The sequence below is a fragment of the Solanum lycopersicum genome, chromosome 5 (genome assembly GCF_036512215.1).
Source record: "Solanum lycopersicum chromosome 5, SLM_r2.1".
In the NCBI taxonomy this organism is placed as follows: domain Eukaryota; kingdom Viridiplantae; phylum Streptophyta; class Magnoliopsida; order Solanales; family Solanaceae; genus Solanum; species Solanum lycopersicum.
In genome coordinates, this window is record NC_090804.1 from 39,259,440 (window position 1) to 39,403,618 (window position 144,179).

Genomic DNA, 144,179 nt, shown 5'->3' on the forward strand with positions numbered 1-144,179 from the left:
TATATAAACATGCTCATATAGGTATTATGCCATGTTTTACTTTAAGTTGTTTATTTTCTGCACTATTATTCTATCGTGGGACAAGTCCACAAACCATTAGTTGGCGCATCCATTTAATCATTTGGTATCACAACCTAGGCTTTCTATCTGGTCAACACCAAGAGATATTCCTATGAGAATGATGACTCAAATTAATCAAGAAGAGGTCAATTAACAATAAGGCCAGCTTTATTTAATGGCATATTCTACCGTTGGTGGAATAGTCACTTGCACGGTTATCTTATGAATTATGAATATGAAAATTATGTATGTTTTATGAAAAATATGATATATGAACTATAGAAGTCGTTGAGATAAGTATCGATGATTTGTGAAAGTTTTTCTCACATATGAACGAAATCATGATTTATATGCTTAAAAGTCAAGGGTCTATTACAAAGAAGTGTATGAAGATCATGATTTGAAGGTGAGATACTCTAATATGAACTTATTATTGAATTTGTAGTCTTAATTGTTTCTTTCTAAGTATTTTTATATGAGTATGATTATGTCATTTTCCATTTGGATTTACATAGCACCAAGAATACTTTGAGATGGAGGCTTTAACATTTCATATCTCTAGAAGAAATCTCTTTGTCCCTCACTATGTGTCTCTGTAGGAATGTATTAAATGAACTAAGTGTCACAATCTGAGTCTACACCCTAGACCTGATCGACCTTGAGAACAATTATTGGTCCCCAAGCAAACTCTCATCTAGATTGACTACATGCGGAAAACAAACTCAAGCATGCACAATCTTAAAATCTGAATATATAACTCTGAATAAAATAATATATTCAACAGCCATAAAGGCAAGTTAAGTCTTTAAAACATTTAACTAAATAAACAAACAAACTTCTGAAACTCTATTGTCTATCTATGAAGCTTCTAACTGAAAAATATGGAAGTCGGGACAAGACCTACATACTCCTAACAACTGATATAACTGAAAGTACAAGTGGAACCGAGTGGAAGCAAAGAGGATTACCATAGCTAAGTTGAATTGCATGTCACATCCGAGGAGCAACCCCTAGACGTAGCCGTCATCATCGTCCTCTTTGAGGACTAAGTCTAGCCTCTTGCTTACATCATTACATTCACAGGTTAAAATGTGGAAATTTTAAAACTTTATATTACTTCTATATTGAGGTCTACATAGATCTCTACATACATATAATATTTATATCGAGTATATGTAGACCCTTCGTATAGGAAGATTACTTAGTCTTCTACTTTTATTGTACATAGGTATATAAAATATAACATTGTGTCAAATAGATGTCTCATCTCATAACCATCTACAAGAGTATAATAAATTGGGCCTAGTCCATATATCAATGTAATAAGGCTACATATAGGCTATACAATGTCTAGTACTCAAATAAAAAGGAAGGAACATAAGTCTTAAAACTAGAACAACTTCATTAGTTTTATAGTGGCATTGCCCTAAAAAAGTAAGGACCTACCCAACTTGGATGAGTGAGAATTCCAAGTCTTCCTTCAAAGTCGTCTCGAGAGCCCTTCAACGTTCGGAACCTAAAATGTTAGAGAACAAGGGAGAAAATGGGGTTAGTACACCACTTGTACTAAATATGAGACCATATGCACATATATCATGAAATCATGCTAAAAGGGACAATTCATTAAAACATGCAATTTACTTTAGACATATTCATTAAGTCCAAAGGTTGTACATCACAAGACCAATAATACTAAGTCTAGTCGAGTCAACATGCATATCACATAGTTGAACACATAGTCAAGGAAACTCTAACATCACGTTTCAATAGAAACAAGCATGGATAGAGTTCATTACAACATACCCAAAGCAAGACAATTACCCATGAACCGTTATTAAGTCAACTAGTGCAATGACTAAGCAAATCCCGATAACCTTACTCAATAAAGTAACCCAATAAGAACCATGGCCAATATCTAACTTCACATAGCTTATCACTTAAGAGTGCATATCATCATACTTTATAAATAGAGACCAAACACATATTCATAAGCGAAACCAATCATCATGTGTATCATTAATGTGCAAAGTCACACACACACACACACACACACACACACACACAGATATATATATATATATATATATATATATATATATATATATATATATATAAGAACATCCTTCTAAGACATCCCTCAAGGATAACTAGTGCAATGCTTAGGTAGAGTCCCATACCCCTACCTAAACTAAGCTAAACCCCTGTTGTCCTAGTTAGAGTTCATTCCTTTAGTTCATTTTTACCTTTTGGGAACATCTAGCCTTAAGCGACATAGACCACATGAGCTAATGTGGAATCCGGTGTCGTGGAACCCTCACCGAAGGAAGGTCGACTACTTGCCAAGGTAGTACCAAAACATGAATATAGCAACTACGTGGATCTACTAGCTAGTATTCCTACGGGGCAACATAGTTCAAGAACTAGGAGATATAATTGAGACCCTCTTTATGCTATATGCATTATAGCCTCCAATATCATGATTACAGTAATGATCCTACCTTCCCTATATGGGACACTCCTCACACTAGTTCACTCGGTGCTAATCTAGAGCTCTTTTTGAAATGTCTTTAATGCCTTTATTAGTTATCATTGATTAATGTAGGTCATAGGGTCTATCCCTTGTGGAAGCATCATCAACATAGCTCAATAGTAATTGGTCAGTATATTCTTTTTGTTATAGTTCATATAAGTGAGGTTAGCACATTTACATAATCACATCATGATATGGCACATTGGCAAGTTATCATCATCCTTATAAAATACACATCTTAGCCAACACATCACAAAAAATAGTCAAGATATTTCAATTCAACATTATACCAACCCTATCAATCTTAATAAAAGGTATACTTCAATACAACATCATCACTTATTCACAATTATACTCAATTGAAGTAAATAATAAGAATCACAAGACTTACCAAGTCTCCTCCATACTCCATCATCAAGGTCTTACCATAAAATCTTAAATCCACCCAATAAGGGTGTAATATCGACACCTAACAATAACCAATATGATAACAAGGCTAACTGAATCACTACATCACAATCCATCACTAGTTCATAGCTTAAGATAAGAGACCTAGGTCAAAGTCATAATCTAGATCAATTACTCAAGAAATAGCATGATAAGACTATAATTAATTTTAAAATATTCATAATTGATACAATAACGTCATCTAGTAGTAATTCAACCAATAACAAAGTCAATTGAACCAACACTACACAATTCATATCAAGATCAAAACCTAGGGTTAAGGAGAAAATGTCATCTTCTACAAACTAGACCAATACAACACTTTATAGTGTAACATAGTCATATTTTATCATAATTTAATCAATACAATCCAAATAAACCATGAAAAAATCAGTTTGAAAGATCAATTTTGAGATAGGAAAAGACTCATATGAAAACTCATCTTTTGAAATCAATTTGATGGAACCCTTTGAGGAAAGAAGTCTCAAAGGTGATAGGAATACCATAACTTAATGTTTGATAAAGATTAATGGACAAACCTTGTTGATTTCATCCCTAAAATCCACCCTGACCTTGCCTTCTATAGTGTTCTTCAACATGGGAGAGAGAAAGAAGAGAAAAGGAAGAGAGTTTGGGTTTCGGGAATTATGAGAGCTTAGGTTAGTCTTATTAGGTTTGGGTATTTATATAGGTTGTAAATTAACATAATTAGACCTCCACTAATCCCTAATTAACATCCTAACTAATCCAACTAATTTAATGAATTAAATAAAAACATGCAGCAAAATCAGTCCCTCACAGACGAGACAACGATCGATGGATCGTGTGTCCATCAACGGGCACTGTTCACCTCCATGCTACCAAATCGTCGATGAGTTTAGAGAATTTCCATTTGTAGGACTCCAAAATTTTTTCTAAGTGTCCATCGACGGAGGCATTGAAGCCCCGGCGATTCACCAACGGCCCGTTGGTGGTATTCGTTGGTGACACTGTCTATTGACAACTTTTAGCCACTTTAGCAAAGGTCCTCCTCAAGGGCCCTTTGTTGATCCTGAAGGAGTCATACTTGGAATTTTTGACTATGAACTAACTCTAATACATGTTAGACACCATTTTGCTAAATTTCATCATTTTACGAATCTTAAGACTTAGTCATATAGGCTAAGGAATACTAGCACCTCATTAAACTAGTTTCCATACGTCATGAACGTTCTTTGACATTTTGTTTTTTTAACTTCCTAAACAACTTATATACACTAAAATAGACCTTAAAACAGTTTCTAAACCTTTTTACACCTAGGTTAGACTCTAGAACATGCCTTAGACTTTCAGTGTATTACACTGCATGTTGTTGAATTCAAGAGGGGGGGGATTAAAAATGCAATAGTTGACTTCCTGATAAGTGCAGTATTCACCTGCATGTTATTGGGGTAAATAAAAAGTTAATAAAATGCATTAATTAGAAGAATAAGTATTTTTATACTGATTTGAATCACCGATGTTGTGCCTAGACTAGTTTTCTTGCGTCGCAAGGGTTTTCTTAAGAGCTTTGAAGAGAGCTTTGGTAGTACAACGTATGTGCGACTTGATCCTATCTCATATGCAAATTAGATATCTACGTTGAGACTAACTCTACTTGTAAACCTACACTCAAATTCTTTCTTTTTCTCTTCTTTTCAACTGTACCACTCGAGCGTTTACAAAGCTTTTTAAAGCTAAACTGTTCTATAAGCTCAAGTGAAGTTGCGAACTTCACACTAGATTCTGAGGGTCGTTTAGATAGCTACGGGCCCGTTCTCATTGTTAGGAGAACCCACGGGGTAATATTCTCAATAAAAGCTGATTGGGATATTCCCTGATTGAAGCAAGTTGTTGATTCATGTCGATATAAGATGGTAAATCTCAATTTCCATTCTTCTTGGCTTGGCTGTCTTGGTCCTTTGATAGATTATCAAATATTCAAATCTTTTTCTTGATTCTTGTCTTCTTCTTTCTTTGAAACTTTGATGCTATTTGTGACTTTGATTTGCTTATCCTTTGATTTGATCTTGTCAATTAGTGATCTCCTTAACTTTGTTGATTGCTAATTCAGAGCAATGTTTATGTTTGGAGTGATTCCTTAGATTATGTTTTACCTTTTTATAAATTTCTATAAAAATCAATTCTGTTATTTCCTTCCATCTTGGTGACATCTTGTTGATTCATTCCGTTTCGATTTCGTGGCTTGTGAAGCGTGTAAGTAATGTAATAAGTGTAAATTATCAAAGATTAAATAACTCTCAGGATCTCCCCTTTTTGATAATGACAACTTGGTAATAATTTAATCTTAATGTCAATAGCTAAAAGCACTTGCTGTCTCCCTTTACCTATGAGATTTGGCAGGACAAAATATCTCCCCGTGTCTGTAAAAATAATTGTAGGAAGGAAAGCACTTTCTCCCCCTTTGGCATAATAGAAAAGAACAAACATAATATAGAAGAGTATAGATAAAATGAAGGCAACAGTAAAAACAAATAGTCAGCAAAAAAAATCCAAACAAGTATAGGGGCACACCCTTATTGAAAGCTAGTTAAAACAATAATAATAGCAAACCAAACACAAAAACCACAGAAGAGATGTTAATGATTCCCCAAAAAGTAATTGAGGTTGTTGATAACATTTCCAAAAAAAAGTGCCATAGTATCAGTCCATACTACGAGAGAGACAAACATATAAGTCTGAATGGTAAGTTCAAGATCATTATTAGACAAGCTAACTCCACCCTTAAGAGAGTCAACTTGCTTGATCAACTTGTTGAAAATGAAAATACCTTACTGCTTAATACTTGTTATAGAAATATGCAACTTACATATATCAGTGTTGGACTACCTTAAGCCTAGACCCTCTATCGAAAGTACGGACTTGGGATCATCAATGCACTTTTTAAGCATGGATGCATGGAAAACCGAATGAACCGAAGATAGTTCATTAGACAATTTCAACTCGTATGCAACCTTTCCAACCCTTTGTAAAATTTGATAGGGACCCACTAACGAGGACTCAACTTCCATTTCTTGGAAGATCTCACCACTCCCTTTATTGCTGAAATTTTTAAATACACTTTATCACCTTCTGCCAACTTTGAGTCTCTTCTCTTATGATTGACATAAGAATTTTTCCGGCTATAGTCTATTTTCAATCGGTTCCTTACCATATGAAATTTATCCAAAGTCTTATAAATCAATTCGGGACCTAAAAGTGAAGACTGACCCACTTCAAACCATCAAATTAGAGATCTACATCTCCTATCATAGAAGGCCTACAAAGGAGCCATATATATAGATGAATGGTAACTATTGTTGTAGGAAAACTTAACCAAGGCAAATGTCTAACCCAATTCCTTTGAAATCAATGATGCAAACTCTAAGCATATCCTCAAGGGTTTCAATAGTGCGCTCTGCTTGACCATCCATTTGGGGATGAAAAGCGGTGCTTAGCTTCACCTTGGAACCCAACCCTTTTTGGAATGACCTCCAAAACCTAGATTTAGATTGTGAACCTCTATCCTATAAAATGGATAACAGAATACCATGGCGATACACAATCTCATCTATGAAGATCCTTGCATAGTCCTCCGCCGAGTATGTGGACTTGACGAGAATAAAATAAGTGGATTTGGTAAACCTATCCACAACCACCCATATAGAGTCATATTGCTTTTGTGTCCGAGAAAAACCTACCAACAAATCCATATTTATGTCTTCCACTTCCAAGTAGGAACTTGGATTTCTTGAAGCAAATCACTTGGCTTTTGGTCCTCGGCTTTCACTTTTTAGTAATTTGGACATTTTGCAACAAATTTTTCTATGTCCTTTTTCAAACAATCCCACCAAAATGCCTCTCTAAGGTCATGATACATCTTTGTAGAGTCTGGATGGATGAAGTAACGGGAAGCATGAGCTTGCTTAAGAATCCGGTTCCTCAAACCATCTACTTTGGGAACACACAACCTTCCTTAATACCTCAAGACACCATCCTTTCTTAAGGAGAATGAATCATTTAGTTTACCAATAACTGAATACTTTAACTCCATCAATGGTTGATCAATATGTGTCTTAGACTTCACATCAACCACCAAAGACGATTAGAAGTTATGATGGACTATAAAACCACATTTTGGAAAATCATCCAATCTAACACCTAGTCTAGACAACCGATGAACATCCTTCACTAGATCTTTCTTGGATTCATCTACATGAGACACACTACCCATGATCATACGACTTAGAGCATCCGCAACCACATTGCCTTTTCTGGGGTGGCAGAGGTGCTCATGTCATAATCTTTCAACAATTCTAACAATCTTTTTTGTCGGAGATTCAACTCCTTGAGTAAACAGATATTGAAAACTCTTGTGGTCCGTATACACATTGACATGAACACCATACAAGTAATGCCTCCATATTTTCAAAGCAAATACCACGGTCTCTAAGTGAAGATCATGAGTTGGGTAGTTCTTATCATGCACCTTAAGTTGTCTAGAGGAATAGGCTACTTTGCCATGTTGCATAAAGACAAACCCCAAGACCACTCGGGATGCATCACAATATACAACGAAGCCCTTGGTACCCTCCGGTAAAGTCACATTGGAGCGAAAGTAAGCCTCTTTTGGGTTAAAGTAGTGAAGGGTTATGAAATGGATGCAAAACCATCCACAAATATCCTATAGTATCTTGCTAGACCCAAGAAACTTCTAATGTTAGTTGGAGTCAATGGTCTAGGCCAATTCTTGACCGCCTCAATTTTCCTTGGATAAACCTCAATTTTCTCACTAGAGATGATATGACCAAGAAATGCCATCGCCCCCAACCAAAACTCACATTTTCTATACTTGGCAAATAGTTCATTTTCCTTAAGCACTTGCAATAACACCGTCAAATAATTCATGTGTTCAGCCTCATTTTTTGAATATACAAAGATGTTGTCAATGAAGACAATGACAAATGAATCTAGGTAACTTCAAAATACCCTATTCATCAGGTCCATAAACATCGTCTGTGTAGTAGTGAGATCAAAGGACATTACTAGGAACTCATAGTTTCCATACCTAGTCCGAAATGCCATTTTTGGTATATCTTCACCTCTCACCCTAGTTGATGATACCCCTATATTAAGTCAATCTTAGAAAAGTATCTTGCTCCTTGAAGTTGATCAAACAAGTTGTCTATCCGAGGGAGAGGATACTTGTTCTTAATTGTGACTATATTGAGTTGGATATAATCAATGCTCATTCTAAGGGACCCATCCTCTTTTTCACAACCAATACCGGAGCACCCCATGGAGAAATACTAGGTCTAATGAAGCCTTTATCTAGTAATTTTTTGAGTTGAGCCTTTAACTCTTTCAATTTGGTCGGAGCCATCCAATAAGGAGGAGTCGAAATGGGTTGGTATCCGGTAGCAAGTCAATACCAAAATCAATTTCTCATTTGGGAGGAGCATGTCACATTCATGGAGCACCCTCTGAAAGTAACATGGCGTACTTGACATCTAGGAGGTCTTATACAAGCCCATAGTTATCATTCATCGCAATGTCATAGGTAAGTTTAGCGGAAAATTTAAAACTTTCTTAGAACATCATATGCTAGAACATCACTTTCATTATATATGTAAAATATCATAATACATAGTTAAAGACTCTAGTGTCTATTTTCCATAATAGACTCAACATCATAACAGTACTTTAGGAACACAACCTTATAACATAATACATAAGATCAATAATAAAAGACTTTATAGTAAACTAGACTTAGGATATTCTTGGACTTAAGGATTTCTTTCCTTGAGCTTGGGAATCACATATCAAGCTCCTCATATTTTAAAGACATCCCTTGATCATCCATAACCTACACTTTGTGTAAACAATGAGAAGAACGGAGTTATTAAAAGAATGCACTAAGTATGACAACAATGCAAAAACATGCACTTAAAAGGGACATTTTTCTTGAAATCATACTTCATGCCTTTTTGTGAAAAAATCATAAAAACTTTATAAAATAGAATTTATATCATTCACATACTTCATATAGACATATTCAAAGGCCAAACATCATATTAAATAACACAGAATTTAAGCCATATTTGTCTCACTTTACAATAACCTATTTGCACTTTGCATTAAGCTTTTCGTCTTTAAAGTGAAATTCTTCTTTTAATCATCAACCTCCCATGTAACCCTCTAGTGATACTTGGTGCAATGCATCACCTTAAGGTCACAAGGAAAACCATACACACAACTTAGATAAGCCAATGCATACCATCATAGAAGTATAATACATCAAAGACACATTTAAGCCAGGACTCTAATGGCTTTACAGTAAGCTACATCAACTTGCACATCTACTCACTTTACTTCACATAAATGTATTATAAAACCTTACTCACATCCTATTCTAAGTCTACTAGTGCAATGTATATGTGAAGCCCCATTACTTCACACATACTTAGTAAACCTATCATAAGACCACAAGCCTTAACACTCTATTTCATACATCAACAAGCAAGTGAAGACAACTTCATTCATGTTCACAAAACTTTCATCATATAGTCATCAAAACCAACATATTACATATAATAATAAGACCACATCATAAAGACTCATACCATGCACTTCATCACAAGAAGTAGACAGTTACTACAAAATAATGTATAAAGAACATATACATAGACACATGCATTAGAATTCCATCCTAGGATTCCCCTCAAGAGCCACTTGTGCAATGCATAGGTGAAGTCCCATACCTACACCTACATTAAGAAACTACCCTTAGGTTATCCTACTTAGGGTCCTTACTTTACTTCCATTGTCCAATTTACATTAGGGAAACTATAGCCTTAACCGACACTAAGACCATAGGTGCTACATGGAATTTGGTGTTCTGGAGCCTTACACCAATGGAAGGTGTTGTTACCTAGCCAAGGTAGAACATTAACATATGCTAGCATATTAGTGAATTTACTTGCTAGATCCTATATGTATAGCATTTAGTTATGGATCTTGGATGTATATATAGAAACATTCCTTTATGACCTTGGGCAATGAGGCTAACAACCTCATGAAGCTTATGGTGACCTACATTTCTCTAATGGAAAGGGACACCCCTCACTTCAAGTTCACTCGGTTCTAAGCTTAGTTCCATTAATTGAAAAACCTTTATTAACTTTATCTTATAAAAATAGGCTTAGGATATTTACTCCTCATATGCTTAGCTCATAGGTCATATATGAGAGTTCATCAACCTAAATCATGTGAGACACCCTTTCACATGGACATAACATATGTAAGAACCTACCTAGTTGTAGGGTACATATGAGCACACCTTTCAAGGCCCCTCCATTAACTATATCTTCATACATTTGTGTGTGCATACTTATATGTGAGAAAACCTTTTGTCACATCCCAAAACCACACCCTAGAAGATAGGGTACAATCTCGGATCGTAATCGGCGTACTCGACCTCTCAAAGGTCTTATACAAGCCCATTCATATCATTCATCGCATAAACATAGTGAAAAATAGTGCGGAACTAAAACTTTTCACAAAACATAATAGTCTTCAAAATATATTTCATATAAAAGTAATAAGAAATACTAAGTCTTAATATCATCATCTTAAGACACAAGAATACTTGGGACACGGTCCATACTTCATATACTAATATAGAAATACTTAGTCTATTACAATACTTTGAAAAGAAACATAAGACATATATGCCATCGAGTAAGGTGAGGACATACTTCAACTTCTCTTGAACGAGCTTCTAAGTCCAAGTCTTAATTTCTCAAAGTTCCTCACCTACCAATAACTATATAGATATACAAATCATGGAGTTAGTACAACCACATGTACTAAGTATGACACTATGCATAAAAATCATAAAAATGGACTTTTATTTGAAATATGAATCCTTTTATTTAAAAAATCATATTATAATCATAATAACAACATTTAACAACTTAGAAACACATAAGATAACATAAAACCAAAAATCACATTTTTATAACTCACTTTCCAGTAAGCTATATTCACTACAGAGTGAATTAATTCACTGTAACAGTGAAATACTTTACCTTCTTGTTAACCCACTTCTAGCATGTAATTCTCTCACTAAAAGATATCCTAAGATTCACTTGAGTCAGAGAAAGAGAGACCGCCCATACACTCTCTCTAGATGTGCCTAAACGACCCTTAGGATTACTTATAATGAGTCACACACATACTAAAAAGTATCATAACATCAAGGTGAAATTCTTCTACTTAAAGTGACTCTAAGTCTCACTTGAGTGAGTTGTGAAGCGACCTCCCATAAAATCCCTTACACACACACTTAAGAGATCCTATGGACTCCCTAGAATAGAATCATTCTCACTTAATACATCAACACATAGATGATATGACATTTGCCTTCCAAAGGCTATTAAAAGACCTACTTAAGTAAATCAAGAAGTTAACGTCCATAGTGACCTCTTCAGGATTGTCTAAATAATACTTAAGACTACCTAAGGCTTATATCATGTCCACAACACCAAACATCTTCCGTAACTAGAGTCATCCTCAAGATTTCCAATGATAAGACATGAAGAGATCATCTCTTATGCCCTTTTCACACTTTAGTTAAGGAATCCTTAAGTCACTTTATATTAGGTACTTATTTATTTACATACTCCTTAAAATAAGTCATTAGTTCATTAGTTCATTAAGACTCATACATCACATAAAGGACATTCAAATAATGGTCTTGGACAAGACCTAGGAACTCCAAGTAACATCTTCAAAGTCCATTGTGCAATGTCTAGATAGCGTCCCATACCACCACCTAAACATCATAAGCTTCTCTAATGCTAATAGGTATTCTATATGATGAGAATATGCAACAACCAACATATACCATGATAGCAATACATGGAATCTGTGGTTCTATCCTACTCCGATGAGGTTGTTCTACTTGCAATGGTAGAACCTAGACACATCCCATGTTGGAACATGGTTAAGGAATATGCAGGACTTCATTGTATTCTAGTCTCATACTTAACTAGAACTACTTCCCTTACCATACTTACTCGGTGCTAGCCTTCTTTCTCATAGAGTAGTTCACATATTAGGTTCACATAAAAGTGTTCCATCACAAGTTCATAACCCAATCATATTTACCCTATCAAAGAAGGTCTACTAGGGCTACCTCACAATGGTGACAAGAAGCTCATGCTGAATTTCCTAAGGATTAATATAATTCCGTTCCATCCAATTAACCTTAAGTCTATCATTCCTTTACTTTGAAGGATGCCATTATGGCTTAGAACTTCAACAATCTCAACATTATCACTAAGTTAAGGTTTTCACATAAAAGATTCTCTTAAGTTCATTAAGGTGACATGTCATTCATACATTTAAGACCAAGAGTTCTAAAACCCTAAATCAACACATCACATATTCATAATAATATTTATCAAGCAGGGACACAAGTCAATCAACACAAGACATCACATACCTCACTTTTAACTCACAATGCAAGTCATACTAGAAGCACCTAGAAACAACCCTAACATCTTCAAGTCATCTTATATACTATCATAACATCATCAATGAAATCAACATAGACTCATATAGCCAAGTAGGAATAACCAAGACTCAACTCCAACACTACGCACAATGTCAAAGGCATAGTCTAACATGGTCACCTAAGAGAACATCAACAGAAGAATACATATATGACTCCACATGTAGATACATATTCTCATGCTTCACATAATGAAACTACACAAATTGTCATATTACTTCAAGTAGTTGTCAACAAGGCCAAGATCATAATATTGCATAAAGTAACACCGATAAGGCCGCATCAATTGCAAGTAAAACACATAACACCGTCACCATAAGTGGAGCATACCAATAACAATACAATTGAAGTATAAAACATCAAAATAAAAGGAATAGGGCAACATACACCCACGTCATCCTTAACACTTCAATCCAATGTCAATTTACTCAATTCGATAAAGACCCTTACTCAAGGCCATAACCAACAATTCAACATCAAAACTAGAACAATCAATGAAATAGGTCAAATCAATGTAAATTCATCAATTTACTACAATTAAAACATCAATGAATAGCCCATATAAAACTACATAAGAATTCATCAACATTAGATCAATATCAAGTAACCCAAAACCTAGTCAAAATCTAGGGTTCATCCAATTAATGGGTTCACATGTAATTTAGGTTAAATTCATCAATAAAATATCAATTAAATAATTATTCAATATTTAGAAATCATTTTTATGCAAGAACCCATGGTAGAATCATGAAATTGAACAATTCAACTTTAGAAACTTTAAAAATATCTTGAGAATTGGGGCTCCTTGATGAAGAGAGTTTCAAGGATAAATATCCATACCTTGGTGAAGATAATTACTAACTTTGATGTAGAATTTCCACTCAAAATGTCACGTCCAAGACGTTCCTTGATTTGGACTTCAATGAAGACTTTGAGAGAATTTTAAGGGATTTTGGGGTTTTGATTTGGATGAATGAAATATTCTAAGTGTTAAACAATTATGTATGCACATTTAAAATACCCAATATACCCCTTAATAAACCTCCAATACATTCATTTATAAGTGGTGAATTTACAATTTCACCCCTAGACTTAACAATGACTGCACGCAGGCCAATCGACAGACTACCCATCAAGGGGCAAAAGCCCACTTACGGGGCATGCTGGATAACATCAATGGGTTCAAAGTCTGGGAAATGGTAGCCTTTACACCCAGTATAAGTACCTACTCACTCCCACCACCTTTGGGGCGTCGACCAGGCTGCAGACCGTCGATCGCCTTCCGTAGGTGGACTGTCTTTTTGCAGTTTTGGCCACAAACTTGTGTCCTTCCTCAAGGACCCTTGGTTGGTCCTTGAGGATAATTTCATGGTCATTTCCAACCCAAATACGATCTTCTATGATTCTAACATATCTCACATAAATTTCATCCAAAACGAACATGTAAAACTCGACGAAACATACCTACACACATAAAGTCGTTGTAAGAAATATCTTTCGAATGTCTTGGACGTTTGACCTCCAAACATCACAAAACTTGACACAATGCCTATACATTCTATAATAACTTATTTAAGGACCTTAAAACCTCATTAATCACTCAATATCACATAAAAACACATATGAGGCACATAGGTGACTTAGTCGTCGAACGTCTTAGTCGTCCTTTGATGTTTGACTTCCAATGCACCTAATACTTTAGATACTGCCTATATACCATATATTAGACATATTTAGGACCTTATAACATCAATACCAACATGTAATGATCTAGTTCACCTAAGTCATTTTCAGGGTCTTACACCTTTCACTTAACACATAAATGTCACACATGTTTATATATCAATGGATAAGTCTATAGGTATAACTATATGAGAAATCCTTTCATATAAACACAAAAAGACACTATGGACATTCATACTTCATAATATTATATGCTTAACAACATAGCATATAATTCATATTCATAACATTTCCATACATTCATTTTCATAAACATAGATAACAAAGCTTAGGAACTATCATATCAAGGTACACATGTGCAATGCATAGACAAGGTCCCATACCCTTGCCCATACTAATAAATCTATCAAGTCGTACTAGTTAATGGAATACATATCATACTTTCATTGGCATAAGCTTAAGATGCATAGTAGTAGACATAATTGAATATGAGAACAACCTTTCATTAGACACTATGATCCTATACTACTTGTAAGCACACATGTAGAGTGAAGGTGTGTGTACATTGGTCAATATAATCACATAATGGATATCAAAAACGCATCGAGGCAGCCACCCTCTTAGGACCACAATGCATAGCCAAGTCTAGACCACACAACACACAATACCATAGGAGACAAGACAAGCTTCACAATACATTCAAGACTCGTAACCTTAGATATTCACACACTCACCTAGGGGTACATGGGTAAGGTAGAATAAACTATTTATAATAATATAAGACAGAACCTAATCAAACCACAACATAGTCATACACATGCATATGCAATAACCATACAACCTAGATCACAACTAGAATAGGAAACTAGATCACAACTTCATATTGGGTGATCATCACTAACACACATCCATAATATAATTTGCCTTCAATCCCATGATCACATCACATATATATTGAGAATAAAGTAAACACCACAACCATTAGTGGACCATACCACACAATGCCATGCAAGTCTTCATCAACTACCAATACTATAAGAAAGTAGAAAGGAAAAGCCATCCTTACCAATTCATCATCCTTCGATCACCATTGATCAATACAACTTTTTCATCAACAATACAATATAGGATAGTAGCTAAATATACTTTAATCATAAAGGATACTATGCACAATTTGCTACAAGATCATGCTACAATAAGTACACTACATCTTCAAATATACTATAAGGTAGACAGATATAGATACCTTACTAGTATTCCTTGATTTGATCATCATGATCCAAATTCATAAAATACAATTAGTGCCAATCTATGGCAGTAGATAAAGAAATAATGGTCAAGTATAAATTTTTCTTCATCTAACCTAGAACTTAGATCACATCATGTACATAACATTATCAATCTATAGATTAGAAAAACCTAGATCAATTCATACCAATCCTTCTTTAATATACAAGATTTATACTCATGATTCAACCATAATATTAACCTAAGGCAGTAGCTACAATCATCATAACATAATCAAATTCCACATTCATACATTATAAAAGGAAATGTTACAGTGAACACATATAAATCTAAGCTATCTTTGTTCAAATCTTCATACATTGATCCACATGGTATTAATCAAAAACTCATAACCAATATAATTAAATAATAGTAGGCATGATCAATTAAACGTAATAGAATCATAATTCAACCAATAACAAGCCACGATCACAATGCCCATGCAAGGGCTAAATCGAGTTTGGAAAAGGACACAAGTTCATAATGCAGTTGGATTGTAATTCACGTTAAAACCAATACATTATTCATCACTTCATCATGATTAATACTTTGAAAACGTTTCGAGAAAGAACCCACAGCTAGATTGAAGATGAAGTTTGATCATGAAATCTTTTTCAAAAACTTTTAGAAGAACTCTCTAGATGGAAGATTAACTAGAGATGAAGGATCACCATACCTTATTGTAGAAGAAAAACTATAAAAATTTATTAAGAATCCGTGGGAATCAAAGATCCATGCTGTTTTTGAGCTTCACCTTCAATGGAGGTTTCTAGAAAGATTTGGTTTTATAGGGAAAGTCTAATTTTTGTAGGATGAATTGGGAATGGGTTGATCACTTTTGTGATCACTTATATACATCAAAAAATAATAAAATAAACCAAGTAGGGTCAGTTTAGGACGTGGGGTGAATTTACCATTCACTCCTTAAGTAAGGCAGTCGCTAGGCAACCTGTTACAGCTTGCACCAACGGCCACTATCGATGCCCAATAGGTCCATCGGTGGACCGTCTGTGGCTTCCGTCGATTGGATCTTGGTATTTTTTTTGGTTGAGAATTCCCAGGATAAGTGTTGATCGACGCCTCCTCATTGATGGGGTGTCGTTTGGTTAAGTCAATTGACACTGCCACGACAGTCTCTCGACAACCATTAGGTCCTTCTTATGGGCCCTTTTATGGGGCCCTTGGGAAGTCGTACTCCAAAGTTTCCAACATAAAATGAACATTAACAAGTCAAGGGCCTTCCACTTAGGGTTCACCCAAAACAATTACATGCAACACGTCTAAACATGCTAGGCACCATCAAGACAACACATGCATGTCTCAAGGTCTAACTTTCAAATATCTTGGAATTTCTTGGATATTCACCTATAAACTTCATGAAACTCACTATACTTACTAAAAACATCATCTTTAATCATATAAGGATCTCATAAGCTCATGACACACACACATAGGCACATAGAAACACATAAGCCCCTTAGGTGACTAGTCGTCGAATGTCTTGGTCGTCCCTTTACATTTTACTTCCATATGACTCCAAATCAACCTTGAATACTTTAAAACACATAATTAAAATGTTAAAAAGCTCATAGTCACAAGTTAGGCTCTGAATACCCTAACTCATTTTGGGGGGTCTTATAAAACACCAGGAAGATTATTAGGAAAAACCTCTGGAAATTCCCTTACTACAGGGACCGACTCAATTGGAGGAACTTCGGAGTCTAAATATTTGAATCTGACAATGTTTTATAAAAAACCTTTAGAAACCATCTTACAATCAAGGAAAATTGTAAGAATTCCCCCCCTTCAACTCTAAGATGGGTTCAGTTGGAAAATTGAACTTGGCAATTCTTGTTCTATAATTAATGGAAGAAAAATAATCATTCAACCAATCCATACCCAAAATAACATTAAAATCAACCATATAAAGTTGTAATAGTTTAACTTGAGTAACTCTATTGGGCAATATTATAGGAAAAATTTCTATATACCCTCATTGCAACAACTGACTCACCCACCGGGGTAGTCACCTCAAAAGGTTCATTCAAAATTTGGGCAAAATATCAAAATTACTAGATAGCAAGGGAGTAACAAAAGGTAATGTAGCACACGGGTCAAGTAAAGCATAACCATCAATAGAGAAGACTTGTAACATACCAATCACCACATTGGGAAAACTCTCTTGTTCACCCCTAGAGCGAAGAGCATAAAAACGATTCTTCTTTGGAGGATCCATATTAGAACCACTAGATTGAGCTTTCCATCTATGTTTATCTTGACCTTTAAAATTAGGGCAATCGCTTACCTTGTGTCAACTCTTGCCACACCCAAAGAAATTGTTCGTCCCAACAGGGCAATAACCATAATGCTTCTTTCCACACTTTCCACAAGTTGGCTTCTTGGTTGGCGAACTAGTACCTCTTCTCTTTTGAGACTTAGGGTCAAACACCCTATCATCATGAGTCTTGGGAAATTTGGAAGGAAGTTGATTCGAGAAACTCTTTTTGAACCTAGGCTTGTCTTGGATATCAAGCCTACCCTTTGAATAACAACCATCAAATGACTTTGCCCTATGGACATCTCTACTCTTCCTCTTAAAACTTGTCTCCTAAAGTTGTTGAGCATGAACCATAAGACGAGAAATATTCATATTATCATGTAGCATAGCCGAAAAATATTCTTCTTTCAAGTCATTGGACACTCCTATCAATAAGTGGCTCATCTCATCCCTCGAGTCGGAAACCAAAGAAGGAGAATATTTCAACAACTTAGTAAATTTCAAAGAGTAGTCAAGAACACTCATACCTCCTTGACTAAGGTTGAAGAATTATTCCACCTTAGATTCCATCTTTTCTTTTGGAAAGAACCTATCAAGAAAAACCTTCTTGGAAATCTCCCATGTCACCAAACCACCCCTCAATGGCCTATTGTCTCTCCATTGGGTGTACCATGTTTGGTCCACGTCCTTGAGTAGTAATGGCTTGGGCCATTTGGAGAAATTCTGCCCTTATGTCACCATATGACAAGGCCGGAGGATTGGCCGGAGATTGGTCATCATTAGCTACTTATTTAAGAGAAGGATCTTGATTGCCAAGGGCAGGAACTCCCGCATTAGCAATCTCTTCATAAACTCTTCGTACGGGTGTCCTTCGAGTATTCATACCTATGACCACAATACAAGGTTTAGGTGAAAGAACACATAAAGTAGACTCTAAAGGCACGACATAATGTTTCCAAGAAAATGAGAATTCCCTAAGCATCATATATCTTCTCACTCATAAGTGTGGTGCTCTTCAAAATTATGAATAAGAACCTACATAGACGTGGTTTAATGAGACATCAATCCTAAAGATATTCAACCTGATGCTCTGATACCAAGTTTTTCACATCTGGGAGCACCCCCTAGATGTAACCGACATCGTTATCCTCTAACAGGAATAATACTAGGCTCTTAGAATTCATCATTATATTTCATAGGTTAAATCAATGAAAAAGTTGAAACTTTTTAACTACTTCTACATTGAGGTTTACTTAGTTCTCTCGCTTACACATAGTATATATTTAACGAGTATACATAGACTCCTTGTATAGGAAGCAATACACAGGCTTCTACTTTTATTTAACATACATAATATAATAATTTAGATTCATAATAAGTCTAGAATAAGTCTCATAGTAAACCATGTAAGTCGAATACAACATCTTCGGTTCAAACCGTACTTCATTAAAATAAAAAATTCAACAAAGAAAGAGAATGAGCTAAATCAACATTAAGACTAAACAATATTCAATAGCAAGATAGTTTCATCGTTTTCAGAAAGGAGGACCTACCGAACTTGGAGAATAGGATTCCAAGCCTTCATCGATGGCCCTTTAAAAGATCAAAGGCCTAAACCTACATTTGTAGTAAACATAAAAGATGGGTTAGTATTCCTATGGGGGAAACATAGTTCAAGAACTAGGAGATGTAGTTTGGACCCTCTTTGTGCTACATGCATTATAATCTCAAATCTCATGAGTACAATAATGAACCTACCTTCCCTATGTATAAAAGGACACTCCTCATTACTAGTTCACTTGGTGCTAAACAAGAGTCCCTTTTGAAATGTCTTTCATTAACAATCATAACTTTGTTTAGGTCATAGGATAATATCTCCTTGTATAGCCATAGTCATTAGCTCAATAGGAATTGCATGAAATACCTTTCATTACAAATCTCATATATGAGATTAACACATTAACATCATCATATCATAGTAAGACACATAGGTACTTCATGACAAACCTTATATCATTACATCTTAAGCATAATCTCACAATCACATAATCAAGACATTTCAATTCAACATCAAACCAACACCTAATAAATATCATCAGAGAGTACACTCCAGTATAACTTCATCACTAAACACAAGTAATCATAATTGAAGTAGAGGATTAGGATAACAAAGACTTACCCAATATCCTTCAAAAGACATCATCATGGTCTTACCATCAACCAACCAATTTCATCCATTAATAGGTGTAGTAACATCAATCAATAGTAATTAATTTAAAAAACTAGGTCAATTGCATCATCACTACCCCAATTAACTTCAATTCATAACCTAGGGTTAGGGGAGAAGGGTCAAAATGAATTCTTAAAGAAATATAACCAATCCTAGCAATACATTACCCTAGTCAATTCATAAATGCATTTGAATAGATAAAACCAATCTAACAATCAATACATTCTCCAATTCCATCAACTCATAACCAAGATCCAAGATTTGGGGAAATTGGGGAAAGGGACATAACCTACATGGAATTTCATCAATTAACATCAATTAAACAACAATCTAGACTTAATTAGTCATAGAAAATCACAATTTTATCATTAATTTGAAGTATAAAGGAAAACCCATTAAAATTTAAACCCCTCATGGAATAGGGTATTTTAGAAATCAACTTTGAAAGGACCTCTTGGAGAAAGGAATTGAACGAGCGCAGAAACCATACCTTAATGAAAATTAATCCACGAAATTGAAGTCAAATCGTAGAGATATTGGTCTGCTTATTCAAGCTTTGTTCTTCCTTTAATGGAGGAATTGGGGACAAAGGAGGTAGAGAGAAGTGAGATATTTTGTCTTTCTTTTGGGAATTAGATTTAGATGAGTGAAAAAAATGACTTAAAAATGACCCTTAGGCTATATATAATCATCACCTAGATAACCCAAAACACCCCTCACTTAAATTGGTCTTTTTGTGAAGTCAAAATGCCAAAATATGATTTTACCGAATCTAGGAAGTGGCTTCATTTCGTAACGCCAATTCCCATGTTTAATTTTGAAAAATTTATCTGAGGTATAAGGGTTTGTATGCGTTGCGCGTCGTGTAGCATCCCCTTGAGTCTTGACTCAAAGCAAATTGCCCACCCATGTTAGGGTCCTCCTCAAGGATCCTTTGGGTGGTCCTTGGGGTGCCGTTATTGGATGTTTAGACCGTCTATACCACACTCCTACTAACCAAAGTATTTTTTTACAATATTTAGACTTAATTTGATCCTCCAAACACTTCACCAAACATAGAGACATCAACTAGTTCAATTTAGCTAGTTTTCGAACGTCATGGACGTTTCTTGACTTCTTGGCTCTAAAACTTCTTAGATGACTTATAAAAATTACTTTAACTCTTATAGAAGTATCTAAACCTTTAGACACTCATGTTAGGCTCTATATTAGGTCTCAACTTTTTGGTGTTTTACACCTATGCTTCTGCTCGATTCCCAGAACATATGCATGTCTGTTTGAGAGAAATCCGGAGGCATAAGGCAAGTGTTCTTTCAAATATTCTGTTTGGAAGAAGATGCTCTCTTTTTTTAGGACACAAAATTTAAGGCCATGGATTGTTTTGATGAATCTAATGATACGGTCAAGACATCTACTTCAAATGAGTTCGAGGGAGAAGCGGGTTTTCGAAAGGCCATGGATCGAGTACTGGTTATGATTTTTAGAGAGTGAGGGGATAACAGAATAAGGGGGGTTGGGGGTGAACTAAATATAGAGAGGAAGAAGAAATGTTTCAATTTCCAAGATCTAGATATTCAGACTCAATAGTATATTTTGCTATGGCACGAAACAAAGGATTTTCCGAACATTTGGCATGTTCCGCTTGTGCTTTTTTGATCATTTATGTCACATGCAAAGTCAGCATTCGGGTAACCAATTAAATCAAAATTAGATGAATAAGGATACCTTAGTCCTTATTCTGTGGTGCCAATAAAGTAATGAATAATCCTCTTTACTATCGTGAGATGTGACTCCTCGGGGCACCCTAAAATCTCGCACATTTGCACACACTATACATGATGTATGGTCAACTTGAAGTGAGATAAAATAGTGAACCAATCATTCCTCTAAAATTTTTTCATCCACATCTTTCCCGAGTGCATCTGTTTTAATACACATGAAGGGACTCATGGGGGTTCTTAATGCTTTTCCCTTTTTGAGTTTGAATTTCTTGGTTTGAATAATGAATATTACATTAGTCGACTTCTTGATTTATAGTCCTAGAAAGAATGAGAGTTCTCCCATTAGTCTCATTTCAAACTCACCCTTTATTGAGTTTGCAAAATTCTCGCAAAAAGAAGGATTAAAACTTCTAAAAATAATATCATCACCATAGATTTGAACTATAAAAATATATAGCCCAGATATTTGAATGAAGAGATTTGTATCAATTTTACCCCTATGAAAGTAATTTTGAAGTAAAAAAAAGTTTAGTCTTTCATACTAAGATTTTTGAGCTTGTTTGAGACCATAAAGAGCTTTAGCCAATTTGTAAGCAAAATCGGGACAAGAAGGATTTTCAATATAAGGAGGTTGTTTGAAGAAAACTTCTTATATTATGAAACCATTTTTAAAGAAACTTTTTACATCCAGTTGAAAAAGATTAAAACGTTTAAAGGATTCATAAGCGAGCAAAATTCAAATCGACTATAATCTTGCTAGTGGAGCAAAGTCAATGCCTTCTTGTTGTGAGTATCCTTGAGCTATTAGTCTAGATTTGTTGCGAATAAATTTTCTGGTTTGATTAAGCTTATTTCAAAACACCTATTTTGTACCAATGGTGAGTAGTTCTTTGGTCTTTCAATAATGGTCCACACTTGATTTTTTTTTCAAATTGATCAAGTTCTTCTCTCATTGCGAATAAATTTTCTGGCTTGATTAAGCTTATTTCAAAACGCCTATTTTGTACCAATGGTGACCAGTTCTTTGGTCTTTCAATAATGGTCCACACTTGATTTTTTTTCAAATTGATCAAGTTCTTCTCTCATTGGTTATTACCTATGTTTCATTTTCCATAGCTTCATTTATTCGTTTTGGTTTCATTTTAGATATTAGAGCAACAAAAGCTTGTTTTTAAGGGAAGTTTTCTTTTGAATATTGTCATAAAGTTTCCTGAGAATAAAATTCTTAGTATATCTGGCATTATATTTCCTGTATCTTGGAATATTTGTTTTTTCAAGTAGATTAGCCGACTCCTCCTCTGCGATAGTTGACTCTTCAACATTGTTTTCAGATTTAATAGCTGTTGTATTTTCATTTGTCTTAAGCGGAGTGATTTCATCATCACTGGCTTTGACTTTCTACATTCTTGGGTTAGTGTCATCAAATACCACATGTAGATATTCTTCAACACTCAAAGGTTTTTTTGTATTAAAAACACGAAAAGCGATGCTAGAAGAGCATAGCCTAAGAATTTACCTTTGTCACTTCTAGGATCAAACTTATTGAGATTGTTCTTACTGTTATTATGAATGAAACACTTGCATCCAAAAGGATAAAAAGTAGATTATATTTGGTTTCTTACCTCTCCATAGATCATAAGGAGTTTTCTTTAGAAGTGGTTTAATTAGACATCTGCTAAGAATATGACAGGCAGTACTTACAACCTCTGCCCTAAAATGACCAAGTAAGTTTCTATCATGGAGCATCGATCTTGCTGTATCTTGTAAGATCTATTTTTACCTTCAACTAATCTATTTTGTTGAGGTAATATATCTGAAGAAAAGATTTAAGTTAATCCGTTTTGAGCTCAAAATTTTATTTAAGTTAATCCGTTTTGAGCTCAAAATTTTTCAAAGGCATTATTTTCACCATGATCTCTATGAATAATTATAATGAAGTATCCTGCCTCTCTTTGAAATTCATACAAAAAGCTTCAAAGTTAGAAAAATATTCATTTTTATGAGCTAACAAGATTATCCATGTGAACCTTGAGAAGTTGTCAACAATAACAAAGGCATATCTTGTAAGAACTTTAAAATGACTATGCTAAATAATGCTTAATGTATCTAGAACGCCTACGGTTAGACCTGGTTCACACAGATTGATGCGCGTAGAACCAGACCTCTAAAACCTTGCAACAGGAAAGTCAACTAACTTGGTGAGTTATTTGATCTAGGAAAGGTTGTGACCATCCATGTAGGGCACTCGAATATGAAGATTTACCCGGATGAGTCTTAACCGGACTTAAAAAGGGGTAACCTTAAGTTTGGAGGGTCTAGGGGTAAAATGGTCTTTTTACAGGCTAATGGTAGTATTGTTATTACATTAAATATTTAATTAATATAGTGGAGGGGCATTTTGGGGAGAAAGGGCCGAAATTGTCCTTTGAGCAAAATCTTGCTCCACCTGGGTTCAAACCTAGGTGGGAGCAATGACTAAATTTGATTATTTAATTTAGTGAGTTAATTTAATAATTAATAATTAATGATTGATTTAAGAAAAAAGAAAATGATATTTTTACTATTAATTATTTAACCTTATTTGACTAAGTCTTGCCTAAAGTCCTAGCCCTAAGGAAATACTCTCTCTCACATCTATTCACACTCACATTTATCTCTTTCTGTTCAACACTCTCTTACGTTCTCTGTTCTTAACAAAACAGAAACCAAAAATCAGAATTAACAAAAACAAAAGTTCTCCATACTTGAAGAACTTACACATAAATTACAAACAACAAAGTAATCCAAAAACGTAAAGCAAAACGTTATATTCTCGTCGGGTAAGGTGTGAGATTCGTTGGTAGAAGTTTGGTTTGGGATGGATTTGGATGCAAGTTGAAGTGTTGAACGACGTGAAATCAGGTAAGGGTTTTCTTCCTCTTGGTCCTTCTCCCAAGAGACCCTTAAGTCTCAGATGAATCTACTCCGAAAATTAGGGTTGTTCCCCATTACATGTTCCCTGTCACTAGCTCCTAATGATCTTAGGTTGGTATATCTACTGGTAGATTAAGCATGTAATGTGATGTTTGTGATGAATTTATTCATGAAAGATGTGTTCCGAAAAAGTGAATTACGTTAACTTGATTGTGCAAGTGTGTGGCGTGAGTTACCCATGGTTTGAAGCCTGGAATTTTTACATGTTAAAATGTTGTATTTTACGTATATGAATATGTTAAAAAAGTGATGTTCATATGAGTTTAAAGTGGCTAAATTGAATGATAATTCTTGATTGAAATTAACCTTGAAATGCACCTAAAGATTTCCCCAAAAACTACTCAAAATGTCTTGATGTTTAACGTAAAGAGGGTGAGAAAATGGACTGAAAAAGGTGATTAAGTTCTCAAAAATGACCATAAAGACTCACCTAAAGATGCACTAGATGTTACATGAAAATTTATCCTAAATCTAACATCTAAACGTTGAGAAAAATGAATGTAAAGAGGGTGAACAAATTTCCAGCATTCTGGAAATTTGTTTTTGGGTAGCTTACTGTAAAAAAATCACATTCTAAAATATTTTAAGCGCTTGAGGTCAATAGGGATTGTACCCAAGACCTCACCATACACATATCATAAAACAATTAAATAATAAAATTTGTTAAGGGGGATTCAAAATGGGGCAAAGCTCAAGAAAAAGTTAGGGGGAAAATGAAAGAAAATGAAGTGAGGCGTGTGGGGTTCGAACCCACAACCTCTTGGACGGATGAAGGAGAGAGGAGAAGAATGAAATAAAGAAATAATAAAAATGAGGTATGTGGGATTCTAACCCACAACCTCTTGGCAAAATGAGAAGGTAAGGAGAATATGTAAATTAAAATACGGTGAGGCTGTGGGGATTCGAACCCACAACCTCTTGAATAGATGAGATAGTTAGGAGAAAAATAAAGGAGGAAAAATAGATGTGGTGATTGGGGATTTAACCTACACCTCTTGGATAAGTGACAAAGTTAAGAGATAAATTAAAATAAAAAGAATGAGCTTGTGGGGGATTGATCCCACAACCTCCTTCCCTTAAACGAAAAAGAGAGGAGAAAAAGAAAGGAAAATATTATGGGAATTATGTGGATCGAACTAGGGTCCTCGAAATCTAAAAAATGCAATTATCAAGTATACTATAAGCTTAAGTGTTACTCAAGGGATTCGAAATTGGGGTCCCTTGCTCAATTTTGTATAAACGCATAAGTCATACGTAAGCAAATATTTAATGAATGCTGGCTATAAAGATCGAAATCAATATCTTGGCATATCTACTAGATGCATAAGTCTTGTACCATATAATCCCGGGTAAATATGAATCACTTAGCCAAACTATGAATGAAGCCATATGGATTGTATGTGTGTACTCATTAGTCTAGCATACATTTAAAAGTAAGTGAACCTAAGATGTTATGTGATGAGATAATGAAACCCAGAGGGGTTAAGTAAGAGTGTTACACAAACTAAAGGACCAAGCGCATTGCCGTACGATGAAATGAACATTCATGTAAAGTGGTGAGTAATTATGAAAAGCAAATGTGGTAAAGCTAATGAATGTTGTGACAACATGATAAGAGGCTAATGTGAAAGATGAGAGCAATCTTAAATGAGTCTAAGTAAATGTTACCAAAATGTACTAATCTATGAGAGTGTAAAGTTAATGAAGAGACCAGTCTCTATGAACGCTCTAATGAAAGTATTGAAGTTAATTCATACTTAATACTAATGATGAGATGAGAAATCATCTAATCAGCTATGATGTCCTCATTCTAGAAGCCAGCTTTCATGACATATTAGTTGAATGTAATGGAACTTTATACTAAGCACCGATAGGCTAGCTATGAGTGGTTATGCCTTCCTTTGGAAAGGGCGAAGGTTCATGTAAATCTTATTAGATGAGACTATCGGGCATGCCAGGGATGGGTCTCCTTATATCTCCTAATCTTTGAACCTATACTACCAATATAGGGATCTGACAGGATTCGACTCCCTATATAAGCTAGCATGTTTGGGTCACTCTGGTCGGTGATTCCACCTCTTTTCGGTGTGGGGCAGACACTGGATTTCATGATTCTCTCATGATTTATGTCAGTTAAGGTTAAATTTCCCAAAGAAAGAATGAGGCCAGCCTTAACGAATGCACATAATGAAATGAATGATACCAAAGGTGTTAAGATAGGATAATCAAGAGGTGAGCTAGACTTAAGTAATGACACTAGGTTATTCTTGGTCATTGCACAGCTAACCCGATGAGAGTCTTAAACTACATCCTAGGTATGACTGGTGGTTGCACTAGTACATGAAAGAATGAAAATTGAAGTACGTATGAATGAATGAAGAAGACTCTGTGTTTGCTAAAGAAGACTCCCTAGTTGAGGTCCTATGTGTTGAGCCCTCATTTTGGGAAGTCTTAATGTCAAGTCCATGATTCCAAGGTATCATGGCATATGAAAGAATGATATGAATTATGTGATATGATATGTGCAATATGTTAAGTGCTGTTTGCAAAGTGATAAATATAACGATGCATGTTACTCTCATGACATGCCTTTCCTAATTAGAATTCAGCAAGTCCACTGACTTGACTTTCCATAATCCATATCATTAGGAAAGAGCTCTTGTTAATAATGCATGTCCTTGGTGTGTGCTTGAATATACCCATACTTAGTACAAAAGTGTACTAATCCCATACAACTCTACATTTTTAGGTGCAAGCACATGTGGATGTTAGAGCTTACAGGTCAACGCTGAAGCTATTCGGACGTGGAGCATTCATCCAGACATGGTAGTCCCTCATGATTTTGAGGACGCTTGACCATTATATTCTATCTTAGATATAGGTTTGAGTTAGTGGAGTATGTTCCACTAGTTTTTCTTTCCCATATTATTTCAGAAATTGTATTGGTGCCATTTTGGCAAGTTTACATTTAATGCAGTATTGAACTATTCCTTTCATTTGATGATCTTAATATTAGATGGTTAATGGTGAACACCTTTCATATGAAATAGGTTAATAGAAATTTAAATGTTCCGCTAAAATTAACCTAGATGAAGTAACGATGATGTCAATAGGCTTGTCTGCGACCTCTGAGAGGTCAACGACGCCGGTCTCGTCTGGGGTCTAGACTACAGTCGTGACATACCTTTTACCTACAATACTGATTGTTCGAGTAGGACCAAATAGGGCCATATGAAGGAGTTTTAGTGGTTTAGAAGTATTTACAATGTCTTTGCTTTGAATTATGAACGAGTGCATCCCAAATGTGATCTTTTTAAAGAATCAGTTTTGGCAACCTAATGACTTGTTCAAGCTTGGAAAGTTTTTCAAGAGCATGCATACTTGTGGGCCAAAGCTTTCGATGCCATAACCATGGATCACTAGAGACTGCAGTAAGACAAGTGATAGGTGGAAAATCCATATTATTTAAAACATATATATTATTTACTCGTGCTCTTATAAGAGTCAACTTTTTGTCATGATGTTTTATAATGAAGCTAGTTTGATTGAGCGTGACTTGAAATCCAAAATCAAATAGTTGACTGTTCCTGAGAAGATTATGTTGAGTCCTTTAACCAAATATACTTCGACTAGATCATATGATGAACTGAGTGTAATAGTTCCAACACTAGTAAGTTCTTCTTTAGCATTATCACGGAATCTGACACATCCTCCGTACATTTTTTTTTGTTAGAAGTTCTCTATCTTCCGCACGTATGTCTGGAGCATCCACTGTCAAGATTTGATGGATTTCTCAATACTCGAAACTCAACAACTCAAAACTCAAGAACTTAAATGATTCTACTCATTCCAAGAGTACTTAAGTCAAAGGGTTCATGTGGAATTATGAGCATGAAAAACCTCAACTCAAAGACTTCAAGATATTACTTCATCTTAACAATGCTCAACTCATAGGGTTCATGAGGAATTATGGGTATGAATAACTCAACTCAAGGACTTCATGGGTAACATATAATATTCCCACGAACTAATATAACATATAATAACTCAACTCAAGAACTTCTTGGGTAACATCTAATATTTCCATGAATAGACATATAATAGACATACAAAGACTTCAAGATTTGATGGATTGCTCCTGGAAGATAATAATATTAGTTTATTTTAGGTACTCAAGTATTTTTGGGTCCTTGATTATTAGCATATTTTAGTCTCCAAATACATTTTTTAGAAGAGTATTTTCTATAGCAAAAGGATTTATGACCAATACCACCACAAGATAAGCAAAAAATTTTAGTAGATGTATTAGGAGAATAAGATTGTAAGACTAGGAGATTTTTCTGTAAAACCTTGTTCCATTTGATCAAACATAATTGTGACTAGGAGATTTTTCTGATACTCTTCAATTGCATTTTTACTTCCTCTAGTTTTGTTATTAGTAAGTCGACTTCGATCTTACTTGATTTGAGGAGAATATGTCAATCTTTCTTTTTTTGAGCAAGTTTATTATATTCATCAATAACTTTCTGTAATTCATCAATAACCATATCTAAGAAAATTTGTAGATCATTATAGTTTGGACAGTTCTAAGACTTACCTCTGTAGATTCACCTAGTGTCATGAAACATAACTTTGACATTTCATCATAGTCATCGTCAGTTCTTTCTCCTTGTTCCTAAGCTTCAAGAATTTTTGGATTTTCGTTTCTTCGATTGTTTCTTCTTCTTCTTCGTTTGAACAGTTCTGTTTAATGTGTCCAGGTTCTCCATAATAGTAACATCGATCGCCATTTCTTTTAAATTCATTGTTCTTAAAGTCTTGTTGAGGTCTTTGTATTGTTTGTTTGAGAATTTTTATTACTCCACGATTATTGAGACCCATTCCTTCATCTTTATTTTCATCGGCTTCCTCTCTTGTTTCAAATATCTCAGTAGTATTCATCCTTGTTATACCTCTTAATATGATTCTGTTCATAGGCCATTAAGTTAACTCAAAGCTCAGCCTATGTCTTTTTTAGTGAATATCCATCTTTAAGAATAGAAACTTTGGTTTCCCAATACTTGGGAAAAATTTAAACAAGTTTACTGACTTGTGTTGAATTTGAATACACTATTCCAAGAGTTTTTAGTTTGCAGACAATTTTACTGAATCTTGAAAACATAGATTCAACATTTTCATCTTCTCACATTTTGTACAAATCATATTCATTAACAAGTGCACCGATCAAAGCCTCATTTACATTGGTGGTTCCTTCGTATGTTACTTCCAATTTATCTCACATTTCGTTCATAATATAACATGTTTATATCTAGTCGTATTCTACTCTACTCACTACATAATATGACAAACATATGGATCTAGCATTAGTTTTTGATTGCCTTTTGTTGTTTTTTAGAGATGTCAAATGATGCAGGATCAAATGACTTGTCAGTGCCATTCTTTTCATGTAGTCCAGGAATGGGCTTTGGGCCTTTTTGAATCACTATGCATGCTTGATGATTAGTTTAGGAAACAAAGATTCTTAATCTATTTTTCCAGTGAGAGTATTGTTGCCCGTTGAAGTAGGGTGGCCGGTGTGATGAGTGTCCATCTTGAAGTAAGGCTCCAGGGATCTGATAGTGTGCCTTTTGGGATCTTTGATAATGTGTGGTTAAATACAGAATTGGTAAGGACTGCTCTGATATTAATTAAAAGACAAGAAGGTGGGGGGAGTGAATTAAAAATTCTATAGTTGACTCCATACTAAGACCAGTCGACTCACCTGCAGGTTAGTAGGGTAAATAAACAGTGAAGATAATGTGTAGTAATTAAAAAACACGACTAATTTTATACTAGTTCGGATCACCGATATGGTGCCTAGTCTATTCCCCTTGGGTTGCAAGTGTTTCATTAAGAGCTTTGCATAGAGCTTTGGTAGTACAACGTATGTGCGACTTGATCCTGTCTGATATGAAAATAATATATCTACCCTGACACTAATTCTACTGGTAAACCTACACTCGTATTGTTTATTTTTCTTTTCTTTTCAATTGTACCACTCAAGTGTTTACAAAGCATTATGAAAGATAAAAGAGAAATCATTTTATATTCTCAAGTGAAGTTGTGTACTTCACACTTGATTTCGAGGGTCATTTATATAGTTATAGACCCGTTATCATTGTTAGGAGAGACCAAGGTGTAATATTCTCAATTAAGGATGATTGGAATATCCTTGATTGAAGAAATTCACTTATCCATGTCCATATCATATATGTGCATGGTAAATTGCTATATCCATTTGTCTTGGTTTGGCTGTCCTGATCTTTTGATAGGTTGTGAGATCTTCAAATATTTTTCTTGATTCTCGTATTCTTGTTTCCTTGATAGCTTGATGCTATTTGTGACTTTGATTTTCTTATCCCTTGATCTGATCTTGTTAATGAGTGATCTCCTTAACTTTTTTGATTGTTGATTCTGGGTCATGTTTATATTTAGTTTGATTCATTACATTTAGGCTTTCTTTTTCTATCAGGTTCTGTAAGAGTTAATCGTTTTATTTCCTTCCATCTTGGTGACGTCTCTGTGGATTCATTTCATTTCAATTTCGTGGCTTGCGAAGTGTGTAAGTAATGTGCTAAGTGTAATTTATCAAAATTAAATAACCCTCAAGAGTTAACAATGGTATCAACGAAGTGCCAGTTGATGATTTTGAGTACATGTATTTGCATTATGAAATAATGAGATCCAAATGGCTTAGTACATGGAATGTACTAGGTGTGGGCATAAATTTTGAAAAATAAAACCAAACCGAACTAATTCGGTTCTTCAATTTTTTTAATTTAGTATCACTTTTATTTCTCGGAAGTTAGGTTCTTCGTTTCGGTGTTCGGCTTAAGGGTCTCAAAACTTCAATTTTTCATAGTATCAAACCTTTATTTAAAAAAAACAAAATTATATATATATATATATATATATATATATATATATATATATTAATGGGCATTCTCTGATATTGAAATTCTACTAGCAATTAAATCATTCATGAACAAATCAATGTAACAATAAATCTACAATTCAATGTAATTTTCAAGAGAAACTCAAACACAGTTCTACCAATGTATATTATACAAAGGAACCATCTTCGCACTTATTTTTCTCGAGAAATAATTGGAGGCACAATGTTCTTGATAAAGACAAATATAGTCTTTTAGTTAGCACACTAGTGTTTCAGAGTGATACACATCATTTCTTAACAACGTTTTAAATTTCCAAGTATCTTATACTCTATTCTTATTTTATTTTTGATTCACACCAAAAATTTGATTTAAAGACATCGAATTGACTCGAACAGAAGTAGGAAAAAATGAACCATATCAAATTAGTTTTGTTTCATATAGTTCACACTTTTCTAAATCAAAAATTGAAAAACCGAATCGAAGTTTGATAAAATCGATCGAAGAATCGAACGCCCACACATATAATATTGTATCATGTAAGGGGAATTCTAAAGAATAAGGTAAGCTTGAACTGATGGAAAATAAACATACTTACCCCTTCTCAACTCACTCAACTCAACTAAAAGAAACATAGTTCAACACAAATCAAGAAATACTAAAGGATACTCAAAACTACTCAAACGTTCTCAACTTAGAAGTACTCAAGGATAAGATACTCAACTCAGAAATAAGGTTATTAACTCAGTGAATGGGGCTTAACTCAAAAATAAGGTAATCAACTCAATGAAACATAGGTCAACTCAAAATACTCCAGATTAATGAAACAACAAAAGATGCAATATATCAAAAGCATTTAAAACAATAGATAGCAACTCAATGCATTGAAGAAAACAATAAGAACTCCATTATTATATTATAAAATATAATATAACTCTGTGGGAGATTCTCTAACCCACAACCCTCACTATCAGCTATGTGATGATACAACGTCTCGCCCATGCTCCCCTAGAATTGTCCTATGCTTTTCTGTGTATAGAACCTCTCTACTAAGTGGATTCACTAGTCTACGATAAAAAGCATTAAGAAATCATCTAAAAAGTATGACTCTTGCTACCCATATCGGTTACATGATTTTTGGTAACTTGAGTTATCTTAACTCTTCCCCACATCGGTGCTTAATATTACTCCCAAAAATATACTCACCGTATGTGCTTAAAAATATTATTTTTATGTGACTTGAGATTGTTACTCAAAATATTTCTCTAAAAAGTGATGTTACTCAAACTAATCAAAACTCGTTTGGGAATCTCCGTTTTCCCTTCTTTTAAATTTGAAACATTTACTTTTGGGAATACTTAGTTCCAATATATAATTTCAAGGAAATGAATTCAACTCCAATCTTTCTCAAGTCAATTACTGATGTCATAACAAAAGTTTAGAAAAAATTGTAAAAGAGTTGTCAGAATAATGTTCATGACGAATTATGGACATGAACAACTTAATTTTAGGTTTTCAATAAACATATATAGAGATCAATACTCGTAACTCAACAACTAAAAACTCAAGAACTTCAATGATTCTACTCATTCCAAGAATACTCAAGTCAAAAGGTTCATGCGCAATTATGAGCATGAAAACCTCAACTCAAAGACTTCAAGATACTAATTCATCTTAACAAAGCTCAACTCATAGGGTTCATGAGGAATTATGGGTATGAATAACTCAACTCAAGAACTTCTGTGGTAACATATAATATTCCCATGAATAGACATATAATATAACTCATGAAATACTAAAGGATACTCAAAACTACTCAAATGTTCTCAACTTAGAAGTACTCAAGGATAAGATACTCAAATGAGAAATAAGGTTATTAACTAAGTGAAACGGGGCTTAACTCAAAAATAAGGTAATCAACTCAATGAAACATAGGTCAACTAAAAATACTCAAGATTAATGAAGCAACAAAAGATTCAATATATGAAAAGCATTTAAAACAATAGATAGCAACTCAATGCATTGAAGAACAGAATAAGAACTCAATTATTATATTATAAAATATAATATAACTCTGTGGGAGATTCTCTAACCCACAACCATCACTATCAGCTATGTGATGATACAACGTCTCGCCCATGCTCCTCTAAAACTGTCCTATACTTTTCCGTGTATAGAACCTCTCTACTAAGTGGATTCACTAGTCTATGATAAAAAGCATTAAGGAATCATCTAAAAAGTATGACTCTTGCTACCCATGTTGGTTACATGATTTTTGGTCACTTGAGTTATCTTAACTCTTCCCCATATCGGTGCTCAATATTACTCCCAAAAATATACTCACCTTATATGTTTAAAAATATTATTTTTATGTGGTTTGAGATTGTTACTCAAAATATTTCTCTGAAAAGTGATGTTACTCAAACTAATCAAAACTCTTTTGGGAATCTCCGTTTCCGCTTCTTTTAAATTTGAAACATCTAATTTTGGGAATACTTAGTTCCAATATATAATTTCAATGAAATGAATTCAAATCCAATCTTTCTCAACTCAATTACTGAAGTCATAAAAGAAATTAAGAAAAAAATTGTAAAAGAGTTCTCAGAATAATGTTCATGACGAATTATGGATGTGAACAACTTAATTTTAGGATTATGATAAAAGTATATAGAGCTTAATACTCGGAATTCAACAACTCAAAACTCAAGAAATTCAATGATTATACTCATTGAAAGAATACTCAAGTCAAAGGGTTCATGCGGAATTATGCGCATGAAAACCTCAACTCAAAGACTTCAAGATACTACTTCATCATAACAAAGCTCAACTCATAGGGTTCATGAGGAATTAAGGGTATGAATAACTCAACTCAAGGACTTCATGGGTAACATATAATATTCCCACGAACTAATTACTGTAGACTTAGAACTTAAAGATACTACTACTCTCAAAGATACTCAAGTTATTGAATTCATGTGGAATTATTGGGCATGATCGACTCGACTCAAGGGTATGAATAAAAATTTTAAAATCATGTATAATTCCCTTGTCATTCATTAATACTTACTTACTCAAAACGTAACTCAAAATTGATAGCTGATCTTAAAGGATTCACAATTGAAATCTATGGATCTTTTGAACTCTACTCTCAACTCTCTCTTCGATTTGAACTATGAATTCAAGATTTTGGTTCATGATATGAAGGATCGCATGATCATAAATTAGAATCATGAATACATTCTCCTCGTTCTAATTCTCACTTACATGAGTCTTGAAACAAGTTATTAGAAGTTGTAGAAGACTTTTGAATAAGACTCAAAGGGACTCTTTTGATAATGTTTGAAAGAGCTCTTAAGACTTGAATCTTAAATTTAACTTGAATAAGAATTATTTATTCAAAGTTATGATTTGTGATATGAAATTTATCGTGATGATTAAAAGTGTTTTAGATAGTTAATAACGAGAAACGATTAAAAAACATTGTAATGGGAGCAAGTCTGCGATGCAAAGATAAATTATAATGTTTGGTTGAAATAATTTTTGAAATAGTGGAGTCCGCATTTTCTCCGCAATGCAAAGAGAAAAATTTCACTTTTGAGGAACAGGTCTGCCGGGATGGTACCTTTTTTCTGTCCAAGTTTTTCTTCCTCGTTTTCTTACCCTAATTCCCCTAGTTTTGATGTTTTTTTCTCAATTTCTGTGAAGATTCAGATACCCAACACAGGTACACCAGAATATACTCATGAAAGACTCTAAAATTGACATGATATCCTAAATAACATAACTATCTCATCCTAACTCAAGAACGAGAGCCAATTTCAAAAACACAATTCAAGATCATCAAACTTTCAATTCTCTTGAACGAATTATGGTGATATAAATATTATTGGCACGTGGTGAATGTACCCAAGACTATTTGAACTTACATACTCTTAGGGATCAAACCATGGCGATAATCTGCAACAAAACTTAAGAACCTCGACAAACACATTGATTCTTTCTCCTCTTTTATCTTTTTGAACTTTTTTCTAAAACTCTAGACTGAATGAAGATTTGAGTAATCTAAATAAAATCATTTTTCACCCCTATGAAATAACTAAAAATTAAATAAATGTGATATAGTAAGGAAAAGTCCAAAATACCTCTCGAAAACTTGGATAACATAAATGGACAGCTCAACTCAAATGGGTATATACCCCTCATACAAGCTCAAAACTTAGCAAACTGAGTGGCATTGGAAAAGTTAATCCAAGGAATTTAATTTGATATTATTCCAAGAAATTTCATTTGATATCTTATAGTCCACATAACTCATACTCTACTAAAGGTTATCGTCGTTTAAAGTTTACACAAAACATAAAAAGGAACTTAAGAATGACTTGAATGAACTCTTTTTTGTTCTTCTTAGAATTAAAGGTACTACATTTAGTGACCTTAACATTTGAAAAATTTAAATTCTTTAGTAAAATCGTACTTACAAGGAAGGATGGTTCAGGTCTTAGTTCAAAATTTTTTCTGGGGTGTTACACTAAGCTAGTCTATCCACTTTGGAAGAGAATTAATGTGATGAAGTTTTACCTTGACAAGTAGATGCTCCTTTTAGGTGTAAGGGTCAAACAAATTCTATGTTATAGCTCACATGGTCTTATTGTATGTTAACAATAAATATCCCATAAATGAACTATGTTTTCTCCAAAGGTTTTATGAAAGCTTCTCAAATGATTTTCAAGCATGCATTAACCTCATATATGATTATGATTTCTCTTTAAAGTCTCTTACAACATTTTATTTGGTCGTGCATATCATATTTAAGCTCATCATGTTATCATGATTTACGTGTTTATAGATTTCTCGATACTTTGTAAATTCACCATACTAATGCATTTTTCTATCTATATTGTTTTATAATATAAGGTATGTGTAGAAATCTCATGTCTAGGATTAGATAAATTTAGGAATGTATTGATGAAAATAATGTTTAGTTAGAAGCTCCTAATACAGGAAGAGAAGGGTAGAGTCCTAAGTTAACAGTACTTAGAGTCCTACTACAGTACCTATTACTAATATAGTAAAAAAGAACAACTATAAATAATCTATTCTTACTAGAATAGAATCCTAGTCGTTATATAATCCAACTCGTAATATAATCCTAATTTATCTATGTAGTCTAATCCTAATGCGAATCAAACTCTACAACACTATTCTAAACTTGTCAATCAACTTCGTTGGACCTGTTTCTTTGACATGTTCCAATCGTTAGCTTCCTTTTTCATCAGTACTTATTGTAGGCACGCCAGTCAGCTTTATTTGACCTATTCCAATCGTTAGCTTCCTTCTTCTTCAACATTTTCCCTCAATCTAATGAGTAGAGTAATGGTTACTCCTAGATTTCTTCAAATATCGAGCAAAAAACATTGAATACCCAACAAAAACTTATTTTGTCAATGCTTCGGTATGAATGTGATGTCTAGTCGTTGCTTGTGATAGTTCCACTACAAAATTATACGAGTAGTCCCACCGGTAAAAATACTTAAGAGAAATATAATTATTCCTAACACATATTTAATATGACTCAATACTATTTTTGTCCTTATTTTCACTTTGGAAATTTTTATTGTTCGAAGAACCTATCCATATTGACTTTTTTGAGAACTGTTCGGCAGCTTGAAACTTATTTCTCTAGACTTGATGTTGTTGTTTCCCCTTCCCCTTCCTCTTTGAACGGATAATACCATGTAATGGTTTTGTTGTGGCACCTCCTATTCATCTTCCCTTATAACCAAACTTGTCAGAGAATTAATAAATCGATTAAGGGTAGGATATGGTGTCTTACCTAAACCTCTATCCAAATCAATTAATTTTGCTTCTTGAATATATGATTGTTCCCAGCTCTGCCACATCTGTTTGGCAGTTGAGCATCCCAAATTAGGTACATGATTTCTTTGGTCAAGGTGCCAGAAATCTAACTCCTTAAAAACACATCTTTCTCCGTCAAATCATCAAAGGTGCCACTATTTTTTTCGTCCTTCTTAACTACTACAACTTCCCTAGATATCTGTCTAGTGGAAAACTATTTTTACTTAGTTCGTAGATGACATATGTCAGTTTCACCACCTGAATAAATTGGGATATTTGTGCTCTTTCTATAAGGTAGTTTGTTGACTTGATTTTCTTGGAGTAAGAGACAATGACTTGGTGAAGTGAGGAGGTCGACATAGCTTTGATACAAGTGGTCATTGCAACATGTGGTTTTTTTATCAATACTTAGAGTGCGGAAAAGCTTTAAAATCTATAACATATTGAAATCTCACGTCTAAAATTAGAGAAATCAAGGATTTCATTGATGAAAATAATGTTGAATTTTAAGCTCCATATATAGGGAGATTATTTTTGAGTCCTAAGTTAACTATACTTAGAGTCCTACTACAATACCTATTACTACTAAAATAATAAAACTATTAAAATAATTTAATCTTAGTTGGAACATAATTCTATTTGTAATCTAATCCTATTTATAATATAACTCTAACTAATATGCATAATCTAATCCTAGTTTGAATCTAACACTACAACAATGTTGTAAACTCATTGGTCAGCTTTGTCGGACCTATTCCTTTGACATGTTTATATCATCATCTTTCTTCTTCATCACTACTTGTTGTAGATATGTCAGTTAGCTTTACAGGACATGTTCCAATCTCCAGCTTTCCTCTTCTTCAACACGATGCTCCGACTCCCACTCATGGTTAGCTTTGATTATCACACCCGGATTCTGGAATCCGAAAGCAACCAACATCGTTAACCTCTCAGAGGTCGAAGACAAGCTTCTTCTTAGCTTTCATCACAATCATATAGTTAAATTTGCGGAAAATTTAAAACTATTTACAACATATTGAAGTATACATAGAATTCATATGATTACTATATAGAATAATATTCCAATGAGCTCAAATTAAATAACCATCTAAAATCGATTAAGCAATTGAACGAAGAAATCAATATATCTTATAGTTTACCAAACGACCTTAATACAAAGCTTTGACCAAAAGTATGAAATGAAATGCTAGAAAATATATACTAGATATGTATAAAGTACTAAGATAGGATGATAAATGTAGAATCCTCGATCTCAAGAGACTTACCAAAGTCTGGAGATTGCTGACCCAAACCGCTTTAATGAGTCTTCAATCTACTTTTTGACATGCCCTATAAAATTGTAATAGTATAGGGTTAGTATACACTTGTACTAAGTATGGGTGTATGCACACATACACATAAGGATTATGCATGATCAAAGAAATCTCTTCCTATAACAACATGCCATTTCCGCAAAGTGACATCACATGACTTTCCTAATTCGTTATTTGTGAATTGTGGTATGAATATGACGTTTTTAATGCATTCAAAGCACACAACTCAGTTTCTATATGAACATAAGAACATGGAATCATTAATATAATTTTAGAATAACTTGAGCGAACATTTTGAAATTTGCTCCTCCCAACCCGAGAACTCTTCTTTTTGTACTTAAGTTTATTTTTTAGTTTTTTTCTTCTTTTTACTGTGCATTTCAAAGATATCTTCAATCTTATATTATACTTACAAGTGCAATGATTCATTGTATTCCCATACCTAAAATGAATCAAGTAAGTAATCCAAAAGACTAAGGAAATGATTTGGCTACCTTAACTACACGTTACTCTTTCCGTTCTTGTTAAAAAAGACATGAAATCTTTACAAGCAAATCTTTATTGGCTATGCCCATTTATTGATGATTTGCATAATATAGAGATGCTAGGGAATATATTCACCCTCCAAATGATTGAGTCATTATGTTTTGCTCTCTTTATTGGCATATATATATTGGCTAAATAAGAAGTAATTATAAGCTGATCTTTATTCGCTATGCCCATAATTTGTTCAAACTTCATTCTTATCAAAACTGGTTATTGATATTCTTAAGCTCTTACTTTCTTAGTTCACTTTGAACTTACGTTTCTACTTCTTTGATTTGTTATTCACTTTGAACATGCTACTTTCATTCTTTCTTACTTTCTTTAAATAATTCTTTAGCATTAACGAAAGTAGATCATGCGAGCTAAAATGAAATCTAGTGTCTCCCCCACACTGAAAAGAGGTGATTCACCGGTTAAGGTGAACCAAGTTTTGTGTATACCCCACACCAAAAAGGGGGGTTCATCGACTAAAGTGCAACCAAGTGAGTGTCTTCCCCACACCGAAAAGAGTGGCTCACGGCTGAAGTGAACCAGATACTTTCCTAAGCTATAACAGACATAGATCATCTGAGCTAAACATGATATCCAATGTCTTCCCCACACCGAAAAGAGGTGGAATCACCTTCCAAAGTGAAAGCTAACTCTCTTACGTGGAGTACACTGCCTAGTTTCTATGATTGAAACATAGTTCAAAGACTAGGAGCCATACATAGACTACTTGTCGACCTTGGTGGTAGCCTCGTCTCATGAGACTTACATGTGCTGGCACAAGTTCATAGCTAGTCTATCGGTGCGAAGCTCAAATTTAATTTACTTTCTTTCTATTTGATTTTGACTCAAATATTATAGAAGCTTTCTTCTAGTTTTTAGGTTTACTTAACTCTTCGGTTAACCGGTCATCCCTTTCGTTACTTGATGAAATGTGAATTTAATCTTCATTATCGTCTTGACGTTAACGAGACTTGTCTCACGATTATTAACACCCTCTTATGTGAGTATCTTTAACATAATTTTTTAGGTGTGAGTGAGACTTATCTCACTTTTTTTAACAACTCATTATTCTGGTCACTTTTATAATTCTTAAACTTTTAATTATGTTATTACTCACCCTATCTTGTTCAATGTCATTTAGTAGCTTTATACCACTCTTTATGAACGTTATAAAATTTATTCAAGGTACTTATTTTATATCCATGGTGAATTTGGAAATAGTATGTTGGGACGTGTCCCAATGATTGGCATACCCTTTGTTATGAATTCATTGAGTTACATTGGTCATGCTTAATTTGGTACAACTTAGTCATTAACCAACTTTTTTGTATTATATTTTGGAAATACATTATAAGCCAATTTATTGGCATAGACTAATTTTTCACATATTATGGTAATCTAGAATATTGTTAGCCAATATATTGGCATAGCCAAACTTTCACTAGACAATGATCATGAGAATATCATTAGTCAATTTTTTATGAAATAACACAGAAGGCCAATTCTATTCAACTTTTTGGACAATGTATTGCTAGCCAATTTGTTTGCATAAATCAAACTATGATATTATCACTACCAAAGCCAATTAACTTCATAAATATACTATAGCGATTTCATCATTCTAAGAAAGTAGACATTTAACATTGAACTAAACTTAATGAACGATTCATACAACTTCAACTTTTGAACAGAATTAGGCGTTACTACATTCTTTAACTCATGTAAATAGTTCCCTAATCATACGAATCAAATCTATAGGCCTAATTAGACACTAACAAATTAATAACCTACTCACAATGATTAGTTAGCACCACATACCAACAACGTGTTCGAGATTACATCTATATACTTATAGAATAAAAAATAAGGATAACTAGGGAGATGGACGTTCAACATTACCATTGGGAACAACCCTAGTTTCAACATTCATGAATTCAAAACATCTGAAAGGCCTCTTGGAGAAAGAATTCCAAGACGTATCTATGAAGATCATTTTGCACGAAAACCTTTAAGAATATCTTGAAATTGCCTAAGAGAACGTTTCTGTTTTTCTACGTTTTGCTCATTGTTCTTCTCACGATTGCGAACTGTTTCGAGTCGTGAATTTTCTAGTGTTTTAACGTGGTCTAAGTCTTAGGAACTGATCTTGACTAACTAAACATAGGCTAATTAAGTTAATTAAATAAATAAATTATTTAATTACAAAAATGCCCCTTCTGGTTAACTAAAAATAGGAGAGAATTTGACTTAGTCAAATCCGAAATTTCCTAAGAGTTTTGGCCTTGCTTGGGAATTTTCCTTACTTAATTAATTCCTTAATTTAATTAATTAAGGGACTGTAACGACCTGTTTAGTCGTTTTGAGCAACAAACTTCAATTCTGGAAAAACAGGTTGAGGCGACGGACCAAACGACGATCCGTCATGGGCACGACGGACTGTCGCAGGGTCTCATTTCAAAACACTTAGAAAATTTGAAATTGGGTACTAAAAATCGACTCTCTGAACTTTGTGACGGAGTGGCAGGACGGACCGTCACAGGTGTGACGGACCGTCACAGACCCTTGGTGGAAATTTGGGTCTCTGAACTCTGCGACGACCTGCAGGACGGACCGTCGCAGGCACGACGGCCCGTCACAGGATGCGCAAATCCCAGGCAGAATCGGATTTCCTTACACGTTTTAAGGGATGTTTTTGGACTATTCCTTCCTTAATTATAGATTTTGTGGGTTTATATTAATAACTCAAATTCTTGGGGGTTAAAAGAGGTAACCCTAAGTTAATTAGTGGGGTATTATTGTCATCTTTTATTCTTAATTATAACTAATTAGGGTAAAAGAAAGAGGGTTTGAATAAAGAAAAGAGAGAGAAATTGATCGATCAAGAGGCAGAGGGAATATCAAAGCTTGGGAAATTGCTTGTTGATTCCAATTCTTCGGTGGAGGTAGGTTAAGGTTTTCATGCTTTCATAAGTAAACTCTCAATAGTGAATGATATGTATTGGTAGTATTGTAAACCCTACTATATGCTTAATGGTATGTTTGCATGAATATGATTACGTGATTGTGATAAGATAAGCATGATGAAAATATTGAATCCCAAATCTTGAAAAGAAACTTTAATATACATTATTAATGATGATGCCTTGGTATAGAAAAAGGCTTGATGAATTAAAGTAATGGGATTGATGATGCCTTGGTATAGAGAAGGCTTGATGATTTACAGAATGATATTAGTGGATCGGAGTGTCACGTTCCGACACATAGTATTAGTGGATCGGAGTGTCACGCTCCGACACATAGTATTAGTGGATCGGTGTGTCACGTACCGACACATAGTATTAGTTGATCGGAGTGTCACGTTCCGACACATAGAATTAGGGGATCGGAGTGTCACGTACCGACACATGTAGGGGATCGGAGTGTCACGTACCGACACATGTAGGGGATCGGAGTGTCACGTTCCGACACATAGAATTAGGGGATCGGAGTGTCACGTACCGACACATAGTATTAGTGGATCGGAGTGTCACGTACCGACACATGTAGGGGATCGGAGTGTCACGTTCCGACACATAGAATTAGGGGATCGGAGTGTCACGTACCGACACATAGTAGTAGGGGATCGGAGTGTCACGTACCGACACAAGAGGAAGAAAGATAATGAATCTTGGAAGATGATAATATACTCAATTTAATAAAACTTAATTCCCAAATGAGTATGGTGTTGAGGCTTGAGCCCTCATGGATGAACTTGATGGTACTTACTGATGATTATAGTACTTGGTGTTGCTACATGTTGAGTTTTATAATTGATTTATGATATTACTTGATATATAATGTTCTCTATTTTGAGTTGGCCGATGATATCTACTCAGTACCCGTGTTTTGTACTGACCCCTACTTTTATGTTTTTCCTTCTTTTTATATGTGGAGTGCAGCAAACGTGCCGTCATCTTCGACTCAACAGTAACTCAAGCCAGTCTTCGTCACACCGGATCTTCAGGGTGAGCTAACGCTTCTAGCTTGGACTGGATCTTCTCCTTCATGTCTTGATGCCTTGAACTTCCGGCATGGACTAGCTTCTTATGTATTTTTAGCTTCTTAGAAAGTCTTAGAATTAGTAGTTTAAAGTAGATGTTCTTGTGATAATGACTTCCAGGTTTTGGGAATAATAGATGTTGAATATTGATAGTTATTGAATTGGTTTTTATTAATGAGTTTAAGTCTTCCGCATTACTTTCTGTTTATATTATATTGAAATCTTAAGGTTTAGATTGGTTGGTTCGCTCACATAGGAGGGTAAGTGTGGGTGCCAGTCGCGGCCCGGATTTGGGTCGTGACAAAACTTGGTATCATAGCATTAGGTTCGTTGGTCTCATCACACAAGAACAGGTCTAGTAGAGTCTTAAGGAACGGTAGGGGGACGCCTTTACTTTTCTTTGAGAGGCTATAAGACTTTAGGAAAAATTTCACTCTTTCATTCTTTCTTTCGTGCTAATACTTGAGTCCAATTGGTATCTAGGCGATACGAATTGGTATCTGACCATATTCACTCTCTTTCGCAGATGGTTAGAACTAGAGCAACGACTACGTCAACACCAACACCGGCCAGACAAGAAACAACTGAGCCAGCCACTGGGGCTGTGGCTCGAGGAAGAACAGCGGCAAGGGGCCGTGGTAGAGGTCGTGGGAGGATATCCTCTAGGGGAAGAGGACGAGCACCTAGCCCATCTGATACTAGGGCAGTGACTCCTCCACCGACTGAGGAAGAAATAAGAGAAGGGGAGGATGGGGAAACTGAACAAGTGCAGAATGAGGGATTGCCACCCCAACCTACCCAGAGATGATCAATCAGGTTCTGGCTTATCTTAGCGGGTTATCTGATCAGGGCCAGACACCCCCAGTATTTTCTGCACCAGCACCTCAGGCTCCGGAGGTACAACATGCGGCTACTATGGCTCCCCGCATGGATGTTCCATTGGAAATAGGCACATTTCCTCGTCTGACTACAGGGCCTGTAATGACAAGTGATCAGCATGAAGTTTTCAGTAAGTTCTTGAAATTGAAACCTCCGGTCTTCAAGGGTGCTGAATCGGAGGATGCTTATGATTTTCTGGTTGACTGTCACGAGCTACTACACAAGATGGGTATAGTAGAACGGTTTGGTGTGGAGTTTGTGACTTATCAGTTTCAAGGGAACGCCAAAATGTGGTGGCGGTCACATATTGAGTGTCAACCAATAGAGGCACCACCTATGACTTGGGCCTTGTTCTCTAGCTTGTTTATGGAGAAGTATATCCCCCGGACTTTGAGGGATAGGAAAAGGGATGAGTTCCTGAGCCTAGAGCAAGGTAGGATGTCGGTTAATGCTTATGAGGCTAAGTTCCGTGCACTATCCAGATATGCCACTCAACTCTGTTTCAGTCCTCAAGAGCGGATTCGCCGGTTTGTGAAGGGGTTGAGGTCAGAATTGCGGATTTCGGCCTTACAGGTAGCGGCAACGGCAAAATCCTTTTAAGAAGTGGTAGACTTTGTGATAGAAGTGGAAGGAGTGAAGCCAGACGACTTCACCACAACATCGACATCAAAAAGGCTTCGAAAGGGAGGTGAGTTTAATGGTTCTTACACTAGAGGACAGGGTTCGGGAAGTTACTCAGTCCGACCAATTCAGTCTTCACTACAGACTGTAGTTGGGGGACCACCTCAGACCGGTCAAAACTTCTCCGAGGGGCCTATGATTGACTCCAGAGAATGTTATGGATGTGGGGAGATTGGACATATTAGGAAAAATTGTCCCAGACAAAGTTATAGACCTCCAATAGCTAGAGGTAGAGGTGGTCATGGTAGAGGCCGTTATTCTGGAGGACGTGGTGGTCGAGGTAATGGTGGTCACCAAAACGGCAGAGGTAATGGGCAAATTGGGGCCACTACATCACAACATGGTAGGGGCAATGGACAGACGAACGATAGGGCCCATTGTTACGCTTTCCCTGGGCGGTCTGAAGCGGAGGCATCTAATGCTGTCATCACAGGTAATCTTCTGGTTTGTGATTGCATGGCTTCTGTATTGTTTGATCCTGGATCCACGTTTTCTTATGTATCTTCCTCATTTGCTAATGGTCTAAATTTACATTGTGAATTACTTGATATGCCTATTCGTGTTTCTACTCCGGTGGGTGAGTCTGTGGTAGTTGAAAAGGTATATAGGTCTTGTTTGGTGAACTTTGTGGGGAGCAACACTTATGTAGATTTGGTTATCTTAGAAATGGATGATTTTGATGTAATTCTGGGTATGACTTGGCTTTCTCCGCAATTTGCGATCTTGGATTGTAATGCTAAAACGGTGACGTTAGCCAAGCCTGGGACAGATCCGTTAGTTTGGGAGGGTGACTACACTTCCAATCCGGTGCGTATCATCTCCTTTCTTCGTGCTAAGAAAATGGTTAGTAAAGGGTGTTTAGCTTTCTTGGCACATCTCAAGGATGACACTACCCAAGTACCTTCGATTGAGTCGATTTCAGTAGTTCGTGAGTTTCTGGATGTGTTCCCTGCAGATCTTCCTGGTATGCCACCGGATAGGGATATTGACTTCTGTATTGATCTTGAACCCGGTACTCGCCCCATTTCTATACCCCCTTATAGAATGGCTCCCGCGGAGTTAAGAGAGTTAAAGTCACAACTTCAAGAGTTATTGAACAAAGGCTTCATTAGACCAAGTGCATCCCCTTGGGGTGCTCCGGTTTTGTTTGTAAATAAGAAGGATGGGAGTTTTCGAATGTGTATAGACTACAGACAACTAAACAAGGTAACCATAAAGAACAAGTATCCTCTTCCCCGCATTGATGACTTGTTCGATCAGTTACAAGGTGCTTGTGTCTTCTCTAAGATTGAATTGAGATCCGGTTATCATCAATTGAAAATACGGGCAACGGATGTGCCAAAGACTGCTTTTCGAACGAGGTATGGGCATTACGAATTTGTAGTGATGTCCTTTGGTCTTACGAATGCCCCTGCTGCGTTCATGAGCTTGATGAACGGGATTTTTAAGCCATATTTGGACCTCTTCGTGATCGTATTTCTTGATGATATATTGGTATACTCAAAGAGCAAGAAGGAACATGAAGAGCATTTGAGAATGGTATTGGAAATGTTGAGGGAGAAAAAGCTTTATGCCAAGTTCTCTAAGTGTGAGTTTTGGCTAGATACAGTGTCCTTCTTGGGGCACGTGGTTTCTAAGGATGGAGTGATGGTGGATCCTTCTAAGATTGAGACAGTGAAGAATTGGGTAAGACCTACTAATGTGTCAGAAATAAGGAGCTTTGTTGGGTTAGCTAGCTACTACCGCCGATTTGTCAAGGGATTCTCTTCCATTGCTTCCCAATTGACGAACTTGACTAAGCAGAATGTTCCATTTGTATGGTCGGACGAATGTGAGGAAAGCTTTCAGAAGCTCAAGACTTTGTTGACTACCGCACCTATCCTTACCTTGCCAGTAGAGGGTAAGAACTTCATTGTTTATTGTGATGCATCCTATTCTGGGTTGGGTGCAGTACTAATGCAAGAGAAGAGTGTGATTGCTTATGCTTCAAGACAATTAAAAGTGCATGAACGTAACTATCCAAATCATGATTTGGAATTGGCTGCGGTAGTGTTTGCATTAAAGCAATGGAGACACTATTTATATGGGGTTAAGTGTGAGGTCTACACGGATCATCGTAGCCTTCAGTATGTCTTTACTCAGAAAGATTCGAACTTAAGACAGAGGAGATGGATGGAACTACTGAAGGACTACGACATCACTATTTTGTATCATCCGGGGAAGGAGAATGTTGTAGCGGATGCTTTAAGTAGAAAGGCGGGAAGCATGGGAAGCCTAGCTCACTTGCAAGCTTCTAGACGCCCACTGGCTAGAGAGGTTCAAACTCTAGCTAATGACTTGATGAGATTAGAAGTAAATAAGAGGGGAGGATTGTTGGCTTCTGTGGAGGCAAGATCTTTCTTCCTTGACAAGATTAAGGGAAGACAGTCTGATGATGAGAAACTGCGCAGAATTCAAGATAAGGTATTGCGAGGAGAGTCTAAGGAAGCACAAATCGATGAGGAAGGTGTTTTGAGGATCAAGGGAAGGGTATGTGTACCCCTCGCCGATGATTTGATCAACACAATTCTGAACGAGGCTCATAGTTCAAGGTATTCTATACATCCGGGTGCAACCAAGATGTATCGTGACCTAAAACAACACTTTTGGTGGAGTAGAATGAAGCGTGACATTGTGGATTTTATTGCCAAATGTCCAAACTGTCAACAAGTAAAGTATGAACACCAAAGGCCCGGAGGAACACTTCAGAGAATGCCCATTCCGGAATGGAAGTGGGAAAGAATTGCAATGGATTTTGTGGTTGGTCTTCCGAAGACAATGGGTAAGTATGACTCCATTTGGGTGATTGTTGATAGGTTAACTAAATCTGCTCATTTCATTCCGGTCAAGGTGACTTACAATGCAGAAAAGTTAGCCAAACTTTACATCTCGGAAGTGGTGCGATTACATGGGGTTCCACTATCCATCATATCAGACAGAGATACGCAGTTTACTTCTAAGTTTTGGAAAACATTGCATGCTGAATTGGGTACTAGGTTGGACCTTAGTACTGCGTTCCATCCCCAGACCGATGGTCAGTCTGAGCGAACGATTCAAGTGTTGGAGGATATGCTTCGTGCGTGTGTGATAGAATTTGATGGCCATTGGGATAGCTTCTTACCCTTAGCGGAGTTTTCATACAATAATAGCTATCACTCAAGCATTGATATGGCTCCATTTGAAGCATTGTATGGTAGAAGATGTAGGTCTCCCATTGGTTGGTTTGATGCGTTCGAGGTTAGACCTTGGGGTACTGATCTCTTGAGGGATTCGATGGAAAAAGTGAAGTCTATTCAAGAAAAGCTTCTAGCGGCGCATAGTAGATAAAAAGAATATGCAGATCGAAAGGTTAGAGACTTAGAGTTCATGGAGGGTGAACAAGTCTTGTTGAAAGTTTCACCCATGAAAGGGGTGATGCGGTTTGGTAAAAGGGGTAAACTAAGTCCAAGGTACATTGGACCATTTGAAGTACTTAAGCGAGTAGGGGAGGTGGCTTATGAGTTAGCCTTGCCTCCAGGGCTGTCCGGAGTACACCCGGTATTCCATGTGTCGATGTTGAAAAGATACCATGGGGATGGGAACTACATTATCCGTTGGGATTCAGTTTTGCTTGATGAGAACTTGTCTTATGAGGAGGAGCCTGTTGCTATTTTAGATAGAGAAGTTCGCAAATTGAGGTCAAGAGAGATTGCATCCATCAAAGTGCAATGGAAGAATCGACCCGTTGAAGAAGCCACTTGGGAGAAGGAGGCGGATATGCGAGAAAAATACCCACATATTTTTACAGATTCAGGTACTCCTTTTCGCCCTTGTTTTCCTTCTTTTGATCGTTCGGGGACGAACGATGGGTAAATTGGTGTCTATTGTAACGACCTGTTTAGTCATTTTGAGCAACAAACTTTAATTCTAGAAAAACAGGCTGAGGCGACGGACCAAACGAAGATCCGTCATGGGCACGACGGACCGTCGCAGGGTCTCGTTTCAAAACACTTAGAAAATCTGAAATTGGGTACTAAGGATCAACTCTCTGAACTTTGTGACAGAATGGCAGGACGGACCGTCACAGGTGTGACGGACCGTCACAGACCCTTGGTGGAAACTTGGGTCTCTGAACTCTGCGACGACCTGCAGGACGGACCGTCGCAGGCACGACGGCCCGTCACAGGTTGCGCAAATCCCAGGCAGAATCGGATTTCCTTACACGTTTTAAGGGACGTTTTTGGACTATTCCTTCCTTAATTATAGATTTTGTGGGTTTATATTAATAACTCAAATTCTTGGGGGTTAAAAGAGGTAACCCTAAGTTAATTAGTGGGGTATTATTGCCATCTTTTATTCTTAATTATATACTAATTAGGGTAAAAGAAAGAGGGTTTGAATAAAGAAAAGAGAGTGAAATTGATCGATCAAGAGGCAGAGGGAATATCAAAGCTTCGGAAATTGCTTGTTGATTCCAATTCTTCGGTGGAGGTAGGTTATGGTTTTCATGCTTTCATAAGTAAACTCTCAATAGTGAATGATATGTATTGGTAGTATTGTAAACCCTACTATATGCTTAATGGTATGTTTGCATGAATATGATTACGTGATTGTGATAAGATAAGCATGATGAAAATATTGAATCCCAAATCTTGAAAAGAAACTTTAATATACATTATTAATGATGATGCCTTGGTATAGAAGAAGGCTTGATGAATTAAAGTAATGGGATTGATGATGCCTTGGTATAGAGAAGTCTTGATGATTTACAGAATGATATTACTGGATCGAAGTGTCACGTTCCGACACATAGTATTAGTGGATCGGAGTGTCACGTTCCGACACATAGTATTAGTGGATCGGAGTGTCACGTACCGACACATAGTATTAGTGGATCGGAGTGTCACGTTCCGACACATAGAATTAGGGGATCGGAGTGTCACGTATCGACACATGTAGGGGATCGGAGTGTCATGTTCCGACACATGTAGGGGATCGGAGTGTCACGTACCGACACATGTAGGGGATCGGAGTGTCACGTTCCGACACATAGAATTAGGGGATCGGAGTGTCACGTACCGACACATAGTATTAGTGGATCGGAGTGTCACGTACTGACACATGTATGGGATCGGAGTGTCACGTTTCGACACATAGAATTAGGGGATCGGAGTGTCACGTATCGACACATAGTAGTAGGGGATCGGAGTGTCACGTACCGACACAAGAGGAAGAAAGATAAAGAATCTTGGAAGATGATAATATACTCAATTTAATAAAACTTAATTCCAAAATGAGTATGGTGTTGAGTCTTGAGCCCTCATGGATGAACTTGATGGTACTTACTGATGATTATAGTACATGTTGTTGCTACATGTTGAGTTTTATAATTGATTTATGATATTACTTGATATATACTGTTCTCTATTTTGAGTTGGCCGATGATATCTACTCAGTACCCGTGTTTTGTACTGACCCCTACTTTTATGTTTTTCCTTCTTGTTATTTGTGGAGTGCAGCAAACGTGCCGTCATCTTCGACTCAACAGTAACTCAAGCCAGTCTTCGTCACACCGGATCTTCAGGGTGAGCTAACGCTTCTAGCTTGGACTGGATCTTCTCCTTCATGTCTTGATGCCTTGAACTTCCGGCATGGACTAGCTTCTTATGTATTTTTAGCTTCTTAGAAACTCTTAGAATTAGTAGTTTAAAGTAGATGTTCTTGTGATGATGACTTCCAGGTTTTGGAAATAATAGATGTTGAATATTGATAGTTATTGAATTGGTTTTTATTAATGAGTTTAAGTCTTCCGCATTACTTTCTGTTTATATTATATTGAAATGTTAAGGTTTAGATTGGTTGGTTCGCTCACATAGGAGGGTAAGTGTGGGTGCCAGTCGCGGCCCGGATTTGGGTCGTGACAGGGACCTAGGATAATTGTCAAAATACCCCTAAGTCATTGGGACCGTAATCAACCCTTTTGGACCATCTTAGGTTAGGTACTAGGATGTTTCTTGAACTAGTAACTAGGTTTGGTGTCACCCGACTAGGTCTTAGGTTGTCGGGTCCCTTAGTTAGTTATTTTTGGTTGTTCCTAGGTTAGTTAGTTAGTTAGGTCAGTTATTTAGAGTCTAGAGTTTGTTAGATATTTAGGCCCCACATGGTTAGACCCTTGCACATGTCTGCCCCCCTAACTACCCTAACCTAATTAAGTTAGGGTGGTTCCCTCCCTTGGCCGTTTCTAGACATATGCTTGCACGTGTGTTGCTTGTACTTTCCTAAATAAATATTCTTGATGGTTCATTTGGAACATTTACTTATTTTCCCAAGGATCCTCACTATGTCCTTGGGCACTGCTTAATCTACATGCCCAATTAATTGGTCATGTTCTATGATGCCTAGGCTTGACACATGGATTTCTTTTACCTATTCGCAAATGCTAGAAAATATATGTTTTTAGATTAGGGTCTTCATTTCAGGTACTTTCTTGGCCAAGCTTGTTAATACATAGAAAAATGGCTAACACCATTTAACCCAATATTTTCTAATATGCCAAATATTTCTAAATATTGGGCATTGGGATGCCTATGTACCCCCAATACCCATTCTTAAAACTTAATAATCACTAGACGAGTACATTTTCTGGAATGTTACATTATCCCCCAGTCCCCTTAGGAGCATTCGTCCCCGAATGACACTACATATCATTTTAAATCAAAAAAGGTAATTTCAAAAACACACTAACATACTTGAAACTTAACTCTTTGTAAATTTCTGATTCATACTTACTATGGATGATGCATATTACTCAAGCTTACCTGAAGCTTCATATTTGAGATTGAGGAACTTCATTTTATCACAATTAACTTAATGCACATCACAACTCATGCAACACACAAATCATGTCTATACTATATAAAAACAGCAACATGAATGCAAGCATGAACTCATTTTAACTCATATAATGCTAGTGTAAGACTCACAGTTATGGACTTAGAACACCAAAACCGCCTAATGCACTAGGATATAGAGTTTCAATAACGAAATCACACTAAGGAAGAGTATATGTACCCTCAAGAACTGAACAAGTGAGGGTAACAGGATCTCATATCGGCCTCATCCACCCATGTTGCTCCCTCAATAAGGCAGTTCCTCCATAACACCTTCATAGTGGCTACCTCCGTGTTCCTCAACCGTTTCACTTGGAGATCTAAAATTTCAATGGAAACCTCTTTATAAGAAAGGTTCTCATCGGCTCCTAACCCCTTAGATAACATCTTGTTGGCTTGAAGATTAGAAACTATTTGGATTGTTTGATTTGATCCACGCCCTTCCCAGTTTAACTCTAACTCATAAGGCAACTAAAACCTTACTACCCTGTTTCGATAATATATGGTAGCATAGCATTTATGAAGCCACTCCATATCCAAAATTATATCAAAATCAATAATGGTTTATTCAATTAGATCAGCATGAGTAACTTTATTGAGAATAGTTATTGCGCAAACTCTATATACACTTTCTTCTCTAACAATGTCTCCTATGGGAGCACTAACTAGAAGTGGTTCATGTAAGATCTCAGGAAGCGAGTCACATTTACTAGCTTCTAAGGAGTAACAAATGACAATAGGATCCTGGATCTAACAATGCATATGCAGGAAAAGAGAAGACATGTAACGTACCGGTGACCACATCAGGTAACTTCTATTTCTCTTCTCTACCTTTCAAAGCATATAATCTGTTCCTCTTAGGAGGTTTGGCTGTAGCAATAGGATTAGGCCGAGTCTGAGCATCTGTCCTGGCCTGATTCCTCATTTATGGGAAGTCCCTGACCATATGCCCACTCTTGCCGCACCCATAGCAGATATTAGTACCTACCAGGCACTCACCTCCATGCAAGTGATCACACTTATCACACGACTTTCTATCACGCTGGGTATTTCTATCATTTCCTTCCTTGGAATTAGTGTTCTTAGAAGGAGTAGGATTACTTGAGTTCTTGTGCCCATTCTTGAAGTTGGGCCTATCTTGAACTCCAAACGAATTATTACCATTGCTCGAACCGAGCTAATACGGTGACCTAGATTTCTTGCTCTCTTGGTCTATCTTTCTCAGACAACTCTCCTCAACCTGTTATGCATGTACCATCAACCTACCAAGGTCCATGTTATTATGAAATATGGCTGCCCGACATTCTCCTCCAAATCCTCTGACACACCAGTCACAAAACTGCTCATCACATCCCTTCTATTGGACACTAGACAAGAAGCATATTTGGAAAGCTTAACAAACTTCAAAGAGTATTCCCTAACTTACATACCTCCCTTTCGTAAGTTGATGAATTCCTCAACCTTAGACTCTCTTTGTTCTCTGGGAAATAACCTCTCTAGGAATGCAGTCTTCAGAACGTCCAAGTAATGGGAACTTTTCCTGGTGCTCGTCCTTCTCGCCACATCGTGTGCCAAACCTGAGCCACAACTTTGAGTTGGTAAGCATCCAAATTAGCCTTTCCTCTTAATTAACACCCATAACACAGAGAATCTTATGAACCTCAACCACAAAATCTTGGGGATCCTCATTAGTCATGGACCTGTAGTAGACTGGAGGATTCGTTTTAGTGAAGTCCTTCAGTCTTCTAGCCATAGTATTAGCATGTGGGTTCTCCTTAGGAGCACCCTCTCTAGTGGCCTGGGTTGTGATAGCCTATTCCTGAGTAGTGATGTCTTGGGCAATCTGAACTACTTCTTCTCTTACTATTCCATCCGTCAACGCAACTAAGGCTTGAGGAGGAGCTTGGTTTCCCCACAGCTTCTTGTCCAACTCTCCCTCCTACGATTCACCTTGTGTTCATTTTTATACACACACAAATAAGAAGGGAATTAGATGCTACAATGACACAAAATGTCAAAGCTCTACACAACACGATAAAGAGCAGAAGAAGAGAAGATTCCTAACATCACTTTGTCTCTAAGTCATGATTGTGGCGCGGTTCACAGCCATAAGTAAGAAACTAGGTAACATGTTACCAAGTTTGTCACACCCATATTATGGAAACCAAATCCAACCGGCATCGTTAACCTCTCAGAAGTCGTAGACAAGCCTCTTCTTAGCTTTCATCACAATCATATAGTTAAATTTGTGGAAAATTTAAAATTGTTTAAAACATTGAGAAGTATACATAGAATTCATATGATTTCTATATAGAATAAAATTCCAATGAGATCAAATTAAACAACCACCTAAAATCGATTAAGCAATTCAACGAAGAAATCAATATATCTTAATAGTTTACCAAACAGCCTTAATACAAAGCTTTGAATAAAAGTCTGAAATGAAACGCTAGGAAATATATACTAGATATGTCTTAAGTACTAAGATAGTATGATATGTGTACCATCCTCGAACTCAAGAAGACCTACCGAACTCTGAAGATCGTTGATCCAAACCGCTTCAATGAGTCTTCAATCTGCTCTTTGACCTGTCCTATAAAATTGTAATAGTATAGGGTTAGTACACACTTGTACTAAGTATGGGTGTATGCACACATACACATAAGGACTATACATGCTCAAGGAAATCTCTTCCTATAACAACATGACATTTCTGTAAAGTGACATCACTTGACTTTCCTAATTCGTTATTTGTGAATTATGGTATGAATATGACGTATAATGCATTAAAAGCACACAACTCATTTTCTATATGAACATAATACCTTAGAATCATGAACATTATTTTAGAATAACTTGAGCAAAAATTTTGAAAGTTGCTCCTCCCAACCCCAGAGCTCTTCTTTTTGTACTTAGATTAGTTTATTTTTCAGTCATTTTCTTCTTTTTATTGTGTATTTCAAAGATCTCTTTAATCTTATATTATACTTACAAGTGAAATGATTCATTGTAGTCCCATACCTAAAATGAATCAAGTAAGTAATCCAAAAGACTAAGGAAATGATTTGGCTACCTTTACTATAAGTTACTCTTTCCATTCTTGTTAGATTGGGAATGAAATCTTTACAAGCCAATCTTTATTGGGTGTGCTCATTTATTGATCATTTGCATAATATAAAGATGCTAGGGCATATATTCAGTCTCCAAATGATTGAGTCATTATGTTTTGCTCTCTTTATTGGCATATATATATATATATATATATATATATATATATTGGCTAAATAAGAAGTCATTATAAGCCGATCTTTATTGTCTATGGCCATTATTTGTTCAAACTTCATTCTCATCAAAACTGGTGATTGATATTCTTAAGATCTTACTTTCTTAGTTCACTTTGAACTTACGTTTCTACTTCTTTGATCTATTGTTCACTTTGAACATGCTACTTTCATTCTTTCTTACTTTCTTTAAATAATTCTTTAGCATTAACGAAAGTAGATCATGTGAGCTAACATGAAATCTAGTGTCTCCCCCACACTGAAAAGAGGTGATTCACCGGTTAAGGTGAACCAAGTTCTGTTTGTCTACCCCACACCGAAAAGGGGGGTTCATCAACTAAAGTGCAATCAAGTGAGTGTCTTCCCAACACCGAAAAGAGGGGCTCACGGCTGAAGTGAACCTGATACTTTCCTGAGCTATAACAGATATAGTTTTTGTGAGTTAAACATGAAATCTGATGTCTTCCCCACACCGAAAAGAGGTGGAATCACCGTCCAAAGTGAAACCGCATCATATCTATCTCTCTTACGTGGAATCCACTGCCTAGTTCCTATGGTGGAAACATAGTTCAAAGACTAGGAGACATACATCGACTTCTTGTCCACCGTCGTGGTAGCCTCGTCTCATGAGACTTACATGTGCTGTCACAAGTTCATAGCTAGTCTATCGGTGCTAAGCTAAAATTTACTTTACTTTCTTATCTATTAGAGTTTTACTCAAACATTATGGAAGCTTGCTTCTAGTTTTGAGGTTTACTTAACTCTTCAATTAACCGGTTATCCCTTTATTTACTTGATGAAATGTGAATTTAATCTTCATTATCATCTTGACGTTAAGAGAGCTATCTCGTGATTATTAACACCCTCTTATGTGAGTATCTTTAACATAAAGGTGTGAGTGAGACTTATCTCGCTTCTTTTAACACCTCATTATTCTGGTCACGTTCATAATTCCTGAACTTTTAATTATGTTATTACTCACCCACTCTTTATGAACGTTATAAACTTTGTTCAAGGTACTTACTTTATATCCATGGTGAATTTGGAAAGAGTATGTTGGGACTTGTCCCAATTATTTGCATTACCCTTAGTTATGAATTCATTGAGTTACACTGGTCATGCTTAATTTGGTATAACTTAGTCATTAGCCAACTTTTTTGCATTATATTTTGGAAATACATTATAAGTCAATTTATTGGCATAGACTAATTTTTCACATATATGGTAATCTAGAATAATGTTAGCCAATATATTGGCATAAGCCAAACTTTCACTAGACAATGATAATGAGAATACCATTAGCAAATTTTTTTATGAAATAACAGAGTAGGCCAATTCTATTCAACTTTTTGGACAATGTATGACTAGCCAATTTGTTTGCATAAATCAAACGATGATATTATCACTAGCCAATTCAATCAACTTCATAAATATACTATAGTGATTTCATCATTCTAAGAAAGTAGACATTTCACATTGAACTAAACTTCATGATCAATTCATACAACTTCATCTTTTGGAACATCATTAGGCGTTACAACATTCTTTAACTCATGTAACTAGTACCCTAATCATACGAATCAAATCTATAGGCCTAATTAGACACTAACAAATCAAGAAACTACACATAATGATTAGTTAGCACCACATACCAACAACATGTTCGAGATTACATCTATATACTTATAGAATTAAAAACAAGGATAACTAGGGAGATGGACGTTCAACATTATCATTGGGAATAACCCTAGTTTAAACATTCATGAATTCAAAACATTTGAAAGGCCTCTTGGAAAAGAATTCTAAGAGATAAAACTGATACTGTATGTAGAATTGAATCTACGAATATCATCTTGCATGAAAACCTTGAAGAATACCTTCAAATCTCCTAATAGAACTTTTCTATTTTTCTACGTTTTGCTCACTGTTTTTATCACGATTGCGTACTGTTTGAGTCATGAATTTTCTAGTGTTTTAACGTGAGTCTACGTCTTAGGAGCTGATATTGACTAATTCAACTTAGGATAATTAAGTTAATTAAATAAATTAATTAGTTAATTACTAATACACCCCTCCTAAGTTGACTAAAAATAGGAGAGCATTTAACTTAGGCAAATCTGCAATTTTCTTAAGAATGTCGTCCTTGCTTGAGAATTTTCCTTAATTAATTAATTACTTAATTTAATTAATTAAGGTACCTAGGGCTATTACTAAAATACCCCTAAGTCATTGGGACAATAATTAACCCTTTTGTACCATCCTAGGTTAGGTACTAGGATGTTTCTTGATCTAGTTACTAGGTTTGGTGTCACCCTACTAGGTCTTAGGTCGTCAGGTCCATTAGTTAGTTAGATTCAAGATTTGGATTGAGAGTCAAGCCCCACATGGTTAGGCCCTTGCGCATGCCTAGTCGTTTCTTCACATTTTCTTGCACATATGTTACTTGTAATTTCCTAACTAACTATTCTTGATGGTTTATTTGGAATATTTACTTATTGTCCCAAGGATACTCACTATTTCCTTGGGCACTGCTTTATCTACATGCCCATTTTAGTTGGTCATGTGCTATGATGCCTAGGCTTGATATATGGATGACTCCATTTATTTGCAAATGCTAGAAAATATATGTTTTTATTTTAGGGTCTTAACTTCATGTATGTTTCTTGGACAAGCTTGTTTATACATAGAAAATTGGCTAACAACCTCTAAGCCAATATTTTGTAATATGCCCAATATTTCTAAATATTAGGCATTGGAATGACTATGTACGCCCAATACCTATTCTTAAAACTTAATAGGCTCTTCACTAGACGAGTACATTTTCTGGAATGTTACATGGATTGCTTTTCTAGTACTTTGAATTGGTGAATTCATATGCTTCGAGGACAAAACCATTAATGTTATAGTTTTTTATTGTCTTTTTATTTTAGACTATTGCGTGGTGTATGTTTTGCGTCTTAAAAATTCTTATCATGTTAGAAAGTTTATAGCAAACACAATTTTGTATTCCACACTTAAGTTTTGATTCCTTAATGAATTCATATGCTTCGAGGACAACTCTCATGCTTATGTCAAGTGCCTTGTCAAGGGGATTTCGGGGTTTTATTCACCTTTTTCATGTCTAGGGTTTACTTTGGGTCGTGTCATTAAAGCAACAACATAAGAGTATATAAGAAGAACAAGCAGTTTGCAAAGCCTGATCCCGGTGCATACAATCTACTAAGGGAGGATTAGATAGATTTGAGAAGTATCATAGAATATCCACCGGATGATAATTTAGTATTATTTTCTTTTCCTTAATCTCAATTAATTAACTTGTTTATATGTTGATTAATTAAGATAGCTCAGTGGGAACACTTGCATAAGGACCTTAATTTGATAGATGAAGTCATTACAAAACTCAAAATAAATAGTCAAATATCACACAGGTTGTTGTAACCTACTTGAAAGAACCATTTGACATGATTGTTTATAGATTAAGTCTAGATTTTCGATTGGTTGACTAACAACATTTGTAAACTATGAATAGTGATTTTAATATAATAGCAATGAGGATATTTTAAACAACACTGATAATGTTGTGCTTCATGTTTTCCATAATTTACTGAGCCTTTACTACATAAGCATGAAATGATCCCAAATCTAAGATCAACATGACTCAAACATCGTTCTAGTCAAAACACATATTATAATAACTATATTTTTCTATTACGACTTTTCTTTACTATTTCTTATTTGTACGCTTAAATAGTTTAACTTAAAAGCATACTTAAATGTTGATTATTTAATTTGATGAGTTAATCTGAGATATTTGTCATTGACCTCATTAAAAATTCAATTGTATAATTTTTTGAATAAACAATCATTATTAACTTTAATTTAAACACACCTTGAAATTGACTAGACCAAGTATTATAAATAATCACTAAGTTTGGCATTTTAGTTGTCCCATAAAATTGTTCAATTCTTCTTAATTCGGTTGATTTTCTCAACCTCTTTCTTGTTTTTAATCGACATTGTTTCTCATTTTCTTCTTCTATAATGGCTAATAAGATTTTGTTCTCCTTCTTCTCTTATTGATATTTTTTTATTCTTCTCATCTGTCCAAAATAAGGATGAATTTGTTTTGCAAATAGTAAATACATGTAATTATGATAAGAACATCAATGACAAATAATCACCAGAAAAGACGTTTTTCTCTATACATAATTATGAGGTCATTATTTTTAAATTGTTATAAGAACTTTACTTTTTAACAAAATCAATAACTAAGTTAGAATCTACAATTTTTTTAAGATTAATAGAGGAAAACAAGTCAAGATAATATAAGCAAGGTACCAACCACGGGGTCCAACATCAAAATGGATACTTTTTGAACCCTAAACAACAAAAGGATCACTCTTTTAAAAATACACACCAAAAGAGACAGTTCAGCCATATAACTACAATCTTTTAACATCGACATCCTCATTAACTTAAAATTCATCCAAAGAAGTATTAAAGAAACTTTAAAGATAGTTTTCTCACAAATAGAAAAACTACAATTCATTTTATTAACTTCTTACATGAATCAATATCTCCCTCAATTTTATTATACGTATTGTGAAGTCTTTTTGATACATAAAATAATGACCTTTTCCATTAACAAAATATAAAAAATAAACTATAGAATATTTTTAGTAAAATAAGTTTTACTGTTTATTTGAGTACAACAATAGTAGAAAACTATTGAGGTTGATGGAGACCAGGATTCCTCGAATGACCAGTTTTCCTACATAAACTATATCATTGTGTCATGTGACCTGATGAAATGTCATTTCATTTCTAAAATAACTAGTATTATTGATTCCAAAAGTCCTCAAATATTGAGTATTTACAATGAGATGGAATGATGAAGGTGAGCAATAATACTAAATCGCCCAATAAAAAATTACAATTTTAAGAGCAATACTCTATTGCAATTTCAATTGAGCATTTGGTTTTTGAAATTTCTATAATTTATTTGTATGACTTTTTTCTAGTTCTAAGAAAATCACTATATATGAAACGTAAAAAAGATGTTATCATAATTTTTTAAAATTTTATTAAATATAATTCATAAAATGATTAAAATTATAGTACATTCATTTACATATTAATACAAATAGATATAATTAATTAATCTAATTAGGTTAATTATTTTAATTGTAATAGATATGAATTTAGTTAGGAAAAAAATACTAAAGTACAGTACATAAGTTTACATATTCTCATTATTTCCCTACTCTTTCATAAAAAATACAAAAGTCCCTTCTTTTCCCCCACATCAATTTTTCCGAATACATTATTGTTTATGAACAAAAACCCACATTTGCTATTTCTAATTTCTCCCTCAATCTATCCCCATCACCAAATTAGATATCAAATTCAAATCACTTTGAATTTCAAATGATTCCTATCTCTATTCAACCGCCTGCTCTTCCGTTATGGATCTAACACCTAACAATTATCGAATACTTGATTAACAAGATCCTAACTGGGCAGAATTGAGATCTAAAAGGTAGCATGACCTTGCAATAATGTTAAATCAATGTTCTAATAAGAGAAGATCGAAAAAGGAAGCACATGTATCTTCTAAAGCAAAGGATGCAAAAACCCCTAAAGAAAAGGGGTAGAAGAGTTTTCCTCCAATTTTGCGATCAACGCTACCCATGGTATGCATTTGTACCCATATATCATGTTTAAATTTTACGTACCCCACTTTTTTTATCATGTTTCTTTTAATCTGATACATTAATGATAAAGAAAATTTTATTGTATATCTTGTTTGAATTCTTCAGTTGTTTCCCAGTTACAATATTTTTTGCGTATATTGTTGTTACTTGTTAATATATCAAAAGATTACAGTTCAAGTTATATGTGTGTAAATCAAAGTATGACATACAAATTGTTTCTTGTACAATGTATTATTGATAGAATAACTATCAAAGACACTTAATCAAGTTATAAGTTTCAACGATCGGTAGTCAACATATAACCCAACTAAATGAGTTGGGGTCAAATACCACAGGGAGTGGTACTTGCTTAAGATTCAATAGCAAAATGTGAATATGTCAAGTCAATCATAGGTATAGACAATTGCGAATAAATGCATAGTTGAAATGAGGGGGTGACATGAATGTCAAATAACAAAGGGGGTTTTGGTTGTAAATATTAACTACAACAACAAAAAATAACACTAATTAAAAAGTAACGAGACGGGTCCTTGGGATGTGATTGGATTTTAGGCTAATGTAGGCGTATGAGTGGTTGAAACTATTAGTAAATAGCTCTAAATTAGTGAATAAGATAATCATTAGTAGGTATAAACTCTTTGTCGAACAATTTAACAAGAATGAAATTGTTTTCTCTCGAACGCCGACAAGCAGAAATTAAGAACAACCTACACTTTAGTCCATTCACTCTCTCGAGCTTAATGTGTTGAAAATTTTTTTAGGATTCATTCTCTTGATTTGAACTCATGAAAATCCAATATACAGAGACCAGCGATTCAGAAATCTTTGTTTATAAAACATCTCTCGAGTAAGCCAAAAACATGAAAGTAGAGCTGCATTTGCAACTACAACCTTTTAAATTAAACCACAATTATTCATTGAAAACACTTTTAAACAACATTTATACTAACAATTAATAATACCCACAAGCTAAATTAACTCATAACCATATGATCACACCCCAAGAATTGATATTTTAGCCAAACATCATAAAAACATGGAAATTGGTATCTTATTATGTTTCCACCAACTGGGTATCAATTTCATCCTTACAAAGGTACATCATGAAGAATCTTAAAGACCCACTTCCAATTTTTTAAATCATGGAAAACTTCAATTCCTCCAAGCTAAGGTAAATATTGTCTCAATACTCAGAGTTCTCTCTCCAAAACTCTATAACACTCTAACTAGATAGATAGATATATCCATAGATAAAAAATGTTTGAAAATGTATCTATATTCTCCAAATTATGCTATGAAGGACCATTGAGCGCAGTAAGTCGGGTTCACCGATTAGCCCTTTTGTCAATTCCATCGCCTTTTTGCTTTGGACTTCAGTATCCTGTATTTTGTGTCTTTGGGCGATCCAATATATGTATCATGGAATCGTTCAAAAACATGATGAATGGTCCTTACTCTCGCCAACTTTATTTTTTCCTTCATGTTTTGGCACACTAGAACTTTAGGGCGAGGTAAAATCCACTCGGTGACTCGCCCAATTGATTTCCCAATCAACATGCCTTCTTTTCTTCGTTCTTTCACGTGTGTTGTTCCTTTTTACTTGTTAGTATCTATGATTTGTTCCTCACTACAAATATGTGGAAATCAAGGATTTTGCATCAGTTATTGGCATAAAATAAACATTTGTGTACACTAAATTGATCCAAATAAATCTCTAAATGATCTAAATTATGGACTCATCAATACCCCCAACTCAAATTTTTGTTTTTCCTCAAGTAAAATTCAAGTTAAAAAGTTTAAAAAGGATGTATCAAGCAGTGTTACACAAGACTCAGTCATGAATGCACACAAAAAGACCCAACTTACTCTTGTAAGTGTCAATTGTGCACTCAAAAATTCAAGTTATGACTCACTATTCTCAAAGTTTCTCATGTTCACTCTACTTGCTTCAAATATAAGTTCAAACTTAACAATGGTGCTCAAATGCCCTCACACAAAGCATGATTCCATATTCACACAATGGTTCGACAATTTATAGCTTCAGAATCACAATAATCACTCATGCTATGACTCCACCCATAGGCCCTTATTTTTTAATCAACACTTGTATTAGCTCAATCAAGATCAAAAAGGTCTTTTTAAGGCTTGTAATGGGGCCGCGTCTAAATGTATCGTAATTTAGGTTCATGGACGCTAGCCTCATGAAATATGGTATGACCAACACTTTCTTCCCTTTTCTTGATTATTCTAATTCATGCTAAATAAGTCACTCCATTATTCAGTGTCTATAGAATATGGGACACCCCATTTTATGGCATTTTCAGAAGTTTATTTAAAACATTTTTCGTTCTTTTTTCTCTCTATTTTTTTGTATGGAGGAGTTCCATATTTCTCAAAACCATGGGTCAAAGGGGAATTCTTTGCACTTCTTGATTTACCTTCTCTTTTTGCCACACCCTAACTTAGGCATTTGTCCTAAGTCGGCTATTAACACAAACCACAAAATTATGGGGATTAAGGGTAATGGATCAAGAAAGGTCAAACTTTACATCAAATTTCTTTGAAGAAAAGGATAAGGCTCAAAGGGTGTTCAAACAAAGATCACCCACTCACAAGGTTGGCCACAAAATAGGTATAAAGTCAAATTGTTTCACACTGTTCAAATTTGCCTAAGATCATTTTAAGAAGTTGCAACACTTAGTTAGCCAGACTAAAAGGGTAAATTCTAGGTGTAATCATACATGGTGCTCGGTAGTCTCATCACACACAAAGGCATTGACACCCATGTTAAACAAGATTCCACACTCTTGCTAATTGTCACGACCCAAATCCGGGCCGCGACTGGCACCCACACTTACCCTCCTATGTGAGCGAACCAACCAATCTAAACCTTAACATTTCAATATAATATAAACAGAAAGTAATGCGGAAGACTTAAACTCATTAATAAAAACTAATTCAATAACTATCAATATTCAACATCTATTATTCCCAAAACCTGGAAGTCATCATCACAAGAACATCTACTTTAAACTACTAATTCTAAGAGTTTCTAAGAAGCTAAAAATACATAAGAAGCTAGTCCATGCCGGAAGTTCAAGGCATCAAGACATGAAGGAGAAGATCCAGTCCAAGCTAGAAGCGTTAGCTCACCCTGAAGATCCGGTGTGACGAAGACTGGCTTGAGTTACTGTTGAGTCGAAGATGACGGCACGTTTGCTGCACTCCACAAATAACAAGAAGGAAAAACATAAAAGTAGGGGTCAGTACAAAACACGGGTACTGAGTAGATATCATCGGCCAACTCAAAATAGAGAATAGTATATATCAAGTAATATCATAAATAAACTATAAAACTCAACATGTAGCAACAACAAGTACTATAATCATCAGTAAGTACCATCAAGTTCATCAATGAGGGCTCAAGCCTCAACACCATACTCATTTGGGAATTAAGTTTTATTAAATTGAGTATATTATCATCTTCCAAGATTCATTATCTTTCTTCCTCTTGTGTCGGTACGTGACACTCCGATCCCCTACTACTATGTGTCGGTACGTGACACTCCGATCCCCTAATTCTATGTGTCGGAACGTGACACTCCGATCCCCTACATGTGTCGGTACGTGACACTCCGATCCACTAATACTATGTGTTGGTACGTGACACTCCGATCCCCTAATTCTATATGTCGGAACGTGACACTCTGATCCCCTACATGTGTCGGTACGTGACACTCCGATCCCCTACATGTGTCGGAACGTGACACTCCGATCCCCTACATGTGTCGGTACGTGACACTCCGATCCCCTAATTCTATGTGTCGGAACGTGACACTCCGATCCACTAATACTATGTGTCGGTACGTGACACTCCGATCCACTAATACTATGTGTCGGAACGTGACACTCCGATCCACTAATACTATGTGTCGGAACGTGACACTCCGATCCACTAATATCATTCTTTAAATCATCAAGCCTTCTCTATACCAAGGCATCATCAATCCCATTACTTTAATTCATCAAGCCTTCTTCTATACCAAGGCATCATCATTAATAATGTATATTAAAGTTTCTTTTCAAGATTTGGGATTCAATATTTTCATCATGCTTATCTTATCACAATCACGTAATCATATTCATGCAAACATACCATTAAGCATATAGTAGGGTTTACAATACTACCAATACATATCATTCACTATTGAGAGTTTACTTATGAAAGCATGAAAACCATAACCTACCTCCACCGAAGAATTGAATCAAGCAAGAATTTTCCCAAAGCTTTGTTGTTTTCCTCTTCTTCTCGATCGTTTCTCTCTCTCCCTTCTTGTTCTTTCTATTTTCTTATTCAAACCCTCTTTCTTTTACCCTAATTAGTATATAATTAAGAATAAAAGATGGCAATAATACCCACTAATTAACTTAGGGTTACCTCTTTTAACCCCCAAGAATTTGAGTTATTAATATAAACCCACAAAATCTATAATTAAGGAAGGAATAGTCCAAAAACGTCCCTTAAAACGTGTAAGGAAATCCAATTCTGCCTGGGATTTGCGCAACCTGTGACGGGCCGTCGTGCCTGTGACGGTCCGTCCTGCAGGTCGTCGCAAGAGTCAGAGAGTCAATTTCCACTGAACAATCTATGACGGTCCGTCACGCCTGTGACGGTCCGTCCTGCCATTCCGTCACGAAGTTCAGAGAGTCGATTTTCAGTACCCAATTTCAGATTTTCTAAGTGTTTTGAAACGAGACCCTGCGACGGTCCGTCGTGCCCATGACGGATCGTCATTTGGTCCGTCGCCTCAGCCTGTTTTTCCAGAATTGAAGTTTGTTGCTCAAAACGACTAAACAGGTCGTTACAATAGATACCAATTTACCCATCGTTCGTCCCCGAACGATCAAAAGAAGGAAAACAAGGGTGAAAAGGAGTACCTGAATCTGTAAACAGATGTGGGTTATTTTCTCGCATATCCGCCTCCTTCTCCCAAGTGGCTTCTTCAACTGGTCGATTCTTCCATTGCACCTTGATGGATGCAATCTCTCTTGACCTCAACTTGCGAACTTCTCTATCTAAAATAGCAATAGGCTCCTCCTATTAAGACAAGTTCTCATCAAGCAAAACGGAATCCCAACGGATAATGTAATTTCCATCCCCATGATATCTTTTCAACATAGACACATGGAATACCGGATGCACTCCGGACAGCCCTGGAGGCAAGGCTAACTCATAAGCCACCTCTCATACTCGCTTAAGTACTTCAAATGGTCCAATGTACCTTGGACTTAGTTTACCCCTTTTTCCAAACCGCATCACCCCTTTCATGGGTGAAACTTTCAACAAGACTTGTTCACCCTCCATGAACTCTAAGTCTCTAACCTTTCGATCTGCATATTCTTTTTGTCTACTTTGCGCAGCTAGAAGCTTTTCTTGAATAGACTTCACTTTCTCTATCGAATCCCTCAAAAGGTCAGTACCCCAAGGCCTAACCTCAAATGCATCAAACAAACCAATGGGGGACCTACATCTCCTACCATACAATGCTTCAAATGGAGCCATATCAATGCTTGAGTGATAGCTATTATTGTATGAAAACTCCGCTAAGGGTAAGAAGCTATCCCAATGGCCACCAAACTCTATCACACATGCACGAAGCATATCTTCCAACACATGAATCGTTCTCTTAGACTGACCATCGGTCTGAGGATGGAACGCAGTACTAAGGTCCAACCTAGTACCTAATTCCGCATGCAATGTTTTCCAAAACTTAGAAGTAAACTGCGTACCTCTATCTGATATGATTGATAGTGGAACCCCATGCAATCGCACCACTTCCGAGATGTAAAGTTTGGCTAACTTTTCTGCATTGTAAGTCACCTTGACCGGAATGAAATGAGCAGATTTAGTTAACCTATCAACAATCACCCAAATGGAGTCATACTTACCCATTGTCTTCGGAAGACCAACCACAAAATCCATTGCAATTCTTTCCCACTTCCATTCCGGAATGGGCATTCTCTGAAGTGTTCCTCCGGGCCTTTGGTGTTCACACTTTACTTGTTGAAAGTTTGGACACTTGGCAATAAAGTCAACAATATCACGCTTCATTCTACTCCACCAAAAGTGTTGCTTTAGGTCACGATACATCTTGGTTGCACCCGGATGTATAGAATACCTTGAACTATGAGCCTCTGTCAGAATAGTGTTGATCAAATCATCGACGCGGGGTACACATACCCTTCCCTTGATTCTCAAAACACCTTCCTCATCGATTTGTGCTTCCTTAGCCTCTCCTCGCAATACTTTATCTTGAATTCTGCGCAGTTTCTCATCATCAGACTGTCTTCCCTTAATCTTGTCAAGAAAGGAAGATCTTGCCTCCACAGAAGCCAAAAATCCTCCCCTCTCATTTACTTCTAATCTCATCAAGTCATTAGCTAGAGTTTGAAACTCTCTAGCCAGTGGGCGTCTAGAAGCTTGCAAGTGAGCTAGGCTTCCCATGCTTCCCGCCTTTCTACTTAAAGCATCCGCTACAACATTCGCCTTCCCCGGATGATACAAAATAGTGATGTCGTAGTCCTTCAGTAGTTCCATCCATCTCCTCTGTCTTAAGTTCAAATCTTTCTGAGTAAAGACATACTGAAGGCTACGATGATCCGTGTAGACCTCACACTTAACCCCATATAAATAGTGTCTCCATTGCTTTAATGCAAACACTACCGCAGCCAATTCCAAATCATGAGTTGGATAGTTACGTTCATGCACTTTTAATTGTCTTGAAGCATAAGCAATCACACTCTTCTCTTGCATTAGTACTGCACCCAACCCAGAATAGGATGCATCACAATAAACAATGAAGTTCTTACCCTCTACTGGCAAGGTAAGGATAGGTGCGGTAGTCAACAAAGTCTTGAGCTTCTGAAAGCTTTCCTCACATTCGTCCGACCATACAAATGGAACGTTCTGCTTAGTCAAGTTCGTCAATTGGGAAGCAATGGAAGAGAATCCCTTGACAAATCGGCGGTAGTAGCTAGCTAACCCAACAAAGCTCCTTATTTCTGACACATTAGTAGGTCTTACCCAATTCTTCACTGTCTCAATCTTAGAAGGATCCACCATCACTCCATCCTTAGAAACCACGTGCCCCAAGAAGGACACTGCATCTAGCCAAAACTCACACTTAGAGAACTTGGCATAAAGCTTTTTCTCCCTCAACATTTCCAATATCATTCTCAAATGCTCTTCATGTTCCTTCTTGCTCTTTAAGTATACCAATATATCATCAATAAATACGATCACGAAGAGGTCCAAATATGGCTTAAAAATCCCGTTCATCAAGCTCATGAACGCAGCAGGGGCATTCGTAAGACCAAAGGACATCACTACAAATTCGTAATGCCCATACCTCGTTCGAAAAGCAGTCTTTGGCACATCCGTTGCCCGTATTTTCAATTGATGAGAACCGGATCTCAAGTCAATCTTAGAGAAGACACAAGCACCTTGTAACTGATCGAACAAGTCATCAATGCGGGGAAGAGGATACTTGTTCTTTATGGTTACCTTGTTTAGTTGTTTGTAGTCTATACACATTCGAAAACTCCCATCCTTCTTCTTTACAAACAAAACCGGAGCACCCCAAGGGGATGCACTTGGTCTAATGAAGCCTTTGTTCAATAACTCTTGAAGTTGTGCCTTTAACTCTCTTAACTCCGCGGGAGCCATTCTATAAGGGGGTATAGAAATGGGGCAAGTACCGGGTTCAAGATCAATACAGAAGTCAATATCCCTATCCGATGGCATACCAGGAAGATCTGCAGGGAACACATCCAGAAACTCACGAACTACTGAAACCGACTCAATCGAAGGTACTTGGGTAGTGACATCCTTGAGTTGTGCCAAGAAAGCTAAACACCCTTTACTAACCATTTTCTTAGCACGAAGAAAGGAGATGATACGCACCGGATTGGAAGTGTAGTCACCCTCCCAAACTAACGGATCTGTCCCAGGCTTGGCTAACGTCACCGTTTTAGCATTACAATCCAAGATCGCAAATTGCGGAGAAAGCCAAGTCATACCCAGAATTACATCAAAATCATCCATTTCTAAGATAACCAAATCTACATAAGTGTTGCTCCCCACAAAGTTCACCAAACAAGACCTATATACCTTATCAACTACCACAGACTCACCCACCGGAGTAGAAACACGAATAGGCATATCAAGTAATTCACAATGTAAATTTAGACCATTAGCAAATGAGGAAGATACATAAGAAAACGTGGATCCAGGATCAAACAATACAGAAGCCATGCAATCATAAACCAGAAGATTACCTGTGATGACAGCATCAGATGCCTCCGCTTCAGACCGCCCAGGGAAAGCGTAACAATGGGCCCTATCGTTCGTCTGTCCGTTGCCCCTACCATGTTGTGATGTAGTGGCCCCAGTTTGCCCATTACCTCTGCCGTTTTGGTGACCACCATTACCTTGACCACCACGTCCTCCAGAATAACGGCCTCTACCATGACCACCTCTACCTCTAGCTATTGGGGGTCTATAACTTTGTCTGGGACAATTTTTCCTAATATGTCCAATCTCCCCACATCCAGAACATTCTCTGGAGTCAATCATTGGCCCCTCGGAGAAGTGTTGACCGGTCTGAGGTGGTCCCCCAACTACAGTCTGTAGTGAAGACTGAATTGGTCGGACTGAGTAACTTCCCGAACCCTGTCCTCTAGTGTAAGAACCATTAAACTCACCTCCCTTTCGAAGCCTTTTTGATGTCGATGTTGTAGTGAAGTCTTCTGGCTTCACTCCTTCCACTTCTATCACAAAGTCTACCACTTCTTGGAAGGATTTTGCCGTTGCCGCTACCTGTAAGGCCGAAATCCGCAATTCTGACCTCAACCCCTTCACAAACCGGCGAATCCGCTCTTGAGGACTGAAACAGAGTTGAATGGCATATCTGGATAGTGCACGGAACTTAGCCTCATAAGCATTAACTGACATCCTACCTTGCTCTAGGCTCAGGAACTCATCCCTTTTCCTATCCCTCAAAGTCCGGGGGATATACTTCTCCATAAACAAGCTAGAGAACGAGGCCCAAGTCATAGGTGGTGCCTCTATTGGTTGACACTCAATATGTGACCGCCACCACATTTTGGCGTTCCCTTGAAACTGATAAGTCACAAACTCCACACCAAACCGTTCTACTATACCCATCTTATGTAGTAGCTCGTGACAGTCAACCAGAAAATCATAAGCATCCTCCGATTCAGCACCCTTGAAGACCGGAGGTTTCAATTTCAAGAACTTACTGAAAAGTTCATGCTGATCACTTGTCATTACAGGCCCTTTAGTCAGACGAGGAAATGTGCCTATTTCCAATGGAACATCCATGCGGGGAGCCATAGTAGCCGCATGTTGTACCTCCGGAGCCTGAGGTGCTGGTGAAGAAAACACTGGGGGTGTCTGGCCCTAATCCGATAACCCGCTAAGATAAGCCAGAACCTGATTGATAATCTCTGGGGTAGGTTGGGGTGGCAATCCCTCATTCTGCACTTGTTCAGTTTCCCCATCCTCCCCTTCTCTTATTACTTCCTCAGTCGGTGGAGGAGTCACTGCCCTAGTATCAGATGGGCTAGGTGCTTGTCCTCTTCCCCTAGAGGACATCCTCCCACGACCTCTACCACGGCCCCTTGCCGCTGTTCTTCCTCGAGCCACAGCCCCAGTGGCTGGCTCAGTTGTTTCTTGTCTGGCCGGTGTTGGTGTTGACGTAGTCGTTGCTCTAGTTCTAACCATCTGCGAAAGAGAGTGAAGATGGTCAGATACCAATTCGTATCGCCTAGATACCAATTGGACTCAAGTAGTAGCACGAAAGAAAGAATGAAAGAGTGAAATTTTTCCTAAAGTCTTATAGCCTCTCAAAGGAAAGTAAAGGCGTCCCCCTACCGTTCCTTAAGACTCTACTAGACATGTTCTTGTGTGATGAGACCAACGAACCTAATGCTCTGATACCAAGTTTTGTCACGACCCAAATCCGGGCCGCGACTGGCACCCACACTTACCCTCCTATGTGAGCGAACCAACCAATCTAAACCTTAACATTTCAATATAATATAAACAGAAAGTAATGCGGAAGACTTAAACTCATTAATAAAAACCAATTCAATAACTATCAATATTCAACATCTATTATTCCCAAAACCTGGAAGTCATCATCACAAGAACATCTACTTTAAACTACTAATTCTAAGAGTTTCTAAGAAGCTAAAAATACATAAGAAGCTAGTCCATGCCGGAAGTTCAAGGCATCAAGACATGAAGGAGAAGATCCAGTTCAAGCTAGAAGCGTTAGCTCACCCTGAAGATCCGGTGTGACGAAGACTGGCTTGAGTTACTGTTGAGTCGAAGATGACGGCACGTTTGCTGCACTCCACAAATAACAAGAAGGAAAAACATAAAAGTAGGGGTCAGTACAAAACACGGGTACTGAGTAGATATCATCGGCCAACTCAAAATAGAGAACAGTATATATCAAGTATTATCATAAATCAACTATAAAACTCAACATGTAGCAACAACAAGTACAATAATCATCAGTAAGTACCATCAAGTTCATCCATGAGGGATCAAGCCTTAACACCATACTCATTTGGGAATTAAGTTTTATTAAATTGAGTATATTATCATCTTCCAAGATTCATTATCTTTCTTCCTCTTGTGTCGGTACGTGACACTCCGATCCCCTACTACTATGTGTCGGTACGTTACACTCCGATCCCCTAATTCTATGTGTCGGAACGTGACACTCCGATCCCCTACATGTGTCGGTACGTGACACTCCGATCCACTAATACTATGTGTCGGTACGTGACACTCCGATCCCCTAATTCTATGTGTCGGAACGTGACACTCCGATCCCCTACATGTGTCGGTACGTGACACTCCAATCCCCTACATGTGTCGGAACGTGACACTCCAATCCCCTACATGTGTCGGTACGTGACACTTTGATCCCCTAATTCTATGTGTCGGAACGTGACACTCCGATCCACTAATACTATGTGTCGGTACGTGACACTCCGATCCACTAATACTATGTGTCGGAACGTGACACTCCGATCCACTAATACTATGTGTCGGAACGTGACACTCCGATCCACTAATATCATTCTGTAAATCATCAAGCCTTCTCTATACCAAGGCATCATCAATCCCATTACTTTAATTCATCAAGCCTTCTTCTATACCAAGGCATCATCATTAATAATGTATATTAAAGTTTCTTTTCAAGATTTGGGATTCAATATTTTCATCATGCTTATCTTATCACAATCACGTAATCATATTCATGCAAACATACCATTAAGCATATAGTAGGGTTTACAATACTACCAATACATTTCATTCACTATTGAGAGTTTACTTATGAAAGCATGAAAACCATAACCTACCTCCACCGAAGAATTGAATCAAGCAAGAATTTTCCCAAAGCTTTGTTGTTTTCCTCTTCTTCTCGATCGTTTCTCTCTCTCCCTTCTTGTTATTTCTATTTTCTTATTCAAACCCTCTTTCTTTTACCCTAATTAGTATATAATTAAGAATAAAAGATGGCAATAATACCCCACTAATTAACTTAGGGTTACCTCTTTTAACCCCCAAGAATTTGAGTTATTAATATAAACCCACAAAATCTATAATTAAGGAAGGAATAGTCCAAAAACGTCCCTTAAAACGTGTAAGGAAATCCGATTCTGCCAGGGATTCGCAACCTGTGACGGGCCGTCGTGCCTGCGACGGTCCACCCTGCAGGTCGTCGCAAGAGTCAGAGAGTCAATTTCCACTGAACAATCTATGACGGTCCGTCACGCCTGTGACGGTCCGTCCTGCCATTCCGTCACGAAGTTCAGAGAGTCGATTTTCAGTACCCAATTTCAGATTTTCTAAGTGTTTTGAAACGAGACCCTGCAACGGTCCGTCGTGCCCATGACGGATGTCGTTTGGTCCGTCGCCTCAGCCTGTTTTTCCAGAATTGAAGTTTGTTGCTCAAAACGACTAAACAGGTCGTTACACTAATGTACAATGTTCATCATAAGATACTCAATTTGATAATTGTCTAGTCAATACGAGATGCAAAAAGTTCACATATTGCCTTTTAACTTCATTTGCTCTCTCATAACCGCACATTCTTTATTGTTTGATTATGTGTACTATTCAAGTCATGGGTATTGATAACACCGATACTCAAATTTTTAGAGAACAAACATATTCAAACACAATAAAGAGGTGACACAATTTTTTTTGAAGGGCTTAAAATCATTAAAATTATAGCAAGAAGACACAATATCACACATCCTTAGAAATAGTGTAATCATTATAATTATATCAAGAAGACACAATGTCACACATCCACAAAAATAGTGTTGAACACAACCTATAGCTCAAAAACCTAAATATATACAAACAATCATCATAAAAGGTGGGCATCACCCCACCACAAGAAAAGTGATTTGTCCTCAAATTAAAGCAATAAATATGTAATATTCTATAAAAATGTGATAGTGTCTAAACATTTGCTCAATCTATCGGGGAATCAACAGTTGGAGTATCACTTTAAACTTAGGTCTCAGCACTTGGAGTCACCTCAACAGTAATACCAACTACACTAGGATCAGTTGAAGGCATAGATATCAAACATGTCTGCACAACCGTATCTATCATGGCATTCTCAGTCTTTGTAAGGACCTCATACCAAACATTCCTCAGAAACCTAAAACATATACTCATATGGCTCCACCTCACACTCAGGATCAATTGTCTTTTCAACTTGAACATCATATCCGGTGGTAGCCGGAGATATATCTGGATCAACATGAACATTAGGGAAATCCACCGTCCCAAAAATCATGGACATGTCAAAGCACTTTAGTCGGTATACATCACTCTTTAGCGCATCAATAGTGACCTTTAAAGTTGTAACCTTCTTGGTGGCCCTTTTGATGCGCTCAAACACTATTATCCTAGAATCTATGACATCAATGGTAGCACTCAAAGATGTCACAACATCAGCAAGGCTACCTGAATCATGCCTAGAATGGAGGCCTCAAGTGTTGCACCACGATGATCGACACAATGGGATAACTACCCTATTAAGAGTAATGTAGCTTGAGTGAGTGGGGGCCAGTAAACGACAACAACAACAACTTTAGGAGGCAATGTAGCAACAGAAGAACTAAGGATGTCAGAAGGAGCATTACTGAAAGTACCTGAAGGCCCAGGGGTCGAAGTAGGCAAAGGTTCATTTACAGGTAATATTTTTGTGTCCACAATCGGGTAAGAGTCCGCCAGGGCTACCTTCTTCTTCTTTGCCTGATATTTTAAATACTCCACATGATTCTCCATATAGCATTCTAGAAAATCACATGTCTAATGAAGAGCCCGTTAGGTCTTTAAGAATGCATATTGGCGATACATACGCATTCCAATGCCCAATATTGATAAATATTGGCCATAGAATAGAAAATTTGCTAAGGGGTATTAACCAATTTCTATATAATATCCAATTAAGCAAAATATTGGGCATATTAGAAAATATTGGCTTAAAGGGTGTGAGCCAATTTTTATAAGTATTAATAAGATTTTTTAGGAAATGTACTTGCAATGAAAACCATAATCTAAAAAATATATTTCATCAAACTCACAAAAAGTAATGAGGCATCCATGTGTAAAGCCTAGATACCATGCCATATGATCAATTAAAATGATCATGTGAGGATCCTTGGAATAATAAGTAAACATTTCCAAATGAACCATAAATAATAGTTAGTTAGGAAAGTACAACCAATCCATGTGCAAGAACATGTGGAAGACATATGAAGAAACGGCCAAAGGAAGGGACCACACTAACCTAATTCGGCTAGGGTAGTTAGGGGGAAAAATGTTCACAAGGTACCATTCCATGCGAGGACTAACTTCCTAACAAATTATAGAGTCTAATCTAATTTCCTAACTATCTAACTAATCTAGGAGCAAACAAAATTAACTAAATATTGCACCTGACAATCTAAGACTAAATCGGGTTGACACTAACCTAGTACTAGTTGAAGAGACATTCTAGTACTTAACCTAGGATGGTCCAAAGAGTTAGTTAAGGTCCTAACAACCTGGGGATCATTTAATAATCATCATAGACTACTTAATTAATTAATTTATCAACTTAATTAATTAATTTAAAGGTGAAAACCCGAAATGACGAAGCAATTCCCAGATTTCGGTTAAAACAAGAAAAAAACAACTAGTACCTAACCTAGGATGGTTCAAAGCATTGGTTATGTCCCTAAAGACTTAAGGGTACTTAAGTAAGTACCTTAGGTAAGAAAATTAATTAAATTATCAATTTAATTAATTAGTTTAAATGTTCTAAACGAAATCCTTAAACTAACTCAGTATAATTCTAGAAGCATCCTAGTACTTAACCTAGGATGGTCCTAAAGGGTTGCTTTTGGTTTGAAAGACTTAGGGGTAATTTAGTACTTACCCTAGGTACCTAAATTATTTAAATTAAGGATTTAATTAAATAATATAAAGTTAAAATATAGACCGAAACCATTGTCAACCCCAATTTCCAGATTTTCGGTCAAGTCAACATTCTCCAAAGTTTAATCAATTTAGGAGGGGTGTTTATGTAATTGATTAATTAGTTTATTAAATTAAATTATTAAACCTATTTTTTTATAATTTAATTTCAGTTCCTAAACCTAAAAAATGATCAAAACGTTAAGACTCACGATGCTGAGAAAGTAGGCGACAACCGCAAGAAAACGTAGAACGTTAAAGATTTCTTAGGCGAATTCAAGGTTTTCTTCAAGGTTTCGTGCAAGGTGATCTTAGTAGATTAAATTATACATATGGTATGGGTTTATCTCCTTGAATTCTTTCTCCAAGAGAACCTTCTTTCTAACGATTCATATATCTTGAAAACTAGGGTTGTTCCCGTGTTCTCGTCGAACTCCCTTGTCCCAAGTTTCCTTTTCGATTCCATGTTGAATAGGTAAGAGATCATGTTGTTGGTATGTGGTTCTGTCTTATCTTATGTGTAATGTTCTTGAATTATGAATGTCTATTAACCTATGAATTTGTGATATTATAAAGTTAAGTGCTTAAAATGTGAATCATGAATCGACAATGTGTTAGTTGCACATGTAATTTTTTAAGTGTTGATGTGTTTGTCCGAATGTTGTATTACTGTTATTATCACATTATGAAGGTGTTAAACAAATCAAATATTTATATGATTCTGTCCAATATGTCTTAAAAACGTTACTCTAAAGTCATGAACCAAGATTGGTTAAGAGAATGATACTATGTTAAGATATGTCCGAAAATGTTTAGTATGAAGATGATTACGGTTTGTTGTGCTTACCTACTGTTAATGTGACATGTTGATGATGTTGTGTTCGTGAAATTAAAAATGTATCCCAAACTGAGTACGATTGAATGAAACCTTGTCTCATGCTAATAAAGAAGATAATGAAGTCTATAGCCAATTGCTTATGCTAATATTTATCTTATGCCTATCTTATATAGCCAAAAGATTGAAATGATAACCCAAGTAATTCAATAAGTGTAAATGTCTGTAAATTTATATTTTAAATTACTAATAATATTGGCTAATGAATAAAATACATATCCAGTCAAGCATGAAAGAATGTAAAATCGTCCTATACCAACAAAGATGGTTGTGTAATCTATACTCAAATGTTTATGCCAATACTAACAATATGCCAATCTTGTGTAGTAAGAGTATCAAATATATTATAAGCAATTTTAAAGTAATTCATTTAATCCATAACCAAGGGCGTGTCATTCATTGGGACAACTCAAAACATGCTCTTAAAGAATGAACTATGAACATATGTAACTCATTGAAAGAAGCGCTCATCGTCCATAAACGATGAAATGAAGCTACTGCGCTAAAGTATGGAAGTAACGTGAGTTATAACATAATTAAAGGGGTCTAAATTAAGTAAGTGACTAGAATGGGGTGTTAAATAAAGTGAGACGAGTCTTACTTACACCTAAGTTACTATGTTAAAAGAATACTCACGAATGAAGGTGTTAGAATGTGTGAGGCTAGTCTCATTAACACCTAAGGATGATATGTAAGGACGATCCACATTTCATCAATGTAAAGTAAGGATGATATGTAAGAACAATTCACATTTCATCAATGTAAAGTAAGGATTATATGTAAGGACAATTAAAATTTCATCAATGTAAAGAAGGATGATAAGTCATCAAAAGAGTAACTAAATCTCAATGTAGAAGTAAACTTCCATAATGCTTGAGTAAACTCTAAAAGATAAGGAAGATAAGGAAAGAGAGCACAACAACGTAGACTAGTTATGAGCATGTCTTGCACGTGTAAGTCTCATGAGGCGAGGCTACCACCAAGGTGGATAAGTAGTCTCATTAAGTCCCTAATCTTCAAACTATTTCTAGCCAATATAGGAACTAGGCAGTGGTTTCCACCTAAGAGAGATAGGTATGTTCGTTTCACTTTGGCCGGTGATTCCATCTCTTTTCGATGTTGGGAAGACACTGGAATTCATATTTAGTTCACATGATATATTTAGATTAATGCTCACGGCATGTTCTTGGTTCAGTATAGTCGTGAGCCACTCCTTTCTGTGTGGAGTGAACACTTGAGATGGATTCGCCTTAGCCGGGAATTACACTTTTTTTGGTGTGGGAAATACACTGGATTTCATGAGTAGCTCACATGATCTAGATTCATTTTAACAGGTGAATCACCTCTTTCGGTGTGGGGAAGACACTGAATTTCATATTAAGCTCGCATGATCTTATTCCTAATGATGTCACTATCAAAGTGAGAATCATTGATGATGATGGAACATATGTTCAAAGTGAGCAATGAAGAAGAGCTTAAGAATGTCATCTGCCAATATCACACTCATGAAGTTTCAGCAAATAATGGGCAAAGCCAATTAAGATTGGCCTATAATGACTTCTTATATGATGCCAATAAAGGGAAGTAGAAACATAATGTTAAATATATACCTCATAACTTCCCTAAGATGAATGTTATGAAATAGATGGCATAGCTAAAAGAGAATGGCTTATGAAACGTTATTTAATGCATAGTGTAAAGAATGACTCACTATAAGGTAAGGAAATAATTCCTTAGTACTTGTATTACTTACATCTATTCATTGTGGGTTTTCATTAAAATGAATCATTGCACTTGTAAGTAAACATAGGACCAAAGGAATTATTGAACTACACAACAATAAGAAGAAAGAGACTGAAAAATAAACTAAGTCCCCAAAGACGAGCTCTCGGGTTTGGGCAATCAAATTTTCAAATCCTCATCAGAGTGGTTCTAAAATTATGTTGATGATACTAAAGTCTTGTGATCATATAGAAAATGATTTGTGTGCTTTGAATGCATTAAAATACATCATATTCATACCACAATTCACAACGAACGAATTAGGAAAGTTTAATGACTAGACTTTCCAGAAATGACATGTTGCTTTGGAAGAGGTTTCATTGATCATGCATCGATTTATGTGTATATGTGCATACACCCATACTTAGTACACGTGGTGTACTAACCCTATGCAATTTACTATTTTTATAGGTGCAGGCGATAGGGCAGATAAAAGACACATGCAGCGGTTTGGACTTCAGCATTTATCCAGACCATTTGGTAGGTCCTGTTGATTTTGAGGATGCTACAACTTAGTCTAGCATTAGATATAGACATAGCTAGTGGATATTGTTCCTAGCGTTTCCTTCACAGTTTATTTCGAACCTTATTTATAATAAGGCTGTTTTTTGGCAAACAAATTTTTGTATATTCATATTCTGTTTCAAATTGATTCATATGATAGATGGTTGTTTAATTTACGTTGAGCTTAATATATTATGCAATTCTGTATTAACTATATGAAGTCTATGTGAACTTTATACTTATAAAAAGTTTCAAATTTTCCGCTAAAATTAACCATATGAATGTGATGAATACAAGAAGAGGCTTGTCTGCGACCTCGGAGAGGTGTACGATGCCGGTGTCGATTCGAATGCAAGAATTCTGGTCATGACAAACTTGGTATCAGAGCATGAGGTTAAATTACCTAGGAACTATAGCTAAAAACAACCACGTTACATAGTTTATAACTTATGATTGTGAAGCACGCCACAACAATGACTTAGAGACTTTATGATTTTAGGAAATCTCTCTTCTTCTACTCTTTATCGTGTTGTCTAGAACTTTGATATTTTGTGTCATTCTAGAATCTCACTTCCTTTTTGTGTGTGCGTGAACACAAGAAGAAAAACTGGCAGGATAGTTGGAGAAGATATTTTTGGGGGAAACCAAGCTCCTCCTCAAGCCCCAGCTACTGGAGTGTGCGGTAAGTGTGGCCATTTGCATGGAGGTGAATGCATAGTAGCTTCTAATGTGTGCTATTGGTGTTAATGAAGAGGAGAAGGTTGAGTTGACTTCATACCAGCTCAAGGATGTGGCTAAGGTATGATACAATATATAGGTCAGGATGGCCAAGTGGTCTGTGGCACCAGACTCAAGTTCTAGTTTTTGAAAGAGGAGTCACCATTAGAGCTGAAAGAGTATAGAGAGATTGTTCAATAACTATTCTTTATAAAGTCAACTATGACGACCTAAAAGAAATAACCATTCTTGAATTTTATATAATTTTGAGTAAGGATTGGCTCCATAAGTGTTATGATACCATAGACTATTGAAAAGGGTAGTAAGGTTCCAATTTCCAAATGAGTTAGAGATTGAATGGGAAGGGAGTGGATAAAATCCAATAAGCCAACAAATCTTAAGGCCAATAGGATATTATCTAAGGGGTTAGGAGTCGATAAGGACCTTTCATACGAAGAGGTTCCCGTGGAAATTTTAAATCGCCAAGTGAAATGGTTGAGGAACAAGAAGGGTGCTTCCGTAAAGGTGATATGTAGGAACCACCTTGTTGAGGGAGAAACATGGGAGGCCGAGGCTGATATGAGATCCTATTACCCTCACTTGTTCAGTTCTTGAGGTTAGATATACTCTTCCCAAGTCTACTTTTTTTTGTTTAAGAAACTCTAAGATTTTAGTGCATTAGCGGATTTTAATGTTGTAAGTCCATAATCATGTGTTTTATACTTGTACTATATGAGTTAAAATGAGTTCATGCTTGAATTCATGTTGATGTTTTTGTGTAGCGTAGACATGATTCCTGTGGTGCATTAGTTTTGATGTGCATTAAGTTATGTGTGATTGAGAAGGAAGTTACTCAATCTCAAATATGAAACTTCAGATAAGCTTTGAGTGATATGTATCATCCAGAGTAAGTGTGAATCAGATATTCACAAAGAGTGAACTTTCAAGCATGTTAAAGTGTTTTCGAAAATGACCCTCTAAAAGTGTGAATCAGATATTTACAAAGAGTGAACTTTCAAGCATGTTAAAGTGTTTTCGAAAATGACCCTCTTTATTTTAAAATGATGTGTAGTGTCATTAGGGAATGAATGTTCCTAAGGGGGGATAATGTAACATTCCAGAAAACCACATGTCTAATGAAGAGCCCGGTAGGTCTTTAAGAATGCATATTGGGGATACATGTGCATTTCAATGCCCAATATTGAGAAATATTGGGTTAAGTATAGAAAATTGGCTAAGGGGAATTAGCAAATTTCTATATAATATCCAAATATGCAAAATATTGGGCATATTAGAAAATATTGGCTTAAAGGGTGTTAGCCAATTTTTCTAAGTATTAATAAGCTTGTTTTGGAAATGTACCTTCATTGAAGACCCTAAGATAAAAAAAATATTTCATCCAACTCACAAAAAGTTATGAGGCATCCAAGTGTCAAGCCTAGATATCATGGCAGATGATCAATTAAAATGATATGTAGATTAAGTAGTGCCCAAGGACATAGTGCGGATCTTTGGGATAATAAGTAAACATTTCCAAATTAAACATAAATAATAGTTAGTTATGAAAGTACAACCAATTCATGTGCAAGCACATGTGCAATACATGTGAAGAAGCGGCCAAAGGAGGGACCACCCTAACCAAATTTGGTTAGGGTAGTTAGGGGGGAAAACGTGCACAAGGGACCACTCAATGTGGGGACTAACTTCCTAATAAATTATAGAATCTAACCTACTGTCCTAAATATATAAATAACCTATTACCAAACGAAATAAATTAATTAGTCAACCCGACAACCAAGGACTAAACCGGGTTGACACTAACCTAGTACTAGTTGAAGAGACAATCTAGTACCTAACCTTGGATGGTCCAAAGAGAAATTTAAGGTCCTAAAAAAATGGGGATCATCTAGTAATTATCCTAGACTACTTAATTAATTAATTTAGCAACTTAATTAATTAATTTAAAGGGAAAAAACTGAAATCAAAAAGCAATTCCCAGATTTCGTTTAACCTAGGATGGTTCAAAGGATTGGTTATGATCCTAAAGACTTAAGGGTACTTAAGTAATTACCATAGGTAACAAAATTAATTAAATTATGAATTTAATTAATTAGTTTGAATGGTTTAAATGAAATCCTTACATTAACCTAGTATAATTCAAGAAGCATCCTAGTACATAACCTAGGATGGTCCTAAAGGGTTGCTTTTGGTTCGGAAGACTTAGGGTAATTTAATACTTACCCTATGTACCTAAATTATTAAAATTAAATATTTAATTAAATAATATAAAATTAAAATATAGACCGAAACCATAGTCAACCCCAATTTCCAGATTTTCGGTCAAGTCAACATTCTCCAATGTTTAGTCAATTTAGGAGGGGCATTTTGGCAATTGATTTATTAGTTTATTAAATTAAATTATTAAACCTAATTTTTATAATTTAATATCATTTTCTAAACCTAAAAAAATGATCAAAACGTTGATAATCACGATGATAAGAAAGTAGGCGACAAACCTCAAGAAAACGTACAATGCTAAAGATTTCTTAGGCGAATTCAAGGTTTTCTTCAAGTTTTCGTGCAAGGTGATCTTCGTAGATTAAATTCTACATATGGTATGGGTTTATCTCCTGGACTTCTTTCTCCAAGAGAACCTTCTTTCTAACGATTCATATATCTTGAAAACTAAGGTTCTTCCCGTGTTCTTGTCGAACACCCTTGTCCGTAGTATCCTTTTCGATTTCATGTTGAATAGGTAAGAGATCATGTTGTTGTTATGTGGTGTTGGCTGATCTTATGTGTAATGTTCTTGAATTATGAATGTCTATTAACCTATGAATTTGTGATCGTCTAAAGTTAAGTGCTTAAAATGTGAATCATGTATCGACGATGTGTTAGTTACAACTGTAATTGTTTAAGTGTTGATGTGTTTGTCCGAATGTTGTATTACTGTTATTATGACATTATTAAGGTGTTTAATTAATCAAATATTTGTATGATTCTGTCCAATATGTCTGAAAAATGTTACTCTAAAGTCATGAACCAAGATTAGTTAAGAGAATGATACTATGTTAAGATGTGTCTGAAAATGTTTAGTATGAAGATGATTACGGTTTGTTGTGCTTACCTACTGTTAATGTGACATGTTGATGATGTTGTGTTCGTGAAATTAAAAATGTATCCCAAACCGAGTACGATTGAATGAAACCTTGTCTCATGCTAATAAATAAGATTATGACGTCTATAGCCAATTGCTTATGCCAATATTTATCTTATGCCTATCTTATATAGCCAAAAGATTGAAATGATAACCCAAGTAATTCAATAAATGTAAATGGCTATAAATTTATATTTTAAATGACTAATAATATTGGCTAATTAATAAAATACATATCCAGTGAAGCATGAATGAATGTAAAATTTTCCTATGCCAACAAAGATGGTTGTGTAATCTATACTCAAATGTTTATGCCAATACTAACAATATGCCAATCTTGTGTAGTAAGAGTATCAAATATATTATAATCAATTCTAAAGTAATTCAATGAATCTATAACCAAGGGCATGCCATTCATTGGTACAACTCCGAACATGCTCTAAAAGAATGAACTATGAACATATGCAACTCATTGAAAGAAGTGTTCATTATCCATAAACGATTAAATGAAGCTACTGCGCTAAAGTAATGAAGTAACGTGAGTTATAACATAATTAAGGGGTCTAAATTAAGTAAGTGACCAAAATGGGTGTTAAAGAAAGTGAGACAAATCTTAGTTACACCTTAGCTACTATGTTTAAAGAATACTCACAAATGAAGGTGTTAGAATTTGTGAGACTAGTCTCATTAACACTTAAGGATGATATGTAAGGATAATTCGCATTTCATCAACATAAAGTGAGGGATATGTAAGGACAATTCAGATTTCATCAATGTAAAGTAAGGATTATATGTAAGGAAAACTAAAATTTCATCAATGTAAAGTAAGGTGACAAGTCATCAAAAGAGTATGTAAATCTCAATCTAGAAGTAAACTTCCATAATGCTTGAGTCAAATCTAAAAGATAAAAAAGAAAATCAAAGTGAGCACAACATTGATAGACTAGTTATGAGTATGTGCTTGCACGTGTAAATGTCATGAGACAAGGATACCTCCGAGTTGGATAAGTAGGCTCATTTAGTCCCTAGTCTTCAAACTATGTCTAGCCAACATAGGAACTAGCGACTGGTTTCCGCCTAAGAGAGCTAGGTATGTTCGGTTTCACTTAGGGAGGTTATTCCACCTCTTTTCAGTATGAGAAGACACTGTAATTCATGTTTAACTCACATGATCTATGTATGTTAATGCTCACGACATTTCTTTGGTTCGCTATAACTATGAGCCACTCTTTTCAGTGTGGAGTGAACACTTGACATGGATTTGCCTTAGACGGGAATCATCACGTTTTGGTGTGGGTAGACACTGGATTTCATGAGTATCTCACATGATCTAGATTCATTTTAACTGGTGAATCACCTCTTTTCGATGAGGGGAAGACACTGAGTTTTATGTTAAGCTCGCATGTTCTTATTCCTAATAATGTCACGATGAATGTGAGAATGATTGATGGTGATGGAAAGTATGTTCAAAGTGAGTAATGAAGAAGAGATTAATTATGTCAATTGTCAATATCATACTCATGAAGTTTCAGCAAATAATAGGCAAATCCAATTAAGATTGGCCTATTATGACTTCTTATATGATGCCAATAAAGGGAAGTAGAAACATAATGTTAAATAATTACCTCATAACTTCCCTAAGATTAAAGTAATTAAATAGATGGCATCGCCAATAGAGAATGTCTTATGAAAAGTTAATGAATACATAGTGTAAAGAATGACTCACTATAAGGTAAGGAAATCATTCCTCAGTCCTTGGATTACTTCCATCGATTCATTGTGTCAATGGAACTAAAATGAATCATTGCACTTATAAGTAAAACATAGGACCAAAGGAATTATTGAACTATACAAGAAGAAGAAGAAAGAGACTAAAAAATAAACTAAGTCCCCAAAGAGGAGCTCTCGGGTTCGGGCAATCAAATTTTCAAATCCTCGACCGCGTGGTTCTAAAATTATGTTTATGATACTAATGTCTTGTGATCATATAGAAAATTAATTCATATTCATTAAAAATAAATCATATTCATACCACAATTCACAACTAATGAGTTAGGAAAGTCTAATGAGTAGACTTTCCAGAAATGCCATGTTGCTTTGGAAGAGCTTTCATTGATCATGCATCGATTTATGTGTATGTGTGTATATTCCCATACTTAGTGCAAGTGGTGTACTAACCCTATAAAATTTACTATTCTTATAGGTGCAGGTCAGAGGATAGATTGAGGACACTTGTAGCGGTTTGGAGTTCAGCATTTCTCCATACCATTTGGTAGGTCCTCTTAATTTTGAGGATGCTACATCTTATTCTAGCGTTAGATATAGACATAGCTAGTGGATATTGTCCCTAGCATATCCTTCACAATTTATTTTGAAGCTTTTTGTAAGAAGGCCACTTTTGGCAAACGTATTTATTGTATATTCATATTCTGTCTTGAATTGATTCTTATGATAAATGGTTGTTTCATTTACGTTGAGCTTAGTATATGATAAAATTATGTATTAACTATATGATGTCTTTGTAAACTTCATACTTATAAAAAGTTTTAAATTTTCCGCTAAAATTAACCATATGAATGTAATAAATGCAAAAACAAGCTTGTGTGCGACCTCTGAGATGTCAGCAACGCCGATCTTAATTTGGATTCAAGAATCCGGGTCGTGACACTCCAAATATTAGTAGAAAATGTGGGAATCAATTGCACATCCTTCTTTATATCTCTAGAAACCCGAGTCCATCTATAAAGTTCGGTGATCATACTAGAAAGGGGAGGGAAGTCTGGCGCTGCTTGGACAATATCTTAGCTATCCCCATATTTATCCTTGTCTCATCAATAATGTAATCCAAATAGGCTGACGGAGGAGAATAGACTCATTCTGGGATGACATAATAGTGTTGTTGATTAAGCCAAACCAGAACCTTGCAGCTATGTTGAGATCCTTCTGTTCAATTAGTGCTCTAATATCCAACCACTTAGGAATACCGTTCAATACTACAATGGCCAGCCACTTCTTCATATTTTCCAATGTCTTTGTCCTGATCAAATGTTGGCACTTGTCATCAATAGTATCAGAGTATCCATGACGACATTAATAGCCTCACTACCACTTGACCTTCATTCCCTGGATAACTACGTAGTCAACCCTCTTGTGTGCATATGTCTGCTTGTTTATCTATGTTACCAAGTCTCTATAAGCATAGTAGAATTCTCGAACCCAATTAGGAATGTAAGGGACACGGGGCTTGCTGAAGAGTTTAAAGTCGTGAAACTTTAGGAAACTCATTATATATAGGTACCTGTCAATAAATCCATTAGCGTAAAGTCGCTTCTCCTTGATAATGGTCCTCAGTCGTTCAGTCTTTAGTATGTTCATAAGCTTGGGAAGAGGAACATATACTGGTGTGTAACGACCCTCAAAATTAACTAGGATAAATTAGAGCTTCACATGATTTTTATGAGTTAATAACTTAATAAAGTAATGAATATTAGATTTATTAGTAAGTTTTAAAGAGTTTTGAAGTCAAATGTCAAGGGACGACGAAGATGTTTGAAAACTAGCTTTTTATGTGTTTATGTGTCCTAGAAAGTTGTGCATGTTTTTATGTGTTGGAACCTAAAGCCAGTGGGGATGACTCCCCCAAGGACAAACATAAGGGTCCTTAAGGAGGACCTAAGCCTTGGCAAAGAAATTGCCAAGGCAGCGGGTGGGCAGTAGATATAGGAAGCCATTCGTTTCGCAAACTTGCTCCACCAAGGACCAAAAAGATCCTCCACTTCGCGGATCTCTCTGTCCAAAAATTTGTTTCCAGAAACTTGTGGGAACACCTCCGCGATGCATACTTGTTCCCCGACAATAATTCCAAAAATATATGTCAAGTTTAACTTATTTTAAAAAGTCCAATTGATGTAGGAGTGTTTTGGGTATTTTGTGGGTTCACAATATATTGAATTTGAGTCACTTTACACCAATTCACACCTCAAACAAAAAAACCAATCACTCTCACCTCTCTAAAAAAATTCTCTCTATTCAAATCCTCCATTTGAAGAAGTTTCAAGCTCCAAGAATGAAGGTTAATGTTTCAAGTTTCAACCCTAATTTTGTGGGCTTTCTAGTATTAAGGTATGGTACTCCTTCATTCTTGAATAATCTCTGATTCAAGACCAATTCAATAGTTTTCAAAAGTAAATTGATGATCGATTCCCCCAATTTTCGATTCTATGCATGAGATCATTGTTAAAACGTTTTATAAGTTATGATATTGATATGTTAGTGATTGAAACCAGGTTTTTAAGATGATTTTAATGGAATTCCTTGAAGAACCCATGATTTTTTCAAATCTCCTAAATTGGCTTATGAAGTGGTTTTAATGCATATGATTGGATTTTTCTCAGAATTCTTCTTATTCTATGATGAATTTTTGTTATCTATTGCTATCTGTGCCTAATTATGGTGAATTTTTGGAGAATTGAGAAAGGTAGACCATGGCTTAGATAAAGGGTAAGTTTAAATTGTTCTATTTTTATTGAATTTTTCTTTTGTGATATGGTCTAGTTATGGTGGCGGTGTTTAGTTAATGTGTGTGTGTGTATATATATATGTGTGTGTGTGTGTGAGAGTGTGTGTGTGTGTGTGTGTTGTGCTTGTCTCCTTGAAGGCATGAATGTGAAGTAAATTGGTGCTATGATGTACATGTATAGAGAATTATTGTGAAGATATGCATGTGATTCTTAAAGATAGCATGATTATTGAAGTACAACGTGAAGGTGAAGTATAGTTGTGTGTGGATTATGATGAATGTAGTATGATCATGTTTATATGAAAATGTCATGAATGAATGGAGGATGGTGTTTATGTGAAAGGTTTTATCACATTAATGAGAATGTACTGAATGTGAGTCTATTATAAGGTTTTATAAATAGAACTCTAATGAATGAATGAGGAATTTCGGGGTGGACACTCTTCGTGAGTAGAGATGTAGTGTCTAGTAACAACCTCGATATTCCTAAGAGATTTTCAATGAATGAATTATAGGTTAGGATGAGTATTCTTCGTGAGTTGAGATGTAGTACATAGTAGAAATCCTTTAACCAATAACTAATGATGTAAAGAAAGTACAGAACTCCGTGGGAAAAATGTTGAGCACCGAGAGGATTTGAAAAGGTGTGGTTACTTTTCGTGAGTAGAGATATAGTATTCAATGTAACCTCTAGAGATGGGTACTCTTTGTGAGTTGAGATTTAGTACTTAGAAGTAATCTCCTAATCCCTTAATTATGAGTCCGCATAGGAATAGCTAGTGGTGTTCCACGTAAAGGCTAAAAGAATGATCGTACCTTAAGCAAGTGGAGACCCCTCATTTGAAAAGGGAAAATGTCGGGATTCATGTTAATATCCCATGTTCTTTTTTGATTAAAGCTAGCCCTTATAAATGAATATAACGAACTATGTCTCCCTAAGAGTGTACTACTTAGGGTAGGTGGTGGAAGGGACGCCATCTATGAGTTGCACAAATAGGCATTTGAGGGATTCTTGGTGTGTCCTTATAATGTTAATGAATGAATGGTTTTTCTATATGTTGTTAATGAACTAATTTGACTTTATGTTTTAATAATAATGAAGCATATTGGTCTTATGTCTAACTGTTAATGAAGGTTATGTTAACTTGTTAAGTTATGATGGAAAAGTAGTATCCTTATCCTTTTTAGTCTTAAAGAACACTTAGGTATATATTGAAGAGGTTGTATGGGCTGTCTCTTCATGTCTTACCTACGTGGACCTTAGGATAAGTTTTGATATAGGGCTTAAAGTGGTTAATGGGTTACTTAATGATTATGATTATTTTATGTCTATATCTTATAGATGAATGTGGTTGATTTCAAAGAGTTAGCATGTGAGTCCATCATAGGTGGCCTTCGATTATTGCTTGAGGGTGGATGGCGGAATGAGAAACTATCCACTCATTGTACCAAGTGATGCTTTAGGGTTACTTGAAGTGAAGAGGTAAAGGAAAAGATGATGGTCTATATGTAATGAATTTATCTCAATATGAAGAACGGTTTAGTATATGAGATGATTGGTTTCTATGTATTTTATAGCATGATTCATGAGGATTTTACTAAATTGACATAATGCATAGTTTTCAACTAAAATGTCCTCTTTAAAACATTATTTTAATGAGGTCCATACTTAGTGCTTAATTGTATTAACTTCATATTCTTCTCTATTTATACAAGTATAAGTGGAAGAAAGTGAGGATCTTATAGTGGAAGCTTGGGAAGTGGATTGTTCTCTCAAGACTCTTGGTATGTCATCATATGTTTGAGGACAGGGATGTTCTTTTTAGTTTTGTTTAATTAATGACTTTATATCAAGACTAGTACAATGTAAGGGCTATAAACCTATGAGAATTAGATGAGTATAAGAATATCTTGTGATTGTGATACATAGTTTACTTATGTTTAATAAAAGAGTTTCCTTATTGACTTTATGTGAAAAGTTTTACTTCTGCACTACTTTTCATACCTATGTGATAAATGAAATCTAAGAGACTTGTATAAGACCTCTGAGAGGTCAAGTACACTGAGTCCCGACTTGGGGGTGCTCTCAAGTCATGACATGGTGGTTCTAGGACAACAACTTGTGCTAGAGCGGGAGGAGAAGTAGTGGTGTCATGAGGAGTCCTGATCCTAAATGGATCATTCATCCTTTTGGATCACAGATTTGCCCCATGTGCTGGTAGTATCTCATCCTCTTAGGATTAGAAGATGCATCTTGATGCTCATGGTTCTCACCCTCACTCTAAAAAATGGTGAAGCGAGTTGCGTAACTACCATCGTTGTCAGAGTTGTGCTCCGGTGACACATGTGCCTTCTCTTTGCCTTTTCTTTCTCACAAGTTGTGGGATGTTTTGTGGCCTTGCCCCTAGATGTAATTTCATACTCATTTATTTATATTCGTTTAACCCTCTTGCAGGGAGGCATGTTCTTACCAACAACCTTTGTTCTAGCCATGTCTGCAAATATCGACATAAGTTAGGAAAAATTTAAGAAGAAACACAAAAAGTAGTTGCAGACAGACTTGTCGATCTAGTAAACGAGTCGACATATCACTTTGGTGATCTAGATCGGCCTATCCAAAAGGACTAGCCCAAAAATCCCATAATAAAGGAATGTGAGTGATGGGGAGGGTCTTCTATCGAATCGCCAACAACATTAGGTTACCGAGGTTTAGCCTAGCGAAACCTACAGTAAACTAAGGGATTAGGGGCGCAGACAAATGGTGATCAAGAAGAACTTTCTGTGAGTCGAGTGCCTTTAGCAAACTCAAGCTTCTTGTCTAAAGTTACAAAACCAAGCTTCAGATTAATCACAACATTAAAGGCGATAAAGGGAAATTTGGCATATCACCAACTGCTTCGGCGAGCTCGACCCAGCTTGCCAAACAACCCAATAAACCTACTTCCAACCCAACTTATCAAATTCAAACATGCAGCCCCCGAAAACAAAATCAAAAGATGCACTCTTATAATTAATCTAAGACCTATTACACCTATGCCCCCGGGGTACTGAGACTTCTCATGGTGAACAAATTTTCTCCATTTGATGAATTTTGTCCTTAAAAATGACATCAACCTCTATCATTGGGAAAAATATGTCATTTGGCATAAAAGTGGGCTACTTAGACTTTACCCGACTAGACCCAAAAACATGAAAGCACAACCCCATAAGTTTAAGCAATTTCATGGAACAAAATACTCAGAAATATAATAATGTAAATATTACCAGCAAGATATTCAAATTAAAACAAGAATACACAAGTATAATTACGACAGAGAAGCCTATCACAAATCACTAAGATAAAAAATCACTTACAAATGAGTCAAATTAACTAGATAAAGATTTGGGGTTTGGAAAACCAACCTTTGATATTGAATGAATTCTTTTTAAAGCTAGGCGGAAAAGTAATCCAACTCTGAACAAAAATCCAATGCGAAAATGCTCTAAAATGTACAAAGTATGAGAAATATTTTACTCGTGTGTGAGTTTGGGAAATTAAAAAGGGAGGGAAAGTAAAAGAGTTTGAAATTTTAAACCTTTGGCCTTTAAAAATCATCCAGTTCTTTCTCATTTGGTGATATAAGTCTTTCTCACCGATTTACTCGGTGACACGCTGAGTGGGTACTTACCTCACAAAGTTTTACAGGACCTCTAGTTATTTTAGGGATCCAAAGAAAGGACAAATTGTGATCGCCTACCTAGTCGGTGATTCACCAATCAGCTCTTGGGCTCCTTGAGTTTTAGAGACTCCACTTTAAAAATGACTTGAGTGAAACGACGGTTTAAGTCAGGCTCACCGATCTATTTAGGGATGTGCTGATTGGACTTCTGGGTCGTAAACTTGCACTTCTAAAACATATTTCACACTGACCTGCACAATTAAGGCACCATTATTTCTAAAACAAAACTAAAACGATAAAACCTTTGGTTTCCTCCTGAGAAGCACCTTACTTACCGTCGCAACAAGATGCAAGTCGACCCTCAAACATCATTCTTGGGGTTAACCGTAGTATCACTAGGCTCCCCCCCTTGCTGTCTCGGGTGCATATCAGATGATATATGATCCATTTGGGTCTCCAACTTCTTGATAGAGACGGAATGAGAGATAAACATCTAGCTAAGATTCGACACGTCTTCTTTTGTTTCTTTTAAAATGTTGTCCGGCCCTTCAACCTTCTTGAGGATATGAGAAAGAATATCCTCTAACCGCCCACCTTGTGACTCCTTTGTCAATTGAAGCTCATGGGGAGGCACATTCCTATCCTTCTCTCCAGCACTGCAATTGGGATTTCGATCCCTCCATTATTTATCACGATACTTACAACCTTCATACATGTTCCAACCTTGGTTACCACCATACCTTTGGTATTTTGAACTATAACCGCCACCTTGTTTGGCTGTGAAATTCACCACTTTGTTGTTCTAAGCATCTATCATGGGCTCATCAAGATTCACACACCCGAAACCTACAATATTGACACTTTGAGCACTAGCTTCCATGACATTTTCGGACAAAATTTCAAATTGTGTCGTGATCTTGGACATGTTTTGGTCTGTCTCTTGTTCTTTCTTCATATGCTCCTTGGTCAATTTAAATTTGAAAGGAGAGACCTGATCTTACGGGTGTACCAAGACCGAATGATTTTGGTCATGCCATCCAAGAGCTGAGTTGCTATCACATAAAGTTGGTGCATCAAACCTCCCAGAGAAATTTAATTAGCAACAATTTTTGTAATAAATCAAGACTTCAATAAAAATATTGCAACAACATGTTGTCAAGCAAGCCATGATTTGGGCATCGGAGTACCAACTTTTTGAATCCTATCCAAGTTTCATGAATAGATTCGTCCTCCAGACGTTTGAAGCTCTGGATTCTGTCCCGAAGAGTCATCATCTTCGACTAAGGGGAAAATCCCACTTGAAATGTGGTGAACAGCTCCTCCCACGAAGCTATTGATTCACGTGGAAATTTATCTAGCCACATTTATACTTCTCCCATCAAAGAGAACTGGAAAAACCTCAACCATACCGATTCTTAAGATATTTTCTTGAAGGAGAACGGTCTGCAAACATCCTTGATATTTTTAATATGCTCATGGGGATCCTCATGAGCCAATCCACCAAACAACCCCTTCAATTGCAAAAGCTGCAAAATAGTACTTGTGATATGGAACACCGCGTACCCGTAAGCAGGATGCAAGCCAATTGCACCAATTCCACCCATAATATCAGGGTTATTAACATAAGGTTCATTTACATCAGTGAGGTTTCCGATATCATCTTGGTGGCCTACTTGGCTACCATTGCTTCTGCTCACTCATACTTCCTATTCAATACACATACAAGAAAACCAAATCTAAAAGTATGTAAGTTAAACTATAACTAAAAAGAATAAAACTCAACTAAACCAAAAAAACATAACCAACACCACTCCCCGATAGTGGTGCTATTTTATTAAATAACGTTGTCGAAGACACTTAATGCAGTTAGAAGAGTGAATGTCGCGACCCGAGAGCACCCCCGAGTCACGACACACCGTACTTGACCACGAAGGGGTCTCACACAAAACTCTTTGCATTCATTTCATACAATATAGTAATAGTCCAAAATTAAAACTTATTTAAGTCTAAAATAATAAAACTTAATTTAATATAAATCTTGAAATATAGCGGAATCTTAAATCTCACATGGACATCCTAGATCAAAATTTTAAACATACTAGAAACAAAACCCTTTGAAATTGAAAATAACTACTGAAATGTCTATTACATGACTTAAGGAAAGCATAAAGTCTTGTCTTTGAATGAGGCGGACATACCAAGTCTTAGAATAAAGAAATCCAACACTTCAAAGTAGCTAAAAGAGATATCACTTGTCGGAACCTACCCTTGTAGAAAAAATTTGAAGAACATAGGTTAGTAAAAAAATGTACTAAGTATGATAAAAATGTAAAAACATGCTAAAAAGAGACATTTTATTGGAAATCATGCATTATGCCCCTTTTGAAATATCATGAACAATATCATAAAAGACACCATTAACAAGTACAAACATCATATAAGTCAAAACTTCACATTTAGACCATAATACAAGAAAATCATTACCTTTACCTTCGAAAGTTCATTCCAATAAACCCTTAGGCAATCCCTTGGGAAATGTATAGATAGTGTATCATACCACCATCCATACTAAGGCACTACACTTAGATCACCAAAAGTGAACTCACCTTCCAATCCGTTCTTCCTTTAAACAATAAAGCATTTAAAAGACAAACATTACATGAATCACTTTATTACTTAGGACCATCATGTAAGACAACTCTAATTCATACTTGTGCAATGTGCAAGTAGCATCCCATAATACTAGTAACATTAACTATCCCTTTGGGGCCACCATAGACTAGGCACATTCAATTCATGAAGTCATGACTAGGAAAGTAAGGGATGAGTACAATCTAAGTAAAGAATGCATAATATAAATTAGACTCCAAGTCAGCATTCTTCATTAGCTTGAATAGAGACTCAATCATTCATTCAGGACACATGCCTCAAATCATGGATGGTCACTCATAACAAAAGAATTCCTGGTAGATACCCCGCCTCAAACATTGAAGGAGCATCCATCTCATAAAGTATACAATCGGTGCTTAGACTACATTACCTTAGCGTATTTCATTTATTAAGGGAAAAGATATTGTTATTGGATACACCTCCTAAACTCATGGATGAGTATACATCCCCTCCCTATACTCATTCAATGGATAGATCAATGGAGATTTTGTGATTGCTACTAGATACTCCGTCTCCACTCATGGATGATTTTTCATCTCAAGCCCCACCTCTCATTTAATCGTTAGAGTTTAATCGTAAATAACATTTCAATGGACATTACATTCATTAGCATATTTTTAGAAACTTCATTCATGCTTCATTCATAAATATTATTTCAGAACAAGACCTCAATTATAACTCCACTCTGTACTAGAAATAATCATGACAAATCATAAATATTTCACACATATATTCAACCATAGATGAATTAAGTAAACCACCTCTACCTTACAAGTGGATCAACATCAAGCTACCAATTTTTATGAACAAGTAATTCTTCAAAGCTTGCCTTTAAGGCCATGAATCTCAATTACCTATACACCAACAATTTTGTCATAAATAAGCATAGATAATAAAATACTTCAACAATCTAATGCCACTTAAACACTTTCTATTCATATGCATTCATTACAACAACCCGCTTTATAAAGGCTTAAATTAAGAATAGAGAGAAATCATTGGTTGATACAGTATTTTCACTTTAAATCACCAATATAACAACGATATAATCAGATAATGTCATTATAAACCTTTCAAAACTATTTAGAGAAAGAACACATGAAGTTGAGTAAAATTCTAGTTTTCAGGATCTTAAAAGCGTGAAAAGTTATTTTGAAATAGACCCTATGGTCAAAAGCAAACCCTAGATGAAGAGTCACCATACTTTAATATTGAAGAATCCCATGAAAATGAAGAAAAAATGCCTTGAAATTCCTCAACCCTATCTTGAATTTGACCTTGGACTCAAAGAAAATTTCTAGAGAGAAGTTTAGAAAAAAAGGGTTTTGATTTGAAAAATAGAGTCTAAATACGGAGTTAAATTTTTTTCATACTCTTAAAATACCTAAAAACACTTAAAAGAAACGTTCAAACACATCAATTGGACGAATGAAGACAACTCTTATAAGGTTACTATGCAACCTTCCACATATGGATTGTAGGTTGGCTTCGTGGTATAGGTCAGATGCCTACCACTTGCAATCCTGATCAGGCGTTGACCTACGCCAAATACCTAGGGGTGTCAATAGGTTTTAGGGGTTTAGATCATGGAGTATATTGAGTTGTTTTGACAACTCTTTGGGCAAAGTTGGGGTCCTTCTCAAGGACCCTTGGGTGGTCCTCGAGGAGTTGTTGGGTGGTCCTCGGGGAGTTGTACTCAGAATTTTAATTCCAAAACATGTCATTCTAAGTACGAGAACCATTTATCTTTATTTTGACCTTCAAATGACAATAAAAGACTCCATTACAAGTCACTACAACACATTAGATCAAGTGATTAGTTTCTGGTTTCCATGGTCGTTCTTTGACGTTCGAATTCAAAACTCTTAAAACTGAAATTCAAAAGAAATTCATCATGATATAATAAAGTTTCCAACTTAAAAAATACATATGAGTCTCTATTTCTTCCTATTTCGTTTTAGGGTCGTTACGTTATCCCTCACATGAAAACATTCGTCCTCGAATGACACTTAAAACACATTAAGAGTAACGACTTAACACTAGAAGCCCACAATAATGCATGCAAAATTAATATAAGTACATACACATAGAAGGGATCCTATATTCCACATCAAAAAGTTAAAACACAACAAGCAAGTAGGAACGGCATCTACAAACTTATTATGCATTGAAACTTCACATTCTTCATTTCGTTGGTGGAACTTCCTTCTTTATATTACATTATCCTCATCACAACACCATTATACAAGCCATGTAATTTTCCACCAAATACCATATAGGCATTCTTTAACATTCAATCTCATTAACATTTAGGAACTTATTATATATGAATATCAACATGAGCAACATAATTATGAAAACTCATTTTCTCATTTAACAAGAATTCAACTTCAACATGCATAACATAATGAAGCCATGAAAAACTCATTAACACTCATGATTCCATAAATGAAACACACCACAAGAAAAATCTAGATTTCAAGCTTGAATAATAATAGAAGGAAAAGACAAGGATACCATTATGACCTCAATCTTCAACATCTATTTCCCCACTTAAGAGAAAAGCCAACAAAGGCAACATAAGTTAACAACTTACCTGCTTTTTCATTTGGATTAGATCCCTTTGACTCCTTTGCTTGAAGTGCATAGAAACGACCATAGCTTGGAGGAATAGGAACCATAACCTCATTAGAATCTTGCTTAGCCTCACTTCCTTTTTTCGAGAGGGTTGGTAAATATCTCATCTTATGACCTTTCTTCCCACACCCAAAGCATCAATTCGTGTAGGCTAGTCACTTTTCCATATTTTGCTTTCCACACTTTGCATACTTATGTCTTTCAAAAAATGAACCACCTCTATTTCCTCCTTGATAACTACGGTTAGGCACCCTACGCTTGTTCACCATTAGAGCATCTTGGTCGTAGAACCTGTTCTTGGGCCTAGATTGATCTTGTTCATCAGACCTAGACCTCTTCTCCTTATACATCCTCTCAAGACTGAACTCCTCCATATATTGAGCATGCACTATGAGTCTAGAAATGTTAAAGTTATAATGAAGCATTTACGAACTAAATTCTTCTTTCAATAGGTCAAACACCCCGGTCACAAACCTACTTTTCTCATCCCTATGGTTTGACACCCAAGAAGGAGCATACTTAGACAATTAAGTAATTTTTGAGGAGTACTCTTGAACACTCATGTTACCTTGCCTAAGGTTGATAAACTCCTCCACCTTAGCTTCTCTATTCTCAGAGAGGCAAAACCTTCCAAGGAAAGCTTCCTAAAGTTCCCCCTTTCTACATAATCAACTCCCACTGGCCTATTGGCTTTTCATTAAGTTAACCATACTTGTGCAACATCCTTCAATAGATACAAATCCAACTCTGCCTTTTCTTTAGGGGAAACTCCCATAGCATCGACTATATTATACATCTTATCTAGGAATTCTTGGAGATCCTCTTCCACCTTAGAACCTAGACACTGGAGGATTCATCCTCATAAAGTCACTAAACTTAGAAGTCATAGTAAGCTCATTTGCATTCACCCTAGGCCCCACATCTCTAGTTACGTTATCCATTATGGATCGGGCCAAGGTCAAGAGAGCCATTTTAATTTCTTGATTTGTCATATCTGGAACCTCTACAAGAACTTGATCACCTTGAGGACACTGGAGAGGAACTATATCCTTCTCATTCTCTCCTCCTACTCTCCTTGTGGGTCTCCTTCTTTTACTTATATCCTATATACGCAAGATAAGTATTAGGACAGAACACTTATAGAAATAAACTCTAAGACATGACTTCAAGAGTATGAAAGAAATGAACCTTTCTAATATCCTAAAGTCTCTTAATAATATTTTTTTCATGACTCACACTGATGAACAAGACTCTACTAGATGTGGCATGTGAGAGTTTGATCCTAAAAACCATTTCCAAAACCATGTGCTTTGATACCAAGTTTATCACGACTAAAGAGCACCCCCAAGTCGCGATACAGTGAACTTGATCCCAAAAGGGTCTCATACAAACCTCGTAGCATTTGATTGAGAAAAACTGCAGCATTAAAACTTATTTAATTCTAAAATTATAAAAGTTCATTTAATATAAAACTTTAAATATGGTGAAAGTCTAAGTCTCACATGGCCATCCTAGAACCAAATCTTAATCATATAAGGGACAATGCCCTTTACAATTTAAAATAACTACTAATTTGTATATTTCATAAATTAAGGAAAACATAAAGTCTTGTCCTAAAATCATGAGTGTAATATTCCAGAAAATGTACTTGTCTAGTAAAGAGACTATTATGTTATAAGAATAGGCAGTGGGGGTATATAGGCATCCAAATGCCCAATATTTAGAAATATTGGGTATATTAGATAATATTGGCTTAAAGGGTGTTAGCCAATTTTCTATGTGTTGACAATCTTGTCCAAGAAATATACTTGTAATAAGGATCATATGCTAAAAATCTTCATTTTCATCGTTCACAAAATAAGTGCGAGGCATCCATGTGTCAAGCCTAGGAATCATAGCACATGACCAATTAAAATGGCCATGTGGAGTAAGAAGTTACCAAGGATATAGTGAGAATCCTTGAAACAATAAGAAATGAGCAACAATACATATGCAAGAATTCGGTTAGGGTGGTTAGGGCGGTAAGGGGCAGGCGCACATATGGGGTCAAGCCATGTAGGGCTGGTCTTCCTAACAAACTGTAGTCTTTAAATAACTTACCTAACTAGCTAAATAACCTAGAACTAACCTAAATAAACTAACTAGTGTACCAGACAACCTAAGACCTTACTTGGTGACACTAACCTATTAACTAACACAAGAAACATCCTAGTACCTAACCTAGGATGATACAAAAGGGTTAGTTATGGCCCTAACGAGTTCGGGGTACTTTATTAATTACCCTAGGTCACTTAATTAAATAAATTAACAACTTATTTAATTAATTTAAATGGGCAAATCGAAATCCTTACCCTAGACAAGTAACTAACTAAGAAACATCCTAGTACCTAACCTAGGATGGTCCAAAGGGTTGGTTATGGTCCTAAAAACTTATGGGTACTTTAGTAATTACCCTAGATAACCTAATTAAATTAAATAACAACTTAATTTATTAATTTAAATGGGAAAACCGAAATCCTTACACTAGACAAGTAACTAACTAAGAATCATCCTAGTACCTAACCTTCGATGGTCCAAAGAGTTGGTTATGGTCCTAATAACTTAGGGGTACATTAGTAATTACCTAGGTTAAATAATAAATTAAATAAGAAATTTAATTAATTAATTTAATTGGTTAAAACCGAATCCATTAAGCAATTTCCAGATTTTGGGTTAAGTCAAATGTTTTCCAATTTTTAATCATCTAGGAGGGGCTTTTTAGTAATTTATTTATTTAATTTACTTAATTATCCTAAGTTTAATGAGTCAAGATCAGTTCCTAAGACTTAGACTCACATTTAAACACAAAGAAATTCACGACGCAATACGGTGGACAAACAAAAAGGAAAAAACAGAAAGCTTCTCTCAATTCTCTTAGGCGATTTCAAGGTTTGCTTCAAGGTTTCGTGCAAGGTGATCTTCGTAGATTTAATTCTGCATAATTTATGGGTTTTATGTCATGGAATTCTTTATCCAAGAGACTTTTCAAACGTTTGAATTCATGAATTTTGAAACTGGGGTTGTTCCCCAATGATATTGTTGAACATCCATCTCCCTAGTTATCCTTGTTTTCGATTCTTTAAGTATATAGATGTAATCTAGAACATTTTGTTTTTATGTGGTTCTAAATGATCAGTAACTATAGGTTCTTGATTAGTGAATGACTAATGATGCATATATATACTTGATTCATATGATTAGGGTATTAGTTATATGAAATAAAGAATGATTTAATGCTTACTTGTGTTCGAGAATATGAAGTGTGTTAAAGTCGATTATGAAGTTAGCTACTGTTGAATTTGACTTACTACCTATTGAAGGTATCATTCTAATACATTTTAGAGATTAATTTATGTGTTTAGTGATAACATAATGCACATAATGAAAGTTATTTAGTGAAAGTTTGTGTTCTGCCAATAAAATGGCTAACAATGTCTTTCCCAAAAAGTCGAATAAAACATGTTAAGGTGAGTAAAATAACATAATTAAAATTCTTTAGATTATGAAAGAGACCAGAACGGGGTGTTAAAGGAAGCGAGACAAGTCACACTTACACCTAGGACAACTATATTAACGATACTCACAAAGCATGATGGTAATAATCGTGAGACCAGTCTCATTAACACCAATATGATAATGTAAGGTTGAATTCACATTTCATCAAGTAAAGAAAGGGATGACCAGTTATCCAAAGATTTAAGTAAACCTCATAACTATAAGCAAGCTTCCATAATGTTTGAGTAAACTCTAAAAGATGTAAACAAAAAGAAGTTAAGCAAAGCACCAATAGACTAGCAATGAGATTATGCCAGCACATGTAAGCCTCATGAGGTGAGGTTACCACCTAGGTGGATAAGTAGTCTCTGTATGTCTTCTAGTTTTCAAACTATGTTGCCAGCATAGGAACTAGACAGTGGATTCAACCTAAGCGAGCTAGGTATGATGTGGTTTCACTTTGACCGGTGATTCCACCTCTTTTATGTGTGGGGAATACACTGAATTTCATGCCTAGCTCACATGATCTATGTCGGTTAATGCTCGAAGAAAGCATCTGGTTCACTATAGCCGTGAACCCCTATTTTTGGTGTGAGGAAGTCATTGACTTGGTTGCACTTTAGCCGGTGAACCCCCCTTTTCGGTGTGGGGTAGACACTGATAATCATTCACCTCAACCGGTGAATCACCTCTTTTGGGTGTATATGATATAATGGATTTCATATTAGCTCTCATGATCTACTTCCGCTTATGTTTACGAACTCTTTAAGAAAGTAAGAAAGAATCAAAGTATGTTGAAAGTGAACAACAGAGAAAACAAGTGGAAATGTAAGTTCATAGTGAATTAAGAAAGTAAGAGCTTAAGAATATTAATCGTTAGTGCTTGATAAGAATGAAGTTTTCAGCAAATAATAGGCATAGCAAATAATGACTTCTTTTATTATAAAAAATGATCCAAGCCAAAGAAGATTGGCTTATAATGAATTATTTTAATATGAAAATGATCGTAGCCAAATAAGATTGGCTTATAATTATTTCTTATATTATGCAAAGAAACACATAACAGGCATAACCAATGAAGATTGGCTTAATAAGATTTCATGCCCCAAATTGTAGTTAAATCATTTCCTTACTCCTTCAGATTACTTATTTGATTCGTTCTAGGTATGAGACTACAATGCATCATTGAATTTGTAATGAAAACATAGGATACAAAGAGAACATTGAACTACACAACAAGAAGAAGAAAAAACTAAAACAATAAACTAAGTACAAAAAAAGGAGCTCTCAGGTTTGGGGTATCAAATTCCAAAATTTTGCTCGAGTTGTTCTGAAATTTTGTTCATGACTCTAAGGTCTTTTATAATATAGAAAATTATTTGTGTTATTTGAATGCATTAAAATACGTCATATTCATACCACAATTCACAAATCACAAATTAGGAAAGTCTAGTGATGTCACTTTCCAAAAATGACACGTCATTATAGGAAGAGTTTTCCTTGATCATGCATGGTTCCTACGTGTATGTGTGCATACACCCATACTTAGCACAAGTGTGTACTAACCCTATACTATTTTATCTTTTTAGGTGCAGGTCAGAGAGAAGGTTGAAGACTCATCGAGGCTATTTGGATTGTCGATCTCCAGACTTTGGTAGGTCCTCTTGCTGTTCAAGGATGCTACACATATCTATCTAGCTTAGTAATTTAGACATAGCTAGTGGATGTTTTCCCTAGCATTTCTTTTCATACATTTATTTCGAAGGTTTGTATTAAGGCCGTTATGGCAAACTATTAGGTATATATTGATTTTCTCTTTTGAATTGATTTATCACTTGTAGATGGTTGTTTAAATTTGAGCTTAGTAGAATATTAATCTATGTTCAAAATATAAGAAGTCTATGTATACTTCATTATGTTTTAAAAGTTTTAAATTTTCTGCAAATCTAACTATATGAATGTAATGAAAGCTAAGAAGAAGCTTCTCTGCGACCTCTGAGATGTTAAAGACGCCGGTTGCATTCGGATTCAAGAATCCGGGTCGTGACAATAAGGACATACCAAGTCTTGGAAGAAATCAAACCAACACTTCAAACTAGATAGAAGGGTAAGTTGCTGGAACCTACACTTATAGTAAGAATTTGCAAAATATAGGTTAGTACACAAAAATATACTAAATGTGATTACCATGCAAAAACATGCATAAAAGGGACATTTTTATTGGAAATCATGCATTATGCCACTTTTGAAATATCATAAACAATAGCATAGAAGGCACTATGAACAACTATAAACATCACACAAGTCATAATTTCACATTTTGACCATAATACAAGAAATCATTACCTTTACCTTTGAACCTTCACTCCAAGCAACATTTAGGCTATATCATACCACCATCCATACTAAGGCACCATACTAATATCATCAAAAGTGAAATCACATCCCAATCATTTCTTTCTTTACTCAATAAAGCATTTAACAGACATAAGCATTACATGAATCACTATCCCAAAATTTTTACATCACTCGTATCTAACATCACTTTCTCATTATTGAATGCTTAACCAGATCGAAAAATTGTGCTGCATTTTTTTTTAATCAACCTTCTATCCTTTTTTTTGAAAGAAAAGGACGCAATGTCACAATTTGAAATTTGAACTTTCTAGTTAAGTAAGCGTTTTGTTACTGAATGATTCGCAGAAGAAAGAAACGTACATATGATTTGTGGGAGTAAATTATGATTTCTATTTTAATTCCTAATTTAACGCATTAAAATTATAAAAATAACTTTTAAATTAATGTATCCACTCATAAAATATTATACCTGAAAGACACTAAAATAAAGAGATTTTTGTAATTTATGAAAGAGTGTGGGAATTAATATATTTATTATATTATATGCTTTGCATGATTTTTACTTTATTTAATGAGTAAGTGAATTGATTTTAACTATAATAGATGAGCCCAGATTGTTAAGCCCAATTTCATCTTAACTTAGAGGTCCAGTTTGGTGTTAAGTGTGTAAAAAGTTGTGTCATGTCAAGTCCAACTATCACGCCCCAAAGCTACCTCTAGGACCTAGGATCATGAGTAACCCCAAGCTAACCCTGCTAGCATATCATAAGCATAGAAAACTAAACTGAATCAATATACATTGTGCAGAAGCTAAATCACATGAATAATCTAAAACAGTCGGGAAAACGATATACTCTCTAAATAAATGAAAATATTTTTTAAATACAAATGAAAAGTCAAACTCTAACACTTAAGCTGAATCTAACTATGTCTGAAATAAGTCTTTAAACTAACTAGAAGTGCTCGGACATGCCCCAACTAAATCTAGCAAAAAATCAAATTAAAACCAAATGCAAAGAAAAACAATCATGTCACTCATCCTCGAAAAATGTGTGAAAGCTCAGAACCTGAACCTACGTCACGAGAAGATGTAGCGCAAAGTATGCATCAACACTTGAAAGATACTGAGCATTCATGATAGAATAGCTGAAAAAATAACATAACTGAACAAGAGATGAAGCGAAGATATAATTTAAGCATGATAAAGATACTAAAAGTATCGTACATGACTAAATTGAATGCAATGACCAAATTTATGACATGTTAAGACTGAACACTGGATTGTACTGGTAACGCCGTCAATGGAATAGAATTTGACTGAACTGTGGGAGCTACTAATAATAGAAATAAAACCACATGAGCTAAATGTGAAGTCCTATGTATACGCCCCATTGAGAGTACCCAACATACCCTGCCACAAGTATAGAGGCAAAGAGGGGACTTACAACCTACGGGCCACATGGTTTTTGGACTTGAGGGTGATTGAACCTAGTTCATTCGTCATTAAGCTTCTCCCAATTGATTATGTAATGTACATGTTATAATTGAAATGTTGTAATGCTAGATAGTTCAAAATAATGATATGCTAACATAAAATGCAACATTAATATGTTGATAATAAAACTTTTAAGTATGTGCAATTTATAATGACAAGGACATAAATTGGAATCATTTAGGGCTATATTTTAATGAAAATAGTGTCCTCAAATGCGTATTTTATCCCAATATCTGATGAAATCTCTTAAGTTTAAGGTATTTGAAGATTTAAGGAAAACATCAAGACTATATCACAAAAAGGGACAAAAAGGCTGAAAACAACGAAAAAATTGAAGCATGAGCTTGCCAAGATACTTGGCGAATCACCGAAGGGACACACTTCGCCTTTTATTCTAGTGTGCTAAACCCTGAAGGAAGAGGATCAGATCGAAGGAGAAAGGAGTAGTTGGCACGTCAAACAGTTCCCCAGAGCAGTACTATACCGCCCAATGATCCAGGACACACAGATGTGGTGGGCAGAACAAATGTTTGATGAACTAGACGATGGGAGAATCGTCGAGTCGATCGGCGATTCCTATTAACCTCGCCAAACTATCCGCCGCATCACAGATATGAAAGATATAAAAACTAGTGAAATAGTAGCTTTTAATGGAGGTGGATCACATCTCTTAGGGTTCCGACATAGACAAAACCATTGGTATACTTTCTTAATACTTATTATATTCTTACCCTCAAGTTTTGTAAGTGTTTTTGGAATACTTGAAGAAAGAAAGATTTCGTCTTCCCCAAATTGGAAGTGGGTCTTCTCGATTCTTCTTCCTTTAATTAAATCAAGACTTATTTTCCTATACGCATTTGATTTAAAAATCATTGAAGGTATAATTTCTTATTTCTTGATCTGTGGCTAAAATCCCCTATTCTTAGAGTGGGATTTAGCAAATATGAGTTATTATTATTGTTGGGTCTTGCTTGTTGATAGCGTAGATGTAGTTTAATGGTGATTTTTTCTAGTGTTTGTGGTTTAATATAATGAATTAGTAGTTGAAAAATACAATTTCACCCATGTATTTTCGTCTTGTTCGAGAGAGTTCATGAAATAAAGACCGCTAGATTGATGACCCAAGGAGTAGGTCGACATGAGGTTCAGCCCTAGAGGGTGATCTCTAGTCCCATATCATAACTCTCATCTCAAGTGGGTGGAATAAGGCATAGTTTGGTCTTAGGCGACAAATGAGTGTCCGAAAGGAACCTATTTCAAATGGGGTAAGTTGCTCGAGAGACAAACTATTTTCAATTAAAACTTAAACTAGTCAAATTTTTTCTACAAATTTTCTCTCAAAAGAATATACCCAATAATTTATATTAACTTGTATTGAGGTCAAATCCCAAGAATTTCCCCTCTCATTTCGTAGATTTCTCATTATTTTTGCTATTTTTAATATATTTTTGATAAATCACCCTTTAATATTTTAAACTATTGTCTCACCCCCTTTAATTTATATTGTTGTCATTCAAAAATTTCTTTAGTTACAACTAATTAGAATTAAATTCTAATTAGCTACAAATTTTCATTACCACTACATTAGGACATGACCCTAACCCTCGGTTCTAAATTATCGATGATTGTAGACACTCAACCCATAGTTAGTGTAATTTTTCACGATAAGCATCAAAATTTCACCGCATTCGAGGAGTTGTGTCACATCAAAATACGGTTAATTAGAGTCTTTTTTCTAATTTAGTTGTAGTTTTACTAACCTTATTTTTAATTTTACTTTCTTAAGTTTTGCTTTGAAGCTAGGTGCAAACATATTTAGTAAGCACCCACCAAATAGTGTAGCTCCTTCCACTAGAGGTAATGAGGTTGCCAGATCACATACTGACCTTTAAGCAGACGGAGGGAGAAAAAATATATAAATCATGGGCAAGTTTCAAAGGATTGATAGATCAAAGCCCAAATAATGGCATTCCTGATATGATCCTTCTAGAATGTTTCCACATAATCCTCTGTCCCGTAAACAAGCAATTACTTGAGAAACAAATTCCAGGAGGGATTGCAAAGTAGCCCTACATGATAGTTGTTGGATTGATAGACCACGTGCTCGAAGCTAACCAAGAGATGGATAAAGATCTATGTTGGCCACATTGAGGACTCAGGTGTATGGATTGTCTAAAAGGGCGGTGAAGATCAAAGCTAAGTGCAAGAAAAAGGATAAATGTACTCCTTCTTTTGAGCGCAAAAATCATATTGACAAGGAGGCAGGATGCATTGAGGGAATGATCTCAACCATTCTACTCAAATGAAATGGTGAAGATAGAGCTGGAAGAACAGAAAGAAGACACTGAAGGAATAAAACGTATTAATTGGTATCACTCTGAAGTTGTCCAGCTGCTAGAAAAGCTTGTGGATCAAGCACTACCTCATATTAACACACACTAAAATGAGGGATTACCTAATAATGATGTGGGTAACCCAACTATGAAGCTTAAGTGTTGACTTGTATTTTTCCACGACATTAACTAAGGCGCTATTTGGGAGGCAACCCAAAACCATTTAACTACTTTTTGTGTCATTGTAAAATTACAGTATGTTGTTTATAAAGTTCAAAGTTAGGGAAATTCTTGAAAAGGCGTATAAGGGCGAGTAACTAGTCCAATTGGCGAGCAGCTGGCAAGTTTGGTGAACCCGATTTATTCTGTTGTCTCCTTCAAGAAATCTTCATATTGGACCCTATAAAACTCAGTGGTTTGTAGGAATTATCGGTGTATCACCAACCAGGTTTATAACCTCGAGGAAAACCACCGTTGGGATTTCCCTTTTGAATTGACCATCCTGCCAAATTCAGCGAAGAAACTAGGTAATCGGCGCTTCGTGAGTTAATGGATGAGATTTTTTTACTAATGTCTCCAAATGGACGAAATCTAGACAGTCGTTGCAAGCCAATGTTAAAAAAGTTGCATTTTCATTTACTCTTCCTCACTTTTGCTTCTTCACAAATCACACCAACACTCTAGCTTAATATTTCCTGCAATTTTAGAGTATTTTAGTTGGTAAATTTTGCTCGAAATAGGAAAGAATTGCCACCTAGAATTTCATTAGCATTTAATCAGCATCTAAGGTTTGTAATCAAACAACTCAGTTATTTTTATCATAATAGTACTCGTTTGCATTGTATAAAATTTTGTGGAACCTTTAAAAGATTTTTGTATGTTAATTCAATCGCATGTGTTATCGAATATTATTCGATACCTCTTGCTTAGTTGGGGAAATCCTGCTCGAGTGTGATTTAAGTTGAGTTATTTTCGATATGAGAATGTGCATATATGGATATTTGTTGAATTTGTGCAGTAGAAGCTTAAAATTGCATTAGCAGGGTTGAAGGGTTGAATTAAAAAGACAGATTGTATAAAGGCACGTTGAGAGATTTGTCGAGCTGGGTCATGCTCGCCAAATTAAACTATTCGGCGGTTCCCTGAATGCCGCCTTTCTCTTTTAATTTAATTCTAATTTTGGTTGGGTGTTCTGTAGCATTTGGTGGAATGATTGACGTCGCCAAACATTTTTGGCTTTTTGACGAAAGACTTCTTAATTCGCACTGTCTGCACCACTGTACCCTCTATGAACTATGTTCGGTGAATCATCTAAGTGGAAGATCACATCACCATTTGGTTTGGTGAAGTGATTCTACAATCGAAATCCCCCTACTCTTGTCTAAATATTTTCTAACTTTTTCTCGAAGTCTACGCAGAAATGACTAGACCCTAAGTTGTAGAGAGAAATATACCACCCAGACATGTAAGAGCACGAGAGTTTAAAAGAGATCAAAAGATAGTAGAACTATCCAAGGAAATGAAATCAAATAATAAAGTAAGTTCTAACATGAGGGTTCCCATTGACCCCACTATTGCATCATTGAAACAGGGGTTCATTAATGCATCCATGCAATCAAAGGATCTCACTATGTGGATAAGATAATGAAGGCAACTAAAGTTGTTAAATACACCATCAAGGAACAAAAGCTAGTGATACCAAAAATAAGGACGGCACAAATCTGAGTACTAGTACCCAGATCCAAATCTACACATCAAACACTGATGCCCCAATAGATGGAGAGACTGTCTAGACAGGACCCCTCTAGTGGAATGAGGTTCACCATTTTTTGCTTACTATGTATGTTTGTGTTAATTTGAATTTCGTTGTGTGTACATTCTTGGTTTGTCTATTTCTAAGTTGTGTTTTATATTTCTTGTGTGATTGTTTGAGCTTATGGCTCTTCTTTTGGTAAAATTTGCTATGGAATTTGACCTTTGTGACACCTCAAATATCACATAGGTGAGATCCTAACATGTTTGTCATGAGGGTCTAAGGTACTAAAATTTTTTATAATGTGGAGTTGAGGCAGTGTAGTATTAGGTTAAAAGGAAGTCAAACGTCAAGGGACGATTAAGACGTTCAACGATTAAGTCACCTATATGCCTCATGTGTGTTTGTGTGCTTATATGAGTCTGTTATGAGATTATGAGATACTAATATGAGTTATTACAGTGTTTATAGGAAGTGTACGGAGTTTCATAAAGTTTGGAGGTATAACGTCCAAGAACGTCCATGACGTTTGAAAGATAGTCTTGAAACGACCTTGTGTATCTTGGCATGTTTCGTTCAGTTTTGTTTGTTCATTTTGGATGAAATTGATGTGGTAGGTACTAATCTTTTAAGCAAACATATTCGGGTTTGAAATGTCCGGATAAAAGTCCCCAAGGATCAACTAAGGGTCCTTGAGGTTGGACCCTTCCTAGAGCCAAAGGCTGTCTTGGCCAGTCCCAAACAATAGAGGCAAATGACGGCTCATTGGCCAGTAGGCGCTCCATCAATTGGATTCATGGGCCAAGACTTAGACTAGGGATCTCAAACTCCTAGTGACAAGTCTCTGAACCCAGTGACGGACAGCCAGGACAGACCGTTTGTGGACCAATAGCCCGTGGATGGGCAGTCATAGGTTGGATTGTCACATGCACAACTTCATTGTTAAGTAAAGGGGTGAATTGGTAAATTAAACACGTAAAAATATGATTTTTTGTGGTTACTTAAGGGTATATTAGGTATTTTAAGGGGTTTATAAGTCCTAAATACCTAGATAAATTCATTTTTCCAAATCAAAACCCCAAAATCTCTATGAAATTCTCTCGAACTCCATTGAAGCCAAAAGTCAAGAAAGATCTTGGATTAGAGATTTGAGTGGTGATTCTTCATTAGATATGTGCATTAGCATCATTGAGTAATGGTTTTTGATCCTTGAAACTTTATTCATCAAGGAACCTAAAATTCAAAGAGATTTCTAAAGTTTTCTAAAGATGAACTTGTCCAATTTTATGATCTAACCATGGTTCTTGCATTAAAGTTTTTGTATCATTATATATTGATTGAATTGTTGTTAATTATATGATTTTAACATAATTTACCTATGAACCCAAGAAATCCATGAACCCTAGTTTTTGACTAGTTTATGGGTAAATAGATATTGTCTTAATGCTTATAAATTCTAGTGTAGTTTTCATTGGGCTAGAGAATGATGTAAGAAATGATTCAAATGATGTATAGGTTGTATTGTATTAATAAATATAAATTTAATTGACCAATATTCATTGAGTATTATAGTTTTGGTATTGAATTGATGTTCCTGTCCATGAGTAAGGGCTTTTTGGTATTGAATTGGATGTTTTAGCTACGGATTAAAGAGGTCATAAAGGATAGGTGGTACACTTCCCTAATTATCTTTATTTATGTAATGCATCTATTAAATTATGTTATGATTGGTACTTATGGTGGCGGTTCTATGTGCTTTACTAGTAAATGATGTGGCCTCGTCGACGTTACTTCATTGAATATGATGATCATGACCTTGTCGTCAATTACTTGATATACTATGATTATTTCTGTAAGGATTAATAAGAAGTATGATCATATTCATCTAGTTCTTATCAACATGAAAGAATGTGTTCTTCTATTGTTGAGGGTGACCATGTTAGACTATGACTATGTCCTTATGTGTGTAGTCTTAGAGTTGATGCATGATTATTCCTACTTGACTATATGAGTCTATGATGGTTATATTGATGATTTTATAGTAGCGTGTAGGATGACATATAGATGATAATGGTTATTCCTATGTGCTTTCTAGAATGATATACTATATGTCATAAAGTGAAGTCATTTGTGTGTCTTGTGGGTAAAATTGTGTCTCTTACTTGATACATGTATGAATGTGAATATGAGATTTATTGACTTAGGATGCTAAAACCTCTTAGTCTTGTATGTATGAATGATATGAGACGTTGAATGATGCTAAGAATATCCTTTTCGTGGAACCTTAAACCTAGTGGTAAGGTTATGAACCTTGAAGTCGAAAGCCGTAATGGTATCCTTCTTATATAAATGATGGAATTAAGGTTGGTTGGATGGAACAACAACATATAATCCTTAGTAAAGTCATTAAGCTATCTTCGTCGCCATTGTAAGGCATCCCTAGGGTACCTCTTTGGTAGGGTGAATGTGATTGTTCATGACATAGATATGGAACCTCTTCATGTGATCCTTTAATGTGCATTACATTATGAGAACCAAGTCTAGCACCAAGTATTTAAAGTAAGGGAAGTAGTTCTAGTTAAAAAATGAGGATAGAGTCTAAAGAAATCCTTCATTCCTTAACCATGTGCCTACATGGGGCGTGTCCAAGTTCTACCAATTGCAAGTAGAACACCCTCTATTGGAGTGGATTACCACTCTGGATTCCATGTTTTTCTACCATGGTCTATGTCGGTTATTGCCTATTCTCATCATATGGGATACCTACTTGCATTGGAGAAAATCTATGAAGTTTAGGTGGTGGTATGGGACGCTATATAGACATTGCACAATAGGTTTTGAAGATGTTAGTCAAAGTCCCTAGGTCTTCTTCAAGACCATTACTTCAAAGTCCTTTATGTGATAAATGTCTCTTAAATGAACTAATGAATGTAATGAATTAAGTTAGAAACGCATGCTAAATGAATAAGTACTTATCTAGAGTAGCTAAGGGTTGTCTAGTTAAGGTGTGAAGGGGGCATAGGAATGATCACTTCATATCTTACCTATATAAGCCTTAAGAATGACTCTAGTTAGGAAGGTTGATTGATTAAGTAGGCATGATAGAAACTTAGATAGTCTTAAGGATTATTTAAGTAATCTTGGAGAGGTCAAGCATGTGCATTATATTCTTGATTTACTTAATTAAGTCTTTTGATAACTTTTGGAATGGAGAATGTCATATTATATGTTTATTATCGTATTAAGTGAGAATGATCTAATCCTACGTAATCTATAAGATCTTTTAATTGTGTGTGAAGGATTGTATGTGAGGTCGCTTACAACGCACTCAAGTGAACCTTAGAATCACCTTTGGTGGGAGAATATCATGTTTATGTGTTGGGTGTATTGTGAGTGTGTGTACCTCATTATAGATAGTCTTAAGGATCATTTAGGTGTGCCTAGAGGGGGTGTAAGTGCGGTCTCTTTTTTCTTAGTTAAGTGAGTCTTAGGATAGCTTTTAGTGATAATATTGCATGCTAGAAAGTGTCCAAAGTGAAGTTGGAAGTTACTGTTACGGTGAGGTAATCCACTGTAACAGTGATATAGTCTACTATAAAGTGTTCCTTAAAATGTGGATAAACGGTTAAGACTTATATTATGTGTTTCTAAGTAGTTAAATGTGGTTCTTATGCTTATACTATATTAGTTAGATTAAAAGATGTACATTTTCATTGAGTTTATGTTTCCATTATTTTTATGCATTATGTCGTACTTAGTACATGAGTTTGGACTAATTCCATGATTTTATCTATCTCTAAAGTTATTCACATATAAAGGTGCTTTTGAGATCGGAGCTTGGATTATAGGATCTTTCAAGCAAGTTGAAGTATGTCCTCATTTTACTCGAGGGCATAGATATCTTTGGTTTCTTTTATTGAAGTATTGTAATAGACTTAGTAGTACTATATTTCTATTGAATGGGTCGTGTCCCAAATACTCTTGTGTCCAGGATTTTATGAAATGAGACGTAGTATTTCCTATTAGTTTTATAAGAAAGAGTTTTTAAAAGGCTAATCGAATGTTGTGAAAATTTTTAATTCTGCACTACTTATATATATTTCTATGCGATGAACAATACGAAAGAGATTGTACAAGACCTCCGTTAGGTCAAGTACACCTTGCCACGACCTAAGAATTCCTTAACTTCTAGGGTATAGGTGTATGTCGGGACAAACTTTGTATTAGAGCCAGGTTATGAAAGTGATCTTAGGAACTAAAAAGTCTCATAAAGTAATGTCTAGTAGAATCTTTACCATCGGTGTGAGTCGCGACATATCTATGGGTGAGAGGCAATAGGACGATTGGGTTTCCCTTCTTTTATACTCCTATGTTGTGCCGTAGGGTAAAAGTTATGATTATTCTTTTCTTATTGTTTTCCTTGTGTTTATAGAGCATCAATACTAGAAGGATGGCCTCTAGAAGGTTTAAAGAAGGAAGGTAGATGGGGAAGTTCCTCCTCAAGTTGAGCATGTTCCTTAAGGTTCTCAAGTCCCTATTGGAGGTCAAGGTAATGATGTTCCGGTGGTTCCTCCAGAAATACCTAATGGGGAGATTAGAGAGGCTTTACTTACTTTATCCCAATCTTTGACTACCCATGTGAATATGGGTATTAGACCTAGAATAAATGTTGTGGAGAGCACTATGACATCTAGATTGAGAGATTTTGTGAGGATGAATACTCCTATCTTTCTTGGCTCTAAGGTGGGAGAGGATCCCCAAGAGTTCCTAGGTGCAGTGTATAAGGTGTTGAGTGCCATGATGGTGACTTATAGGGAGAAGGCGGAGTTAGCTTCGTACCAATTGAGGGAGGTTGCTCAAGTATGGTACACTCAATAAAAAGATAATAGGCCAGTAGAGTCGGGTCCCATTGAGTGGGAACAATTTAAAGAAGCCTTTCTAGGAAATACATTCCCTACGAGAGGAGGGAGGTGAAGGTAGAGGAGTTTATCAATCGCATGCAAGGTAAGATGAGTGTTGAGGAATACTATTTGAAGTTCTCTATGTTGTCTAGATATGTGTCGTCCTTAGTGTCTAACCCTAGGGATGCAATGAGTAGGTTTGTGGCCGGGGTCGCCGACATAGTGAGAGAAGAATGTCATACATCTATGCTCCATATGATAAGACCCTATCTAGACTCTTGGTTTCTGCTCAATCGATTGAGTATTCTAAATTTAGTAGGATTTGTAGAAACTTGAAAATAAGTGGTTCAAGTGATCAAAGTCAACCTAGCTTCAAGAATAAGGTTTCAGGTCAAGAAGAACCTATGGGTGCTAAAGTGAAATTGGAGAAAGGAGGTGGTTTTCAAAATGGAAACCCTACATGCGATACTTGTGGGAAGAGGAACTATGGGTAATGCCTATTGAGTACCGGAGTTTCTTTGGATGTGGTAAATATGGACACAAAGTGAGGGATTGTCCTACTAAAGATGGTAAGCAAGTTGCTTTTAATGTTCCAAAAGATGATGCTCCAAAGAAGAGATGTTTCTATGCATTCCGGACTCGAGGATCAAAGATAGATGAGGGTGATGATAATGATGGTAAATTATTGTATTTATCTCTTTGGTGTTATAAGTTCCTTCTAAGTGTGGGAGTATGGTTAATAGATGGGCTAGAAAGTCATAGAAGCATGTTGCATGTGCATGGTGTCTAGGAGTATTGTGGAATTGAATTTCATTGATTCCTTCCATTCTGTATTTTATGAAGTTATGATTATGTTGTAATATGTGTTTATATTATTTTACGTTACATACAAGCATGTTTCCATCATGAATTTCCTAAAGGTTGCATTTTTGAAAAATGTTTAATAATTAACTGTAAAGTGCAAGGGAAAATCTTCTCACTGTAACATTTTTACAAAATTGACTAAATCCTTGTTTGGTTGAAAATTTTGGAAGGTGGTTAGAAATGATGAATATGAGCATGTTAATGAATACAAAATGAGTTTGTTTTTTGCTATTTGAAATGAAGGATGTGAGTTTTATGCATGATGATTTGTAGAATATATTCTAGTTTCTTGTTGTGTTGTGATTCTCTTGATTATATGAAATTGATGTTTTTATAGATGTTTGTATTGTATAATGTGTTATATGGTATGGTTATTATCTTCAAGTTGAATCTTTTCTCTTGGAAGTGTTCGGAGAGTGGCAAGTGTCATTCGAAGACAAATGTTGTCCAAGTGGGGGAGAATGTGACACCTACAAAAATGACATAGGTGAAACTAGAGCCTAACATATTTTTAATGAGGTTATAAGGTCCTAAAATGGTTTATAATGTGTTATTGAGGCAGTGTCTGTAGTATTAGGTTAATTGGAAATCAAACGTCAAGGGACGGCTAAGACTTGATGACTAAGTCACTTATGTGTCTCATGTGTACTTGTACGCTTATAAAAGTGTGTTATGATCTTATGAGGTCCTAATACGAGTTACTATAGTGTATATATTCAATTTTCCATGTTTCACGAAGTTTGGATCTCAAATGTCTTAGAACATCCATGACGTTTGAAAGGTTTGCATTGAAATGATCTAGTGTGTCTTGACATGTTTCATTGAGTTTTACGTGTTCATTTTAAATGAAATTGATGTAGGAGGTCCTAAACTCGTATACAAATATATTCGGGTTGGAAACATCCATGTAAAGTCTCCAAGTACCAACCAAGGGTCTTTGAGGAAGGACCCTTCCTAGAGCAAATACTCTCTAGGCCAGTCCCAAACAACGCTTCGTTGGCCATTTGACGCCCCATAAATTGGATTCGTCGGCAAAGAATTAGCCTAGGGATCTTAAACTCACACTTTCAAATCTCTTAACCCATCGACGGACAGCCAGGACGGTCTATTTGTGGACCAACGCCCATCAATGGGTAGTCGTGGGTTGGACTATCACCTGCGCAACTTCACTGTTATGTGAAGGGGTGAATTGGTAAATCCACAACGTCTAAATAAGAGTTTGGGATGTTAATTAAGGGTATTTTAGGTATTTTAAGGAGGTTTAAAAGTCCTAAATACCTAGATGAATTCACTCTTCAAAATAAGAACCCCAAAATCTCTAAGAAATTTTCTAGAACTCTATTGAAGTTAAAACTCAAGGAAGAGCTTCGATTGGAGATGTTAGTGGTGATTCTTGATCAATTTCTTGGATTAAATCATTAAGTTGGGTTTTTTATCCTTGAAAAGAAAACTTTAGAAATCTCTTTGAATTTTGGGCTTTAACCATACCTCAATGATGAACTTGTCCAATTTTATGATCTATCCATGGGTTCTTCCATTAAAGGTTTTGAATCATTATATATTGATTGAATTTTTGTTAATTATATGATTTTAACATAATTAGCCTATGAACCCAAGAAATCCATAAACCCTAGTTTTTGACTACTTTATCAGTTAATTTATATTGTCATAATGCTTATGAATTATGGTGTAGTTGTCTTGGATTGATAAATATATATTTAATTGACCTATATTCATTGAGTATTATAGTTTTTGTATTGAATTGATGTTCATGGCCATGGGTAAGGGATTTTTGGTATTGAATTGGATGTTTTAGCTATGGATTAAAGAGGTGTTAATGTATTGGTGGTACGATTCCCTAATTATCTTTATTTATGTAATGCAACTATTGAATTATGTTATTATTGGTACTTATGGTGGCGGTTCTATGTGCTTTACTAGTAAATGGATGTGGCCTCGTCGATGTTACTTCATTTAATATGATGATCATGACCTTGTTAGCAACTACTTGATATACTATGATTAATCATGTAAGGATTAATGTGAAGTATGATCATATTCACTACTTGTGATCAAGATGAAAGAATGTGTTGTTCTGTTGTTGAAGGCGATCATGTTATACTATAACTATATCCTTATGTGTGTAGTGTTAGAGTTGATGCATGATTATTCCTACTTGACTATATGAGTCTATGATGGTTTTATTGATGATGTTATAGTAGTATATAGGATGACCTATAGATGATAATGGTTATTCCTATGTGCTTCTAGAATGATATACTATATGTGATAAAGTGAAGTCATTGGTATGTCTTGTGTGGTAGACTTGTGTCCCTTACTTGATACATGTATGAATATGAATATGAAATATCTTGACTTAGGATGCTAAAAACTCTTGGTCTTGTATGTATGAAGGACATGATACATTGAATGCTGATAAGAAGGTCCTTTATGTGGAAACTTAATCCTAGTCGTTAGGCTATGAACCTTGAAGTCGAAAGTCGTACCAATATCCTTCTTGTATGAATGATGGACTTAAGGTTAGTGGATGGAACGACACTGTATCATCCGTAGGAAAGTCATTAAGTTATCTTTGTCGCCATTATTAGGCTTCCATAAGGGACCTCTTAGGTAGCGTGAATGTCATTGATTTATGAACTTGGTATGGATCCTCTTCATATGATCTTATAATGTTAATTACTCTATAATAAAAAAGGCTATCACTGAGTGAGTATGCAAAGGGAAGTGTCTCTAATTAAAAGATGAGGCTAGAGTGCAAAGAAACCCTTCATATTTCTTAACCATGTGCCTACATGGGATGTGTACAAGTTCTACCATTGGCAAGTGATTACTACTCCGGATGAAGTTTATGTAGTGGTATGGGACGCTATATAGACATTACACAATAGGCTTTGAAGATGTAAGTGAGAGTCCCTAGGTCTTCTCCAAGAACATTTCTTGAATGTCCTTTATGTAATGAATGTCTTTCAAATGAACTAATGAATGTAATGACTTAAGTTAGAAAATCACGTTAAATGAATAAGTACTTATCTAGAGTTGTTAAGGGTTGTCTAGTTAAGGTGTGAAAGAGGCATTGGAAAGTTCACTTCGTATATTAACTAGATAATCCTTAACAATGACTCTAGTTAGGAAAGTTGGTTGTTTAAGTAGGCATGATCCAAACTTAGGTAGCCTTAAGTATTATTTATGTAATCTTGTAGAGGTCAAGAATGTACATTATCTGCTTGATTTACTTATGTAAGTCTTTTGATAACCTTTGGGAGGGAGAATGTCATTTTATATGTATGTTGTCATATTAAGTGAGAATGATAGTATCCTAGGTAATCTATAAGATCTCTTAAATGTGTGTGAAAGGATTGTAAAGGTGGTAACTTCACAACTCACTCAAGTGAACCTTAGAATCACCTTTAGTAGGAGAATCTCATGTTTATGTGCTGGGTGTATTGTGAGTGTGTTTAACTCCTTATAAGTGGTCTGAAGGATCATTTAGTTTTGCCTATAAAGGGTGTATGGGCGGTCTCTCTTTATATTACTTAAGTGCGCATTAGGATAGATTTTAGTGAGAAGATTGCATGCTAGAAAGTGTCCAAAGTGAAGTTGAGGAACTTCACTGTAACAATGAGGTAATTCACTGTAACAGTGATATAGTTTACTGTAAAGTGTTCCTTAAAATGTGGATAAATGGTTATGAGTTATATTATGTGTTTCTTAGTTGTTAAATTTGGTTCTTATGCCTATACTATGATAGTTCAATCAAAAGATGCATATTTCCATTTAATGTCCGTTTCCATGATTTTTATGCAATATGTCATACTTAGTACATGTGTTTCAACTAATTCCATGCTTTTATCTGTCTCTAAAGTGATTCATAGGTAAAGGTTCTTTTGAGAGAGTAGCTTGGATTATAGGATCTTTCAAGCAAGTTGAAGTATGAACTCATTTGACTTGAGGGTATAGATGTCTTTGGTTTCTTTTATTGAATATTGTAATATTATTGGTAGTACTATATTTTTATTGTATGGACCGTGTCCAAATTACTCTTGTGTCAAGGATTTGATGAAATGAGACTTAATTTCCTATGAGTTTTATATGAAAGAGTTTTTGAAAGACTATTTGAATGCTATGGAAAATTTAATTCTGCAGTACTTTTCATGTGTGTATATGCGATGAACGATATGAAAGGGCTTGTACAAGACCACTGAGAGGTCAAGTACGCCGTGCTACAACCTTAGAATTCTCTAACTTCTAGGGTATAGGTGCGGGTCGTGACAAAAATTCCAAAGAAATTTTATTTTTCAAAAAACATTTCTACCTCTTGTGTTGAAAATTGTTGTTCTCTTGCAAATTTAAAGCTTTGTTTCAATCTATACCAATGACTTTAATAGTGACCAGAATCAAAAAAACATGAATGTGCATCTGCGACGAGACCAAATGAAGTTATATAGTCAAATATGTGAACACTTTGAATCTCGTTGTGAGTAACCATTTTTCTAATTGATTCTTCCGTGAAGACCGTTGCACAATAGCAAAAGTGCATGTCTTGGTTGACTTAAGTGTTGATGCCTAGTGTGATAAGCTTACCATTAACCATTCACGAATAAACCTTTTTGGTGACCCTCCCTTGTGAGTGTGTGATGCTCTTTTCAGCACTCGTTGAACTTAACCTCTATTGGGAAGAAACTTGATAAAACCCAGACCGTCATTCATCCATTACCTATAATCCTCATGACTTGCTCAGTGAATAACCAACTTAATCTAAAAGCTAAAGTTGGGGGTGTGGCTAAAAGGATAAAGGTAAGTTAATAAGTGCAAGAGAAGTATAACTTAACACATGAAATCGCAAAGGAAGGAAACCCTCCATCTAAAAAAACATAAAAGGAAAGATAAATAATATAATGAAAAAGAAGGTTGTATGATAAAACTACAAAAGAAATTTGGGGTTTCAAGCAATTCATGAACATGAATAATGGGATGAGTCTGAAGAACTGGAAGAAAAATTTATAATAGAAGGACAAGAAATGGAGTGTTGTGAGTACCAAAATTCATTAGGATCATTAGTCAGTAAGCCTAAATGACCATACATTTGCACTCAGTCCCATTACAAGCCTTGAAAAGACCTTTTTGGTCTTGAGAAAGCAGAAGCGGTTGTTGACTTAAAAATAAGGGCAAGCCTATGGGTGAACGCATGCACTCTGTCCCTGTTTTTAAGTATAAGAATTGTATCGATTCCTAAACTCTAAATTTATTATACAGTTGTGTGTAAAAATGAAATCATCATTCGGGTGATGACACCCGAATGTATTTTTTTTTAGCTTCAACTTGTATATGAAGCAAGTAATGCGAGCTTGAGAAACTTTGATAATGGTGTGTCACCACTTGAATTTTTGAGTACACAATTGATCCTTTCATAAGTAGTTCGTGTATTGTTATGTTTGTTCATTATTGAGTCTTGTGTAGCACTATTTTAGACATCCTATTCGAAAAACTGAACTTGAGTTACACTTGAAGATAAATAAAAGATTAGGATGTGGGTATTTATGAGTCCACAGATTGAAGTCATTTATAAATATATTTTACTGGAAATAGTATCTTCAAATGCGTAATTTATCCCAATATCTGATAAAAATTCTTAAGCTTCATATATTTGAATATTTAAGGATATCATGGACAATATGTCAGTAAAGGGACAAAAAGGTTGAAAATGAACGAAGAAACTGAAATATGATAATTGCGAAGTACTCTTGGCGAATCACCGAAGGTATGCACTTCACCTTTTGTTCTAGTGTGTTGATCCCTGAAGGAAGAGGATCAAATTGACGGAGAAAGGAGCAGTTGACGCTTTGCTAAATAGTCCTGCGGAGCAGTACTAAACCTCCCAATGATCCAGGACACAGATGTTTTGGACAAGAACAAAAAGGTGATGTACTAGATGATGGGCGAATCTTTGAGTCGATTGGAAATTCCGACTTACCTCGTCGAATGATCCGACCCAAAACATATTTGAAATCTATAAATACTATTAGATTAGTAGTTTTTAGGAGAGTTGGATCATTTCTCGTAGGGTTAGGAATTAGACACAAACATTAGTTAATTTCTTATTACTTTTCATATTTTTACTCTCAAGTTTTGTAAGGGTTTTTGAAAGACTTGATGATGGAAGGATTTCATCTTCCCCGAGTCAGAAGTAGGTCTTCTATATTCTTCTTCCTTTGATTAAATAAAAACTTATTTTCCTATACCCATTTGATTTCAATGTCTTTGAAGGTATAATTTCTTATTTCGTGATGTGTGGCTTAAAATCCCATTCTTAGGGTGTGATTTAGCAAATATGAGTTAATATTATTGTTGGGTCTTGCTTGTTGATAGCGTAGATGTAGTTTAATGGTGATTTTATCTAGTGGTTGTGGTTTAATCCAAAGTATTAGTAGTTAAAGAACACAATTTCACCCATGTATTTTTTGCTTGACCGAGAGAGAGCTCGCAAAACCAAGGCTGTTAGATTGATGGCCTAAGGAGTGTATAGACATAACGTTCAACCCAAGATGTTGCCCTAGTCCCATATCTTGACACCCAATTGGGGTAAGGCGTACGTTGTTCTTTATATGGTGAATGGGTGCTTCAGAGGAATCCATTTTGAATGGGGTAACTTTCTCGACAGAGAACTTATTTCCAATTAAAGCATAGCGTAGTCACTATATTTATACAAATTTCTATCAAAAGAATGTACCAAATAATTTGTATTAACTTTTATTGTTGTCACATCCCAAGAATTCCCTCTCTCATTTCTAAGATTTCTTGTTATTTTTGCTATTTTTACTATATTTATGACAACCCCCACTTTTACATTAGACACTCTCGTGTCTCCCTCTTTAATTTATAATCTTTTTATTCTTAAATTTCCGTAGCTACAACTTATTAGACTGAAATTCAAATTCGATAAAACTTTTCACTACCACTCCATTAGGACAGAACCCCAACACTCAATTGGGTTACTATATTATCGTTGATCATAGACACTCAAACTGTAGTTAGTGTTGTTGGTCACGATAAACATCAGATAAATTAAATATCTAACCTAGCATGTGTAATTCATCATCAAAAATAACAACATAGATAGGGTTCTGAAATTATGATAGGATCTATGCCAAAAAATGCTAAAATTATGATAACTCAATTATCAACATTAAAATACCTAATTAATAATAATCTACTAAAATTCTTTAAACCGTAGGACCAGGTAATATGAAGCGAATCAAGAATCTGACTAAATTCTAGAACCTATTGGGCAAAAGGAACCCACAAGTGAAATTCCATATACCTAGAAACGAAATTCACAAGACAATCTATCGATTTCGGGGTTAAATATGATGGATACCTGCTTCACTCCTTGACTAGGGCTTCGTTGATTCTTTCTCTTTCAGCGTTCTAATTTTCTATGTTTTTGGTGAATGACGTGCTTAGGTAGATTTTATTTTAGTTACTAGGATAAAACTAATCAAAGTTACGTAGTTTAGGGGTGAAACGACATAGTTCTATGGGTTCAATGAATAACGAAAAGACCAAAATATCACTAACTTAATCGTTGTCGGCGTCACCGATTGACAAGGCCGACAGACAGTTGATCGACCGATTGTTCATGATGGGCACCCGTTGAGGACTCAAATCTGGGGCCTCAATCAATAGACCAGGACTACTATTCGGGGTCTAGCCTACGGTCTGTATGTCCGGATATGGGTCTACTCTTGGCCAAATTTTTAGAGGGTCTAGGGAAAGGGTCTCATGCAGTGAAGCACAAACCTACAGAACGGACTACCAGTCCTCCTACGATCCGTGGGTGGTGCCCGTCACTGCCATTTGCAATATGCAATTTGGTAGTAATAGCTTACTTGGTGTTATATATCTCCCCCTTTTGGAGCATTCATCCTCGTATAAAGACTAAAGTAGATTAAATGGAGGGAGAGAGCTGCAGACTCTACCACTAAACACTGGAACCTTATTTCTTATTGGTCCAAGTTCTAACAACATGAAAATATGCTAAAAAATGCAAATACAAAATTAAAGAAAATATTACTACGATTTATATTGCGCATGAATGACTAAAAATTGAAGAGGAACTATTACCTCAAGCTGGAATAGAATCCAAAGAAAAGAGGCGAGGATACTTCACCGTTATGGCTGCTTTATCTTCACAAGTAGCTCCCTCTATTCTAAAAAAATATTTATCGTTGAATGGGTTAGTTTTGTATAAAACATATTGACTACAAATTTAACCAAAGAAAGAATGTTGAATTTTTGACAATATGAAGACCTCAATCTCGACTTAGAATAATTAAATGCCCATCACGAGTCACATGGAACCCCAAGCCGACCTTGCCCCCTGTTATATTGAGGTCATGTCTAGTATTCAAAGTTCGTCTCAATCTGGAACCACTCTCACGGCCCGGAATGAAATCGTGCTCTTACCCTGCATTTCTAGTCAACTACTACGCCTCAACACATTTCGTGGAGAACCACCTAGCTTTGGGTGCTAGTGACATTTCATCCTAACCAGAACTCACCCGCAGATTCTTCAACATTAGTCGGTCGGACCTCTACTTAGTTTACCCAAGCTTCATCCCGGTCGTGGATAGATTACCCAAGTTTAGGACGATAAGTAGTGAATATTTCCCTATGAATACTCGCTTTCACTACGACTACGGTGGGTTCCCTTAACCAAGCCACTGCCTATGAGTCCTCGTCTCAATCTTCAACACAAACTCAGTCAGAGCCCTGACAACTCACTCTGCTTGGGAGCTTACGCTTTTATGTTCTATTTAAATCCCGAGGTTCTTTAGCCCGACGGTACTACTTCTCTATTGATCAGCAAGGAGTATTTAGCCTTTCAAGGTGGTCCTTGCTGATTCATACGCAATTCCACATGCCCTATACTACTCGGGCTAGATCCTAAGCTAGTTATGCTTTCGGCTACTAGAATTCTGCCATCTAGGGTGCAGCATTTGGGTTACTTTTCCTAGTTGCACTGTGCTTGTATTACTATCCCACAACCCCATTTTCACATATTAGACACCTCCCATTTCGCCCACCGCTACTACGAAAATCATTTTTTCTTTCTTTTCCTCTGGCTACTAAGATCCTTCAATTTGCCTGGTTCTCTTCTTCCCGCCCATTGATTAAGCAGTAGTTTGAAATGTTGCTCCAAAGTTCCTCTTGGCTGCAATCCAGAAAACTTGAATCTTGAAAAGATTGATCTAAGGAATTGATCAAAAGCTCGAGTATGGTACGAGGATCCATTCCATACCCTTTCAAGAAAGTTTAATGCAATGATAAACCCCACCTATTTTTTTGCATAGTTTAAAGTCACATGAAGCGAGGTGACAGAACAAAGAAAATCAATAGGAGAGGAGGTAGAATCCTAAAAGGCCTGGCCGATTCCAATTCCAATATGGTACGATGTTTTAGGGCGGCGAGATTCCCAGATACCAATTGGTTGGATGTGTTTGAAAGCCTCGAGATGACTTGCACAAAAAATGCTTTCTAGGGTTGTCTTGTGTCTCTGAAACAATGTTGAAAGCTTGAAGAAGAAGCAAAATAAGCCTATCTATTCTACTTTGTTAGTTTAGTAAAGGATTTTCCCCTTACTAGTCAAGTGGTAAGGTAGGGCGCTCTTCGATGAAGAAAATAGACTTTAGGAAAGTGGTTCAAGTAGCTCAGCTGGTTAGAGAAAAGGATTGAAAATACTTGTGTAAGTGGTTTGAATCCACTTCTAAGCAGGAGAAAGGTCCAAATCGTAGATGATAGTGAGCCAGATTGAGAAATCAAAGTGAAAGAGTAAGAAAAAGAATGTGAGTGCTCTTGCACTATAGGGATGACTTTTTGGCGGTAGGATTGGGGTCAATACAAAATATAAGCATTTAGCGACTGACAAAATCCATCACTAATCTATGATATTCCATCGATAAATTGGATTCTCAATGAATCATTGGTTGTTATTATATCGCTCGTTAGTAATCTCTCAGCGACGAAAATTATGAGTTCCATCGTAAATTTAGCGACTCCTTAGAAACGCGCGATTTACTTCGCCACTTGTTAGCGATAGACTACTCTGTCGTTATGCTTATATATTTGTTGCTAATTTCATATTTGATTTTTTATTTAAAATGAATATGCGATGAAACTTCTCTCACTAATCCGTCACAAAATATTCTGTTATTTGAGTCAGAACATTCTTCTTGTAAAATTATTTCATTTATTTATTTTAAATACACACTGATGAAATAAATTAAATACAGTTACTAAATACCTATAAAATAATAAAAATTCATATAAAATAATATTTAGAAGGTTCAAAATATTCTTCAGATGATAATGCACAAAGATTCTCCACGTAGTAAATTTTTTCTTTAGATCCAAGACCCTATATTCTTCTCTTCGTTTCTCTCGTGGTAGCTTTGTAGTATGTTTCACATTGATCAATATTAGATTGAGAGGTTGTTATTTCTTGTAATATCTCTTCATATTTTTTTATGTAATAAATTGAGATAAAGAGAAAACATTAAAGATTAGGAATAAAATTATAATGGAAGAAAAATACAGAAACACATAACGTTTTAGCTTAATTAAATGTGCTAATAATTTTTTAGTCAACTTATAGTACATTTAAGTTTATATATATCAATGATGGTGCAGCAAAACAAATTCATAGTTCCATTTAGAAAAAAACGTAACTCAATGAATTCAAAATAAAGAAAACTACTGAAGGATCTAGCATGGAGTATTTTCCTAGAAAAACCTGAAAGATGAATGTTTATCGTGAAATAATATCCATTTTTTTGTCAAATAAATTTTCGTCAACCCTACAGAATGAATAACACATCAAGAATTGAAGACAAGAATTATTGAAATCAATTATCCAGTTATTCACATATAAATTCATTGCAACAAGTGTAAACTTAAAACAAGTAAAAAATAAGTTCAAGGACATACCACATAGAACCATTCCATCCTCTGTTGCAGTATTGCCCTCTTAAAAATTGATTTCGTTAACTAGAACAAGGCTAATGTTGTGTTAATTATACATGGACTCGAGATGGTCAACAACAATGAGAAATACTATTCTATTTGTCTACCAGCCATCTCATCTTGTTAAGTTACTCTCAACCATGCAACATTATATCGATTTTGTGACTAAATAATGTTCCTATATGGTATAAGAGACGAGAAATGGTGAGAGAGTTCAACCTTATGCAAACTTGAATTCAGTCCCATCTGTGGAACTAAAAAACTACACATGTAACACAATTTTATGGCTAATAAAATGAAGTTTACAGTCATCACATAGTCAAGATGTGATCAACTTATCTAAGTTTATGATAATAGAGCAAAGAAAATGATGTACATAATAACATACTTGCTACAAATGAATACTGCAAACGAAGTCCAGAACATATTAATCATACATTCAAGCTCTTTGAATCATTTTACAGCAACAAGTTGTTGTATTGATTGTCATTACCCTAGTCATTCTATATCACTTGACTCAAATGTATATATCGTTGTCTTTATAAATTAATTAAAAGCTCATATAACTGCTCATTTCCAATAAAATCAAATAAAATAAATGCTCATAGTTTATGTAAATACCACTAATGTTGTTATTAATCTTTTATATCAAAAAAAGAAAAGAATAGAAAAGACAAGAGTATTGCATATCATCTTAAATAATTAATTGGAGGAAGAATATGTATTTATGATTGTATATACTATGACTCAATCCATACAAAAGATTTAGGCTAACGCATACTTAATATTTCAATATTCAAAGTTGAAAAAAAACACCATTTATAAAAGACACATAGTCAATAATTTTTGTAGGTTGAGGTGGAGGAAGAATTATTAAACAAACATATAGCAACTCCAAATAGAACATGTTGAGCTTTGAAGTATTGTGTTGTGTGTTTAGTCATGCCAACAATCAACCATTTTTGCCTAAACAATTTATCTTTTACATATAAAATGATCATTCATTAGGTAACAAGACAAAATTAAAATTCTAGGGTTGTAGGAGGTAAATCAAAGTTACTATGTGATTAAAATGTGATTGCTAGTGGTTTGCCTTCTATGGCTCTCGCGACTGCTACTGGTTGTTATCACCAGCTGCTGCAGCTTAGAGTCGTTGATTCTTGGTGGCTCGCCGTTTGAAGTTGTTTTTCACTAGTGAATCAGCCGTGGAGAGGAGAGGAAGAGCAGCAGTCAGGAGACGAAGAAGGGCAACATGAGAGAGGGGGAAGAGGGGTGCAGAGGAGAGGAGTGTGGCATCTGTTCTTGTTCTCACCGAAGATGGCGCACATCTGTAATGACCCACAAGTGCACCCTAGAAGTTAGGGAAACCCTTAGGTTGGAAAAAGGCGTGCATGACCTCTTGGAGGTCTTACACGAGTCTCTTAGCTATCATTCATTACATAAAGTACAAAAACTAGTGTAGAATTAAAAATTTTCACAAGAATATAACAATAACAAACATCTTTTATAAAATCTAAGGAATAAGTCTCGTCGTCACAAGTCAATCTTAAAGACACACCTTAAAAATCTTATGGACACGACTCTTTACATAGAATGAAATATATATATATATATATATATATATATATATTCTAATGCAAGTCTTAAAGAAGAATTAAAGAAACATGAACTATGCTTTCAAATATATGAGGACATACTTAGTCTTGATAGAGTCGATTCCCAAATTTGCCTTCTAACCTTCAACTTGCCTCAAAGCTATACTTATAGAGTATAGAAAAGTATGGGGCTAGTAAAAAAATTGTACCAAGTATGACATTATGTAAAATCATGTAAAAAGGGACAATTTAGTTTAAACATACAAGTCGTGCTATTTTGATTTTAAAAAAAATTCATGAATTAAGTTACAAAATATCATATAGTATCATCATTTAGCACATAAGGTAAAACTTCAGTTTTTCTTAACATAAGAGCATACTTACAGTGAACCCATAAATGGCACATGAACTGCTCCTATTCTAAAATATTCTAAGGCTCCCCTAAGTAAGACATAAGGAAATTGCCCATACAATCTCCTCAATACCTACTTAAGAGATCCTTAATACTACTAAGGATAAGCATACTTCATTTCATTTATACAAGTCATCATCCAATATCAAAGACACTAAGGAACATAGATGTTCTTAGGAACATACATATACTTAGGAACTCAACATAAGAACCATCCTCCAAGGAAAACCCTAATTTACACGTAACGCAATGTGAAAGTAGCATCCCATACTACCACTTCCACTTAGTTATCCTGAGCGATAACTTTATAACTGGCTCATCACATTCATCACATACTAAGCTTTCATCATACAAGTCATAACATTAACATGCTTCCTTAACGTTAAACATGAAATCACATTACTTTCATGTGCATCGTTTCATGACCCATTCGTACATTTCATATAAGGACACACCAAGACTCGCTCCAAATGTCTACTTGTGAAATGGATAGGTAGCGTCCCATTCCACCACCGACCCTAAGCAGTATACCCTTAACAAGACTTAGTTCATTTGTATACATTTGTGGGGCTAGCTTTAACCGATATAGACCATGAGAGATAGACATGGAATCCCGATACTACCCTTACCGGATGAGGGATACCTACTTGCCTAAGGTAGGGTCATAATCTTTAGCCATGGATTCTCCAATAGCTATACGCGGGCCCATAGTTAAGGGATAAGGAGATTGTTACTAAGTAACTCATTTGCTACGAACGAGGAGCACCCATCTCAAGAGGTACATTGGATACAACATCTCTACTCATGAAGTGTACCCACCATTTCTTCAAATCCTCTCAGTTCTAAGCATAACTCCCCCACGGAGTTTTAAACATTCATTGACTCTAGGTTAAGATATAACTATTGAACGCCACGTCTCAACTCACGAAGTGTATCCGACCTCCAACCTACCCTTGGAAATCTCATCATGAATAGTAAGGTTGCTACTAAACACTTCATATCAACTCACTAAGAGTGTTCACCCCTAAAATCCCCCTTTATCACACTTAGGAATAGTAGGGATGGTCTAGACACTTCAATCTGTACTTACAAAGAGTGTCCACCCTGCAATCCCTCATTTTCATTGATTGACTTTATCATGCATTCAAGTGTGTGTGTGAGTACATGTGAGCACACCTTTCACATAATACCCATTTTCCATAACATTAACTTCTAGACATGATCATACCCACATTTATGAAAATTCACACATTATCATACTTCACATAGAAAATTCATACTTCATTTAGATATAAACACTTCAAGACACTCACTTCAACCTCCTAAAACATATCACACATATACATATCAAACTCATCACTTCACTTCACATATCATGCCTACAAGGCCATTTTCACAAACACATATATCTTCACAAACTTCATGTAAACACCGCCACCAAAGGTGGACCATACCACTCAAGAGAATTTCATAATAAGGATTAAACAACATAGCTCAGTTACCATTCATCCAATATTTAACCACCTATCCACAATTTATCCCAAAATCATAAAATATCCCTTAGGGCAGTAGCTAATCCTCAACAAAACCACCAAGAAACAACAACTTTAACATTATCTAATCATTCTCATTAAACACATTTTGCAAGCTAAAAGTTGATAAAAAAATAGATATGATTACATTGGGGTTTTGATATTAAAATCATCATTTAAATATAAGATCAACTCATTTTAGTCATAAAAATATTTTCATGCAAACACCCATACATAAAGTCAAGGAATAAAGAAGTTTGAAGTTGAAATCCTTTCTAAAATCTCTTTTAAATGGCTCCTTGAATGAAATAAGGTACAAGAATGACTACAATACTTTAATATGAATAAACCCACGAATTTTGGTAAAGAAAATGTGAAGAACTTGGTCCTTTTCCTTGGAGCTTGAAGGTTCTTAAATGGAGAATTTTGGAGGAAGCATTTTGGAGAGGATTTTGATCTCATCTTTAGGGTTTGAAATGGTGGGTGAAATGAGGTCCAAAATTACCTTAATCATCCCACAAATGATCCCCAAAGTACCCAAAGAACCCCTACACCATTTGGACCCTTTTCAAAATTCAAATTTGACTTAAAAATGACGCGGCCAAATATGGGACTTGACTTTCAGCATTTTGAGTAAGTGAACCTCGTGGTACAGGTGTGTCGCGCGGTGGGCTTCAAAATCTTCCCCTGCACGATGTTTTGGGCAGCTCCTTTGTCCAACGTTTAGTCGTCCTTGGGGGCCCTTAGGCTGGTCCCCGAGGAGTCGTTCTCAAACGCGTGACACTTGTTACATCCCTCTAGGTACTAGGGTCATCCCCGCTGTTTTTAGACACCAAACACTACCCATAAACATGAACCCAATAAAGGACACACTAGCCATTCCAAGGCACATTTTTTGAACGTCTTGGATGTTGTTGGACGTTTGACTTACAAAATTCACAAACTGACTTCTAATGCCAAAATACACTATTTTAAATAATTATTAACTCATGAAGCACAAGCGAAGCTCTACTTTTACCTATTTAAATTTTAGGGTCGTTACAACATCAATGAGTGGCTTCATTGCTGAAGATGGAAGACAGAGAAGAGATGAGGAGGAAGAGAAAAGGGTGGGGTGTGGCGGATCTAGAGAGAAGAAAAATGAGGAATTAAGGTTTGGGCCTTTTGGTAGATTAAAATAGTAAAAACGCTAGGGAATTAACTCTTGACCGTAGGATTATTTTGAAAAGAAAGGGTAAGCTTGGAAGGATGAGATACACAGTCCTGATAAATGATGGGGATGCGGTTGAAATATGAAATAAGAGTGAATTGCAATGGAATTAGTGACGGATTCTAACATCTGTCGCTTTCAAATAAATATATATATATTTAATAAAAATTATATTGACAAATATTTTTGTCACTATAGAATGTAATTATTATAAAAATAAATTTAATAGTTAAGTAACCTTTTTCCATCGCTAATTTTCTTGCCCAATATTAATTAAATTTTTCATCACTAATTTGTTACTAATTCCATTAGAAAAATGAAGCGCCAAATTTTCGCGCTTTTATTTTGCGCCGGATTAAGTATTCCTTTGCAAATTAATTGTTACATTAAGAATTAAAAATAATTTGTGAATTTTGCAACAAAATTATTATTCTATCGCAAATTCTTCGTCCTATAGCGACGAAATATTGTTGGTTGCTAATCCATTGTTAAACGCTAGTTTTTAGTAGTGGTGCTTGACTCATATTTCAAAAAGTGATTAATTACTTGGATTGGTTCTAGAATCCCTCCAAAATGATGGGTGAGTTCGGTTTGAGTGTTCATTGATCGGGTGGATCTATATGCTTCGGGTGGTGACACAAGGGGTAGCACAGTCTAGTCATCACATATGTTTTGGGTACAGAGGACCATAGGTTCGAATATTGTCACCTTGATGTGATGTCGCCACAAAAAAAGGTACTCTTTCAATGATTATGCTGGCGTTAAGATTTCAAACTTGTCGTCTAATTTCAAGAAAGGTTATGTTGAGTGTGATCACAAAAAAGGTTCTGACGAGATTGAGTCGAATCACGAAAGGGCTACGATGAGCCCTTGAAAGTTTTAGAATTTCATGTGTGAAGCATAGGGAGAGTTACACATATCTCCTTTTCAAAATAGGGAAAGAAAATCTTAAATATCACGTAATAGGGGATCATTAGAATGCAGAACTACCTAACAAATGAAACTGTATCAAGAAGAGAAATCGCAACTTCATCGAGAAGGTACTCGCGACATGCTGACTAGAAAAAATTTGCGAGAAGGTCTTTTGGCAGAACATACTACTAGTTGATTCCTTGGTAATTCCTGCTTGAATAAAACCTAAGAAGAGTTATACGCCTATATAACAGCCCTCCCAGCCCAAACGAAAATGCTCAGATCATTTGAAGAAAAAATGTGTCCGATTATAGCACGACGCGCTGCTTCAATGGCTCGATATGAAAGACGACCAGCTCTACAACTTTTAGTGCCATATCTTCCAAAACCAAGTTGTGTACCGTCCGGTTTGCAACCCCTACTACATCTGCCTATACACGCATCCTACTTCGTCAGCTTATGCCGACCATAGTCCCTTCCCTTCTCTTAGTTTGATTAAAAGGCACTATTTTGGCTAGTAAAATGAACATGTTGTTGGTTAACCGAATGAATCATAGGTTTCTACTCCACAATATGAGTTCCTTGGTTTGACCTTCAAGGCTTGGCTCCAGTCTCTATGGGGTGTAGAGTAGCTTCTTCGGCTTGACAACCGGCTTGATGCTATTCCAGATGCTTACCTTAAGCAATGGTAGCCACTGCTTTTTCAGTCAGAGAATCAGCCTTTTTTTTGCTTGCATCCTGGGCAGCTCAGTTCGGCCGAGCCCGTCGGCATGGGTGTTTTGTCCGTAGTTGGATCAGCAAATCGATTGGTGATTTGCCTTGCTTGTGTTACTTTCTTGATTGAATGAGTTTTCCCATTGGACAACTACTATTAATAAGTAGATTGCCTCTATTGAACCTAGCTTTACTAAATATCCTAAGAAAAAATCCAGTTGATGCAAGTGCTTGAGAATGAGTACACACTATTATTGTTACAGTAAGTGTTGGAACTGAATCAACTCTTGATGCAATAGAATAGGAGTTCTTAGTGTAATCGCAACCGCATTTGACTAAATATCCATCGTGGTTGAATCACACGGAAGAAAGATAGTAGCATACAATAGAGTAGACTCAAAGGTATGCCATAAAGTTATCTGAGTTCACAGGTGTCCTTTCTTTCCTTATTACTCTTAAGGGAACAGAATGCAGAAGTGAAGTAAAAATATGAATAGATGACTCATTCGTTGACCTCTTAGTAAAGGAAATAGTGAAGGCTCAACTTATCAATATCATAAATATCATAAGAGACGAAATGCATGTAAAGAAGTATGCCTGGATTACCAGGTTCTACCACTGCAGGGCCCAATCATAGTCAAAAGTGGAAGAGAGAGGATTTGCAAGAAAAAGTCAAATAGACTCTCTACGAGCATAAGAAATAAGAGAAAATCGAATTATGTATGATGATCTTGAGTCGAGTCATTAAAAGGGCTATGATGAGCCTTTTTAGAGTGACTTTCACGGTGAGGATGAGCTTTTTATCATATTTCCAAGATCAAAATCTAGTTATTTTATCGATTATCTTATTATATTTCCTTTTCTCTAGCTTCTTTCTTGCTACCTTTTACTCTCTCTGTTTTCTATTGGGATCTATTGAGTTATGTCTGGGCTTCCTCAAAAGGCTGGCTTTATCCGTAGGTGGTAAGGCTCTTTTCTTTTTTTGAAGAGGATTGGGCTGCTTCAAAGCGCTGGCCCTGGCGAATGCATGGGTTTGTCAATTCTGCATTTCTAAATCCTCAAACATGATGGCTTTTTCGGGAGGACTCTTGCTTAGGATCAGGTCAGGGTGATGGAGGAATTCGCTTTCGCTTGGCTTTTAAATAAGCAAATTTATTTAGAAGTAGTTCCCCTGCAAATTTTGAAGTCGATCTTCCATTGGAGACCAATTATACTACTTCCCAGAATAGAAGACAAGAAGGAGGTTTGACAAAACTCTTGACACAAGAAGGTCAACTCACCGAAGGGGGTCAAAAAAGAAAAGTCTCGAGAAGGAACGACACTCGAAGAATGGAAAGGCTTGCTTCAAAGGCGTAACGATTGTTCTCAAAGAAATTTTTTTCACATTTTTCATCATATTAAATACTATAATAGCATCTTAATGATGAATAAAATTCACAAAAATAGATAATGTTGTCTTTGTTCGATCACGTTCGGGTGTTGGAACATGTAGCGTTACATGGCATCTTTTCTTGCTCTAACTATCATAAAACCATATTATAACAGCTTCAGATTTCATATAGTCTTAGACTGTAGTAAACATACAAGTTCAATAGTAGATAGGTGCCCCACTTGTAGATACAACCCAGCCTACAACTCGTATTAAACTCGTTAGGTTGTCTATATGAGGAAATATCTTTTCAAAGAAAATTTCTATATGTCTAGTCATTTCCAATCTTTCCTTTTTACCTAAAAGGACATTTTTAATTGATTATATAGATACTAATCCATATTGTGTGTAGTCTTTCCATAGACCAAAGGCAGAGTAATTTCACTAAATTTCTATGAAGAAGGGGGAATACATATTGATAATAGTACCACCTTCCTTAAATATTTTATACCCAGCGGCTTTTAAGTACTCTATAAACTCTGATAGAAAGAAATATTAAATACCATTTATGCGTGGATGTTCTAAATTTTTTACTTTAGTAGGAATAAGATTTGTATATTCAACAAGTCTCGAAATCTAATATAAAGTAAATAATTATCTAATAAGCGCTAGTAGATGCATCTTGAGTTATAGGAATTTTATATGGTGATAGAACAATGAATTCGTGAGGAAGATCGTATTTCACAACTAATTCAACAAAAAAAATTTCTGGTGAACTTTCATATGACTCTATTTAATCTACTATAAAGGTTCTAAATTGGCTCCTTAATAATAAGGATAATTACATTCATGAAAGGATCAAGGGCTTCACCCTTTAGCATAAATTCTTAGTCTCTTATCAATGGGTGAATGACCGATCCAAATATATCGTGTTAGTGAAGAAGGGAAATGTCGCCAATAAACTCTTTCTTCGAGCACGATTATGACAGGACTCGAGAAAGAACCCCGGCTAACTCCGTGCCAGCTGCCGTGGTAAGACGAGGGGAGGGGAGGGGAAAGTATTCTTCGGAATGACATGGTGTGGTTGTGATTATCGGGCAAGGGGTATCATGAATAAACTATAGCTCTACCTAAATACAATTGTGGAAGAAATCGTTGCTTTGAAAGACAAAGGCCATCTATCAGCAGTCCACTTTAAATCAATCGTACGAGTATGCTATCTATCTGCCAGTCAATCTGAGTTCTCAAAAATGACTCCAACCACCCTGATGAGAATCCCACTGAAAAATATTTTTTCAGAAAAAACCTGCCACCAAGCTTTGACAAGTCGCTAACTTTCTCATTGTATGATAGGGACCAGTCACCCCTCCCCCTTCTTTCCGACCTCTAACGTCAAAGCTATAGGGAAATGTTCTTCGATCATTCCATCGATAGAAGCAGTAGGTATATGACGCATGCAACTAGTAGGTGATAGGAGGATGTAAGCGTTGGTGGCAGGGGTACTTTGGCGAACTAGGCGTTGCTTCTATCTCATTATTTATTATTATATTTTTACCCTACAATGGTAGAACCTAGAAATCTTCCATCTCCAGTGGTTTGGTACCGTCTAGCGTCTTGGATTTATATACCATGTAGGTGATAAAATCATCAGTAACTAGCTATCTTTATTCTACTCCCAGGATGTTTAGGATTATGGGTGTGGGAGGCTCAGGGACGACTATGATGAGTACATGTTTTATATAGGATCATATGACTTTTGTTCGATCAAGGGATAGCGATAGATATGATCTGGTAACTTAATGTTTTCTGGCATATTATTTTGGGTAAGATATACACTGAAAGAAAACACTATAAACACCTTTTATCGGTAGTCCTCAATCTAAAGTTAGATCAACTCAACTCGAAAGGTGAGAGACAAGGTTGGGTGAGGTTACAAGACATCATGTGGGATATACGATCTACTGTTCCCGTTGTTGACTTTGCAGATGCTTTTAAATACTATAGCAGTATATTACATTTATTGTATATATCCTTTTTTCGTTTCATTGACATCAGAGATTGAATTCAATTGAATGGATTGACATAACAATTGTTCTAGTCTATCTGTAGTAGTTCGGATTATTCATAGTAGAGTAGTACCCACACTAGTTATCCAACATCACAAAATAATTTGATCCCATTAAAAAAATCAAGTATGTCTCTATGTATGTTACTTGATTTTCAAATCAACCTAATTTTCATGACCCAACCAAGAAACCTTGCGTCCTCAACAAGAAGAACCTGATTCAAGTGATCAGTCCCCCTCACAATCGATTAAAAGGAAAGTCTCCTAGAGATATTTGTTCAAATCCAATTCATGAAGATAGAGTAAATTCAAATCAAAGAAATAAAGTCTTAGGCCCTCACTATCTATCAATCAACCTATTACTCATTACTTCCGAACTAGATAGGGATTGTGATCTCGAGAGAGGAAGAAATAATTGACCTCCGACAATAGTTAGATAGGGTGGGCTACAATGAATATTATGAAATCAATCCTTATAATTCGCTCCCTCTCACTGGCCTGAAACATATATAAATCATGATTTCTTCAGAGTTGGCGAGCAGGCTAGGCATATTGGGTCCAGTGAAGAAGTTCCTCAAAGTGCCACAACATTTAGTTTGGTTCCTTTTATACAATTATGAACTCCAATAAACTTTATCAATTACGACACAACTTATCCTCTTGGAGATGACATAACCAACAAAGCCGACATAAATCCTAACAGAATAAAAAAAGAAAAGAAAGTTTAATTAATGGTGTATACCAGTCACTAGTTCTCAAACTTCCAGTTCTAATCAAAGCACATAAATTCGTAAATAGATTTGTATGTATAGCCACTTCAGTCATGCTCGTCCTTTCTTGAAAGTATCTTTTTTGGGAACATGGTCAACCAGAAATTATTATCTTAGTGATTCCAGATACATCAATGCATAAAATGCTCCAGCTTTCTATTCTCATATGAGGCCAGACAATGGATTGGGAACAGGTTGTCACGAAGTGATTCATCATGCTCAAACATGAGCCCATCGCTCGTTAGACACGGTTTATAGAACATAAAATCCTAAAAAATTAAATGAAAAGTGGGTCCATATAAATGATAAAGACCTCCAAACAACAAAGCTCCTTCCCCATATGGAGTTCGGAACACAAATGCAATCATTTAGTGAACTGTATCTTTTTTATGTTAGTGTTCTCACGCCGCACCCTTACTGTTGGAATTGGCCTCCGAATTGTACGTGGGACGAGTTTGTGCCTCATATAGCTCAGGACGAAGAATGCGGGAAGTTTAGAAGAGATGGTAAAACCTTGGTAGTCAGTTACGCGGGATAACCAGTCGATCAAATCAATTTGGGGTTAACTTGTCAATCAAATCATTTCGGGGTTAAACTTTTGATCAACTCTAGGCTAAGCTTTTAGTGAAAAATAAATACATATCTTATAGAATGAAATTCCGCAATTTTACAATAACTTGGCCTTTTTCTTAACTTCAACTTTGAGATTATTTTGGCCACCGGTGACCGGCTCAATGAGCACCTTAAGGCGGTGCTTTCTTGATCAACTATCTGACTTATTCAAAACGACGTTGAACTAAGACGTGAATAAGTGAAATGCTAAAGTATGTCTTCTTTCTAGAGGCCTCGGACAATAGAAGATAAAAAATCGCTAAGGAATAGCTTGAACTAAGAAGAAGTGAAGTAATACTTGGCCAATTCCCTGGAATTCATTGAAGACTTTACGCGTAACCCTGGTAATTTTTTTTCTAATAAAATACTAAGGATGCGGCTATGTATTCATTAGTAGGAAAAAGCCCTTGCATCCTTGAATCAACACCCTATTACTTGGTATCCTTAATGCCTGCCACCAGGCCATACCCGCAATTACACCATATCATTGCTTTACAATATCATAGACCCGCATCATTTAAAGAGACAAATTGTTACGATAGGCTTTCGTCATCCATCTTATAATGTGATAGGAATCTTATGTTGAGGCTAGCATACTATGATGCCACATTTATAGGCGAGGAAGTAGCCTTTTAGTCTTGCTTCTTCATCCTCGAGGAACTGAACTCCCTTGACATAGGAAAAAAAGTGAGGTAGTGGATAACTAAGAAAGGTTATATTTTCAAGGCTAGAGTGCTATAATGGAAAGTAGGTAGAAGAAGGAGATAAGAACTATCTTGCTATACTTGAATCAGTTTGACTCAATGCATGCACTTAGATCTTTCTCCCCAGCTTCTTTCTACGATTCTAGTAAAGCCCGGTTAGTAAGTCTCGAGAGCCAAAGCTATTTTTTTTCCTTATCCATATATCATAGTTAGTACCGTCAAAGCCAAAGTCCTTCAAGTAGAGCATCTTTTCAAGTGATTTTTGTCCCGCCTAATCATTAGCAAGTTCCTCGGTTCCAAAAATCTCAACCGTGTGCTTCATTCCCCCTCTTTTAGGAGAATTAATTCATTCCAGCCTTTCTATTTCTATTTTGAAACACTTTCGGCTTGAACACTATTCGTTTGAGATTGCAACCTCCTCATCTTTTCTTTTCAGACTCATTCCCTTTTTCTTTTGAAAAAATCTTAGTTAAAGCACTGGTCGACAGACTCATCTCAAACTATATTTCTGGAATGCACTCCTAGACAAGGAAGCAGGTTCGAGCACAGCTCGCGAAAAGGCCTTCGCTATTAAAGGAGAATGAAAATTCTCTATCTCTGCAACTCTAATTGTAACATGATTTGGGGAAGTTATTCAGTAAGGAAAGATCGTATCCGCATAGAAAAGCTTGGCTAGAGAAACAATCTTTTTACTTTCGGCTGCTTAAGGAGAATAAGACTCTTTTTTTGCCTTAGTTTGCGAAAGACCCCTGGAAATACAAAGAACAGTAAGAATACAGTTTCCAACAAGTATACATCAAAAGATTCAGCGAGTGGAGAAAGAGCAGGTTTATCAGCTGGAAGTCATGTCCCCAGCTAGTGGACATGCCCCAATGAGAAGGTACTCACAAATTGAATATCTCATGTAACCACATCTTTAGACAAAGGGTAGGTTCACCTATAGACCAGTCAAATGTTGGAGGATGAGACAAAGAAAAAATTTAAAAGCTAAGCACAATGCATCTCCACTGAACCATCCTACTAAGGTTTCACGAAGTCAACACTATATGTTCACAGCTAGGGACCATGTTTAGTCCAGGCCAACAAAAAACAAGAGGAGCTTGTGGTCTATCACCACTTAAAGGGATACACAATGGAGATCGGATCGGCCTCGTATGTAACGGTCTTTTGGCTACCCAAAGACCTTCCACATGATCGAAAAGCACTTATTCCAATTTCTATAGGACCTAGCTACAACTCTTTATTTGTGTTATGTTCTTGTCCCTAAAACAAGGTTTAACGGCTATGAGTTCAAGTAGAATCTTTATATGTATCAAATAATTTGTGGATTGAAACTCTCTTTTCTTTAGTTAAGGAAGGGAATACCCATCCCTCTCTTTCGAGTGATTCTTCCCGCAAAAGGCATATGTTTTTTATTTTCATCCCAAATAGAACAATTGAATACGGACTAGATGTGAGCAAGGTGCGTGGAAGCTTAGGGTTAGCAGATTGTTGGCTAGAAGAGCTGGTAAAATAAAACTTTCACCATAGCATGTGTGAAATCCAAGGTAGTGATGAAATTATCACGAATTCCTCGTTCCCTTTCGTGTGAATTCTCCAACAGCAAATTTCAAACTTGTGGGGAATTATCTATTCCATCTCTCAATCCCGAAAGATAACCCCCTACCCTTTGGAATCCATATATCTTTTGACTCTATAGATATGGGCACCTGATATCTATGAGGGTTCACCCACCCCGGTTAAAACATTCCTTTCTATTGCGCCTAAAATCTCTATTTTTGCTAATATTTCATATTTTCTATTAATGGTTCTTATGGAGCTACATTGCAAAAAAACTTCTATTTCTGCTGCATTGCTTCTATGATATTAGGAGCACTAGCCTCTATGGCCCAAACGAAAGTAAAAAAGTCTTCTAGCTCATAGTTCAATTCGAAAAGCAAGTGACAAGCAGGAGCAGCAAATAAATATAGAATTCCACACGGGAGAAGTTCTGTTCTCTTTATGACCAACAGATACAAATTTTGAAAGAACATTAATTTAACTAGGCTTTCTTACTTTCAACTTTCAAGTCTCTCCTCTATCTAGAAGTTAGATCTGGAGGAAGCATCTAGTCATATATCCCCAAACCTTCATGGGAAAAAAACGGACTCACTCGCCCTACTTCTAAAGATAGATAGCAAAGGTTAGAAAGTCCCAGCTGTTGAGGTGGCATAGTGATAGGTGAGAGCAACATTTGCTATAGCTCAAGGATTTTGCTCTTATTGATATCTTGTTTTCCATTTATGCGTGGAACTGAAGGAGAAAAGATCAAATGTGTCTTATATGCTATTTTCAATGTAATAGAGGTTAGGTACAACAAACTAGAATTCTACAGTAGAAAGATTTATGTGCACCAGCCCGTAGTATTAGTGTCTCTGAATGCGTTTGAAGGATAGGTGCAAAAAAAGGGAGAGGCAAGTGGCCTAAGGGCCCCTTTCTTTACAGTCAAGTGGCTTTCCATCTCTAGGGAGATTGTATACGTAATCTTGTAATCTAAGCCTTTCTTCTTCTGATGGGCTCCTATTAGCTTGTTCAATATTAAAGGTAGTCATTCCCCCGTTCCTTTAGTGTTTTCAAGACTACTTTTTTCTTAAGTTGCGGTCATGTCTTGCTCCTGGTATAGAGACCGCTTCCATGTTTTCCCTGAATTTCATCAGTTTGAAACTCTAGTGCATCTTCATCTATTTTCATTCTAAATAAATGCGAACATCTCCATTGAGTTACTATAACTGATATGGTTAATAATCACTAGTTGTTAACCAACCCTTTCTTTTTTGAAATATTAATGTTTATTAATCAATTCTTTATTATTCTATGACTTTTTGTGTGAATGGATTACAGTTTATTACTCCAAAGGCTTTCACATAACTATCGATGCTATCAAGAGAGTACCAAATGCTAACGGTGACGAAGGTTACTGACTTTTAGTGGACACGGAGCCAACGAGTTCAGTCATATATCATAACGAGTCTAAGGTTATAGAAGCGACTTGACCGAGTCTACGAAGCTTTTCTATCATCGTAGTCATAAAAAATCCTTACCTTTATGATACATTTCGTAAGAAGCGCCTCCCTAACCACAACAACCCCTCGTTCACCAGCCTCCTATACAAGAGCATACTTTTGAACATATGTCTCTAGAAAATTGAAAGGAACTTCTTCAAAATCACAAGGAGGTTGCCGTGGTGATTCAGTATATTTATTGGGAACTTCACACACGCGTTTAGGGGGTGTTAAGTTGAGCGCCTCAAAGAAATGGTGGAGGGGATACAGGGGGAAAGGATGGGGTAAATTATTTAGACTCTCCAAATGGAGAGACGCCATAGCCCCTACTTTCGGGAAGTTCAAATGGATCAGGGTTTTGGAGATACGGAGATTGAAGTGCTAAAGGACGAAATGGAGGGAAAGGAGGCTCTCCCTGCTTCAATGTAAATGGGGAATTGTTGTTTCGCAGCTGCTCCTCTCCTTACATTCATGTGGCTTTCACTCCCAGGAAGTGGGAACAGGACTCAATCGATGACAAAAAAGATTGTCTAATACATTTTCTTTTGTGGAAAGAGTTCTATCTCCCTAGGTTTAAATTCCTTCTGGAGAGAACGAACCATATTCCCTTTAAGATAGGTTCTAGGGAGATGAAATTAAGGGGGAGTCTTTTTAGAAGGCTATTTCTCTCCGAGGGCTATGGATCAGGGTGAGGGTCAAAGCGAGTGAGTTGGTTTGTGAGGGTATACGTATACGAGCATTCTATTCCTGAAAGTCTTACCTAAAGAGTAAGTAGGGCCAATCTTGGACTGGGTTAAATGGGATATTCCTTTTAGCCAACAGTCAACTTACACTCAATCCTGTGCGAAACAGAAGTCCTATACTACATCTGAACATAAAAGCTCTCTCATAGGATCTTTTACTTCAATAGTAAATATCAGGCTTTTATTTTTACTACTTAGGCTAGAGGACTTGACGGACCCCCTTAGAGGTCGGAAGAAGATACTCGGTCACCACCGCAACCCTTTCTAAAAGGGGTATGGCGGACATATCTACATCTAGAAGTCGTAATTCCAACCCATCACTTTACGCTCTCTATCTCTTTTATATTCGAAATAACCTCCTATTCTTAGAATTAACCTGGGGCAATAAAGTTTCTAAACGAATTCACTTTAAGTAATTGAATGCAGGTCAGCGGACAGAGGGAACACCCCTAGATACTTAAGTTTTGGAATTATGTCATGCCAATGCTATGAGCTTCCGTAATCCAATGGAATCTTCGTAAAGTCGATCATTACGAGTGTTACAATTCATGATCCTGCCATATGAATGATTTCTTATCTTAAGGGAATCTCTCATGACCCAAGTTATCTATTAAGTTCCCATATTTTCATTCTTAGATTTTGGAATCCAGCTATCAGTAATCTCGACCCCTTGAGAGACTTGTATTCTCTACACTAATTGAAGATGTGTTCTGGCATTGTAATACCTCGAAAATAACTTAGTGAATATAGACCCTAATATGTTTTTCATGAGGTTATAATGTCCGAAAATGGTTTATAATGTGGTATTGAGGCAGTGTCTAAAGGTTTAGGTGCATTCGAAGTCAAACGTCAAGGTCCAACTAAGACATTCGACGACTAAGTCACCTATGTGTCTCATGTATTTTTATGTGCCTATATATGTGTTTCATGAGATTATAAGGTCCTCATTTGAAGTTGTTATTATGTTTATGGGCATTGTGTGAAGTTCCATGAAGTTTGGAGGTCAAACGTTCAAGAAAGTCCATGAAGTTCGAAAGTTTTGCCTTGAAACGACCTTGTGTGTCTTGGCATGTTTCATCAAGTTTTATGTGTTTGTTCATATCCACGTTTGAAACGTCTGGGAAAACATCCCCAAACACCAACCAAGGGTCCTTGAGGAAAGACCCTTCATTGAGACAAAGGCTGTCAAAACCAGCCCAATCGACTAAGGCAAACGACGGATCCGTATCCATCAACTCCCCGTCGATAGGAGGCGTGGTTTAAAACTTAGCGTAGGGATGTAATCACCCATTTTCCAGGATCTGATCCAATCGACGGAGGACAGAACGATCCAATTATGGACCAACGGCCAATCATTTGGCAAGTCGTGTATGAGCACTGTTCCCGCACAATTCACTATAAACTCTAGGCATTAATGGGTAGGTTCATAACACGTCCAAATAATAGAAATGGAGGTTACTAATGGGTATTTTAAGTGGGTTTATAAGTCCTAAATATCTTGATGAACTCATTCTTCAAAATCAAAACCCAAAATATCTTAGAAAGTCTCTAGCACTCTATTGAAGCCAAAACTCAAGGAAGAGCTTGGATTGGAGATTTTATTGGTGATTATTCATCAATTTCACGGATTAACATCATTGAGATATGGTTTTTGATCCTTCAAACTCTATTCGTCAAGGAGCCCAAAATTCAAAGAGATTTCTAAAGTTTTCTAAAGATGAATTGTCCAATTTTATGATCTATTCATGGGTTCTTGCATCAAAAGTTTTTAGATAAATGTATATTGATTATATTGATATTATTATATGATTTTAACCAAATTAACCTATGAACCCATGTAATTGCTGAACCCTAGTTTTTTACTACTTTATGGGTTAAGTGATGTTGACTTAATGCTTATGAATTCTAGTGTAGTTTTCTATGGGCTATTGATTAATGTAAGAATTTTATTCAATTTATGTATACGTTGTATTAGATTGATAAATATATATTTAATTGACCTATTTTCATTGAGTATTATAGTTTTTGTATTGAATTGTTGATTATGGCCATGGGTAAGAGCCTTATGGTATTGAATTTGATGATTTCGCTTTGGATTGAAGTTGAAAGAATGGATTGGTGGTATGATGAACTAATTCTCTTTATTTTATGTTAATTAGTACTGAATTATGTTTTGATTGATATGTTCCACTTACATTGGTGGTGCTGTTTGCTTTACTTACAATTGATGTAGCCTCATCGGTGTTACTTTATTGTTATGATGATCATGTCCTTGTTGGCAAACTACTTGAAGTATTTTGATGATTTCTGTATTCATATATGTGAAGTATGATCATATATATCTACTTATAATTAAGTAAAAGTATGTGTTCTTCTATTGTGGTTAAGAAATCATGTTAGACTATGACTATGTTCTTATGTGTGTAGTCTTAGAGTTGATGCATTATTATTCCTACTTGAATTTATGAGTCTATAATGGTTATATTGATTATGATATAGTAGTGTATAGGATGACCTAAAGATAATGTTGGCTATGTCTATGTGCTTCTAAAGTGATATGTAATAGGTGAAGTATGTTTTGTCTTGTGCTGGTAGACTTGTGTCCTTTACTTGATACATGTATGAATATAAATATGAGATGTCTTGACTTAGGATGCTATAAAATCTTAGTCTTGTATGTATGAAAGATATGAGACCTTGAATGATTCTAAGAAGGTCATTTATGTGGAACCTTGAACCTAGTGGTAAGGTTATGAACCTTGATGTCGAAAGTCGTAATGGTATCCTTCTTGTAATGAATGATGGACTTAAGGTTGGTTGGCTGGAACAATATCATATCATCCTTAGGAAAGTCATTAGAGTTATATTCGTTGTCATTGTAAAGCAGCCCTAGGGGACCTCTTTGGCAGGGTAAATGTCATTGGTTTATGAACTTGATATGCAACCCCTTTGAATGATCCTTAACGTAAATTACTCGATGAGAACAAAGGATAGAATCTGGTGAGTATGGTAAGGAACGTAGCTTTAGTGAAGAACAAGACTAGAGTACAAAGAAAATCTTTCATATTCCTTAACCATGTGCCTACATGGTTTGTGTCTAAGTTATACCATTGGCAAGTAGAACACCCTCCATTAGAGTAGGTTACAAATCTGGATTCCATCATTTTTTACCATAGTCTATGTCGTTTATTGTCTATTCTCATAATATGGAATAACTATTACTTTAGAAAAGTTCTATGAAGTTAAGGTGATGGTATTGGACGCTATCTCGAAACTGTACAATAGGCTTTGAAGATGTTAGTGAGAGTCCCTAGGACTCCAAGACCATTACTTGAATGTCCTTATGTGATGAATGATTCTTAAATGAACTAATAAATGTAATGATTGAAATTAATAATACATGTTAAATTAATAAGTACTTATCTAGAGTAGTTAAGGGTTGTCTAGTTAAGGTGTGAAGGCGGCATAGGAATAGTCACTTAGAATCTTACCAAGATAAGTCTTAAGAATGACTCTAGTTAGGAAAGTTGGTTGATTAAGTAGACATGATCCAAACTTAGGTAGTCTTAAGGATTATTTAGGTAATCTTGGAGAGGTCAATCATAGACGTTATCTACTTGATTTACTTAAGTAAGTCTTTTTATAACCTTCGGAAGGGAGAATGTCATATTATATGTATGCTATTGTATTAAGTGAGAATGATCTTATCCTAGGTAATCTATAGGATCTCTGAAGTGTGTGTGAAAGGGATTGTATGGGAGGTCTCTTCACAACTCACTAAAGTGAACCTTAGAATCACCTTTAGTTGGATCTCATGTTTATGTGGTTGGTGTATTGTAAGTGTGTATATTTCATTATAGGTGGTCTTAAGGATCATTTAGATGAGACTAGAGATGGTGTATGGGCGGTATATCTTTGTCTTACTTAAGTGAGTCTTAGGATAGCTTTTAGTGAGAAGATTGCATGCTAGAAAGTGTCCAAGGTGAAGTTGAGGAACTTCACTATAACAGTGAATAAGCTCAGTGTAATGTTTCTAAAGTGTGATAAATTTCTTATATGATATTTATGTGTTTCTAAGATGATAAATGTTGTTCTTATGCTTATATTATGATATTTAAATCAAAAGATGCATATTT